This window comes from Episyrphus balteatus, chromosome 1 (genome assembly GCF_945859705.1).
Source record: "Episyrphus balteatus chromosome 1, idEpiBalt1.1, whole genome shotgun sequence".
Taxonomy (NCBI): domain Eukaryota; kingdom Metazoa; phylum Arthropoda; class Insecta; order Diptera; family Syrphidae; genus Episyrphus; species Episyrphus balteatus.
The window spans coordinates 136,992,703-137,136,881 of NC_079134.1; the positions used below are offsets into that span (position 1 = coordinate 136,992,703).

General features: G+C 30.3%; 1 protein-coding gene and 1 long non-coding RNA gene across 6 annotated transcripts; one reads left to right on the forward strand and one right to left on the reverse strand.

The window, feature by feature from the left end:
* Nucleotides 1-20,506: 20,506 nt before the first annotated feature.
* On the reverse strand, nucleotides 20,507-113,559 carry LOC129905847 (homeotic protein distal-less). 5 transcript variants are annotated; one of them, XM_055981461.1, is made up of 8 exons: nucleotides 113,426-113,559; nucleotides 99,848-100,026; nucleotides 90,426-90,604; nucleotides 26,522-26,663; nucleotides 23,286-23,390; nucleotides 22,978-23,167; nucleotides 22,585-22,767; nucleotides 20,507-20,648 (listed from the first exon to the last, which is right to left on the reverse strand). In XM_055981461.1, the coding sequence occupies exons 1-7, from the start codon at nucleotides 113,482-113,484 to the stop codon at nucleotides 22,677-22,679; spliced, it is 945 nt and encodes a 314-aa protein (XP_055837436.1). In that variant the 5' UTR covers nucleotides 113,485-113,559; the 3' UTR covers nucleotides 20,507-20,648; nucleotides 22,585-22,676. The 5 variants fall into 5 exon arrangements, with proteins under 5 accessions (XP_055837436.1, XP_055837435.1, XP_055837437.1 ...); XM_055981460.1 differs by lacking the exon at nucleotides 113,426-113,559 and adding an exon at nucleotides 109,026-109,377 and having other exon boundaries at nucleotides 20,516-20,648; XM_055981462.1 differs by lacking the exons at nucleotides 22,585-22,767; nucleotides 113,426-113,559 and adding an exon at nucleotides 109,026-109,375 and having other exon boundaries at nucleotides 20,519-20,648.
* On the forward strand, nucleotides 112,171-112,922 carry LOC129905852 (uncharacterized). Its single transcript, XR_008770666.1, has 3 exons — nucleotides 112,171-112,366; nucleotides 112,458-112,623; nucleotides 112,891-112,922. It is a non-coding gene; the product is annotated as an uncharacterized LOC129905852 (long non-coding RNA).
* Nucleotides 113,560-144,179: the final 30,620 nt, after the last annotated feature.

The window sequence follows — 144,179 nt, forward strand, 5'->3', positions numbered from 1 at the left end:
AACCCAAAATATTCTTTGAGGTCTTGTTGCTGAGTTATTTGCAACCAAACATATTTTTTTCTAACTTTCGGAAGCAGATATCTTCGGATTAAAGAATCGAAACAAATTTTGGTTTGAAGATATGAGCTCGTAGTCAACGGGATTATACATTTTGTTACAAAAAATTCCAAATAATTTTTTTATAGATTTTCGACAAAAATCCAAGGTTAACCCCTTGTCGAAAAAAATGGATTTTTAAAAAGATTTCCTCCAAATCCATCGAATGATATATCAAAAGAAATCTCTCTTGAAGCTGTTTTCATAACAGAAACCCAAAATATTCTTTGAGGTCTTGTTGCTGAGTTATTTGCAACCAAGCATATTTTTTTCTAACTTCCGGAAGCAGATATCTTCGGATTAAAGCATCGAAACAAGTTTTGGTTTGAAGATATGAGCTCATAGTCAACAGGATTATACATTTTGGTACACAAATTACAAATAATTTTTTTATGGATTTTCGACAAAAATCCATTTTCAAAAAAATGAATTTTAAAAAATTTCCTCCAAATTTATCGAGTGATACATCAAAAGAAAGTTCTCTTGAAGCTCTTTTCATAACAGAAACCCAAAATATTCTTTGAGGTCTTGTTGCTGAGTTATTTGCAACCAAACATATTTTTTTCTAACTTTCGGAAGCAGATATCTTCGGATTAAAGCATCGAAACAAATTTTGGTTTGAAGATATGAGCTCATAGTCAACAGGATTATACATTTTGGTACACAAATTACAAATAATTTTTTTATGGATTTTCGACAAAAATCCATTTTCAAAAAAATGCATTTTAAAAAATTTCCTCCAAATTTATCGAGTGATACATCAAAAGAAAGTTCTCTTGAAGCTCTTTTCATAACAGAAACCCAAAATATTCTTTGAGGTCTTGTTGCTGAGTTATTTGCAACCAAACATATTTTTTTCTAACTTTCGGAAGCAGATATCTTCGGATTAAAGCATCGAAACAAATTTTGGTTTGAAGACATGAGCTCATATTCAACAGGATTATACATTTTGGTACAAAAATTACAAATAATTTTTTTATGGATTTTCGACAAAAATCCAAGGTTAACCCCTTGTCGAAAAAAATGGATTTTTAAAAAGATTTCCTCCAAATCCATCGAATGATATATCAAAAGAAATCTCTCTTGAAGCTGTTTTCATAACAGAAACCCAAAATATTCTTTGAGGTCTTGTTGCTGAGTTATTTGCAACCAAGCATATTTTTTTCTAACTTCCGGAAGCAGATATCTTCGGATTAAAGCATCGAAACAAGTTTTGGTTTGAAGATATGAGCTCATAGTCAACAGGATTATACATTTTGGTACACAAATTACAAATAATTTTTTTATGGATTTTCGACAAAAATCCATTTTCAAAAAAATGAATTTTAAAAAATTTCCTCCAAATTTATCGAGTGATACATCAAAAGAAAGTTCTCTTGAAGCTCTTTTCATAACAGAAACCCAAAATATTCTTTGAGGTCTTGTTGCTGAGTTATTTGCAACCAAACATATTTTTTTCTAACTTTCGGAAGCAGATATCTTCGGATTAAAGCATCGAAACAAATTTTGGTTTGAAGATATGAGCTCGTGGTCAACAGTCTTATACATTTTGGTACAAAAATTTCAAATAAATTCTTTTATAATTTTCGACAAAAATCCAAGGTTAATCCCTTCTCGAAAAAAAAGGATTTAAAAAAAATTTCCTCCAAATCCATCGAATGATATATCAAAAGAAAGTTCTCTTGAAGCTCTTTTCATAACAGAAACCCAAAATATTCTTTGAGGTTTGTTGCTGAGTTATTTGCAACCAAACATATTTTTTTCTAACTTTCGGAAGCAGATATCTTCGGATTAAAGCATCGAAACAAATTTCGGTTTGAAGATATGAGCTCTTAGTCAACAGGCTTATACATTTTGGTACAAAAATAACAAATACATTTTTTATGGATTTTCGACAAAAATCCAAGGTTAATCCCTTCTCGAAAAAAATGGATTTTTAAAAAATTTCCTCCAAATCCATCGAATGATATATCAAAAGAAGGGTCTCTTGAAGCTCTTTCCATAACAGAAATCCAAAAGATTCTTTGAGGTCTTGTTGCTGGGTTATTTGCAACCAAACATATTTTTTTCTAACTTTCGGAAGCACATATCTACGGATTAAAGCATCGAAACAAATTTTGGTTTGAAGGTATGAGCTCGTAGTCAACAGGATTATACATTTTGGTACAAAAATTACAAATAATTTTTTTATGGATTTTCGACAAAAATCCAAGGTTAACCCCTTCTCGAAAAAAATGGATTTTTAAAAAATTTCCTCCAAATCCATCGAATGATATATCAAATGAAAGGTCTCTTGAAGCTCTTTTCACAAATACATTTTTTATGGATTTTCGACAAAAATCCAAGGTTAACCCCTTCTCGAAAAAAATGGATTTTTAAAAAATTTCCTCCAAATCCATCGAATGATATATCAAATGAAAGGTCTCTTGAAGCTCTTTTCATAGCCGAAACCCAAAATATTCTTTGAGGTCTTGTTGCTGAGTTATTTGCAACCAAACATATTTTTTTCTAACTTTCGGAAGCAGATATCTTCGGATTAAAGCATCGAAACAAATTTCGGTTTGAAGATATGAGCTCTTAGTCAACAGGCTTATACATTTTGGTACAAAAATAACAAATACATTTTTTATGGATTTTCGACAAAAATCCAAGGTTAACCCCTTGTCGAAAAAAATGGATTTTTAAAAAATTTCCTCCAAATCCATCGAATGATATATCAAATGAAAGGTCTCTTGAAGCTCTTTTCATAGCCGAAACCCAAAATATTCTTTGAGGTCTTGTTGCTGAGTTATTTGCAACCAAACATATTTTTTTCTAACTTTCGGAAGCAGATATCTTCGGATTAAAGCATCGAAACAAATTTTGGTTTGAAGATATGAGCTCTTAGTCAACAGGCTTATACATTTTGGTACAAAAATAACAAATACATTTTTTATGGATTTTCGACAAAAATCCAAGGTTAACCCCTTGTCGAAAAAAATGGATTTTTAAAAAATTTCATCCAAATCCATCAAGTGATACATCAAAAGAAAGGTCTCTTGAAGCTCTTTTCATAACAGAAACCCAAAAGATTCTTTGAGGTCTTGTTGCTGGGTTATTTGCAACCAAACATATTTTTTTCTAACTTTCGGAAGCAGATATCTTCGGATTAAAGCATCGAAACAAATTTCGGTTTGAAGATATGAGCTCTTAGTCAACAGGCTTATACATTTTGGTACAAAAATAACAAATACATTTTTTATGGATTTTCGACAAAAATCCAAGGTTAACCCCTTGTCGAAAGAAATGGATTTTTAAAAAGATTTCCTCCAAATCCATCGAATGATATATCAAAAGAAATCTCTCTTGAAGCTCTTTTCATAACAGAAACCCAAAATATTCTTTGAGGTCTTGTTGCTGAGTTATTTGCAACCAAACATATTTTTTTCTTACTTTCGGAAGCAGATTTCTTCGGATTAAAGCATCGAAACAAATTTTGGTTTGAAGATATGAGCTCTTAATCAACAGGCTTATACATTTTGGTACAAAAATAACAAATACATTTTTTATGGATTTTCGACAAAAATCCAAGGGTAACCCCTTGTCGAAAAAAATGGATTTTTAAAAAATTTCCTCCAAATCCATCGAATGATATATCAAATGAAAGGTCTCTTGAAGCTCTTTTCATAGCCGAAACCCAAAATATTCTTGGAGGTCTTGTTGCTGAGTTATTTGCAACCAAACATATTTTTTTCTAACTTTCGGAAGCAGATATCTTCGGATTAAAGAATCGAAACAAATTTTGGTTTGAAGATATGAGCTCGTAGTCAACGGCATTATACATTTTGTTACAAAAATTCCAAATAAATTTTTTATGGATTTTCGACAAAAATCCAAGGTTAACCCCTTGTCGAAAAAAATCTATTATAAAAAAAATTCATCCAAATCCGTCGAATGATATATCAAGAGAAAGGTCTCTTGAAGCTCTTTTCATAACAGAAAGCCAAAATATTCTTTGAGGTCTTGTTGCTGAGTTATTTGCAACCAAGCATATTTTTTTCTAACTTCCGGAAGCAGATATCTTCGGATTAAAGCATCGAAACAAATTTTGGTTTGAAGACATGAGCTCATATTCAACAGGATTATACATTTTGGTACAAAAATTACAAATAATTTTTTTATGGATTTTCGACAAAAATCCAAGGTCCCTTGTCGAAAAAAATGGATTTTTAAAAAGATTTCCTCCAAATCCATCGAATGATATATCAAAAGAAATCTCTCTTGAAGCTGTTTTCATAACAGAAACCCAAAATATTCTTTGAGGTCTTGTTGCTGAGTTATTTGCAACCAAGCATATTTTTTTCTAACTTCCGGAAGCAGATATCTTCGGATTAAAGCATCGAAACAAATTTTGGTTTGAAGACATGAGCTCATATTCAACAGGATTATACATTTTGGTACAAAAATAACAAATACATTTTTTATGGATTTTCGACAAAAATCCAAGGTTAACCCCTTCTCGAAAAAAATGGATTTTTAAAAAATTTCCTCCAAATCCATCGAATGATATATCAAATGAAAGGTCTCTTGAAGCTCTTTTCATAGCCGAAACCCAAAATATTCTTTGAGGTCTTGTTGCTGAGTTATTTGCAACCAAACATATTTTTTTCTAACTTTCGGAAGCAGATATCTTCGGATTAAAGCATCGAAACAAATTTCGGTTTGAAGATATGAGCTCTTAGTCAACAGGCTTATACATTTTGGTACAAAAATAACAAATACATTTTTTATGGATTTTCGACAAAAATCCAAGGTTAACCCCTTCTCGAAAAAAATGGATTTTTAAAAAATTTCCTCCAAATCCATCGAATGATATATCAAATGAAAGGTCTCTTGAAGCTCTTTTCATAGCCGAAACCCAAAATATTCTTTGAGGTCTTGTTGCTGAGTTATTTGCAACCAAACATATTTTTTTCTAATTTTCGGAAGCAGATATCTTCGGATTAAAGCATCGAAACAAATTTTGGTTTGAAGATATGAGCTCTTAGTCAACAGGCTTATACATTTTGGTACAAAAATAACAAATACATTTTTTATGGATTTTCGACAAAAATCCAAGGTTAACCCCTTCTCGAAAAAAATGGATTTTTAAAAAATTTCCTCCAAATCCATCGAATGATATATCAAATGAAAGGTCTCTTGAAGCTCTTTTCATAGCCGAAACCCAAAATATTCTTTGAGGTCTTGTTGCTGAGTTATTTGCAACCAAACATATTTTTTTCTAACTTTCGGAAGCAGATATCTTCGGATTAAAGCATCGAAACAAATTTTGGTTTGAAGACATGAGCTCATATTCAACAGGATTATACATTTTGGTACAAAAACTCCAAATAATTTTTTTATGGATTTTCGACAAAAATCTTAGGTTAACCCCTTGTCGAAAAAAATGGATTTTTAAAAAATTTCATCCAAATCCATCAAGTGATACATCAAAAGAAAGGTCTCTTGAAGCTCTTTTCATAACAGAAACCCAAAAGATTCTTTGAGGTCTTGTTGCTGGGTTATTTGCAACCAAACATATTTTTTTCTAACTTTCGGAAGCAGATATCTTCGGATTAAAGCATCGAAACAAATTTCGGTTTGAAGATATGAGCTCTTAGTCAACAGGCTTATACATTTTGGTACAAAAATAACAAATACATTTTTTATGGATTTTCGACAAAAATCCAAGGTTAACCCCTTCTCGAAAAAAATGGATTTTTAAAAAATTTCATCCAAATCCATCGAATGATATATCAAATGAAAGGTCTCTTGAAGCTCTTTTCATAGCCGAAACCCAAAATATTCTTTGAGGTCTTGTTGCTGAGTTATTTGCAACCAAACATATTTTTTTCTAACTTTCGGAAGCAGATATCTTCGGATTAAAGCATCGAAACAAATTTTGGTTTGAAGACATGAGCTCATATTCAACAGGATTATACATTTTGGTACAAAAACTCCAAATAATTTTTTTATGGATTTTCGACAAAAATCTTAGGTTAACCCCTTGTCGAAAAAAATGGATTTTTAAAAAATTTCATCCAAATCCATCAAGTGATACATCAAAAGAAAGGTCTCTTGAAGCTCTTTTCATAACAGAAACCCAAAAGATTCTTTGAGGTCTTGTTGCTGGGTTATTTGCAACCAAACATATTTTTTTCTTACTTTCGGAAGCAGATTTCTTCGGATTAAAGCATCGAAACAAATTTTGGTTTGAAGATATGAGCTCTTAATCAACAGGCTTATACATTTTGGTACAAAAATAACAAATACATTTTTTATGGATTTTCGACAAAAATCCAAGGGTAACCCCTTGTCGAAAAAATGGATTTTTAAAAAATTTCATCCAAATCCATCAAGTGATACATCAAAAGAAAGGTCTCTTGAAGCTCTTTTCATAACAGAAACCCAAAAGATTCTTTGAGGTCTTGTTGCTGGGTTATTTGCAACCAAACATATTTTTTTCTAACTTTCGGAAGCAGATATCTTCGGATTAAAGCATCGAAACAAATTTCGGTTTGAAGATATGAGCTCTTAGTCAACAGGCTTATACATTTTGGTACAAAAATAACAAATACATTTTTTATGGATTTTCGACAAAAATCCAAGGTTAACCCCTTCTCGAAAAAAATGGATTTTTAAAAAATTTCCTCCAAATCCATCGAATGATATATCAAATGAAAGGTCTCTTGAAGCTCTTTTCATAGCCGAAACCCAAAAGATTCTTTGAGGTCTTGTTGCTGAGTTATTTGCAACCAAACATATTTTTTTCTAACTTTCGGAAGCAGATATCTTCGGATTAAAGCATCGAAACAAATTTCGGTTTGAAGATATGAGCTCTTAGTCAACAGGCTTATACATTTTGGTACAAAAATAACAAATAATTTTTTTATGGATTTTCGACAAAAATCCAAGGTTAACCCCTTCTCGAAAAAAATGGATTTTTAAAAAATTTCCTCCAAATCCATCGAATGATATATCAAATGAAAGGTCTCTTGAAGCTCTTTTCACAAATACATTTTTTATGGATTTTCGACAAAAATCCAAGGTTAATCCCTTCTCGAAAAAAATGGATTTTTAAAAAATTTCCTCCAAATCCATCGAATGATATATCAAAAGAAAGGTCTCTTGAAGCTCTTTCCATAACAGAAATCCAAAAGATTCTTTGAGGTCTTTTTGCTGAGTTATTTGAAACCAAACATATTTTTTTCTAACTTTCGGAAGCACATATCTACGGATTAAAGCATCGAAACAAATTTTGGTTTGAAGGTATGAGCTCGTAGTCAACAGGATTATAAATTTTGGTACAAAAATAACAAATACATTTTTTATGGATTTTCGACAAAAATCCAAGGTTAACCCCTTCTCGAAAAAAATGGATTTTTAAAAAATTTCATCCAAATCCATCAAGTGATACATCAAAAGAAAGGTCTCTTAAAGCTCTTTTCATAACAGAAACCCAAAAGATTCTTTGAGGTCTTGTTGCTGGGTTATTTGCAACCAAACATATTTTTTTCTTACTTTCGGAAGCAGATTTCTTCGGATTAAAGCATCGAAACAAATTTTGGTTTGAAGATATGAGCTCTTAATCAACAGGCTTATACATTTTGGTACAAAAATAACAAATACATTTTTTATGGATTTTCGACAAAAATCCAAGGGTAACCCCTTGTCGAAAAAATGGATTTTTAAAAAATTTCATCCAAATCCATCAAGTGATACATCAAAAGAAAGGTCTCTTGAAGCTCTTTTCATAACAGAAACCCAAAAGATTCTTTGAGGTCTTGTTGCTGGGTTATTTGCAACCAAACATATTTTTTTCTAACTTTCGGAAGCAGATATCTTCGGATTAAAGCATCGAAACAAATTTCGGTTTGAAGATATGAGCTCTTAGTCAACAGGCTTATACATTTTGGTACAAAAATAACAAATACATTTTTTATGGATTTTCGACAAAAATCCAAGGTTAACCCCTTCTCGAAAAAAATGGATTTTTAAAAAATTACCTCCAAATCCATCGAATGATATATCAAATGAAAGGTCTCTTGAAGCTCTTTTCATAGCCGAAACCCAAAATATTCTTTGAGGTCTTGTTGCTGAGTTATTTGCAACCAAACATATTTTTTTCTAACTTTCGGAAGCAGATATCTTCGGATTAAAGCATCGAAACAAATTTCGGTTTGAAGATATGAGCTCTTAGTCAACAGGCTTATACATTTTGGTACAAAAATAACAAATACATTTTTTATGGATTTTCGACAAAAATCCAAGGTTAACCCCTTCTCGAAAAAAATGGATTTTTAAAAAATTTCCTCCAAATCCATCGAATGATATATCAAATGAAAGGTCTCTTGAAGCTCTTTTCATAGCCGAAACCCAAAATATTCTTTGAGGTCTTGTTGCTGAGTTATTTGCAACCAAACATATTTTTTTCTAACTTTCGGAAGCAGATATCTTCGGATTAAAGCATCGAAACAAATTTCGGTTTGAAGATATGAGCTCTTAGTCAACAGGCTTATACATTTTGGTACAAAAATAACAAATACATTTTTTATGGATTTTCGACAAAAATCCAAGGTTAACCCCTTCTCGAAAAAAATGGATTTTTAAAAAATTTCCTCCAAATCCATCGAATGATATATCAAATGAAAGGTCTCTTGAAGCTCTTTTCATAGCCGAAACCCAAAATATTCTTTGAGGTCTTGTTGCTGAGTTATTTGCAACCAAACATATTTTTTTCTAACTTTCGGAAGCAGATATCTTCGGATTAAAGCATCGAAACAAATTTCGGTTTGAAGATATGAGCTCTTAGTCAACAGGCTTATACATTTTGGTACAAAAATAACAAATACATTTTTTATGGATTTTCGACAAAAATCCAAGGTTAACCCCTTCTCGAAAAAAATGGATTTTTAAAAAATTTCCTCCAAATCCATCGAATGATATATCAAATGAAAGGTCTCTTGAAGCTCTTTTCATAGCCGAAACCCAAAATATTCTTTGAGGTCTTGTTGCTGAGTTATTTGCAACCAAACATATTTTTTTCTAACTTTCGGAAGCAGATATCTTCGGATTAAAGCATCGAAACAAATTTCGGTTTGAAGATATGAGCTCTTAGTCAACAGGCTTATACATTTTGGTACAAAAATAACAAATACATTTTTTATGGATTTTCGACAAAAATCCAAGGTTAACCCCTTCTCGAAAAAAATGGATTTTTAAAAAATTTCCTCCAAATCCATCGAATGATATATCAAATGAAAGGTCTCTTGAAGCTCTTTTCATAGCCGAAACCCAAAATATTCTTTGAGGTCTTGTTGCTGAGTTATTTGCAACCAAACATATTTTTTTCTAACTTTCGGAAGCAGATATCTTCGGATTAAAGCATCGAAACAAATTTCGGTTTGAAGATATGAGCTCTTAGTCAACAGGCTTATACATTTTGGTACAAAAATAACAAATACATTTTTTATGGATTTTCGACAAAAATCCAAGGTTAACCCCTTCTCGAAAAAAATGGATTTTTAAAAAATTTCCTCCAAATCCATCGAATGATATATCAAATGAAAGGTCTCTTGAAGCTCTTTTCATAGCCGAAACCCAAAAGATTCTTTGAGGTCTTGTTGCTGAGTTATTTGCAACCAAACATATTTTTTTCTAACTTTCGGAAGCAGATATCTTCGGATTAAAGCATCGAAACAAATTTCGGTTTGAAGATATGAGCTCTTAGTCAACAGGCTTATACATTTTGGTACAAAAATAACAAATAATTTTTTTATGGATTTTCGACAAAAATCCAAGGTTAACCCCTTCTCGAAAAAAATGGATTTTTAAAAAATTTCCTCCAAATCCATCGAATGATATATCAAATGAAAGGTCTCTTGAAGCTCTTTTCACAAATACATTTTTTATGGATTTTCGACAAAAATCCAAGGTTAATCCCTTCTCGAAAAAAATGGATTTTTAAAAAATTTCCTCCAAATCCATCGAATGATATATCAAAAGAAAGGTCTCTTGAAGCTCTTTCCATAACAGAAATCCAAAAGATTCTTTGAGGTCTTTTTGCTGAGTTATTTGCAACCAAACATATTTTTTTCTAACTTTCGGAAGCACATATCTACGGATTAAATCATCGAAACAAATTTTGGTTTGAAGGTATGAGCTCGTAGTCAACAGGATTATACATTTTGGTACAAAAATAACAAATACATTTTTTATGGATTTTCGACAAAAATCCAAGGTTAACCCCTTCTCGAAAAAAATGGATTTTTAAAAAATTTCCTCCAAATCCATCGAATGATATATCAAATAAAAGGTCTCTTGAAGCTCTTTTCACAGCCGAAACCCAAAATATTCTTTGAGGTCTTGTTGCTGAGTTATTTGCAACCAAACATATTTTTTTCTAACTTTCGGAAGCAGATATCTTCGGATTAAAGCATCGAAACAAGTTTTGGTTTGAAGATATGAGCTCATAGTCAACAGGATTATACATTTTGGTACACAAATTACAAATAATTTTTTTATGGATTTTCGACAAAAATCCATTTTCAAAAAAATGAATTTTAAAAAATTTCCTCCAAATTTATCGAGTGATACATCAAAAGAAAGTTCTCTTGAAGCTCTTTTCATAACAGAAACCCAAAATATTCTTTGAGGTCTTGTTGCTGAGTTATTTGCAACCAAACATATTTTTTTCTAACTTTCGGAAGCAGATATCTTCGGATTAAAGCATCGAAACAAATTTTGGTTTGAAGATATGAGCTCATAGTCAACAGGATTATACATTTTGGTACACAAATTATAAATAATTTTTTTATGGATTTTCGACAAAAATCCATTTTCAAAAAAATGCATTTTAAAAAATTTCCTCCAAATTTATCGAGTGATACATCAAAAGAAAGTTCTCTTGAAGCTCTTTTCATAACAGAAACCCAAAATATTCTTTGAGGTCTTGTTGCTGAGTTATTTGCAGCCAAACATATTTTTTTCTAACTTTCGGAAGCAGATATCTTCGGATTAAAGCATCGAAACAAATTTTGGTTTGAAGACATGAGCTCATATTCAACAGGATTATACATTTTGGTACAAAAATTACAAATAATTTTTTTATGGATTTTCGACAAAAATCCAAGGTTAACCCCTTCTCGAAAAAAATGGATTTTTAAAAAATTTCCTCCAAATCCATCGAATGATATATCAAATGAAAGGTCTCTTGAAGCTCTTTTCACAGCCGAAACCCAAAAGATTCTTTGAGGTCTTGTTGCTGAGTTATTTGCAACCAAACATATTTTTTTCTAACTTTCGGAAGCAGATATCTTCGGATTAAAGCATCGAAACAAATTTTGGTTTGAAGATATGAGCTCGTGGTCAACAGTCTTATACATTTTGGTACAAAAATTTCAAATAAATTCTTTTATAATTTTCGACAAAAATCCAAGGTTAATCCCTTCTCGAAAAAAAAGGATTTAAAAAAAATTTCCTCCAAATCCATCGAATGATATATCAAAAGAAAGTTCTCTTGAAGCTCTTTTCATAGCCGAAACCCAAAAGATTCTTTGAGGTCTTGTTGCTGAGTTATTTGCAACCAAACATATTTTTTTCTAACTTTCGGAAGCAGATATCTTCGGATTAAAGCATCGAAACAAATTTTGGTTTGAAGACATGAGCTCATATTCAACAGGATTATACATTTTGGTACAAAAATTACAAATAATTTTTTTATGGATTTTCGACAAAAATCCAAGGTTAACCCCTTCTCGAAAAAAATGGATTTTTAAAAAATTTCCTCCAAATCCATCGAATGATATATCAAAAGAAATCTCTCTTGAAGCTCTTTTCATAACAGAAACCCAAAATATTCTTTGAGGTCTTGTTGCTGAGTTATTTGCAACCAAGCATATTTTTTTCTAACTTCCGGAAGCAGATATCTTCGGATTAAAGTATCGAAACAAGTTTTGGTTTGAAGATATGAGCTCATAGTCAACAGGATTATACAGTTTGGTACACAAATTACAAATAATTTTTTTATGGATTTTCGACAAAAATCCATTTTCAAAAAAATGAATTTTAAAAAATTTCCTCCAAATTTATCGAGTGATACATCAAAAGAAAGTTCTCTTGAAGCTCTTTTCATAACAGAAACCCAAAATATTCTTTGAGGTCTTGTTGCTGAGTTATTTGCAACCAAACATATTTTTTTCTAACTTTCGGAAGCAGATATCTTCGGATTAAAGCATCGAAACAAATTTTGGTTTGAAGATATGAGCTCATAGTCAACAGGATTATACATTTTGGTACACAAATTACAAATAATTTTTTTATGGATTTTCGACAAAAATCCATTTTCAAAAAAATGCATTTTAAAAAATTTCCTCCAAATTTATCGAGTGATACATCAAAAGAAAGTTCTCTTGAAGCTCTTTTCATAACAGAAACCCAAAATATTCTTTGAGGTCTTGTTGCTGAGTTATTTGCAACCAAACATATTTTTTTCTAACTTTCGGAAGCAGATATCTTCGGATTAAAGCATCGAAACAAATTTTGGTTTGAAGACATGAGCTCATATTCAACAGGATTATACATTTTGGTACAAAAATTACAAATAATTTTTTTATGGATTTTCGACAAAAATCCAAGGTTAACCCCTTCTCGAAAAAAATGGATTTTTAAAAAATTTCCTCCAAATCCATCGAATGATATATCAAATGAAAGGTCTCTTGAAGCTCTTTTCACAGCCGAAACCCAAAAGATTCTTTGAGGTCTTGTTGCTGAGTTATTTGCAACCAAACATATTTTTTTCTAACTTTCGGAAGCAGATATCTTCGGATTAAAGCATCGAAACAAATTTTGGTTTGAAGATATGAGCTCGTGGTCAACAGTCTTATACATTTTGGTACAAAAATTTCAAATAAATTCTTTTATAATTTTCGACAAAAATCCAAGGTTAATCCCTTCTCGAAAAAAAAGGATTTAAAAAAAATTTCCTCCAAATCCATCGAATGATATATCAAAAGAAAGTTCTCTTGAAGCTCTTTTCATAACAGAAACCCAAAATATTCTTTGAGGTTTGTTGCTGAGTTATTTGCAACCAAACATATTTTTTTCTAACTTTCGGAAGCAGATATCTTCGGATTAAAGCATCGAAACAAATTTCGGTTTGAAGATATGAGCTCTTAGTCAACAGGCTTATACATTTTGGTACAAAAATAACAAATACATTTTTTATGGATTTTCGACAAAAATCCAAGGTTAATCCCTTCTCGAAAAAAATGGATTTTTAAAAACTTTCCTCCAAATCCATCGAATGATATATCAAAAGAAAGGTCTCTTGAAGCTCTTTCCATAACAGAAATCCAAAAGATTCTTTGAGGTCTTTTTGCTGAGTTATTTGAAACCAAACATATTTTTTTCTAACTTTCGGAAGCACATATCTACGGATTAAAGCATCGAAACAAATTTTGGTTTGAAGGTATGAGCTCGTAGTCAACAGGATTATACATTTTGGTACAAAAATTACAAATAATTTTTTTATGGATTTTCGACAAAAATCCAAGGTTAACCCTTCTCGAAAAAAATGGATTTTTAAAAAATTTCCTCCAAACCCATCGAATGATATATCAAATGAAAGGTCTCTTGAAGCTCTTTTCACAAATACATTTTTTATGGATTTTCGACAAAAATCCAAGGTTAACCCCTTCTCGAAAAAAATGGATTTTTAAAAAATTTCCTCCAAATCCATCGAATGATATATCAAATGAAAGGTCTCTTGAAGCTCTTTTCATAGCCGAAACCCAAAATATTCTTTGAGGTCTTGTTGCTGAGTTATTTGCAACCAAACATATTTTTTTCTAACTTTCGGAAGCAGATATCTTCGGATTAAAGCATCGAAACAAATTTTGGTTTGAAGATATGAGCTCTTAGTCAACAGGCTTATACATTTTGGTACAAAAATAACAAATACATTTTTTATGGATTTTCGACAAAAATCCAAGGTTAACCCCTTCTCGAAAAAAATGGATTTTTAAAAAATTTCCTCCAAATCCATCGAATGATATATCAAATGAAAGGTCTCTTGAAGCTCTTTTCATAGCCGAAACCCAAAATATTCTTTGAGGTCTTGTTGCTGAGTTATTTGCCACAAAAAATATATTTTTTTCTAACTTTCGGAAGCAGATATCTTCGGATTAAAGCATCGAAACAAATTTTGGTTTGAAGACATGAGCTCATAGTCAACAGGATTATACATTTTGGTACAAAAATTCCAAATAAATTTTTTATGGATTTTCGACAAAAATCCAAGGTTAACCCCTTGACAAAAAAAATAAGGATTTTAAAAAATTTCCTCCAAATTCATCAAGTGATACATATTTTTTTCTAACTTTCGGAAGCAGATATCTTCGGATTAAAGCATCGAAACAAATTTTGGTTTGAAGATATGAGTTCATAGTCAATATCAATAATTTGTTTTATAGATTTTCGGCAAAAATTTCAGCATAACCCCTTTGCTGATAAAATGCACTTAAAAATTAATCCAAATCCCTTGAGTAAGACATCTCTTGAAGGTTTATTAATAAATGAAAACCAAAAATATAAAATGAACTGTCTCCATTTCAACCAAAAAAGGATGCAATTAAACAAATAAAATGCCATATTTATATTCGAAACAAAAAACAACAAGACCATGATCATTGTCACCAAGTTTGATTTTACAAAAATCAGAATATTCTGTAAGAAGTTTTTTTGCTCATTAAGTCAGCACCTTGGCATCTGAAGAGTCCAAAACAACACAACAAAATCTCTTCTTCTTATTCTCCTTCTACACCAAATCTGATCAATTCCATAAAAGCCATCATGGCCACCAGACATTGCAGCGGCAAAAATACTTTGCATTTTGGAGCATCAGCATCAGAATCAGAATCAAATCTCAAAGGCAAGATTGGGGTTGATACCCAATTTGACGAAACAATTCGAGAAACATTGACAGAGATAAACTGTCCTTGCAACAACCAACAACGCTTGCTTCGTCCTAGTTCCACACGTTTTACACTTTTATAACATCTTTGTGCTCTCAAGGGGCAACAAAGACGAACGCCAGGCGAAAGGCGGGTAAACGCGCAATCTCCAACTTTTGTATCATCATGTTGAGGGCTGCCCCAGCAAGAGCTTACAAGATACTTATCGTGCTAAAAAAGATACACTTTCAGATACGCGCAAACAGTTTGAGATAGTCAAGTATCAGAAAAAAAAAAAACATTAAAAAAAAAACAAATCGATTTCTCAACAAATTTGGAATGCCATTGCTTTAAAAGAAGCCGCGCTTGCGCTCATCATCAAAAGTCGCTTAGCTTCGATGCACACCACAACTTCTCCATGGAAACGATGTCACCATCAGCCAGGCATCATCCAGGGGAAACATATCAACCAAAAGCAAAAGGCGAATCCTAATTCCAGTGTTACCGGATTTTGTCACCACCACCACCACCGCTAACTGCTACCGCGCGCAGAAAAAAGAAGAACAGAGAGCAGCTACATGGAGCGCGCACGCGCGTTTGCTTCGCGCATCCACACTCAAAGGCCACAAACAATAACAATGGAACATTTGTCTTGGATCAGCGACAGGGTGACAATGACCGCTTACGCTGCTGCCGCCGCCGCTACTGCCGCTTGAATGATAGTTGCGCTGCGCTGGTGAAATGCTTTTGTGAAGAAATATTTGTTGGTTTTGCTTTTAAACAATTGCATTGCAAACTGTAACAACATCACTGCTATCTGCTACTGCGGGACTGGGGGTAACAGGTAACTAGGAGACGCAACGCGAGGACCCATTGATGTTAAAAAAGATGGGAAGGAGAGGAATTGTGAAATTCCCAGTGCAATTCTTTTGATGAAATTCCATCAAATTCCAATCGACTCTGGCTTGCGGGTCTTTGGCGGAATCAAATACGTAACGTTGTTTGTTTTATTTTCTTGTTGCTGGCTTTCAAGGTTTTTTTGCACTTGAAAAAAAATAATAAACGTGAACTATTTGTACTTGCATTTTATATGAAGCAAAGGCATTGTTTCTATTATTTGATTTACACTTGGGTCTGGGTTTTTTTTTATAATGTTTTCATGGTAAAAATCGTTTCGCAAGCTTCACCTATGAGCGGCATATTTTTATTTGAGTTGAAAGAAAAAAAGCTTGTATTTCTCATAGACTGTAGCTCTCACGATGCTTATGTTAAAATGCGACATATTTTTAAAAGCATTTGTTAAAAGTCTTTGTATACTTGTTGGTTTTTTCTATTTCCGAATTTTTGAGCTACCAACTCAACCTTAGATATTTTAACCTTTACTTTTTATTTTTGTATTTTTGTTTTTACGAAAGAATGCTTTCAAAGTTCATTTAACTGCTTAAACGTTGTTAAGGGTAAAGAATCTTGGGAAAACAGTCATCAATTACAAAATGAAAGACATTAAAGAAATAAAAATACAACTAAATCTTTAATCACAAATTTCCTTCTATTGTTATGTCTTTCCGTAAACAGGAAAATTTGAGTTCTCATAGAATTTATATATTTTCAATTTGAAATTCATAATAACAAATAGTTTCAGCAACAAAAAAACTCAGATGAGACATACAAAAAATACAATGAATGAGTTATGTGAATAAACGAAAGAGCTGAGGTTAAAACTTTTTTTTTAAACTATGTACCTACAATAATGAGCCAATTTAAAAATAACTGGTCTTATGTAAACTCATTGGTTAATCAATAGCTCGAAAATAAAAGTATTTATTACCAAATTTCTTTTAAAAATACCTATGAAAATGAAACCAGAGAAGAAAAAGCTTACTTATTTAGAATAGGAAAAATATTGCATATTTTATTCTATTGCCAAATTTTAAAAACCTTTTAAATATGTAATATAAGTTTAATGAGGTTATGCATCAATACAAATATAGTATTATGCAAAAGACAAGCTTTTTAGTCTTTTACATAGGAATACTTTGAATACTTTGAAGTTTCTCGAAAATGTTTTATGAAATACAATTACTTTTTTTAAAGTAAAGGGCAAAGTGTCGGCCATTTTAATTGTTACTATTAAACACATTTCGAAACATAAACTTTTCTTGACGATTCAACTGGGGTTGCCGGTTCTTTCCATTAATTAAGAGATAAAAGAGGGAATTCATATTTTTTGTTATCGACCCATGATTTTTTATTAAAAATTCGATTAATAAAAAATAAAACAATTATTTCGCTATTTTTTTTTATGAAATCATTTCTTTTTAATTTTTTTTTAATCAATCATTGAAAAGAAATATGTTTTCCTTACCTCGTTAGGACAACTAGCAAAGATCGTCGCTCTACAAACTAATCATTTTAAAATAAGGATAAATTTGAAAAAATAAAACAGTTAAAAAAACTGAGACAGCTTTAAAACACGTGATTCTTGCACAAACTTGGCTTAAATTATTTCTTGAGCAATAATGAAATAAAAAAAAATATAAAGAATTTTTCAATATACATATTAGATTCATAACAAGAATTATTATAATCAAAGATTTTCTTTAAATTTTTGCAACTTAAACTCTGGGGCCAGATTTTGTAACAAAAAGGAAGCGATCATTCGCTTTTGATGAACGAAAGAAAATGTGCGAAAAATTAAGAATAAATTCTTTCGTTTTTAAGATATATGGCAAACTGTTCGCACGAAAAAAGCGTTTGTCTGGTTTTTGCTATATATAATATTACTCTTAAAAAAAATGCAATATATTGCTGTACTAAGCAAAACGTAGTAGGGTTGCTATCCTATATCCCAGCAGGAGCCATGGTTGCCAATATTACTAAAATTACTATGTTTATATCTTTATCGATATGAATATAAATTATACACACAAATCTAGGGAGCGTTATAACACGCATATTGACACAGGGTTTTCTTTAAAAAATTTGATCTCTTTATAGAGTTGGCGTAGTTTTTAAATATTTAATATTTTTCATTTTCATACTGATCAACATAAAAACTGAAAAAAGCCCAAAACGTACAAATAGGTTGTGAGGAGAGCGTTGTTTTCAAAAAATTAATTTTCAAACACAAAATTTCGGGAATTTCAAGCGGTAACATTATCACCCTTCGTTGATCTCACCTTTATGTTTTCCACAAAAAAAAAAAAAAAAAAACCGGGACTCTGATTTTCCTCTCATTCCCACCGTAATTGGATTTTTTTTTTTTTTATTTCGGATTTTCTTCCGAACTAATACTTTAATAGAGCTATTGTTGTTAATCAAGTAGATTAAATAACAAAATTTAAAAAATTAAATAAGTCGGGCACTTTTTTTTTACGATTGTCACTATCGTGACAAATTAGTCACTTTCAAAACGCTCGAGCGAAAAAATATCATTCCCATTTCCAACTGTACATATTTTATTTGTTATGGGCATAAAATTTAATTTTTACAGAAAAATTCCCGATGTAATTTGTTTATTGCTAGTAAACGATTCTTTAAAAAAAAAATACACCATTTACAAACCCACAAAAATAACTCGCGAATATAAGATTCATTTGCTCCTATTATAAGTCACGCGATCATTAATCAAAAAAGCATGACAAGTCGGCAAAATATTATTAAAACAGTAGAAAACACCTTTGGATAATAGGCTTTTTGTGACTCAAATGTAATTCGATTTGTTTGTTGTTCTCACAGATCTTTCTTTAATTGTAATGCTGTCTTTTTTCTTCATTACATAAAAAAAAACATTCAAAATGTATCTAAAATGCTAATATGTGACTACCTATACATATATCATCTAGTGTAAACTAGTGTTGTTCAGTAAATTTCTATTTAACTATTTAAAAAAGTACGTATACGCCATAGTGACCATTACAAATAAAAAAATCAAATAGAATTAAGACGAAAACTTTTTACTTTTCGTGAAAGATATTTTAAATACTTATTGAACTTTGTTTCATGTCCTTTATTTTGAAAGTGGGATTGGCGAAATCTTGACGATATTAGATGAAAAAAAAAATATTTCTCGAACTAGATTAACTAAAAACAAGGTACAGATTGGAGATTTATTGTCCAGCTCAAAGTGATAAAAAAATGGAAACAAATTCTTTATTGAATCACTGTGTATAATACCTTAGATAATTTAATTTGTCTGTTCAATTATATTTCAAGGCTGTGTTTAATTTATGTATCCATGTAATTTCCAATGAAATAAAAAAACACACGCATTATTCTTTTCAAAATTTATATTTGTTTATGTTTCTTTTCGTTTATTCATAATATACGACAAACATTTTTTGTTGTTTTTTTTCTGTTTTCTTTTGTTTAAGGTTTTAAAATTACCTACTTTAAAAATGAAAAATAACTAAATTTAGATCTTTATAATTATTATCAATTGTTTTTTTTTTTTTCTGAATAATATTAATAGTTTACACATTCAATTTTTAATTATAATATATATTTTTTAATTTTTTTTTTTATTGTAAAACTTAAAATTAAAACTAAATACCATTTACGTATATAACCTTAACTAATACATTATCTGTGATTTCTTATTTATTTCTTTTTACAAAATTTACATAAAAAGTATTACAATCGTATTTGTCCAGCTTTTTGTCAATATTTTTTATTAATAAAATTGGATGATTTTAAATTTAAATAAAATATCGGTGCTGTTTTGATTTTGAAAAGAAAATTGAATTTTGCTGGGGTATTTTATTAAGTATTTGTAAATTCACAATATATTGCACAAAATAACATAAATTATAATCATGTATCTACAAATATTCTGATTGGAATTGCTTTAAAATTGTTTTTTTTTTTATGTTTAAATGTATCACAATATTAAAATACATCTGGTTAAAAAAAGAAATTAACAAGATTTACCAAATCAAATTATATCTTGAAGGGTACAATGAATTTATTATACAAAAAGGCATTTTCTGTAGTTTTTATTTTTTTTAATTGAAATTTTATTCAAACAGTTATTGAAAATAGTTAAAATTTTAAAGCCTGGATTTTTTATATTTACTTTCTATTTGTTCAGTTTGAAATAAGTTTTACAATTTTTTTTTTACATACGATTTGTTTATTAGCTACATTAAAATTGTTTTTATTAAATTTTCATTAAAATTATTATGTACTCTTTTTTCCAATATATTACAAGGCTCTACATAAAATTAATAAAAAAAAATTATAATAAAAAGAAAATTAAAATATTTATACAAAACAAATATTATTTTGAAAATTTTGTTTTAAGGAATGTTGTAAGTTTTTTTTTTTTTTTTCTTTTTTGTTTTTAACTAGATACTAATATTAATTGTTTTTTATTCCATTAGAATTTAAACTTAATTCTAAGAACATAATCGATATATTAATAATAATAATTACAGTTTTTGCTTTTTCTTTCTTAATTTATTGTGGTGTTTTTTTTTTTAATTTTTTTTTGTATTTTTTTTTTTATTTAATTTTTAAATTTGTAAATTTACGATTTATCTATGTAAATAGGATCGGTTTTGGTGTTAAACGGCAGGCCATACCCTGAAAGAAAAAATTAACAAAAAAGAAGGATTAGTTAATAATATTTTATTTGATAATTTTGATTTAAGCAATAATTCTTAAAAGTTCGACATTTTGCAAAGCATGTAGAAAGTAAAAGAGATAAGATGGTAAATTACGTTTCAAAAAATAAACAGCAAATTTTAGTAGTATTATTTTGCGGAAGAAAAATAAATAAAAAATGTTTTTACAAACTTAGCTATTAGCTTTGATGCAAAGTTTCGGATGACATTTTGAAGTCGATTTTAAACAAAAAGTTCGATAAACAGAAGCTCCAAATTTTAAAAACAGTCATGAATTTGTTGACAATGTTATTTTTCTTATTTGTTGTTTTTTGTGTAATTTTTATTCGCAATTTGTACTTCGCATTAGGTTCGCATTTGTATTCTTTCATATTCACATTGATTTGCGACCAATTCGCATATTGAGTTTTGTATTTTAATTTTTGAGTGAATTATACTTGAAATAATACAAGTTGAATCATAGGCGAAACATTGTTGCAAATTTTCAAGTGACAAAGTTATTTCGCAAATTTTTGTTTTTCAGTTTCATTGTTTGCACTAGTTTCATTAGCAGTTTTTATAGCTATCAAGTTCTTATTTCCCTACATTGCCAAAAAAGGTTGTCGTTCGCGAAATGAAATTTTACAAAATAAAAACTGCATGCTAATCAATTCTTTTTGAAAGAATATTATATATTATTTCTGATAAAACTGCAAAAATAAAGTTAACAAATTAAGAAATGCGAAGTGTCATTGTGCAAAATGTGGTTTCGCTTATCAACAGAAAAATAAAATAAAATTAAACATCTAATAATTGCTATTTGAAAATAAAGTTAGTAAAGAATGCAAAGCATATTTGCGGAAGTGATAGCTTTCGTAAAACACATTTCCTGAAATAAAAATGCGAAAAAAATTATGTTTAAATTGTTAATGCCAAAATTAGATATTGCGAAACAATATCGAAATCCCACGTTTCTCTTATAAATAAGAGCAATATCAAAATTCCATTAAGTTCTATGCGTTGCGAAGTATGTGTAAATAGCTTGCGAAGGTTCGCATTGTTGTTTTTTTACACCTTTGTTTTTTGAGCAATTTCAAATCAATAAAAGGCTTATGTTTATGAAAAATGTTCCTTGAACAATTTGTTAAATTAAAAGTTGGAACAAAATTTATTTGCCTATCTTCGTTTATTGTTCTTCGCAAGTTTTCATTTCACTGAATTATGCAAAAAAAAATGTTTTGCATTTCTTATTTCGCAATTTTCATCTGCATTAGCGAAAAATTTCATATAATTTGCTTCGCATTTTTAATTGGATTTTAATTAAATTATGATTCAACTTAAACAAAACTGGATAGCGGTCATTTGCTGATATGTTGTTGCCAATCTTTCAATTCGTCAAAATTATTTCACAAATATTCGGTTTATGATTTAATCGTTTTGCATAATTTTACAAGTAGTTTTTTTTTTGTTTCTTAGCAAGTTCTTATTTAAAAAAAAGTTTGTCGTTTGCGAAGTGACCAAATTGCAAGGCAAATCAATCACCAAATAAAATTTTGCAAAATAAAAACAACATGATAATAGGTTTCGCAAAATCGCAAACAATATTTCGACTATGTAAGCATTTCAACACAGACAAACATATTACATATTCGCTGTCGTTTATGCACCAAGATTCAAGAGCTAGTTCTTTGTTTCGCAAAGTCTTGAAACAACTACAAGTTCGAAAACAATGTTCGCAGTATTTATTATTTGTTAAAAAGCTTAATGATTGTGTTTCGAACTAATTAATATTTTTATAAGTAAAGAAGGAAGAATATCACCACCAAAGTCAAAGTCAAAGTTTTGTTTTTTTTTTTTTGTTAAAGATTATTATTTTCAATCGAAAAATAATTTTCGATCAAAGCAAAAGGACTTACAGGAATAATCTGCAAGTCCATTAGTGGTATAGGTTGTGTCGAGTGACTCATTCCACCGCTTTTGACTATTATCTCGATGCCAGCCATCTAAGTCAGTGGTACGTTCTTTGTACGCCACCCCAGAACGGGACCTCTACAAGTCGTTCCAGTTGTTGGTTGGCCTTACCATTCGCTGGATCAAAGCTATTAGAAATTAATTAAAGTAAAAAAAAAGAGAGGGAAATAAAATAAAATGATTTCATAGTTTTTTGCTTTTTTTATTGATTCTCGATCATCTCTCATTTTCTATGAAAATTCCAAAAAAAATGTCGAACTTTGAAGAAGTATTTTTTTTTTTTTTTTTCAATAAAGATATTTTTAAAAGATTTATTAAATTTGCAAGGTTTTACCTACGTTAGTAACGACGGATTTGTTTCTGGTTGATACCAATAGCCACCCATTTGCGGTGTGGAATGGTATGTTGGCTGGTGCGTTGGATGAGGTGGTTGCGGCACCATTTGCGGCGGAGGTTTATGATCTATCCAATGAGGCTTTTGATCCCAGGGTGCTTGCGTGGGCGGACTTAAACCAGTTGGAGGAAATTCTAATATTAAAATAAGAAAATAAAAAAACAATAAAAATTAGTAATTTATAAATTAATTTAAAAAAAATACTTTTAGACAAAAAAAAAAAATAGAAATTAATACAAAAGAAATACTAACCAGGTGATAATTCGGACACAGGCGTACTTGATGGTGTCGGACTATGTCCAGGAGGTAGGTAATGAGATGGCGACCCGCTATTCGATCCACCGCCGTTATTACCGCCTGTAAATAAATAAAAATGAAATTACGAATTAAACAATTGAAATAAAAATTAAATCGAGTTTTATATTATTAAGCCCTGATTTTTCAATCGTCAGTTAGATTTACCAGGAGAATAAATGTCAGTATAAAAAAAAACTTTTATTCCTAGGAATAAGCTCTAACTGAGGTTTATCTGACTTTCGAAAAATTGGCCCTTAGTGAGAAAAATATTTCTTATTAAAAATAGTTTTTAAATATATACTTATACAGCTCTTAGTAAATGAAGGGCAAAATCTTTCAACTCAAACAATTTCAAATTGCATCAAAAATGAGGTTTATTCATTTGCCGACGGCAAGTCATTGGTATAGAATAAAAAAAAAAAAATGTTTCAGAAAGCTATATAGTTTTCTAGTGATTTTCTTGAGATTTGCAACTGTTTTAGAAGATTTTTTACATCTTCCTTTATAAAATTAAACGTGTTCAAAAAGAGAAGCAATATTTTTAATATAATAAAAATTAATAATTTTAGGGGGTTGGGGTCGAAATTCTGTATGTTGCAAAATTCTGTATTCAAAATACTGTATGCCAAAATACTGTATGTCAAAATTCTGTATGTGCAAAATGCTGTAGGAACAAAATTCTGAAAGTCAAAATTCTGTATAGCAAAATTCTGGTTGGTCAAAATACTGTATTTCAAAATTCTGTACGGCAAAATACTGTATATTAAAATTCTGTAAAAATGCTGTAAAAAAATATCGTTTTGATAATGTAAAAAAGTGCGCGCGCACTGTTTTACATTATCAAAACGATATTTTTTTACAGCATTTTTACAGAATTTTGATATACAGTATTTTGCCGTACAGAATTTTACAAAACAGAATTTTGCATGTCAGTATTTTGTTCATACAGTATTTTGACGTACAGAATTTTGTATTTACAGTATAATGACGTACAGAATTATGGTATTACAGTATTTTGACCGCACAGAATTTTGTCGTACAGAATTTTGACAAGCAGAATTATGACCCGCTCCCAATTTTAGGACTTCCACAAACTAAAGATTATCTTATAGCCGATAGTTTTTTTTAGGTTCTTCATTATTATGAAAATAAAACCATTAAATGCCTTTAAACTAAAAAAATTACATACTTTATACCCGATTATTTAGAAAGCTAAGTAAAAATTAGAGGCCCAAAACCCAAAGCTTGGTTGAATAATTTTTTAAGTAAGATTTTCAGAAGTCTTTTGCAATACAATTTTTGTACGAAATACGGTAAACTACATGAAAAGGCATAGATCTAATAGTAAGTGTCAGTTGTACAAACGTGGGTCAGCCTTGGTTCAGGAATTTAACCCGCCGTTTTTGGCGGATTAGCAGCGGGTCAACTTTGGTTCAAGTATGAATGTGGCTATTTGTACATAATGTATTATGGACCTTGAGCTAAGGCTAAAACTCAGCTTTACTACTATCAGAAGGTAAAACTTGCTGATCCACGGATTAAATATTTGTACAACTGGCCCTAAGTGTATTTCATCGTCACGGGTGGGACAATTGTGCAATGAATTTCTTATTTGCCTTTCAAATTCTAAGCAAGATTAGAATTTGTTAATTAATTAAAATGTGGAAAGAAAAATGGGTCAACCAAATTATTTTCAAGAAAACAGAAAACATAGTAAAGTCGGGTATTGTGGTATACATGTTTTGTTTTTTTAATATATTTTGGAAAATATTGAATCAAACTCATTGCAAATTTGTGAAGATGTGCAATAGTCGTGTCTTGGATGTTTTTCAGTGTTTTTTTTGTTTTTTTTTTTTTGTTTCTGAAAAAAGTTTTGCATCAAAATGTGCGCTGGCCTTGAAAACGCCACATTTGAAAAGTGGAGGGTAATGTGGTACAAATATGTCTGCTAATGTGGTATACTCTTTCCCAATATAATATTTAATATTTTATGAGTGCTCATTTTTAAAATAAGCAGTATAGATGTTTTAAGTTGTTATTATTGAAAATGAAGGAAAAATAAGAAAAGATTAAAAACTACTTGTGTTTTCTTAAATTTAAGATAAAATATTCTAAGGGAGTATAGTATACCACATTAGAGCATGGTAAGTATACCACATTAGCGGAATTGTGTTTTGTAGTATGCATTTTTCGATACACAAAATGTGTGACCTATTGCTTCAAAAGACGTCCTTTTCGTTTCTTAAAAAAACTATGTGTACCACATTACCCCTCTATACCACATTACCAAAACTTACTCTACCTATGTTCTTACAGTATAGAATATCTGTGAATTTATGTCAAACTATTATTTAAGTCCTTAAAACAAAAACATTTTTTGTAGCTTCTATTTTAATAAGAGAATTAAAATTTGAAAAAAAATTGTGAAATCAGTTGATCATGTTACGGGTTCAGATAACTTTTTGTCACGTGTGGGACATGTTGCAAGAAAAGGTAGGTATAATAAGTCAAAAAAAAAAAATATTATTTTTTATTTTATTTTTCTTTTGTACTATTTCACATTTTAATTAATACATAGTACATACTCTCACTCGACGAAAAAATTGGTCAATAGGCAAATGGTTATTGCAGTGAAATCATAGCCGTGATAACTTTGAGCTTTTCCGTAAAGTATGACTTTTCAGAGTTGATTCTAATATTCAGACTGGTAAAGGAGATTTTCTAGTAGGATTAAAGCCAACTCTAAAACCCCGAATTAACGCTATTAAAATTGAATTTTGTAATTTTTACATTCAAAACGACTTGTGACCCAAGAGTCTTTTAGGGCACTTTTTAACCTTAGAAAAAGTATAGAAAATAATAGTTTAAAATTGCTTTTCAAACAACATGGGATCTTTTTGAGGCAATTTCTTAACATAAATCATCTCTAGTTAAGTGCAAATAATATGACTTTTCGGGTAATAAGGCCCAGTATATTTCTAAGTAACCAAGCTGAACCTGTTGGCGTAGATCGGGTGCATCGTATTTTTGTATTGATTCAAATTGTCAAATGCACCGAAAATATTTTGACATTCATTATGCCTTATTACCCTATGGTAGGGTAATAAGGCCCAATGAATCTAGGGTTTATTAATGTTTGTTATTATGTTATTAATTAAATAGTTTATTTTTTTTTTAACGTATTAACTAACCACTATGCATATTTTGATTTGGACTATGGGAACCAGGATTTTGTCCACTACTTAATGGCATTCCACTACCAGCACCAGGACCTTGTGCGGCTTTCATCATTTTTTTGTACTTTGATCTTCTATTTTGGAACCAAATTTTTACCTGTAATGACAAAAAAAAATATATAAAAATTTAGTAAAATTCAAAATTTTCTTAAAAATAATTCCTTTATTAAAACAATAAAAAAAAACTTTATTCAAAGCTGCAAAAAATAAAACAAATTCACAGCAAAAATAAGAAGAAGAAGAAAAATAAAAAAATAATAATAAAACTAAAACGTTACAAGGTTGCCATGTTTCACACATCACAGCCGCAATCTATTCTGATCGTCTATCTCCATTGAAATTGCAGTTTATTTTTTTTTTAACTCTACCTACCTCTCAGAAAAAAAAAAAATACAAAACTCTTTACCCCGTTCCCAAACCCCTTTGTATATCGTAAAATACATCAACAGCAGTAGCCATAGCTAAGTTGATAGAAAGACAAAAAAAAAAAAACCAAAGCTTTGGATTCATTTGAAATTTTTTCGTTACGCGAAGCACTCTATCATTCTATTCAAAAGTCAGAGAACTGGTATCTGTATCTTTCCAACGAGTATCTAACTATAATTTTTTTTATTTTTTTTTTTCATTTTTTATTTCTCTGTGCTAGTAAATACCTAGTTTTTTTTATATATTAGTCTTGCAATGAAGGTCGCCACATTAAGTATATAGCAAAGCTTATACTAGAACAGACTATAAACTGAAAAAGCAATAGCATGCGGCAGCTCTATTGTTTCTTATTTATTTGTAAGTTGTTTTATAGTTTCGGTCGTCCCCAGTTTATACAAGCTTGCTAGTATACAGCAATACAACATGCAGTTTATAACGCTTTTTTCAGATTTTAATCGAGGAACTAGTATAAAGTCGTTATTAAGTAGAGTAGGTAATATGATTTTTTTTTTTTTCGTATTTTTTTTTTTATGACACAGAGTCATAAAGTAAACAATTTTAAAGTTGCCACAACCCCATGCTGTCGTCGTCGTCGTTCAAACTTTGTTTTATTAAAGACCACTGTATCTGGTTAAGAAAAATAATTTATGAATTTTTAAATGAATTCCCATTAATATCTCAAAGATACCTGAGCTATGCATTTATTACAATGCATTTTTTATCTTTTCATAAGAAAATATAAAAACAATCAATTTATTTATCAATTTTGTGTTTTTTGTTTCCTTCTCGACAAATGAAATAAATTTAGCTCTTATTTTTTTTTTTTTTTTTTTTTTTGTAATAAAAACTAATCGCGTATTTATTATTTCATCTCTAATTGTTATTGTTTCTACACCTTTTCAAGTCGTTAATCATTTTGGGATTTTTTATTATTTATTGTCTAGTATTTTTTTTTTTTTTTATTGAGAGATTTCATAGGGGCAAGTTATGAATTCTCAAAAAAAAAAAAAAAAAAAACGGGTCCAATAAATTAATCATAAATGACATAACGGTGATAGAGATGCTAGAAATAATTTATTAGTGTAGCAATTTTGCTTGTGGGAAAATACATTAAAAAAAAATAGATGGCAACCATTAATTTTGACATAAATCGCTAAATGTCAAAATTTTGACATTTCTGATCAATCTTTGACGAATTCTCTTTGTCTCCAAAACATCTTCCGGAGCAAGTATTTACGACTAAGTTGTGGTACTTTACTTTAGTGTTTTTATTATTTTTTTTAATTTTTTTTATTATAAATAAAAAAAAAAATTGAAGATCATCAGTCAAATTTTGTGGGCGATTTGCTTGTTTCTTAGTTGTTTTTTTTTTTTTTTGTATTTTTAATGCAATATAAATTTTTTTTTTTTTTCTTTATTTTTTTTTATAGACTTTCGATTTTTATTATAAGCAAAAAATAAAATTGTGAGTAATGAGGTGTATCTGACAGTTTGAATGATATATGTTTAGAAATTCTTAAAGGTCAAAGTTGAATATTGTGGTTTTTTTTGGTTATAAGCACGAGGCACAAAGAAACTGACATGATAGTTAGAGTTTTTTTTGTGAGTTTTTTGTCGGTTGTTGCTGTCATGGGTTTTTTTGATGTTTGCAAAAAATTTTAATTTTATTCAAATGTCAAATAAAATTTTGATAGACATTCATGATTATATTTATTTGCATGAGAGAAACGACATGCATTCAAGGTTGAATTTTTTGGCCAAAATAATGCCTTAAGGTTAATAAAGAAAAAAACATAAAAAAAAAAATAAACAAAAGTTGTGTCTCGTGTGATGAGTCAATTTTTTGATGATTACTACGTTGTTTAATTATTTTGGCAAAAAGATTTGGCTAAGAAAGATATATGAGAATGCCTTGTTGTCATAAGTAAAGGAAACAAATATGTATAATTGCTGCATTGGTTGAGAAATTAAAAACATTTAGCGATTTATTCAAATACTTTAAAACTCTTACAAACAAAAAAGTTCATGCAACTAACTATCTTTATCATCTAAATGTTAACTATCTAACCTATATCGATTGTAAAAAAAAAAAAATTATTTTTTAAGATATTTTGGTTTTATAGATTTCACAAAAAAAAAACAAAAATTTTAAGATGATGTAATTCGAGATCAAAAGTAACCAAAAATCGAGTTCCTGATCTGTTTGTATTTTAAAAACTTGACGTATTCGGAAATCCGGATTCAAAATTTCAGCATAGAAATTTTGACTTCGGATTTCCGAATCAGAACACAAAAATCCTTTGGAAAAGTATGGTTTCACCCTTTCTTTAAATGGACTTGCTATGCCATTTTATTTTACTACCGAATTTGGTTAAGTATTAGCTATTTCATGTGGCTCAATAAAAGAGTATCATTTAAATGATTTTTGGACAATAATGGTTGCATTTTTTTTTAAATAAATTTGTTTTAAACATATGTATTTTAACATTGCTACAAAAAAAAAAAGTTTTGTAAGGAAAATAAGATTAAAGCCTGAACTACATCAAAACACAAAGTCAGAAAAGTACAAAAAAGTAAACACGATGTTTTTTCTTGTTCCCCCTAGTAACTTATTTGTATATACATTAGGGTGGGTCAAAAAAATCGAAATTCATTTTTTTGATTTGGTACTCCGAAAAATCGATTGCTAGACACCTCTAGAATATACACACCAAATTCGAACTCTTTATATTAATGGGAAGGTCCTCCGCAAGACATATTCTTGTAGGAAATTGATTACTCCACAAAAAAGGTCTTATTAATTTTTTTCATTAATCTTACAATTCTAAAGATATTCAAGGTCAAAGTTAAAAAAAATTATAAAAACATTTTTTACTTTTAAAAATTTTCCAGTTCACTGAAAAAATATTATTTTCAAATTAGCAAGATATATTCTTGTAGAGGCTTAAACGTTCTACAAATAATTCCTTGACATCAAATTGATTGCTTTAACCGTTTAGAAGATATTCGAATCCAAACCAATGCCCACTGATTTCAATAGTTTTCTTATGACCCTCATGCATTGTGATTTGGATACGAATATCTTCTAAACGGTTATCTTTTTTGTGGAGTAATCAATTTCCTACAAGAATATGTCTTGCGAGTTTGATGATTATAATTTTTCAATTTGTTACGAAATTAAGAACAAAAAACGAATTTTTAAAGATTTTTTCGATTTTTCGACCTCAAATATCTATTAAACGGTAAGATAAACGAAAAAAGTGTGTAAGGCCTTTTTTGTAGAGCGTTCAATTTCCTACAAGAATATGCAAAGAAATTTGCTAAAAAGTTAATTAATAAAAAAATGATTTTTTTTTAGTAGAAGCTTGATGTAAAAATGGAAAATTGCGAAGCGGAGGACCTTCCCATTAATATAAAGAGTTCATATTTGGTGTGTATATTCTAGAGGTGTCTAGCAATCGATTTTTTGGAGTACCAAACCAAAAAAATAAATTTCGATTTTTTTGACCCACCCTAATATACATACATATCTCTTTCATTTTTAAAAAGTATTCGAGTCGTAAAGCTTGAACATGACCAAGCTTTCAATTTTCACAAAGTTTCAAAAACAGATACACTTAAACAATATTGTATATCCTTTCCGTAAGGTAGCTCTGCGATCACATAGTTCCTGTCATTTTCGAAGAAAAGATCTTTTGAGTCGATTCCCTCTAAGTCGAACTTCATCCAGGTCGAATTTCCCTCTAACACGAACTTTTTCACCATTTTTAATGAAACCGCCTGCAGCAAAAAGATTGAATAGATGCCTCTTACTCGAATTTCCTATAAACTCGAACCAATTTTCGTGTCCTGTGAAAATTCGACTCAAATAGAGTCGACTGTATTTTGTTTACTTTTTCAAATTTTTTTTTTATTTCAAATTGAAAACTTCAAAAAACAAAAGAGCTTTTTTAGTTATTTTTTTTTCCAATAGATGTCAGGTAAATATATGTACATGTGATTTTTATATTTTGAGCTTTGTTTACTTTTTTGTACTTTTTTGACTTTCTGTTTTGATGTAGTTCAGGCTTAAATAAAAGTATTTTAGTAATGAAAAAATTATTCTTGTATTTTGCTGAAAAATCAACGGTTTTTGGAAACTTAAGGGAAAAAAAACTTCAATAACTTCGCAGTCAATTAGCATATTATTCATGATCATACTAGTTAATGACTTTGGGTTCTTCAAATTGCTGGCCAAATTAATCGAAAAAACATTAGACTTTTACTAATCTAAAGGAAAAAGTGGACACAATTTTGGGCTTTGCAATAAAGGAATAAGTTTTCAAATTTTAGTTCAATAAAGTTAAATGAACTTTAAAACTGTTTTTATAATTATATTTTAATAATAACGTATAGGTAACACTAGTCAACAAAGTTTTTGCCACAAGAACCAAAATATACTTTTCTAGTAGTTTTTGGGGTGCTGAATCCGAATCTGAAGTCAGAAAAGTTTGATTGGCCTTCATTTTTGAAATATTACCGTTAGAAAATGTCAAAAAACTGTTTTCGAGGTTATGTTTTTATTATGAATAAATATGTAACGTTGCCTATAAGAGCTAGTTTTATTCTTTCAAAAAATGTTTAAATCTTTCCGATATCTCTTTTATTGCCCGAGATATTTAAAATTTAAGTAGGGGTCTTTGAATCAGAAACAATTCTGGCCAACCAAATTAAACTTTTTTTGCCACAAGAATCAAAATATACTTTTCTAAAGGTTTTTGGGTTGCTAAACTCGAATCCACAATCAGAAAAATTCTATTAGCCTTCGTTCTTGAAATATTACCGTTATAAAATGCAAAAAAAGGTTTTTTTTTTATAACGGTTATATTTCAAGAACGGAGGCTAATAGAATTTTTCCGATTGCGGATTTGAGTTCAGCAACTCCAAAACCTTCAGAAAAGTATGTTTTGGTTCTTGTGGCAAAAATTCTGTGACCAGTGACTTATACTTTAGATTAAGTTTACTTTCTCTTTGGCTTATTAAATGAAACTTAAGATATTTCGACCAATAAAAGAGATATCGGGAAAATTTAAACTGTTTTTGAAAGAAGAATATATGATGTTATAATAACCGTTACAAATTTGTTTATAATGAATTACCCCACAATAACACAGAATCTCGAAAACAGCCAAAATGACGTTTTTTAGCATTTTATAACGGTAATATTTAAAAAACCGAGGTAAATCAAATTTTTCTGACTTCAGATTCGGATTCAGCACCCCAAAAACTACTAGAAAAGTATATTTTGGTTCTTGTGGCAAAAAAAGTTAAATTTTGTTGACCAGTGTAATTTGTCCTGATGAAACTGAAACCGTTGATAATTTCAAAAACTCTACAATAACTGACCTATAGAACTTTTCCTTTTAAAAAATTATGGCCAACTATCAATTTTGAAGTAAAATTAGTGACAAAATTAAAGTAAATTGAACTTAGTTCTTCTAAGAGAGTGCGAAAGTGAAAGTAAATATACTTGAATTCTCACTTTTAATGACAAAAACCAAAACAAGATTAAGAAAACAAAAAAAAAAACACATATGTGTAACAATTAGTTTGTAAAAACAAAAAAAATTCAAGTTGGTACCACATGCAAACTTGTATTAAAGACTTCCCAAACGCCAAACGTCGTTGTTGGTTTTTCTTCTTTTTTTTCATTATAGAACATAAACATAATCTAACTTTTATTTTTATAGCAAAGCGGTTTTAAAAATACAAAATTTTATACTATACCTACCAAACATGCATATATAAAAATTCACATACTTCATTTTTATACATAATGTACCTACTCTTCTAATAAAAACAACTTTGTATGTGCCTATAATAAAAATAAATACAAGTTCGTTACGCAAGAGCTACCAAGCGCAAAATATGCACTCTATGATGATGATGATGATGGTATAGATATGAATGTAGAAGTGACGAGTAAAATGTATGCCGATGACTCTTTGAATTTTTTTTTTTTTTTCGTTTAATAAATTTTAGATAACATTTTTGTATGTATGAAGTTTCACGGGGAATTTTTGTCGTTGTTGTTGTTTTATTTTTCCTTTTTTTTTCAAAAAAAATAAAAAAATTATTTGCATTGTATTCAAGAGCTCTCTGACATTGTTTTATAACTTTTTCCATTTATAAATACCTGAGAATCTAACAAAACAACAACAAAATTCTTTGTTTGTTTATCCGTAAATGTATCTTTTAGACAAAACATTCTCTCATTCATTCAATTCATCATGTGATCGAGAGCTATGTGATTTTTTTAAATCGTTTAAATCTTTTTTCCTAAACTTAAATCAAATCACACGAAAAAAAAAATACAAAAAAAAGTCTAACAAAAAAAAAAGATACAAAAGTAGATTTAGCTTGTTCGTATATAGAAAGTCTGTCGCACTAATGTCATGTCGAACAGGTATCTCTCTTTCTCTCTCTCTGGGGACTTTGATCGATCAGCTATCTATGTTAATCTGCTTTAAAAATGCATAAAGGAATCAACTTTTTCCTCCTCAACTTCTATATCTACTTTTTGAAGTCAAGACAGCAAGCCAACTTTTGCCAGCGTCAAGAGTCTCTTAACCTCTAAGTTAAGTATAAAAAAAAGACAGTGACAGGCGTGCGAGTGTTATAAGCTTTAAGATTTTCGTTTGACAGTGCAAAAAAACAACAATTTTTATGTACAGCTTGCGGAGACACGACTCTTGCGCCATAATACCCCAACCGAAACATCTATGATCGGATGACTTTGACAGCTAGACGTGACAACGAGACTTCGATTTTATACCAAGACCCGAAGGAAAAAAAAATTTAAAAAAAACCCCTGCGAAACGATCAAAAGATACAACATGTATCTGTGATATTTAAGAAATATCTAATAAGCTTGCCATCAGATATATACTGAGTTGAGATAGGTCTTCCTGTTTTCCTTGTTTAAATCATATCTTAACCTGGTCACATTGAAGTGAGAATATATTTATATTGACTACTTGGCACTCGGTTATAATGACAATTCGCAATAACAAAAATCTATTTTAAATTCATTTTCTTACATCTTTTCATCTAATCTATCTCACGTCAAATCAAAAGTCATCTTATTCTGGGTTCTTCTCAACACAGCACACAATTCACTTTTATCTCAACAACAAAAAAAAAGAAATAAAAAATGTTAAAAAAAAAAGTTTATAAAAAACCCAACCTCATCACACTCACTTGATTGATTGCATAAAAATCTCATTTGACGAGATGTATTTAACATATTTATGAGTTCCTTTAGCTCGCAAGAATCCCCTCTTTACCTCTTCTCGCGCATACAATTGTCAGGAATTCAATGTATCTACGAGTATATTTACTACGACTAAGCAAGTTTTTATAACTCCCATCATGACTCTGGTGCTCTATAGCTTAGATACAATAACAACAAAAAAAAAAAAAAAAGTATCTAACAAGTTCTCGCACAGCTGAACTAGATGCAGGCCTTCAATCTTAAAATTCACAGCATCTCAATATGATGCTGTTTTGTTCCTTGCTTGAGATATACACTTTTATAAAGATACATCATGCAGATAGTCCCATAAAATAAACTATAGATTTTATTGCAAAAAAAATATAAAATAAAATAGAAAAAAGTCGTTCCATCAATCATCGATTAAAATTGTGATGATATTATTTGCTCATGTTATTTAGAGCAGTGATTAAGTTGTGGTGCTTTGATTAATCTAAAATTCTCGATCGCAAAAGGTTCTAGAGTATGCGGAAAAAGTTATATAAATGTAAGAAAAAACAAAATATTTATCCCAATGTATAGCTGTCGTGTTAAATGATAGTTTTTTTTTCTTCTTGATGAAATTGATGAAAAGGAGAGGAGATTGGTAACGTCTCAATGACCTTGAATAGCTCATAAAATTTATTTTTATTTTTTTTTTTTTTGTATTCTATGAAATATTTTTAAAGAGAAAATTTTTACTTGCAACGAAGTAGGAAAGTAAGAAATATTTTTGAGCTAGTATCTAAATTGATGTTAGATTTGTTAGTCAGTAGCCAGGGGGCATAAATTGTTTAAATTTTTTTTATTTATTTTATGGTGAAACATAAAAATAAACAAATTATTATGTGGGGGGTGGTCAGCGTAATGAAAACATTAGATTTCGTTTTTTATTTTCAGGATTGGTTATTAAAAGTTCCGTAAAAATATATCTTCCCAGCAAAATACTAAAAAATTCCCCGTCATAATCATAGAGGATATGCGTTACTCCATATGCGTTAGTCAATAAATAATCGATTTGATGGATATAGAGCTGTATAGAAATTATAAAGATTCATTATTATGATGCGGGTATTCATTTTAGTAAGGAGTAACGCAACGTTACTTCATAATCAATATCGTTACTATAATGTTCGTAACTAGTTTTGAATAAGTAACGAAAGATACGGAACACATTAGAAATAAGAAATATACGAAATACACCAAGGTAACGCAAGTAACGAACAACGATATGATTTATGCGGATACTAAAACTAAGAGTAACATTCTATATAGTTACTTTTACAGCCCTACATGGATGACGTTTACATTTTTTATTACTAAGATGCTGGTATTAATTTCAGTAACAAATAACGAAGCGTTACTTTCTAAACCAATTTCGTTACTCCTATGTTTCGTTACAGTAACAAAATATATCAAAAATATGAAACACAGGAAGCACGAGATAAACCAATTATATGAAGACTACGAAAGTAACGGAAGTATGTAACGAGTAACGATATAAATAATGCCAGCCATAGAACCACAGGTAAAGTATAAATGCGGGTACTCACTATATCGTTACTTTTACGGTCCTACATGGATAACAAGGTAAGAGTTAGCTAAAACCAGCCAATTTTTTTTTTTTTCTTAAAAACGAAGCGTTACTTTCTGAAAAAAATGTCGTTACTCGTATGTATGTTTCGTTATTAGTAGTGAACAACTAACAAAATAAACGAAACACACAGGTTTTACGAAATATAAAAATATACGAAACATAAGAAGTTAACGAGTAACGATGTCACTCGTGTAGTTACTACAACTAACAAAGTAACGCACACATGCGTATACAGACGGATAAAAGTGACCAAAGAAGGAAAAAAAAGTATTAAGCTTTTTCAATCTCAACTTTAAGAGTTCATCATGGTCGTTATAAAGATCGGTCTTCGTGTCGAGGAACATTACTTTTCTCTTGAGTTCTACATAAAACTTTCATAAAAAAAACCTAATCGATAAATCAATAAAATTCTAACACGAGAAAGGTAACACGCTTACTGATAAAGTTTTTGAAGAAATACATTGAAAAAAAGAAAAGAACAAAAATAGTGCTCCAGAGATAGCCACTAGAGGGCGCCATACTCATTTTAATGCAATTTAAAATAACCTTTAACCAGCGGACAGCTAATAGAATTCGAAGGATACCTCATTTCTTAAAATAGAATAAATAGTTTAAAAGTTATGATTGCACAGATGAACAAGTTTTCAACAGATCAACTTACAGGGCTTATCTAAGAAAAACTTAAAAGAACTTTATCCATAATCTGAAACTAATATAATTAAACATAACAATCATTCTATTTTTTATTTCTATGCATGTGTTGTGTACGCATTCATTGAAGAAAAAAAAAAAAAGTTTAGCCTCAAAGGAAATGTCAAACTAAGAAAGTTTCTCATGAGTAATTTTCTGGGGCATTATACTAAAAAAATCTTCCTCTTCCAGGTTACTCATTTAACAAAAAATCTTAGCTTCACTATAGACAAACATATACACATGCGAGAGAGCATATCTCAAGACGTGACATCACACCGACATAGTAACCTATGCGAAGGCATTGTAATTGTCATTCATCCATGATCGGTTTTGGCCCCGAAATCGAACAAAACAATTCTATGACATTTCTCCTCGAAATGTCGCTGTCGTTGTGTCTGTTCGTTCTGCCGTCGCCGGTCGTCGAGTTGCGATATTTTATGCGTTTTTTTTTTTTTTTCTAAAGAATGTTTAATCGACCGGAACTGAATACAGTTGTATGTCACTGTCGCGATCTCGAATAAAAAAAAAAAAAAACAAAAAGAAACGTCAACGTGATGCTTTGATGAGCACGCATCATTGATTTTTCATTGCCTTTTTATAACCCCCTAGAGTCTGTTTTTCGATTAAAAGTGAAGTTGAAATTTTTTCGTAAAAAAAAGGGTTAACAGGCAATAAATTAATTTACTTCAATTTACAAATTGCTTTTTAACTGATCGTCAAAAAAAAAAAGTAAGACTCAAGATCCAGGGTGAATTACATATACAATTTATACAATAACAACAAATTTACAATTTTATAACTGACAGACGCAGAGAGACATTCTCGCATTTGGGTGAACTGTCATTTAAAAACAAACGAGTTATCTGTCATTTTTGGTGCTCGGTCATATGTCATTTCGCTTGAGATCACCATGTCACCAGTGTTTGCGTTAAGTGAGAATATCCTTTTAACCTACTTTTCTTCAATATTACATATTTTTTTATTTGCTTCGTGCAGATCGGTTGGTCGATCGTTCCGCAAAAATGGATTAACGAACGATTGCTAGACATTTTATGACACAAGTGATGCAAGTGACATTCGATTTGGACGGACAACTCGGCCTTCTTATATGTATCTATAACGTTGGTGTTGTACATATAAATTTTTATGAAGACTTAGTGACGGCGAGCGGTGTGGAAAAAAATATACTCAAAACTAATCGCAATTGATTGCTCTTTTATGCCAGGTGATCGCGCGATACAGTGATCGCATATCAATGTCCCAGGGTTTAGTTCCTTCTATATGTACCTATATCAGCCAGCATCGATGTTGTGTCCGCGCTGTCCGCTCTGTCCGCTCTGTCTCCATCATCGTGTTGTATACCCTCATTCCAATTCGACTTGGACCTGCTGTTTAATCAATTTTTTCTAAGGCAACGCGATATGTTGCAAGCAACAAGATCATTGACAACGTTTTCATGTTGGATACTTGTCAGTTCTCATATCTGTAACGGTACCTATATTTTTTTTTACAAGTTTATAGGTAGATGGCGCCCCTATGCAAAATGTGCATATTAATTACAAATTTTATTACATTTGATGTTTATTATTGAAAAAAATATATGCATATCGTGCGAAGGGGTGAAATACATTCTAGCAACTGCTTTGATCATGTTGATCGTGCATTTTGTGTTTTTTTGGGGGCGCACATTATTTTTTTTGTCCTTATCAATGAATAGAAGAATGACTTTGCTAAACGAGTGCACTGCAGTGCAGTGGTGCTAATTAATTAACTTGACACTTGTGGTGGGTATGCATGCAAATTTATGGATATTTACTTCGCAATTGAACTTTTTAAAATCAGAATTCGTTTTTGGCTTCTTTTCGTGCTTATTTGAACGACAATGTGATAAAAGGCTCATACCAAATAATTCTCTAAGTCAATGGCAATATTATAAAATCAATGGGTTTGTTTATGACTTGTGAATATTTAAATGCAACCATCTGGAATTTCAGCAGAAACTGATAGAATTCAGAAGAAACTAATCTCAGCAGAAAATCTTCAAAAAAAAAACTGGTCAATCTAATATAAGTAGAAACTTGAAAATTTTGTCAGAAAATTGGAAAATTCCTACATCAGAAATTGGCAAATCTCTGCTATAAAATTGTTTAAAATTGGCAGAAATGGAAAGATCTCTCTAAGAACATAGTAGTCTCAGCAAAAACTGGTTATTTTCTGTGGAAATTCGTCAATCTCGTTCGTTAAACATAAAAACTTTTTAAATCTCAAGCTCGGAAATTTTTGCCAGAATTCATCAATCAAAGTCGCAGAAACTATAAAATCTCAACAAAAACTGGCAAATATCTACAAAAATTCGACAATTACATTTAAAAAATTGGTAAATACATACTTGCGAAAACTCGTAAGCCTCAGCAGAAACTGTTAAATTTCCGCAGAAATTTGTCAATCTCAGTCGTGAAACTGCAAAAATTTTAGCAGAAATAAATTTTGAACAGAAACTGTTAAATCTCACCTGTGAAATTGGAATTAATCAGCAGAAACTTGTAGATCTCTCTCAAAAAAAAAAAATGTCAAACTTCCGCAGAAACTAGTTAATGCCGGCTGAAATTTGTCAAACTCATTTGAGAAACTGAAGAATCTCCGCAGAAACTTGTAAATCTCAGAAGAAGTTCATCAATCTAATCATGAAATCTTAGTAGAAATAATTAATTTGGCAACTCTTTACAGAAATTCGTCAATCTTGTAGAAACTCGTTATCCCTATCAGAACTTTCAACAAAAACTAGCAAATATCAGCCCTCAAGCCAGGAAATGTTAAAACTCAATTAAGAATCGGAGATTGATACCAGTAAATAAACACTAGCCGAAACTTAAAGATAAAAAGTATACCCGATAAATCTCGGCTAAAGGAGACTCGTAGTGGGAAGGGATTGATAGGTACTATTTTCGCATTATTGAACCTCATTTTTTGCATTGCTCAAGTCAACAAACTCTCTTTTTGTGTTATTGGTCAAGTAAATTATTTTTTTTTTCTGTAAAATTGAAAATCAATGTCTCTAGATAGGGCGAAGAAAGTGAATCAATTTATAAAAAATCATCACACTAAGAACTTTTTAATTGCGTTCTTAAAGAATCGGGTAAGGGTACGGCCACGTCCTGAGCGGCAAAACTAAATTAGAACATATGAAAATGTATGGGGGTAAACACATAGACCCTGAGCGGCTATAATAAAGTATAATTTTCTCAAAAACTCTATCAACGACTAAAAAGAAATAAAATTAAGTGTGGGTTTTTGGACAAGGCCTATCTTTTAAGGGTACCTGTCATAGAACCGTTTTTTTAAAGTCTGATTTTCTCTCGAAGAACTAATTAAATTTCATCAAAATTTTTTACTCCAGAGGATTTATTTAGTCTTAGTTTAAATCAAAAATAAAATTTTGAAGAAATGGATTTTTGGATTTTTGAAAAAATGTTGATTTTTTTTTTTTTTTAATAAAATTTTCGAAAATAGGTCATTGGATTCTTTTGAAATTTTGGTTTTAGGTGTTGATCTATGTTTACTAAAATATGGCATATCAACTATTTAGAATTTTAAAATAAAAAAAAAAATTGGAACTTGTAGGAATCGAACCTTTGACTCCCGCGTGAGAGCCGAATACTCTTCGAATTCTTTGCACTTGTAGGGTTTTGAAATTGCCGCTCAGGATCGATACTCAGGGCGTGGCCGTACCCTAAGGCTTCAGTTATCTATATACTTGGAAAAGGGTTATTGACCATTTAAGAAACACAGGAGTCCTGCGATAATATTGCACAAAAAAAAATAGGTAGTCTTTCAAGTTATAATGGTATTTAGCCTTGAACACCTAAAGTTCCTAGAATAGTTGTTAGATAACCAATCCCAATTTTTAATTTTCCGACCTGGCTTAAGGATAAACAATAAAATGTGGTATATGTTGAACATACACAAATGCCGCACTTCCATATGTTTTCTGAGGTTAAATTTTTCGCTTCAAAGCTTAAGTATTTTTTTTTTATATTGAAAATACACAACAACGGATTTTATAACTGAAGTTTCCCTGCATTGTTCTTGATCACCATATCTTCATATAGGTACACAAATAGCGTCATATCGTCATTTAGTCGGTCGTTCGGTCATTCGTTGCGCACCGCTAAATTGTCTTCTGATTTTACGATTTATACCTATATCAAAACAAAAATCTTTTATTTATTTTTTTTTTTTTGCATTCATTTTATTTCTCTGTATTCTGGTTCTCTGACTCGTGCTTTTTATTGGGAAAATCCGGAAAATCTCATCACAATTTCATAGAAAAAACAAACAAAACAAACGAATAAATACAGACCGACTACAAAAAAATAAAAAAAAAACCGTTCGACCTTCAGAAAATGTGATGCACCATGAACACAAAATAAAAACGAAAAAATTTTCCACTAAGATATAAGTTTTTAGTCCAAAGCGGATCTTGCTTGTGCTGGTTTCCGGTTTCTGCATTTTCGCACGCGAGTCCAGCATCTATCAGTTTCTAACTCTTCTTCTTTATTCTGTGGCAATAATGATAAAGGTGTTGACGGTTTGACGATGAATGAATGATGAATAGCTTTTAACTGAACCGTTCACACCCATATACCGATAGATACCTTTTGCTGCCTATATCTATCAACACAGTGGATGGCGTTCGGTCAATTAAAATGTAATATTTTTTCCTGTGTGTCCAACGGATGTCTCAATTGGCCGACATTCGTTCGGTTCGGTTCGGACATATTTTCTCACACTCTGGCCGCGTTTGTCGTTGTGCCGATAATATAGAGAAAACGGTGATCGCCTACCGGAAACCGATCCCGTTTATATTCGATAGAAGAAAAATCTGTGTGTTTTGTTGCATGCTTCTGAAGTTGAATCGAAATGAATGAATGTTGTTGAATGATGGATAGATAATAAATGACTTCAACTTCAACAACATCAGAATGTGCCAGTAGTAGCGACATCGAGCGATGAATTCATAGATTTCTCATTGCTGCTGGCCGCAGCGATAGCGATCGCATCAATTAGAAAACAATTTATGAATTTTGTAGCGCAATGTTGCAGTGATGCACATTTCTGTGGTCGCTTTGATGTGACCGGCCAGATGGTTTGACTGCAAGCGCGCGGTATGAAGGCACGCTCACGCAATTCGTTTTGTACTGCAACTAGTCATACATTGCACTGAAATGCACAGCGCCGTGATTCTCTGATTTTTAGTCTGATTCATGATTTTCTGATTTCTGTAGAATTGTGGAGAAGCCTTGAATATCTATCAACTTGGAATTGTTTATTAGCAACAAATGATTTTGTTTGTAGGCAGTCGCTTCTATGTGACTCTGATTGAATTCTTATCCCCATCAGATAAAAATAAGAAACTTTGCAATCACCGTTATATTGGTTGCGCAATTTAAAATTTATTTGGTGATATAGTGCGCGCCCCTCACGTGTGTAAAGTTGTGCATGGTTATGCAGTGGGGAAAGTAAAAATAAAAAAAAAAATGAGTAGGTACGGTACATATATGCGAAACCTCATGCATTAGTAATGCAATTGTCAAGGTAATGCACCTGCTGCCGCTCTGTTGGCAAACTATTTTATTTACTTCTCATGCGGCAAGAATAAGACAAAAAAAAATTAAAAAAAAAAAATAATACATTACAACAACAAATTCTGTACTGCAACGAATATGTATATAAATTCAATGTAATGTAATTTTTTTTTCTTCCTCTGCATTTTTCATAAGTTTTGTGCTCTGTGGATTTTGTTTCATAACACAATGGGTTGGTTACAGTGGTGGCGAAAAAATATTATTATTAAAAAACAAACTAAATTTGAGTACCAAGTTGTCACAATTTGAAAAAAAAAATTGAATAAACTTACAAATAACAATGATTTTCACCCGAAAAAAGTTATTCAATAATTCGAAAAATATGTAAATTTTGACGAAATTGATCATTGGAATCGCACAAAAATTTTGAAATTATTAATGCCCTAGACTAATTAGGGACTATGTGTAAAACCAGTGTCAAGAGATTTAAAACAAAACTGCAATTTTTCAAAAGCCGTCTTTAATTTTTCTATGCTTTTAAGGCAGCCTGAATTCTGGACAGAATGTGCAAGCTTAAATAATAAAAATACATTTTTTTAAATTTTTACTCGCAAGGGAAAAATATTTGTTCAAAACTGTGTCAAATGTTTTTTTTTTTTTTTCAGAATTTAACTTGCATTTTTTTTTCAGAATATTCTTGTAGAAAAGTGCAATGCAAAGCGAATAAGCCTTAGGGCTAGTTCGTTTGCAGCAGATTAAGCTAATGGTTAAAATTCTGACTAAAGGACCTAGATTGACAGAAGAGATTGACCTACTTAAATAATGGCAAAGCATTTAGCACCTCTAGAGTATTTTTTGTCCTTAACCGATTGTTTTTTTGCTGCCAAAATATTAAAATTTTTCGAAACAAAATTAAATCTTTTTCAAATTTTTCATCCAGGATTAAACTTATTAAAAATTTTGTTAAATGCATCAATATCGAATTTTACCATTTGAAGATTAAATAAACAAACTTTCCGTAAAATTACTTAAAACCTACAATGTTATTCAAAGGTTTGTTAAATCCTTTTACGGCCACAGCAGTTATTCAAAATTTATATAGGTAACTAAAAAAAAATTAAATGAATTTTCTTTTGTTTGAATTTTAAAAATACGTATAAACCTTTTTCAGATGTCAAATACTTTTCCGGGTTTCAAAAATCTACAGTCTGATTTTCAAAATCATCGAGCTAAGATATGGCAACAATCCTTTGTTTAATTTGAAAAATTGTCCAGGATTGAGCTAATTCAGCACAAATTCACAGTTTTAGGCAGACTCTTAAAAAATATTAAAATCAATGCGTTGTCGATGTCGATATAAATATTGCTTTTATGAAACTTTAACGATGATTTAGTAGCCTCTGTTAAGCTTTATAGAAGCAAAATAGTAAGTTGGATCTTGGGTGGCCAGTAACTCAAAATTTGCAATAACACAAAATGATTATTTATTAATTGTCTGTTAGCAACTATATGAACTAAAAAAAAAGACTAATCCTTTGGAAAATGCTTTCGAGTATTTTAGAATTTTAATTTGATAGAACGAAAACAGTAAAAGTTACAAATTTATAGAAGGCATCGTTGAAGTTATCAAAAAAGTGCTATACTTAGCAGAAACTTGTTTAAACAAAAAGTTTTAATCGATTGAAGAACTAATCACTGCTGAATCTTAATGTTTAGTACATTGTTGTCTCCAATACCCATTTTCTTTTTTGCTTCGCGATCAAAAAGTGAAGAAAATGAATAAAACCCTGTTCCGAACATCAGGAGTGTTCTAGGTTTTGACAAAAATTTTACATAAGTCCTTAATTTCAAGAATTCATGTTCTACAAATTTTTGTCCAACTTAAATAAGTTGCCTGTGTTTTTGGCAAAGCTTACCAAAAATTCATAAAATTCTGCTTTGCTAGGAATTCATCTTTCAGACAAATATTTTGAAGAATTTTGCAGAAATGGTAGTTTTAGATAAAGTTTGAAAAATGTTTGCAGAAATATCAACAGTGGCAAAATTTCGGAACTCAGTGTCAAAATTTTTTTAATTTTAATTTGTCAGCTAAAAACTTTCCACTGTGACTATAAATTGAGTGGAATCCTGTTGTTACCTGAAAAGTTGTCTTCGAATTGACTTAATATTTTTCTTAAATGTTATGAAGAAATTTAAAAAAACTATCCAAAACTAATTTTTGAATTTTATCAACAAATCAGTTAAAGAAGTATCAGTACCTACCTACCTACTGTATGACATTGGAGCGTTTGTAATGTTTTTCGTCACAGTTTTTAGCTGTTTAATACACTTTACCATGAGATCTTACTCCTTAAAAGATTAAAGCATTCAATTAGCTCAAAAATAAAAACAAACACTCTTGTTCTATTGAGTTATTAAACATTTATCAATGCAATTTGTTGCCAACTTACATATTTATGTGAAGACAAAATTCTTATGGATATTAGTTGCCAAGTGTATAATTTACTTTCAAGAAATGTATGCATCTTTTAAGACTTTTCAACACAACTGTAGATTGCATGCATTGCTGCCACACATTCTGTTTTATACATACTTAATGAAGAACACTGTTTTTGGTACGGAAAAACACTGCTGCTGGAGTATATTGACGTTGTTGTTGCTAGTTTGCTACTCTTGCACACATTCTACTTTCAGCCAGTAAAACCAAACCAAACCAACAAACGAATGAAAAAAATCACAACAACCAAATTCATTGGAAAAAATTCATGGGAAAAACATTGAACTAATTTGTCCGATAATTTATGAAAATATCTTCGTATCTATGTATCTGCTGCCGATCTGTTTGCAACAGCAGCAAATGGCACCCATTAAACCGCAACACATTTAGTTCTCTCATTAGTTCTGCGGTTGACGATATTCTACATCGGCTGACGGACCATCTCCCAGCTGCATAATGATGCAAACAAACATCAGCACGAGTCTGACACGGAATTCATAATCAGACTTCTTCTATTCTTGTTCTTGAATTGAGATATGGCTTAAGTATCTTGTCACACGAGTCCTCTTCGTCTGTTGTGATATCCATCTCATCAACAACTTCGCTGTCCATCAGCTTAAAGATATATGTTTTACTAAGCTCTGCTAAGCAAATATGGAATTAAAATATTTCATCGATGGCTCGATTGAGTAATCAGATCAGGATAGCCAAGGATAGGTTGGCTATCTCGACTGGATGGAGATGGAGATTGTTAGTCTGATATGCCAATCAATCGATCATTTGTCGATTGTCACTCGCGTGTTAAGGCCAAGGACGCCAAAAACAAACGCATCAGTTGATGAAGAACCCCCCCGAAGCATATGACAGCTTGGCCATCTTGACTTGTAGAAAATATACACTGCTGCTGTGTGTGCCCTTTCAATGTAATTACAAGGTTTGGTCACGTGTGCCAGCGAGGACCATATCTGGGGGAAAAACTTGCAACTCATACCAGGCACAAGTCGTCCCACCCCGATAAGGATCTTGCGCGGTTTTGTTGTGAAATACTTCACGGTCTTCATCAACTGTCAGAATAGAAGCATCATCCAAAGTCCACGGAGAGAAATAAGAGTGGGAATTCTTGAAATTTATAAAAAAACATTTCCATCTCTTGCCCAAACCGTCAAACCACCAAACCCAACTATCAAAAACATCAAGAGGACCATGACGAGCGAGGATGTGAGTGGTCCTTGATGGCATATATATTCCATAAATAATGAGGAGTTACCAAATCGATTCAAATTTAATATTGGCGCGCAATTAAAAACACATTCAATCGGGAGTAAGATGCGACTGATGGGGCTACTGAAAAGCGAGTGACCAGAAGATGTGAAGAGCTGGGCAGGGCTTCCATCAGGAGGCAGTTTAGTTGATGAAATTGTTTCGCATTGGCCAGCATCAGAAAAGATGCCAAAGATAGCGTTGTGCCATCAGAAGTGGAATGCCATGTGGTATGTATTCGTTCGGACGAGACTCCGCTGCTGCAGAGAACCACGACGACGACGACAAGGAGGAGAAGGTCTACATTGGAGAATCATCTCTCAGAGTTGACGAAGAAGATACGACGAAATATGACAAGGATTTGGAAAATTTGCGAGAGGACATTTTTCGGCAGAAGATAAAACGCGCCGAATAAAATGCGTTCCCTCAGCTGAATGTTGAGATAGATGGTGCTATAGATAGAGGACAAAGGGGGGAGGAGGGAGGATATCACACCGATCAGTGTATACCTAGTAACTTGTGAAACATTGATGAGTTGACGATGATGACGAGGACGACAACGACTACTTACAAACACATGAGCGGTGAGTGATGGTCATTCATCCATCCAACTGACCATTGTTTTCTGTGACGGAATAGGTTTTTAATTTTTTTTCTTTTTGTTGGTTTTTTGGTTGCATGATGATGATGATGATGGTTTGGTTTTCGCGGTAAGTTCCATTGAAATGAGGAAATATTTGGATTTTCTGTTGTTGAGGAGCTATGTCGCGTAAAGCATTCTCATCAAAGAGAGAGGAAACCATAGACTATGGAACTTGACAATAAATTCACATTCACAAATACCAAGCATAAAGTTAAGAAAAGTTGTTCTTTCCTCATTTTTTTTGTTTGTTTGTTGTTGGTTCCATTGTATTTTGGGATTTATTTTTAAAGAAAAATGTAAGTTTGAAGAAACTTTATTGTTGCTGTTAAACTTTATTGATATTGAGTAAAGTTTATATATTGCAACAATTAATTTAGAGTTTTCTCAGAAGTCTTCAACATTGGACAAAATTCACTATTTTTCAAGCAAATGGTGGAGGATGGAAAATTGAACATGTAGGATGAAAATTTCGAACATTAAAAAAAAATTTTTCGCTTGGTTAATATAAAAATATTGTAGTTTTTTCATGCTGATTTTGAGATCGGATAAGCTCCTTAAAATACATCTACAGTTTAAATATAAAATTGGAAGAAAAATATCTGAAAACTTTTGCTTTTGATAATAAAATTCAAATAAATCGTTTCTTCGGTCTACAAAACAAAAGAGCTGAGCTAAAAACTTGAATTAACATTTTGTGTATTCTTTTTTGTACAGATCTTCATTTTTATGTACCTACTAAATTTCGAAGTAAGTCAAAAAGCTCAAAGTAGAATATATAAATAAGAAAATTCCAAAAATTTCGAACAAATCGTTTGAGTTAGAAAAAATTGTAAAATGTTTTTTCGTACTTAAAAATCGGTCGTAAGTATAAACAAAAGGGTGAAAAATTTTGGCTGCTTTTACACTCGAGGATCTATCGAAGATTTGTCTAGGTATAGGAAATATTTATGAGCTTTTTTTTTTAATTTTTGGCATGTAATTTGACAAATATTTTAAAATTTCACAATTTGGTAGCACGTATTAATTTTTGCACTAAAATTTGTAACCTTGGGTTTTTTAGTTTAGTAGATTAAAGTTGGTATCGAATAAAGAGTAATTCATCAAATTTGTATTAAAAAATATGAATAAGGTAAACGCTTAAATATTGGCCGTACCAGAGTCAAAAGTAGGGTGACCTACATATAAGGTCCAATTTTTTCGAAAAGGCCTTTTATGAAGGTTAGTAACTGAGATTAGAGTTTTGGACTGGTTGGACCTTTCGGTATTGTCCAAATTTTACACCTACCAACTACGATCTTCAACCTTCTAACATGAGTGGGTAGATACGCGCAGGGGCAAGTTGAAGCTGGGAGATACAAAAAAAGCAAGGGACTTGGACCAATAGTTTTTAGCTAGCAATCATCCACTGTAACATTGCCAGTAGTAACAAAAACTATTTAAAAATTGATTGCAGCAGAGTGATAGAAGATAACTACGACAAAATAACTCAAATATTGATTTAACCAACGGAAATAATAATTTGAACACGAAAACCATCAATAATCACTGACCGATACTTCAAGATATCAATCAACTAACAGAATTACCAAACTTTCAAAACCGACCTACAATACACCTCTATTTATCTTGAAACAAAAATCTTTCTGCCTGAATTAATAATCTCAAGCCTGCGATCACACATAAAAAACATGACATCCACAATCATGAATTCAAAACAACAAAAAATTTATCAATCTTGCACCTCCAATCACCGCCAGACAGACAGACCTAACAAATCATTCAGCTTCATTTACCGTTATTACTGGCTCCATTATTATTATTGTTTGGTCAAAAGACTCAATATACAACAAAAGGGATACAAAAAAAACTACGAACAGGTGCGTGTGCTAAAGCCAACAGCCACTGAATCTCAAAACAAACATAATATTAATGTATGTCAGAGAGACAGAGCGCAAGCGCAGTTAGCCAAAACTGTCAAAACTGTCATTTCATGTCATCGTCATTTAGACGTCATATGAGCTACCCTTCACCATTCATCCCACTGACACTCAACTCAACAATCGGACAACACACCAGAGAGACCAAGAGAGAGAGAGAGAACAAAACAACACAAAATCACACAATGAAACTGACAAGTAAAACACAGCATCATAAATCAAATAAAAATGTATAAATTTTATTTGTTTGTTTTTTTTTTTGTAGATATATCTGGTGGTACAAGTATCTTGTATCTTTCATGTTATTTTATTTTTTTTTTTTAATATATTTTTTATGATTTGTTGTTGTTGTTATTTTTTTTTTTGTTGGTTTATGAATAAATTACACATAAATGCCTACCTGAATTGAGATTTTGATTCATTGAATTGAAAGTCAATCCGAAAGATACTCTAGAAATCCGACAAAAAAAAAATATAATAAAGGAGCTCTGAATCGGGGAAATAAATGAAACGAAAGAAACACGTTTCAAGGCATGTGTACCAGGTTAACAGTGGCAATCAGTAACACAGTTGTCAGAGAGCTACAGAATGATGCAAGTTGGAGATTTTTATCAAAACTTATATGCAGCATGGATCACGTATCTTTTTTTCTTGGTTTTTTTAGCTTGAGATTGTATCTTTAGGATCGTTTTGCTGGTTTTTTGTAAGTAGGAGGTAGGTTGATAGATATGTTTTTGTATTTCGCGGTCAACACGATTAAGTTATTAAGCACAGCTGGTGCGTGGTTTGCAAACAATTCACTACACTTCCTCCCCCACACTTTTACAAGTTCACTCTGCGCAGAAAATCTGTATCTTTTTTGTTCAAAATGTATCTATTTTACATTTGGATTTATCTGTTCACAAAAAAAAAAAAAAGGTTCCCACGGCCCCCCTTTTGAAGCTTAAAAAAAGGTGCTATACAAAAGTGAAATGTTTCCATTTTTCTTGCAGCAATAATCTCGGCACCTTCTCACTTCACTTGCTGACATCTAGATCTGTCAGATAATCTTAGTGTCACCATTTGTTACATTGGATTTGAGCATATACCTAGTCGAAAAAGTAAGACGCAAACGAACAAGTTTTTTTTTTATGCAAATGTACATATCTATCAAAAACCGTTATAGAGTTGTTGGTTTAATTCTATGCGAAAAATTGTGCACCAAAGTCATTTTTCATATTATACTATCTTGAAATATGAAACTATGACATCTAGGCTTTTAAGATTGTTGCAATCTCTCAATCGGCATTTGTTGTTGTTTAGTTTTGTTTGTGTTGCAGCAGTTTGAGCAGATATTTAGATTAATGCGTGGAAAGATCTGTTAATTATAAAATTTACTATGCAAATTTATTTTTTACGTATGAAAAAGTGTGTCTTTGGTGGAGAATATAACAAAAAAAAATTCTGTCACCCGTTCATAATTGCACAAATAAAATACTGTGGGCTGGAAACTGGCAACCTGTGTGAGCTTAATTTATGGTACGTTTATCATGTACAAAGTTATGTTTGGCGATTGTGTGATGTAGTTTGTTTGAAGCAACGGAGGATTGTAGATACGATGTCGTTGGGTAATTATAATCGTGTGGTGAAGTGATTTTCACTTAGGAAAATCATTTATGTCACATAAATTATAAAAAATTTTTGAACGAATAAAGAAAACTCGAAGATAGAAAAATATTAAAATGGGCACGTTCAGGAAATATTAGGGACTAGATATTTAGGTAACGTCATTTTCTGAACGGAAATTTGAGCAAATTGAGAATTTTAGATGTGTCAATTTGACACATTTGATTTACCTAAGGTAAAGATTTCAGAAAAAGATAGAAAGAAACTTTTGAGCTTTGAGCTTGTACAAATTTTTTCACTCGTCACTTAGAAATATTTTAAAATTAATGGAAGGTTTTGTTCATCTCCACCGTCACCTTTGCCAAACTGATCAAATTGTGCTACGATCTACGAACTGCTGCCCCATCCACCATTATTCTCCAAATTTCTGTTTCCAAATTTGAAAACAAAAATGACTTGCTGGGCAGAAATTCGACTGTAATTAGGAGAGCATTGCTGTTCCGAAGAAATATTTAAAATCAACCAAACCTAGGGGAAATATTGTTCCAGATATTTCCACTGATCTGTGCACATGGTCTAGAGTAGCTGATCAGCAGTTTCAAAGCATTTGAAGCCATATAAGATGAACACTTTTCCCGAAACGGGATTCAAGTTCTATTATGAAATGAAATAAAAGTTGAAGCTTACGATTGGGGCTACCTCTTGCGAAGGACTAAAAGGGCGAACTCTAAGCCTAATACACCAAGAAACGCATCTTTTATCTTGTACATCAAGCACACAGTATTTGATTCAAACTTTTTTTCAATCGAACGATTGTCCAACATGAGTAGAACCTATAGAGCCACCCTCTATTTCTCAAACAGTTATTAATTCCATTCCGTTAACTGCAGGAAAGAAAAAAACTCACTTTTGATAAAATTGATTTCAAAAATTAGGCGAAAGGGCTAGTAAAAAATCTGTGATGTTGCACAAAAAAGGCTAAATTGCTGTGTTAATGGTTCTTGGCAATTAGCTATCTCTTCCGGAGATGACATATTCTTTCCGATCTTCGCAAGATATCAACTTTTACTTTTTACCACGAGCTACTGACTTTTTTGAGGAAAAACAAAATGTCCAGGGAATTTCTTGATTCTGAACAAAATGAGGCTAACAAGGCAACATCTAAACACCAAAAAATCTATTAGTTGCCTAAGTATAAAACATAATTGTGGATGACATCTAAAGACAATCGGGCTAAATTTTTCATAAATTTTCAATATACTTCAAAAATGATTACCTGAATTCTTAAAAAAATTATACCTACATAATCTACCAAAAACTGGTTAATGCACTCGCAAAATATAACATATTTTTGCAGCAATCAATTTTTGATGGTTTTGAGGTTTTTATCCATAAAAACTTTTTGTTCTCCCAAAAAACAACAGCGCGCTAAACTTCAAAACTAGTGATAGTCACCCTATTTTTGTTAATAATATTGTTTGTTTGAAAAATTTCTTTCATATCTTCTCAACGTAGTCAACTATTGGATGCAACTTAAAGGAAAAAATTAACATTCTCTTTCACATTCCTTGACTCATCTTTAAGACGATCTTAAACAGTCAATGAACATAAAAATTTTTTCTACAATTGAAAAAAATGTCTCCTAGCTAAAAACAAAAACAAGCCTTAGGATTTCACTTACTTCTAAGTTCCCACCTTAAGCTCCCACATTAACTGTTACTGAAAGTAACACAAAAAAAAATGTGAGCCTGCGTCTGAAATGCTTAAAGAAATTATTATTATTGTTGTTGTTGTTTCTATGCCGCAATGACTATATGCATCTTCTGTCCATCTGACCATTGCGGGTTCCTATCCTCTATTCCGCCACATTATAACAACGTGTGATTTGTGCGGCTTTGATCAAAACACTTGACAGGTATTTGAAAGTTATGAAGCGGCACCAAAAACTCCCTCGGAGCTCATCGTCATCATTACATCGGTTGATTCTCTAACATTGGCAAAAAAAAAAAAAAAAAAACAACTAAAAAAAAAAATAACTTCCATCCAAGTGAACAAAAATGTTGAAGAAAATCCCAACATTTCCCTGACAATCCAATGTGATTCTATCCAAAGCAGGTACAAACACACACAATTATTTATCCCATCCCCCTCCTCTCGTTGAAACCACCTTTAAAGCCTACCTTAACAAACGTGCACAACACCGAATGCGTTTTTCATTCGCACCCAGTCAACTTTATGATGTGTACACAATTTGTAAGTTGGCACCAACCAAGCCAACCATTTACCCAGTACCAGCACCAAACGGGCCTGAAAAAAAAAGTGAAAAACATTGAACAGCGAACAAAAAAATTAAATCTCCAGACCCTCCCCAGGTGAAGTTGAACTGGTTGGCAGCGCAGCGGTCTAAGTACATGTCCGTACCGTGATCGCTCGTATTCGTACGCCAAACTATTTACCAGTCACTGAAAATTGCGGCAGACTTCTTAACTCTGCTGCAGAGTTACATGAAGAATTTCCGATATCGACAACAATTATCGGTCGATTGGTCAGTAAGTTGCGTATGGCAAATGCACAAAGATACAATCTGCTTTTAAATATCTTCTTGCTGGAAGACTTAAAACGAGTAAGAGTCAATACAATATACACACAATGACGACCGAAAGAACGGCCAACCGACACATGGGATCATCTATTAATCCTCTGAAATACAATTCTTCTTCTGTAGCTTCTTCTTCTTCGTTGTTCTTCGTTTTATTGATGGTATTTCAATAAAGGGGGATTCCATAGACCACATGGAACTCTCTTGGGGCCATCATATAATATCAATAGCAGCATTGCGTTGTATTGTGTTGATGGGAAAAAAGGTATTATGGGGTATTGGAGTTTAATCAAAGATCAATTGACGTGTTAATGAAGATTCATTGGATAAGGCTTGTGAACTTATGATCCATAAAGGCGTTTGGTTCGGGGAGTCAAATAGTAGCACAATAATTATGGAACTGATGTTGAATGATGTGAGCTGTCAGTGTGGCTATAAACAAGACATTTTTTTAACTCGCTTATAGATGAGTGATGACAGTTTTAACAATGAAATGGGGTCTTTTTTTGTAAGGTTTATTGTTTTTTTAAACAAACGATATTTTGTATTTCAGGGAAATATTTCAATACATACTGTGAAAACCTGTTGAATGGAAGTTTTTGAAGAGTGAAAAAAACTCATTAAAGAAACTAAAACCGAAGATAGCACGCGTTACTAATTCGGTTACGAAACAAATGTCTTTTAATTACTGTCTGCGTTACCAGATGTGACTAAACTAGAATCAGAGAAAGATGGCGTCACTAATTCAGGCTTAGATAGCTCGTATTTTCAAATTTCGGTATGCGTTACCAAACGTTACTTAACTAAAATCTGAGATAGCAATCATCACTAATTTATGCTCAAACAAAAATTTTTTAAAAATATCGATCTGAGTTACCCAACGTCACTAAAATACAATCCGAGAAAGCAGGCGTGGCTAACTCAGGGGCAGATAAAAAAAGTCTCCAAATTTTGCAATTCGTTTCCAAATGTCACTTAAGTACAATAAATTGCAAATGCATCATCATTTTTCTCTGCGTTACCAAACGTTTCTAAACTAAAATCTGAGATAGCAGTCGTTACTAATTTAGGCTCATATATAAAATATCTCCAAATTTCGATGCGGCACTTATTCTGTCTCACATAACAAATTTCTCCAAATTTTAGTCCGCGTTACCAGACGTTACTGAGGGCAAGTATTAATGACTTCTATATAATCGACTAAACGATAGCAGTTATAGACAAATAGTAACTAAATTCTTAATTAACTTTTCTCCAAATTTTATTACGCGTTACTAAAATACAATTTGAGATAGCAAACGTTACAAATTCTGGTTCAGATAGTTAATGGCTTTCAAATTTCGACCTGAGTAACCAGACTTTACTAATTTACAATCTGAAATAGCATGTGGCAATAAATTAGTTATAAATAATAAATATCTCCAAATTTTAGTCTGCGTTACCAGACGTTACTGAGGAGGTATTTATATAATCAATAATAGACAAATAGTTACTAAATCCTTAATCAACTTTTCTCCAAATTTTATTACGCGTTACTAAAATACAATCTGAGATAGCAAATGTTACAAGTTTTGGTTCAGATAGTTAATGTCTTCAAATTTCAACCTGAGTAACCAGACTTTACTTATTTACAATCTGAAACAGCATGCGGCACCAATTCAGTCTCAAATAACAAATATATCCAAATTTTAGTCTGCGTTACCAGACGCTACTGAGGAGGTATTTATGTGAAGAGCAAGTATTAATCAACTTTCAATATAAGTTCAAGTGACCTCAACTCCAAAAATGTATAAAGCGTTTCGCCCAGGTACGACAGTGGGCTCATCAGTTAGATCTGTCGTACCCTTACTAAGACGCCTTATTTTGGTCGATGTTTACCGACACTATATAAAACTCACAGCATGAATATACTGTGAATTATAATATTCTAAGGGAATTTGTTTAAATTCAGACACTTAGAAAATGTATGCCCGTGGTCAGGCTTATATAATAACGAAGAAAAAAATAACAAAAATAATACAAAATTATTAAAATTATTTTTATTTTAAGTGGAGTGATTGAATATAATTCAATATAAGTTCAAGTGACCTCAACTCCAAAAATGTATAAAGCGTTTCGCCCAGGTACGACAGTGGGCTCATCAGTTAGATCTGTCAATCACTCCACTTAAAATAAAAATAATTTTAATAATTTTGTATTATTTTTGTTATTTTTTTCTTCGTTATTATATAAGCCTGACCACGGGCATACATTTTCTAAGTGTCTGAATTTAAACAAATTCCCTTAGAATATTATAATTCACAGTATATTCATGCTGTGAGTTTTATATAGTGTCGGTAAACATCGACCAAAATAAGGCGTCTTAGTAAGGGTACGACAGATCTAACTGATGAGCCCACTGTCGTACCTGGGCGAAACGCTTTATACATTTTTGGAGTTGAGGTCACTTGAACTTATATTGAATTATATTCAATCACTCCACTTAAAATAAAAATAATTTTAATAATTTTGTATTATTTTTGTTATTTTTTTCTTCGTTATTAATCAACTTTTACAGAAAAAAAAATCCTTTGTAGACACTTTTTGGAATAAGTCGATAATAATGAACAGTCTTGAAGAATCAACCAGAAATTAGAATACAAATTTATGTTGAATATTTCTTTATTTGGCTTTCATGGTTGGTAGATTATGCAATTCGTGTCTACTTCCATTCAGAATAATTAACTATGAAAAACACAAATAAAATAAGAAGAACAAAATGCAATAAAAACTCAACAAAGAACGGACAAAAATTCAACTCAGAAACTGAAAACTTCTAAGAATTCAAAAAACTTTATTGCTGAAGTTCGGTTGCGGCTAACTTTTATGGCCATACAACTCAAAAGTGCACTCTTTTGTGATCTTACGTTGCATGCCGCCGCACAGTGCGGCGACTAGTGGAAAAAAATCAAAAAAAAAAATTTGCCAAAAATGTGGAGCAAGTATGCCAAATTCAAGGTAATTAGTCTGAGTGAATGAATCAACAGTTAATTTATGATAAAGTTCAATCTTCTGTCGTCAGAGATGCTCAGAAGATCAATAAAAAAAAACAAAAAATGAGAGTAAGATTTTTCGTTAATGCTCAAAAGAGCATTTGTTGAAGAAAAAAAGAACATATGATATTTTTTTTGCTAGATTCATATTCAAGAGAGAAAATATTATTATTCTAACTGCATTATTTTTTTTTTGCATGTAAATTTATATTTTTTTTGAGAGTCCAAATCTAAGCTTCTTTGTGCGTGTTAAGTACTAACTTCGATAAGCTATATATTTTTGGAGGGGTCCGATGGGAAAAAAGTGTTTTTATTTAAAGAAAGTACACAATTATACCTTTTAAAAAAAGTAAGATTTTTTTGCAGCAGCCTGCGCTTTCTCTTGCAACAAGTGTTTGTTTACAAGTATTTTTTACAGAATGTGTTCAAATAGGGAGCTTTTTGATGTTTGGTTTTCCAACTCAACAGCCCGTGTGCGTGATGTTTTGGAGTTTATGGAGTTAAAACTAAATATACAATCAAATTTAGAGCCTGAAGATCAAGAAATCGTAGAAAAACACGCATCAACAATTTGCTCGGAAATAAATAAACGTTGGCAAAGTTGCCACAGAAAACGTGATAGGTTTTTAAAAAAGAATAAAGACTGGCTTGACAATTTTCACTCCTTTCCCCAAAACATCCTAACTCTAATGAGTGCATCGACAAGCCAAGACCTTAGTAATAAGCGCGGGAGACCGCAAAAAGAATTTGTTGAGTGTTGCCAAAAAACTAAAAAACAAAAAGTTCATGATTTGGTAAGGACAAGATCGCTCGAGGAATTAAAGTATGCTACAGACCAAGCAGCATTAAATTCAAGCACTAATTCAAATTCAGAGCAACAGTTTTTGTCACCGGGAGCAGCCCTTGCATTGTATCTTGACCTTGACTTAACAGAACGAAAGTATGAGGTATTGAGAAAAACCGTGAATGCTCTGCACAAGGACTGCTTCCCAAGTATTTACGCATTACGGAAAGCTAAGGCTGGTATTCTTCCAAAATGCGACGTTACGGAATCTTCAGCGGAAGTTGATTTTCAGGATATTATGGAGAAAACTGTTAAAAGCATTTGCAAATCTGTCACAGTGAGTAGAGAAACAAAAGCTAAACTAATTTGCAAATGGGGTTTTGATGGCAGTGGCAACCATAGTGCTTATAAGCTAAGATTTGATAATACTGAAAACTCGGACGAATATTTGTTCCTTATAGCATTTGTACCTCTAAGATTGGTCGATATCGATTCTGGTGTTTCTCTTTGGGTAAATGATCGTCCTGGATCAATATTACATTGTAGGCCCGTGAAATTTTTATTTAAAAAAGAGTGTTCCGATCTTGTAAGACGGGAGGAGACAAATATGCAAGAAAAAATAATGAGCCTTTATGACCATACCGAAATGATAGCAGGACAAATCTGCAATGTTTCTTTCGAGTTTTATATGACCATGGTTGATGGAAGTGTGTGCAATGTCTTATCCGGAACAAATTCATCATCTAAATGCTATATTTGCGGAGCACTCCCGAGCGAAATGAATACAGCCAAATGTTATGAGAAACAACCAAACGAAGAAAACTATCGTTTCGGTCTTTCAACTCTCCATCTCTGGATAAGGTCGTTTGAATGTATGTTGCACATTGCTTATAGGCTGCCCTTTAAAAAATGGCGAGTCCAAGGAGAGGAATACAAAACTCTTTTCGAAATAGAAAAAAAACGCATTCAGATGGAATTCAAAACAAAAATGGGACTAAATGTTGACCAACCAAAGCAAGGCTTTGGTTCATCAAACGATGGCAACACTGCTCGGACATTTTTTTCTAATCCTGAGAAAAGTTCCGAAATCACAAAAATCGACCAAACTTTGATTCAAAAATTAAGTGTAATATTACGAGTAATGGCAACAGGTGCTGAAATACATTTTGAAAATTTTGATGTACTCATCCATGAAACACGTACACTTTATTTGAATTTATATGGATGGTATTATATGCCTTGTACATTGCACAAACTATTTTTTCATAGTGTAGATGTAATGAAAAGCTTTCATATACCCATTGGTCAATTGTCTGAGGAAGCTCTTGAAGGCTTGCATAAGACTTTTCGCCGAACCAGGCTTAATCATTCAAGGAAATCTTCAAGAACAAATAACTGCAAAGACGTTTTAAATCACTTATTATTATTGTCAGACCCATTTATTTCATCGCAAAGAAAAATTAAAAGAAAGCCCAAAATTTACGATGACACTATCAAAAAATATATAATTAATTGTGATGACGATGACGATAATCAATCATCTTCATCGGATACAGAAAATTGAAAAACCATTTTTAATTGTGCACTTTAATATAGGTATTAACAGCTCATATTAACTTCACAAGAATAAAATTTAAATATTAAAAAAAATTATCAAACACAAAAAATATCGTTTTTTTATTTTTTTTTTCGAGTTTTATAATTACAAGTTCCTGAATTAAATCATTTATACAAAAGTAGGCGTGGCAAGGGGCGGATATGGTCGACACCATTTTATATTTTTGAGCTCGATCATCAAAATTCTACAGTTTTATTCAAATCGTGCATGTCGTTTTCTAGATATAAATAATCATATTAAGAAGTGGGCGTGGCAGGGGGCGTGAAAATTTTGCTAAACTTTGTAAAACTTGTTGTTATTACATTTGCAATAAACTTTGTATGCAAACTCAGCTTAGTTTTTGAAAATTGATTTTTTTCCATCATCTCCATACAATCGACGCACTGTGCGCCGCCGCCATCCACCATCGTCAGCTAACCATTTCTCTTAAGTATCTACATTTATTCGCATTTTCCTTGATGATGGATGACGTGTGTGACGCTAACGCACATATAAGCGTAGGTACTTACCTCCACTTTTGATATCAAAAGCAAGACAAAAAATCAGTTCAAAACTCATACAACTTCGGTTTTGTTGTATCTAATGCAGAAAAAATAACATAATCTACTACTTACTACTTGATGTAAACATTCGAAAAAGGTTAATCAAAATCATGCCACGCTGAGGACAGAAAAAATAAAAAATGAAAACTACACATAAAACAGAACGGATATAAGCGCGGGGTACCTACAAAACATGTGTATCTGCGTGTATATCGTAATCGCAAGCCTAGCGCTACGCACGAAAAGCTACAACATGAACCCCTTTTTATTTTTTTTTTATTTATTTGTTGTAAGTGCGGGTTTAATGTGATTCGACATGATGGACAGGTTATGAACGGCTTTTTTTCATTTCGTTGATTTCTTCACAAAACGTCTCTACTTCAAGATCTATCTGAATGTCAATGTTGACTTTGGTCAGCATTAATTTGTGTGTGAGTGTGTATGATGTTCTTGAAAATTGATGATGCGATGGTCTGATGAGATATGACAATGACGCGACCTAAGTTGAATGATAGATAGATAGACGACTAGCTTCATTTATTTATGAGTAATTAAATGCACTCTCTAACTGTTTCGAAAAAAAATACCAACACTGATGCATTTTCAAATAGGCTTTAGAAGAAATATTGTTGACATTCTTTTTCTCAGACGAGAGATGAATGGGATACAGATTTGTGTGTGATTGAATGTTTGTATTTTGGACAAAATTTATATTTAAAGACGAAATAACTGCGACGTCTGTCTCCACTACTTAAGATAGTTGACAGTTTTAAAAGATTTTTTCTTGATGAGATTTTCATGTTTTTGAGGCAGACATGAGAAAATGCTTGAATTAATTAAAAGTTATGTTTAATTGATAGAAAAGGCAGTTAAAGGGTTAAATGAAAAACTATGCTGTTCGACTTTGAATTATTTATTTAGCGCTACATACATCTCATATAAAACAGCGTGTGTGACAAATAAAACTATTAAAAATTAGAAAAAAAATCTCGTAGGTACCCAACAAATGACAAAAAAGAATTCTAAAAACCGCTGATGTATTTCAAAAAAAAAAAAAAAAAAGTTACGCATACACCACAGTGACCATCGAAATGGAATAATGGTAATTATCTATTTTTTTTGTTAGTATAAACTTAAGTTCAAGTTTATAGTTTTTTGACAAAATATTTTTGCATAGAAATCGTGAAAATTGTGAAAATCAGATACTCTTTTTGATCTTTTATGTATGTTCACCTGTTCTATCATAACTTATAAGCCACATATAGTAATTTGAAAAATGAGATATCGTTGAAAATGTCTTGATTTTCCGCTGGTGATAGATTAGGTGGGATTACATTAAATTGAATATGGTGCCCTCTAGAGGCAAACGTAATAAAATCTTTTTTTTTTTTTAAAAAAAGCTTATCACTTGGTAACTTAATAGTCCTTCTGAAAATATTATGCGTGAATAGCTTCGTGTTATTGTGATTTTTCGTCAATGCAACAATTATTTTTAGAATCTATTTTAATTAAAAATAAATGGATAAAAAAATTAAATAGAAAAAAAATTAGAAACAAAGACACTTAATTCAATAACTTCTGATAACGTTTTAGAAAGTTAAAACCTAAGGGTATTGCTAAATTGAGTACTAAATTCTTCCTTTTTTTGTCTAAACAAATCAGAAAATGATGAATTACTCTTTCATTTTCCTCAAACATTTCTTCTTCATGTCAGCTAATAAAACAATTGGTATATATTTCTTATATTTCCCCATCCGGCACATCCATATCCTCCTCTGGTTTTTCAGTCCATTAATTTACGAACTTGAAGTATTTCGAATTTTATAGCGCATATTATTATTATGACTTACGGAAAAGGTGAACACATAAAAATATTTCTCATCTTCTAGGTATATTTATACAATCTCTCTGTAAATGGAGCTATAGCTTACGAAACTATCTCAACTATTCCACTTATGCGATACTCAAAATGCAAATATTTATTTAAAAATAAAAAAAAAAAAATTGCATATATGGCAATGACAGCTCTACTTGTATATAGTAGCTACTGTTGCCTCACTTTTATACCTACCTCACATTCATTACCAATCGTGTATTATAACAAGAAACGCATTAAATTTGTTCTATGGTAATTTTGGTTTGCATAATAAAATTGTATATTTTCCATCACACACAGGCAACAAAACTATGCCCCAGCTAAAAACAAGACAAAAAAAAAGATACACAAACTATCTATAAGATATGGTGCTCTCTGAACTGAAGTACGAATATAATAGTGAACTCTAAACAAAATTTTATGCAAAAACGAAGATTTATTACCTTGGCCCAGACCAAGGTGTATTCCACTCTTGAGAGTTCCATATGAATTAATGAATGAAAATAATGTGTGCTAAGTTTGTAACGTTACGTTATGCGAGTTGTAGGTACTTTTAACTATGCCCACGATATCTCAGACAGACTTGACTTTTGAAAAAAAATCGGAATTAGCGGAAATAGTTTGCTTCTGCTTTCTTCGACGTTTCTTCTAGTTTCTATTTGTCTGCCATCGAGTTTTATGACCATTTTTCCTTCTTTCAGCCAAAATATATACATAAATCTGTTTAACAATCAACATAAACCACTGACAGTTGATTATCGACGCTGGTTATCTCCCCGAAAAAGGATTAAAAATATGATTGGTAACAAAAGTGGCGCCCAACATGAGACTCCCTTTTGTTTTCTTCAGGTGTTAACTACATTTGCAGCTCGTTTTTGATGTCTTTCTTTAATGATGTTGTGTTGAGCAAGTTTTATGACTCACCATCTTATGTTTCGAAGATTATATAGAAAGACACAAGTTGGAACGCAACAAGCAATTATGATGGCCTTTTGCAAGCCATCCTGCTGTCCCATTCAATGTAAATTAATGGCAAATGCTTTTCTTGTGTTTTTGTTCTGTCTTGTCACTTATGGTTAATAATTCTTTTTGTTTGCTTGTCTTCAGCACCTTAAGCCATTATAGGCTTTAGGAGAGGAGAACAACTAGCAGCAGGTGCTTTGTGATTTTTTTCTTAGATTTTGAAAAAAAAAAATAAGAAAAAAAAACTAATGTCTAGCATGGGTAATAAATTGCCAATGCAAAACGACTACTAACCAACAAAAAATGTAAATTCATTTAAAATTAAAAAATAGAAAAAAAAATCATAGTAACTTCTACATTTGCGCCATTAATCAAGTTGAAATCGCGCATTTAACAAGCTCAAAACAGCTATAAACCACCCAAAGCAAAATGATAGTTTTGTTTGAGAGATAAGATTTTTTTTTTTCAAATATTTTTTAATGTGCGACAAGACAATCACTTTAATATCTAATAAAAGTCATAGTTTTAAAACAAATAAATAATTTTTTTTTTTAATATGGATTAAATTTATTTATAAATGTGACTTTGTTAGAGGTAATAATTCACATTGAACAATATTGTCTTATTGTATTATATTATTTATTTTTGAACTAATAAATTTATTTAGACATTTATGATTATTGTGTATGCTTAGCCAGAGAGAGAAACAGGTGTTTAAACGAATATTTTAATTGACGGTCTATGAAATATTATGCGAATGCAAGCTTTTATATTTGACTCTGAGGTTAAGCTGTATGGTAATTTGCTTTTTTTTTTGTTATAACGACAGTTTTGACAGGCATTCTATTAAATGGCACTAGAGGCGGTTTTTGTTTAAGATAGGTAATTTGTGGACTTTATTTCTTTGTATTTTATATTTAATTTGAATACATTAAGATAATGAAGGATTTAATTTTGATTTTTATGCGCTTTGTATGTTAAAATTTCATAAAAGATTTTTGTGAAACATATTTTACGTGGCGGGAAAGGGCAAGCCAATTAACTAAATTCAGTAGCTTGAATAAAATAACGTTTAATAATGTCTCTATACCTAATATTCATTATCTTATTTTAAAAAAATAATAATCAAAGTCATTGGATGGCTTTGAATTTTTTGGGATTTATGGCGTTTTTAATTGGCAATCTGGAAGCAAAAAAAAACAATCTGAATGCGTTCAATTGGGCGATACTGACAGTTCTGATTCTGCAAAAAAGAGAAATTCTCTTCTGGTTTTAAAAACAGAATCAGATTTACTCACACATTCATAGATTTAAATGTCAGATGTCACACTTGTGACACATTTCAAACTCAACCAACACATTTACACCAAACTTCAGATTCTTTGGAATAAAAATAAATTGGGAGCGGGTCATAATTCTGCTTGTCAAAATTCTGTACGACAAAATTCTGTGGGGTCAAAATACTGTAATACCATAATTCTGTACGTCATTATACTCTAAATACAAAATTCTGTACGTCAAAATACTGTATGAACAAAATACTGACATGCAAAATTCTGTTTTGTAAAATTCTGTACGGCAAAATACTGTATTGTGCGCGCGCACTTTTTTACATTATCAAAACGATATTTTTTTACAGCATTTTTACAGAATTTTGATTTACAGAATTTTGATGTACAGAATTTTGAAATACAGTATTTTGACCAACCAGAATTTTGCTATACAGAATTTTGACTTTCAGAATTTTGTTCCTACAGCATTTTGCACATACAGAATTTTGACATACAGTATTTTGGCTTACAGTATTTTGAATACAGAATTTTGCAACATACAGAATTTCGACCCCAACCCAAATAAATTGTTTAATTGGGATTCCGAATCGAAGAACAGTTCCGGATTGCCCAAAAAACGCCATTAAAAAAGTGTTGTTTGAACAATGGATTTACCGTCACATACAGACGAATTTGTCGTCACGTACCTACAGACAAATCTATATTATTATTGGTCATATTTTTAGGCAACATTCATCTTCGAAAAACACAAAAATTATTGGGGTTGGGGTCGAAATTCTGTATGTTGCAAAATTCTGTATTCAAAATACTGTATGCCAAAATACTGTATGACAAAATTCTGTATGTGCAAAATGCTGTAGGAACAAAATTCTGAAAGTCAAAATTCTGTACGACAAAATTCTGGTTGGTCAAAATACTGTATTTCAAAATTCTGTACATCAAAATTCTGTAAATCAAAATTCTGTAAAAATGCTGTAAAAAAATATCGTTTTGATAATGTAAAAAAGTGCGCGCGCACTTTTTGCTGTAAAAAAATATCGTTTTGATAATGTAAAAAAGTGCGCGCGCACTTTTTTACATTATCAAAACGATATTTTTTCACAGCATTTTTACAGAATTTTGATATACAGTATTTTGCCGTACAGAATTTTACAAAACAGAATTTTGCATGTCAGTATTTTGTTGATACAGTATCTTGACGTACAGAATTTTGTATTTACAGTATAATGACGTACAGAATTATGGTATTACAGTATTTTGACCCCACAGAATTTTGTCGTACAGAATTTTGACAAGCAGAATTATGACCCGCTCCCAAATTATTGTAACTCCTGCTAATTTTATGCAGAGATTAAAACAATTTAATAAGCGTCACGTTCAGACATGAAAAATTAATGACATTTTTAAAAGCATCAAAAAACTATTTTTTAAAATTTTTTTAGGGAATTTATATAAGGCATGGTTTCGTATGCTTCTATATGAAAACTTTTGTTGAAAACAGTTATAAGTCATTTGAGAGAAAGTCAGAAATCAAGAAAACATTTCTATGACAGTTACCGTTAATTACGGCTCATACAATATTTTTCAAATTAAAGCAAATAAAACCTTGTTTGCATCTTAAAACACAAAAAATATAATAAAACCATTATAGCGATTTTTCTAAATTTAATTCCATTTTGGTTATTTAGCATTTACCGTTAATTTTAAAAAGAATTGCGTGACGCTCTTTATATCATTTTATATCAGGCTGTTAGTCAGCAACCACGAGTCAAATGGATTTCAAGTCAACCAATCACACTGCACAATTAATCATATAGGACAACTCATCATGGACAAATTTGTCCTAAGGACATTTCATCACAGAGAACATTTGACCAAGGGAAACAATAAAAAAAAAAATAATAAAATAAAACCACTAAAAATTTTCAATTTCCCGAAAAAACACATTCAAATAAATTGTACTCAAAATTAATTTATTCCGATCGAACCTTGTGATGACTTTTCTTATGATGAGTTTTCGTATGATGATTTGTAGAGTGATAATGTTGCATATTCCGACAATGTTTCTAGCTTTATCATAAACTACTTTCGTCACTTTGAGAGGGTTAATTTTTTTCTGGCATTATTTTTTTCATGGAGCGAATTGGAAAATTTTATATAAGAGTTGCTTTAGTTTATACTTATTTTTTAAACAAGTCCTTCGGATCTATAACTCTCGTGGCTATGAAACTTAAAAATCTTAAGATTGATATTGTTTCACCTCAGAAGAAAAATACACAATTTCTGATTCAGCTCTATAATTACAAAAGAGTTCTTTGTCAAACTCGAAAATGAAATCAAAATTCGTCAATCGTGCGTGAAGCCACCTGTTAGGAAACTTTATATAAATATGCGCAAAAATCTTTACCCTAATTTAAAATTTCCACTATTCTAGATTAAACTCGTTTATCCTTAAATTAAAGCTGCTATAAAAGATCTCATACCCGTTTGGCAAGTGTATCTGAAATACTCTCTGTATATTACTCTAATTTCACAGAGAACAGATTTTGTAATGTCGATGTGCGTATGCAATATAAGTCGACTGACTTCTCGCATCTCATTTTGTATGAACTCCATCATTCTATGGTGTGTGGGTTGTGTATATCGAGGTTAAAATTTGATCCTTTTTTCATCCAATTAAAATTTATTTCATTGTGTTTTCTCTGAGTTATATTGTGTTTAAGTTATAACAAAAAACCTGTAGAGTTCGGACCAAAACTGCAATTCGATCAATGTTCAAAGAATTTTATAACATGAGACATAATGTATATAAAAGGGTTGATATATGTACATAGTTTCTGGATGGTATAGTCTCGTCAGCTTGTCGACCCGTTTGGCATTTAGTGTTGTTGTTGTTTTAAATGACAAATGCCAAATTGGAATTAACATTGAGAATGAATGAATGAATTTTGGACTTAATTAACATAGTGCATCGAATTAACAATATCGAATTTATAAATTGTTGTTGTTGTTGTTTGTTGTCATCATTAAATTTTGTTCATCATCATCAACATCTGTCTATGATTTCTATTTTTATATTATATTTTTTTTTTATAAGGAAGTTCAACTTAAGATAATTAGCGAAATTGGGTATTTTTATGTCTAGACTAATTAGTTCGTCAAGGTTTTTTTTTTTTAAAGTTTTTGTTTTGAATGAAAATAAGAAAAAAAAATGTTCATTTGTTAGAACTTGCAGATGCCAATTTTAATAATTTGGAAACTAAATACAACAGCAACAGTGTGTTTAGATAATTAACTTTTAAATATTTTAATTTTGTTAAAAAAAAAACGCAAATCAATATTTATACCCGTGCTGCGTAATTTTTTGCAAGTTGTCACTATGCTGAACAAAATCCACAGCCAGGATTCCTTATATCCGTCTATCAGGTTGTATGTATATATATATATAGGAATTGAGAGTTATGTTTTTAACTGGTTTTTTAAAAATGTGGGTATGTATGTTACCTCATAACTTCTAAACCACTCATCATAAATTGAAAAAAGACATAACGTTGGAAGCGTCCTAATAGTCCACTGGTTATAGGCTATGTTTAGTGGCTCTGCAATTTTTTTACAAACAATAAACTCAAAAAATTTTAATTAAAAAAAATAATATCAAAAATTAAAACCTATTTTTGCTCTAAAAAATTAGATATCAGAGAAAATTACACAGCTGATAACCAATATAGTAAAGTAAGACTCTTCCTACGATACTTGTTTTTTTTTTCAAATGTTTATAAATCATATTATATGAGGGATAATTCATACACAAATCAAATCTCATTTTTTATGGTGATTAAAGATTACTATTCGTCTGCTAAAAATCCTTACAACATTCAAAATTTCATTCTTACGTGTTTTCCAAATCACAGGGTACCAACAATTTTTTTTTTTTCGTTTTTGTTCATGCAATCGCATAATTTTATTTTTCCCAAAAACCTTGTTGACAAATTAATTTAAATATAGAAGAAAAAAAAATATCCACCTTCAATTTCTAAAATAAAGTTGTCAAACAAAAGCTTAAACGGATGTTAAATAATAGATTTAAACTATCCAACCATTGAATAGTCACAATTTTGTGTTGAAATAATTACAATTATTTTCTATTTTTTTTTACTATTTATTTAACATTAGACAAAAAATAGTTACATTTCTAAAGTTAAGCATCCAACCGAGGAAAATAAATATAAACACATTCTTTCATCCTCAAAGAGATATTATGATGAGTTTCCAAACATGCAATTTATTATTATTACAAAAAAAAAAACTCAAATTTGAATAACAGGTAAACATGCTTAACCAAAAACATTAATCTCTTAACATCTCTATTAGACCTAAAATACTATATTTTTTTTCTATCTGTTAGTTTTCAACAATGAAAGTGCACATAACCGTATAGTGTGTTTAACTGTCCATAAATTACAAAAAAAAAAAAAAATAGAAACATCTCCCATAAAACTAACTTTATGCTAAAAAACCACTGTTGAATGTCTCCTTTTTTTGTTGTTGTTGTTGTTATTGTCATAATAAAATGCTGTGACTTTTTGTCATATAAACAATAATTTGCCTATTATGATTGAGGCAAAATAGCTACACACACAATAAATAAAACACAAAACATCATCAAACACATAATAAAAACGCGCATAACCAAAAATTACAATCATTATCTTTTTATTTTTTTTTTTTTTTTATTTAGAAAAGTACTTACTATGAGAACGTGGTTAATATAATTGCCCAATTTAGTTTAGGGAATTAAATGTGGTTATAGCCTTTGAGGTAATATCGTCACAGTCACAGAAATAAAAAAAAAATCACATTCATGAAAATCATGAATACAAATTTCTATAGCTACCGAAGAGAAGTTTAAAAATGTTTCCCCTTCCTTTTTTTATTTTTTTGAAAAAATATTAGATACTTAGATTCAAGCAACTGTGACAGATTTCCATTGTTAGATACATTTTGTCAACTCATTTCATTTGAAGGCACCACACTGAGCACAGGAAAGATAGATTCTAACTTGTAAGTATAAATTTGTCAAACGTCGAAGTTGGAAAAAAAAAGGGTCCGAAAAAAAAACACCCAAAGAAGCTACCAAGTGACCGCAGATACAATTATTAGATAAAAAAGATACACACAGAAATATGAATCGCTTAGACGGAACGATAAATAAAAAGAATTTAGTCATCCGTTGAGTTTGTATTTATTTTTTTTTGTATTGTATCTTTGGGGTGGACATGACAGTTTCTCAAAAAAAAAAAAAAAAAAAAAAAAATTAAGAAGTTCTCCTTGAAATATCTAACTTTTGCTTCTATAGATACTTTTTTTTTCTTTGATTAAGAATCGTGTTGAGAAAGGTGGGTATGGAAGATAGCATTGAAATATACAGAAAAGCAGCAGCTATTGCGTGCAGTTTCGTGTGACAAGTGCGGAAACAATTTTTTTTCAGTTTTTTTTTTTTTTGAAAACTACAACGATTCATGTTTTTTCCATCGCATGATAATATTTTTTCTTTTGTTATTGCGACTACCGACGATGTTGATGATGATGATGATGTGACTTTGATGGAAAATCTATTTTTTTTTTTTTCAACTTGTTTTTGTTAGAACTGAAGTTGAGTTTTGGTTTTTTCGGTTGAATGAGAATGGTAACAAAATTATTGTTATTATATTTTTTTTTTTACTTCAGTGGTTAAAACTTCGTGTTGTTTTTTGTTTTTTCTTACAAAAACAAAAAAAAAAAAAAAACAATACCGCATGTGAAGAGGTTTTTTTTTTGTTGTTATAAAGTTATATTTACGCGTGAGAACCTCTGAGAACGGATGCATGACGAACTAAAAAAAAATGATTCACATGCAGATATAAGCAACTGTACACCTACACACGAATATGCACAATTGATGGCATTGAAAATTGTGTTTTTGAATGCAAAATAGTTTTACATAAATAGAGACTTTCTGGCGCTGGAAGCATTTAAAATTATACAAAATACACATTTTTGAACTTGAATTTTTTTTAATAATGATTTCACAATTCCATATTGTCTGAGGATTTTTGTTCTAACTGCTTTGTTTCAAAAGAGGATGTAGGCGAGCGTCAAGGACGAGGCCTAGAAGTCCCTGCTGCAGGCAAGAACCCAAAACAGCTGAGAGAATAATCTGTGAGATCTGCATCCCAAAAAACGAAAAGGGGAGGAACACCAAGTTTTAAAAACGCAAAAAGAGGTCACAAAACAATCAGTTGAGTCTATTTAATATGATTTTATGGCAGAAAAGAAAGCTTTGCATTAATTAGACTCCCAAACAAAAAGGACAAGAAGTTAAAACATCTATGTATTTCAAAACACATACCAAATAAATCTGCAGGATTGGAAATTTCTTAATCCTCAGAAAAATTCGATTAGGTACAGATTTTTTGAATTTTTTAATAAAATCATAAATAATTTTTAGAACAGATGTTTTCAATATACGATTAACGTGTGATATTGAAATTGCATAGTTCGTAAATTTTACTAACATTTTAAGCCTTTGTTTTAGAAACAAAAAAATGAAATTTATCAATTCCATATTTTTTTTAGTACCTACCTATCCCTTTACCAATATCTTCTAAACGGTTAAAACAATCAATACGATGTCAAGGAATTATTTGTAGAATGTTTAAGCCCCTACAAGAATATATCTTGCTAATTTGAAAATAATGAGTTTTCAGTGAATAGGAAAATTTTTAAAAGTAAAAAATGTTTTTATAATTTTTTTTAACTTTGACCTCGAATATCTTTAGAATAAAACAATCTTTTTCCTACAAGAATATGTCTTGCGCGTTTGATTAATATAATTTTTCAATTTGTTACAAAATTAAGAACAGAAAACGAATTTTTAAAGATTTTCTCGATTTTTGGACCTCAAATATCTATTAAACGGTTAGATAAACGAAGAAAGTGTTTGAGGCCTTTTTTGTAGAGCGTTCAATTTCCTACAAGAATGAGTAAAGAAATTTGCTAAAAAGTCGATTTTTAAAAAAAATTATTTTTTTTTAGTAGAAGCTTGATGTAAAAATGGAAAATTTCAAAGCGGAGGACCTTCCCATTAATATTAAGAGCTCATATTTGGTGTGTATATTCTAGAGGTGTCTAGCAATCGATTTTTTTTTTACCCACCCTAATACCTATACATATTTAAAAAAAACTTGACAAACCAAAGCAATTTTCTTCATATTCAAAATCAGCACAAGAAAGTCATAAGGAAAAGTCTGATTTTATTAAAAGAAAATTTTCGATCCAGACCAGTGTTGCCATATCAAATGTTAACGGAAGAGTGGTGTTTAAAAAAATGAACTGTGAATTAGCTATTTAATTTATTATGTTTTCACATAAAAAAAAAAAAACTGACCTAAAACAGCAAAGTATAGTAAAATCCTTTTTCGAAAAAAAACAAGAAAACAAGTCAGTTATTTTTTTTTAATATTGTGTTTCTGGCATAATGAACAAATAAAACATTAACTTTAATGATCTCATCTATTTCTTATACTAATGACCTGCTTTACAGGTTTTTTTTTGTATTAACTCCACGAAACAATAAATCATTTCAATCCGGATTTTTAGTTACAGTTTATAGAAGCAGCCGCACAATAATAGTGTATACTTCAAAAGTGTATCGATTACAATTTGTCTAACCTTTTGACCGCCACTCTGTTATCTATCGTTCACATTTCTATTCACAAACGCTCAAGTAAATCCCACTTGAAAATGCAATACTATCCTTTATCTCAACCCTTATTTATGGTGCCTATATTCAGAACAATTTGTTCTTTGAATCATATTTATCCGAGTTTGTTTCTTTTTTGTTGTTGTTTCTGTTAAAAAATTGTTGCAGCACGTGTGTTTACCAAAAAACCTACCCTTAAACACATTAATATCCCCCTTAATGTTAAGTGAAACCCTCTTAGTCTTCTCTGAAAGTCTGAAGAACAAAAGACATAATCTATATCCATTCATCGACCGAACTTCCTTTCCGCAATCGAATAATACTCGTAAATAAAATTGCAATGAATCATTTCGATTGAGGTTTTGTATCCTGGTTTGTTGCCTGTTTAAATAGAAAATAAAAATCAACTGCGGCTTCCTTAATAGAAAAAAAAAAAAAAAAAAAAACTTCCCCACAAAGGGTAAGTTGCCTAACTCTTTTAAGGCGCACTCTTACCTGATGGCGAAATAGAGACATTTGCAACACACCAAATTCAGGAGTTGGTTTTATATGTTGTTCGACAAAACACACTCCCACACTCCTATAACACTTTAGAACTATACTTTAGCAAACAATAGAACTTAAAGGAATATAATAAAAAACAAAAAAAAAAGTTAAACGAAAAGAAAAAAAAAATAAACAATTGTAAGCCCACAACACATTTTGTTGCCCCGCTGTGAGTATGGCATAATTCAATTAGGAAACCCACGCCCACTATCAATAAATTTTAGAAACAAGACTTGTGAGTCTCATTCCATAAAAAAAAAAAGCAAATAAACTGTGCTGCAGCGAGCTATACAGTTCACAACTACTTATGCCATATCAGCACCACGTACTCTCTACTCCCGCACACCATACAACCATGTTTTAGTTGTATTTGAGTGGCATGGCATTGCGCCACCATCAAACTCGTGAACGCGCGAAAAAACGTCCACCAAGTGGTGGAAGAGTGTATAGAGTGGACATGAAACCAAACGTGCACCGGGACAGCCCGTCGTTGATGGTTTTATATGATTGCAAATTCGTTGCGGTGAAAAAAGGCTTTAAGTTCTCGAGACATTATTGGAAATTTTTTAACTCTGAAAGATTTAAAGTGGAGGTAGACAGTCGGGAAGAGAGAGGTAGGTAAGGTACCCCCATCTCAAGGATGAGATATGAATTATAAACTTTTATGAAGGTTTGCATTTTGGCACTGGTTTATTATGCTTCGTCTACAATTAGAAGAGATAAGGAATTTTTCGAATTAGGTAGATGTTGGAGGTTTTAGCATAGAAAAAAAGCTTAATAGATTAGTGGATATTGATATTCAAGCTAGTAGCGTCTTCTCTACACCGATAAAAGCGACAGAAATAAACTGAAAGTGAACATTAATGAAAATGTTATCGATTTTTATCTTGTGTGCAGTTCTTTTTTTTTAACAGTATTAAGCTATATTGATTTCAAGTAGTGTCCAACGTTGGGCGCCACTTTAAAGATTCAAGATTTTGCACACGAAATTCTCTGATCAAATAGATGTAAATAAAGTTCGTTTGTGGTTCCACGGTTTTGTTCAACAGATGAGTAAAATCCATCATAATAGTAAGAAGAAGCAAGTACTTCCAAAAGACTTCTTAAATAAATTTTTCGGAAGCTATATTGGATAGCTTGTCAACGCACTTAAATATTTCTACACTTGTATTATATTGTATTCGAAATGCTTCATTAGCTGAAAGAATAACTGTCGAAATCCCGATTAAAGTGTAGTTCACTTAACAAGTTCAAAAATCGACTTCGTTAAAGTTTCTAATAACTTTCTTTAAAGATCATCTTAAAGCTTATAGGGCTTTATATAGGATTAAGATTCTATAATTTTCTTCTTATGTCTTTCAGGATACACAAAGTAAGTTGAAGTAGAGCCTAACAACAATAACAAAAAACTAATCAAATATTTTTGCACTAGCAACAATCGTTATCGATAATATTTTTCACAAAACGATTAATATTGAGTGTGAACATAGTCAATTTCCATGCAATGAAATATGGTTGTTTAAAAAAAATTATAGACACATCGATTTGAGAATAATAATCGATATCATCGATTTTAGAAAAATAATCGATATGGTCGATTTTAGGAAAATAATCGATATCATCGATTTAAAAAAAAAAATAACCGATGTGATCGATTTTAGAAAAATATCGATCTTAGAAAAACAATCGATATCACCGATTTTAGAAAAAATATCGATACTTTTGATTTTAGAAAAATAATCGCCTTGAAACTAATTTGATTTGAAGTTTATTTGCAGTCAATCTCTAACCAATTTGCTTATGAGTGAAATCTGATATAACCCCTCAACCGTTTCTAGTTTCCTTAACAATAAGACATATCAAAAAAGTTAAATGTCCCCAACAGGAACAACCTACATTCAACCAAATATTTAATTTATTAAACTCACAAAAACAAACAAACATTATTTGTGACCCATTCAACCACTTGATGCATTCTTCCAGTTTTCATCGCGTATATCTTTCACAATATCAATTATATCATGGTATTACGATCAATTAGAGAGACTTCCTAATTGAATAATTACAGTTTTGTCAAGAAAAAATTATTATGCTATGAGCTCAAAGTTTATATAGAAAATCCAACACAAACGCATGTTTATTTTTCGTGCGAATCCCGCGCATTGAATTGGAGAATCTGGAGCATCATCAAGAAATATAGTGTTTATTAGTTTCTAAAGGCGATGATTCCAAATTGAAGGAGAAGGAGGAGAAATCTTCTTTTTTGCAAGTTTTTTTGAGTTTTTCTTTGAGAGTATCTTTTGCCCCAAAAAAAAAACTTAAGGCGGCATAGGTCAGAGAGATAATATTTGAAGGTACACTCTATAGATTGGTATAAGGTAGGCTTGCTGAAAGAATCTTTAAAAGAAAAAGTGGGCTGAAACCCAGTCGAAATTCCCTTTAAAAATGTTTGTTCTTTTGCTTTTTGGTAGTAGAAGGTTATTGTTGTTGTTGTTGTTTTTTACTTTTACCTCCCTGAATGATTCTCGTCTTATTCTTTAACGGCGCTCAGTTATATGATTTCATAAGACCTCTTATGGACAAACAACTTCGGTTTTTGACCATAAGTTTGACGTATGGTAAGGTCATGGACTTGTATAGTTTTTTTTTTATATATTCTTAAAGGGCACAGGCCAAAAGAGATAAATAAATAAAATTAACAAAAATAAAAATCCCCAAAACATAACAGAACACATAACAAAAAAGAAAAAAAAAAATTAGGCTTCAGGTGGGAATTTCGCGATAAACTCTTCTTCAACTTCTTTATGAAAAAAAACGAAAAGAATACAAAGTTCACTCTTTAACAGAAGATGATGTTGCAGCTGATAGATACTTACTCATATAACGATGATGAAATCCTCCTGAAACATACACACAAACATACATGAAGCAACAGACAGATAGACAGAAAAAAAAACGAACGAACAGTTTGAGGCGTTTACGCCAGACATTTCAGAGCTCGGTTATCAGTGCAAAAGGAGGAAAATTGATATATGAAACCGAAAGGGTTTTTTTTTTGCTTTATTTTTCTTTGTAGGAATCCTCAAGTTCCGAAGAAGAGAGAATTTCAACTTTAACTCTTTGATTTCTTGAATTTCCAAGGAAATATGTACGAAAAAAAAATCATTTGTCGGTGTTTGGTGTAGTCTAGGATATTTGTTGGAGTTGGCATAATAGTTAAACCTCCTAGTTGAAATGATTTCTAATTAAAATGTCAAAATGATTTTCTTCGAATAAAACTACGGAATAGAAGGAAAAAAGTGATTAATTAGAAATGCTAGACCAAGCTAGTATTTTCACAACAAAAACAGGAACTGTTAAAGAAATAATCCAAATTCTCCCATGTTGAAACAAAGGCTAGCACAAATAGGATATAAAAGTGCTTTAATTTCTAAGATTTGGTTTTAAAGTTAATGGATTAAATTTTGATTTCCAAGAATAAACAAAGATGCATTTTTTAATGACAATGATACTCTTGGAGGTTTTGTCAAATCCTCGCAGTACTTCGAAACAAGTGTGTTTTTATTTAAGGTATATTGGAGGTTAGGATTCGAACCCAGACCACCAGTGTCAGAGTCCGTCACACTAAATATATCGCCACGGGGAACTACTTTCGATAGCATCTTGCTGTTAGAAAAGAACAAGTACAAGAAGATTGACAAACCGATTAACTGTTTTAAGCTAAAATTTTCAGTAGGTACTGGATACTGCAGTTTATCAATCAATTGGCTGCGTGTGTTGATCTTCATGTCAGGTGGTGGTAAAATTTTAGGATAAATGGTAGGTATATGAAACGGAAAAAATAAATTGAACACAAACAAATCGGGGGAAAGAGGGTGGGTGGGCGAAAAAGTGAGGTGGGTGTCAAAAATCGTGGTTGTTGAACTGCTATCGAAAAAAGTGAAATGCAAAAGTTGCAGATAATAAAAATATCTACAACTTTTACTCAAACCATTTTTTTATATAACCTCAAAATTATTGAGAAAAACGCAAAAATGCGATAATTTGGTTTTTTATTTTTATCTTTTACAAAAATGGTTGAATTTAAAAAAACCTGGTTGAAAATAACTTTGTTATGTTTATTACCTATTTTCAATGTTATTTTTTTAAGCAAAAAGTTAATTTTTGGATTTTTGACGAATTAGTTTGAAAAAATAGCATATTTTTAATACAGTTATTTAGATTAAAACCTTTTATTTAAGATTATGTAGGTAGAAAAACTATTCTTTTGTATTAGAAAATATTGAGAAAAATTATAAAAAAAAATCGATTTTTAAGATCGATTTTCCGTAAATGACAGTAATATTGACGAGAAATATTTTTCCATAGAAACCACATAGTACTTTTCTAATGGCATTTAACCTCTAACGTGCAAAGTTTCTGAGTTCTGAGTTTCTGATTCTGAGTTTCGAATTTTGAACAAATGCACAAGTTTAAATTCTCAGACAAAAGCGTTTTCCTGTTTATTCAAAAAAGTTATTCTGAAGTAGCTACCTATGGCTTAGCCGGCCATAATCCATTTAATAAAAAACTCTTAGCCATCCTTGACCTATTTCTTTTCTAACAATCTCCTTATCTGTTATCTACTCGTTTAATAGCACCGTAAACACTTTGTCTGTCTGACTTTTTTTTATCTTGACTCTTTTGGCTTAAGACTCGAAACTCTTTTCCATACACATTATTTACGTTCTTATAAACCAACAACAACAGCAATCAAGCCTTTGCAATTATCTGCATGAGGTTAAAGGTAATTAAATCCAATTAAATCTTCAATCTTTTCCCCACTTTTTCTTCTTTTTATATAGTATATTCTTCGAATGCGTTTTGTTTTCTTTATATTTTTGCTCTGATTTTGTTTTTTTTTTATTTGCACACAAAACGGTTCTCTTTCTTGTGACTCTTATGTGACTTTTCTAAGTCGCATGTGTCAATGGAATTATGGGTCAAACCAGCATGAAAATTGTATATTTTTTTGTATAGTATATCTCAACAATCAAACTGAAATAAATCTGACAACTATAAACTGGTGCGCAAAGTATCTTTATATCTACGAGATAGAGAGCAAACTTAAGCGCGCGCACACAGGAACTCCGAATTAAGATGAATAAATATATATTTTTTTTTATTTCACATGAGATGCTGGTACTAGTGCAGCAGCAGTTTGCACACAGCTCATACCCGCTTCTGGACACATCTAAATAGTCAGCTGCTGCTACGAATGTACCAGTACCAGTAAAGATACATCCACAGATACTTTGTTAGTTTTTTGTTATTATTTGCTGCTGCTGTTGCTCTGGAAACTTGTTAGTTACACTTGTTAACGTCATCTAATGAATTTATTTGACGCATATCAAAGCGTACGTGCACACTCACCGGATGCACTTTCAAATTGGTACCGATTAATAGCCCCAATCGACGACGAAAAAAAAACTCGACTTGAGTACATAGATATTAAGATACTTTGTGTAGATTTGCATCTTGATGTACAAAAAAAGTATCTAGACCTCTAACTTGAAGAATCTGTGAAATATTTTTGTATACAAAGAACGGCTTAAAAAAGCCCGGTGTTGTATATGCTACAAGATGCTGTATCTGTTTCGTTTTGTCGACATACAATTCGCAATACGCTTGTCGTGCGAAATAAAGTGTAAAAGCACTTTGCGCGTTGAGCTAAAAAAAAAGATACAAAATTTTTTACCTGTTTGGTTGGTTATAGTATCTTTATAGAAGCAAAAAAAAAAAAAAAAATAATCAAATAAGAAAAGTTGCAGAGAATCAAAACGTGATATCTAGAGAATCACAAATCAAAATTATTACGTCACTTGCATGATTGTTGCATAAAAATAAGATAGATGGGAAGCAGGTTTCGTTTTAGTTTGTTTGTAAGAGCTTTTATAGATGTATCTAACATTTTTATATCGTTTGGAAAAACTATGTCGGCTTTATACTACATTTTATGTGACCCCGACTGCGGGATTTATGATTTAAGTACGGTTTAAAGCGGTGTCTTTTATGGTTTGTTTTTTTTTTTTTTTTATTCGGGGACAAGAATCGAGGGCTTGAAATGAATGAAAATTATACATCTACCGATACCGAGTATCTACATGTAAAGTTGACACACTAGATCACAGATTACAGATAGTGTATGTAATCTAAATGTGTATCTTTAACATGTTTTATATAATTTGACAATGAACTGATTCTTGTTTGTAAATTAATTTTTTTTTTCAACTCATTTTTTTTTATTTTTCAAATACAATTTAGATACGGTTTTGTACTGCAACATTACATGCACTACCCAACTCCACACAGATCGATCGATATTTAATTATTTTTTTGCAAAAGTTAAACGTATAAAAGTGTCAAGATAATAACACTAGATAGTGTCAGCTAAACTATACACTACACTAAGCTACAAGCTATGTGTCAGTCTTAGAGTTCTATTTTATTAAAAAAAAAAAAAAAAAAATTAATAAAAAATTGTATAAAAATGAACAACGCAAAAACTTGAATATAAATTCAAACAACTTGTGGTGAAATAATATTTTAATTTTTTTTTTATTTTTTGCAACAGGGAAAACCAATATAAAGTTATTATTTATTCTTATGGGAATGATATGAGTTAAAAGAGAAGGTTTTACAATGCCAGTTAATCTTTTTTTGATATCAATTTTAGAAATGATTTAAGATTTTTTCATATTCAAATGGATAAAATTGATTGATATGAGTTCTAGACTCAAAACTGCCCATAAACTAACACCAAAGAAATGAATAGTTGGTGTAACATATTTTAAGAAACCTAAGTCAATTTCAATAGTGACATAATGTAAAAACAAATTTGGATGAAAAATCACAAGTCAAAAATACAAAAATTACATTGCCCAACACACAAAAAATTTCCAGACCGTTGTTTATCATTTCTTAATAAATTTAGGGAGCTGATTCCGAAAACAACATTAGTTTTTTTCTAGCCAGCTCTAGTTTTTAAATTATTCATACATGAAAAGGCATAGAAATTCATACAATTTTTTCTTTGTTAAATTTTTTTTTTTATTTCAAGTTTTTTTTTTGTATTTTTATTTTACTAACTGAACCGAAATACCTTACATTCGAAATGAATTTTTCCTTTTTTTCTTTAAAAACGCTTGTAATAATAAAATCTAAAAAAATTATTATGAAATTACCCCCAAAATGTGACAAATGAAAATATCTAAAAATAGCCTTAGTCAACTTAGTTACATTTGGTTCGATAAAAAATGTTCTCGAAAATGCTAACAAACAGTTAAAATAACCATAACTTTAAAATTAGTACGAATTTACCCCCAAAATGTGGAAAACTTAAATATTTCAAAAAAAAAAGAGCACCTAGAAATAAATGAATGTGATTTTTAGGTTTACTGACCCTAAATCTATAAAATTTGATATACATTTTTCTGGAAAACTTGAAAAAAGTTGAAAATTGTTGGCCAGTGTTTTAGATTTAATTAATTTTTAAAATAGAGTCAAAAGCTAAAAATTTTCCTCGAGCAAGTTAATGATCTGTTTATTATCTATATGTTACCTTTTTGGGAATCCCCATAAGCAATTTTGTATTGATTTTTTAAAAACAAAATGTGGGAACATTCATATAAGACAAAAAAAAATTACAAAATCAAAAAAGTGTTTCGAAAATATTGATGACAAATTCCTAATCTTTAACATGCAATTTAAAGACGAAAGTGCTTTGGAGGTTAGAAACAGTATAGAAATACATTTTTTGAGTAGGCGTTTAATTAAAGGACACCGATTATCCGGCTGTTGAAATGACTTTTGCATTTTTAAATTATCCTAAAACTACACGCGTCGATGCATAGAGAAAGTTATCAAAAGCGGTATTGATTGGAAAATCTCTTATTTTGTACAATTTTCTGCATGATCGTGGAAAACGTAGGTAGTTATACAATTAAAGCTACTTCGAGTAACTGCATTCCCAGTTTTAAGCTCGTGACAGTAGAGAAAAAGGTTTTGATTCCCACTTCAATGTTTTTGAAAAAAATCCATATTTTTAGAACGTTCCCTTGAAAGTTAAGGAAATTGGAATTTTCGCTGTCGTATTAAAACAGACCTTGGCTTGTATTGTTCCCTTAAATAATTTACTTTACATTGATTGTTGTGGGATGAGATCCATGAAATATATTGTTAGTAGCCTTCATGAACCAAAAGGATGTGGTTTCGTCGTACATCACTTTGAGGATCATTTCCTTTTGTAAAGTAAAAGTTGGCAGAACTAGTGACTGCAATTTTTTAAAGAAATGTAGATACAATAGTCCAAAAAATTAAAGGATAAAAAAAAATTGTGATTTTTTTAGTGATTTTCGATAGGCTGTATCTCAGTAAAAAATGATCGTATCATGACAAAACAAAAAGCATGTGAAAGCTACTTTCTTCTAGTTTTAGGATTTTAAAACTAAATATTTCATTTCAAATGGTAAAATAGCTAATTTTTTGGAAATGTTCAATCAACAAACTTTTTCAATTTTTTTTTTTTGTTTTAACTTTTCTTAAAATGATTATTATTTTTAGAAAGGCTATTTATTTGGCTTCAAAATTCTTTTTGTTTCAAACTTCTACGATTTGTTTAGACTTCAATATCAGTGATTAAACCAAAAACCATACTTTTCACTTTGACTATCAATATCTCAGCAACGGATCGTTTTACAGAAAATTTAAGGATTTATTTGAAAATTTCATTTAATTCTCTACAAAGAAATTAAGTTTACTTTGTTAAAAAAAATGTTTTTTACATTTGAGATCAATTGAGAAAACTATCAAAATAGGCCTTTTTACGTTTTTTTTTTGAAAATGTGCCGCTATTTTTTAACTATGGGTGATAAAATTAAACTGAGGCTTAATTATTGAAGCTTAATAGACTTGAAATGAATCTGCAAAGTTTCAGACTAATTCATCAAACAGTTTTTCTGTTGTGAGGGTTTGAACTTTTGAGATGAAATAAATCACCAAGTTTTTAGAGCTGTGAATTGCTTTCTTCCAATCACTTGTTTATGAGCAAAATCAAATATTTTTGAGTTTATTTAAAAATTTTAAAACAAAATACCATTTAAATTTTAAATAAATCAAACCATTTTTACTGAGATACAGCCTATCGAAAATCACTATAAAAAATCACATTTTTTTTTTTGTTCCCTTAATTTTTTTGGGTTTGTGTAATTCAAATTTTCAGTTTTAAAATCTTTTGAAACAACTCAGTTTCAAAGAAGTTGCACAAGGAAGGGATTGTTTGAAAAAAAAAAAAACAAACGCTTCATACAAGATCTTAAAAATTCAAAAAATTCGCAATTCGCTAAACTACGCCTTATCAAAAAGGCCATATTTAGCAGCTTTGAAACTTGATATGACCAGACTTTTCGGTTACTTGGCAAAATGGTGAACCCGACTCAACTAAACAAATCAAAACTTATTTTCTTTAAGAGACCGACTTCTTTAGCAGCAATCTTTTTATAAGACTTGCAAAGGCATTAGGAAAAATCGCATGATGAATCTTGGGTTTTCAAGTTGGACCCGCACTGTGATATTGTGATAAAGAAGCCCAACTTTTGGTTCATCGATTGTAATTATTTATTCAGGAATTTTTTTTCAAATAGGTAATAAACGGTACAACTCAACTTTCTAAAAAGTCCCTAGCCAATTCCAATAAGAAAAAATCAATTGAATGGTTTAAGTTTGTAGTCTTCATTTTCCACTTGTGAATTAACTCTTTTACAGACTACATTTATGTACATCAAGACGTAAGGAACAAGACTTCTGCTTAGAATATTTCATTACGGCTTTTAAAGGCTAGATTGAAGAAAATGCATTTTCCGCACCTCAAAACTCAAAACAAATGAAAAAGAAGAAGTCTGATATAGACCTCATTTCTTGACCTTCATTTACTTAACTACCTCATCTATTACACTGTCAATGTCTAAATCAAAAACTACTTCCTTCCGATAAATTCTAGTTTGCTATATTCCTTCCTCATCACGTTTGGCCTCTTTTTTGCTTGTGCTACCATACAAGCTACCTAGTTTATATTCACACCATTATCTCCAGATAAACTATCTTCTTTAGATTAATTGAAAAGAGATACTATACGCACATAAAAAAAAAAAATTAAACCGACTTTAATACTCAGCATCAGTAACATCCAGTTTAATATAGCTTTGACCGACTTTGGCGACAAAATATTCTTGTTTTAATATAATTTTTATTACTTCTTCCCGGTTATTTTTTTTTTTTTTTTTTTCAGTTTGATGTTGAAATTTTTCTCAGCGCATACAAAAACCTCACAACCATGTCCACATCCGGTTTACGTAGGTATCTTTAAAGACAAAAAAAAAAAAAATGAGTATCTTCGCGCATATAAAAACAGGTCTTACAGGAAACTGTCATAATATCTACGACGGACGGACAAACGAATGAATATAAAATCTATGATGTGTGCAAAACCTAGAGCAGAGCAGCGAGAACACACACACACACTAGATCAGTTAAGAGACACATCAAAATCCATTTCACAGTAATATCATGATGTTGACATGATTTGATGCGTCTTCCTTGTTTCTGGCCTGGTTTTTTTTATATAAGCCTTTATACCTCCTCGATCATAATCAAAACCATCTCAAGATGATGATGAAGATGCGGGGATCAATGACGACGACGTTATGAAGAACTCGAGCGAGGAGTAATCAAATCGAGCCAAGAAAAGATGAAACGTCTTTTCGTGTCGTCCGTCCGTCCGGCCTTCCTTCGTCATTGAAATAATATATAACAACTTTATCTCTGGCTAAGGCTAAAGACTATGAGGAAAAATTGCATTTTCACCTGGAAGATTCAAGGATGTTCTCGCATCAGCACAAAAGATTCGAAGACTCTATACAAGACTGATCGGTCTTCCATCCTACGCATCAATGACGGCTTTGGAACATGCATATACTTTACCCAGAGATCTACCTTTCAAAGCCTGTGCCAAATGTTTACTCTCATAAAATATCTAAACTGGTAGCAACATGTTAAGCACATTAAATTTCAACTAAAAAACCACACAAAAGGTGCACCAAAATACAAGTCCCCCTCCTCCCTAATCCTCATATATTCACCTCATATAGTTATCACAAGGTGGCGTTGGTAATAATAAGTTTCCCGAACGCGAGCGCGATCATAAGCACGGGCTCCTGAGCACCTGACGGGTCTTTCAATATTATACCTGGTATAGATTTTAGCGTTGAGTTGACCATAAGCGCTCTCTTGCTGCTATGCTATTAACAAACTATTTAAAGTTCATTTCTTTATCAGAAGCCTCCTCATCCCCATCATCTTATATAAAGTTAGTCTGAATGTGTTTACCTACATGGTGTGTGCCTTCTGCCTTGAGAATTTTCTTATTGTGGCTATAAGACTCACCTCCATCGTCCATCGTCGTCGTTCAGTAAAGAGATGCGAGATTTCTGTTACGCGATAATAACAATAATTATTATTTTATTATAAAAAAGAAAAAATACTCAACAGCACCCCCTCCTCCTTCTTATATGTATGTATGAATTATGAATATGTAGGGTAAATTAGGGCATTATGGCATACCTAAGCACAAACTCAAATAACTTTACTACGGACTACAATTTTTACTTCAATCATTTTTTTTAATTAAATTTCATAAAAACGTAACATAAATAAATTATTTAAGAATAAAAATTCAAGCTTTTTAACAAAAAATAAATTAAATTAAAAATAGTCCAAAAAAAACCATATTGCCCTATGTACGGGCAATATGGCGAACCCCATTTACTTCGGAACCCTTTCCTTTTTTTACGTATATTCAGCATTTCTGAAATATAATTGTAAATAAGTTTCATAAAATTAACGTTAAATTGAGGTTATTTTCAAATTTAAAAAAATGCAGAGTTACTTTTGAAATTAGTTTTACATAAGGGCATTATGGCGCAGTCGGGTATAATATAGCGCCATAATGCCCTTATTACATCTGCGCCATATTGCAAAATATACACATATTCACAAAACTCCAAAAACTAAACACAATTCTTACTTTAGTTAAAATATAACAAGTGATATAACCAAACCAAAACTGTACTCTGCGTTTCACTCTTTACAACAAACACGTGCACTGTATACTTACCGAGATACACACAAACAAAAACAAAGCGATATTATATTGGAACCCAGAACCGGTATATTTTTTTTGTTTTATTTTTTGTTTGGCACAAAAATAAAAGCACTGACCTGCGATCGTCACAAGGCTAGTGTTCGACGAAGGTCAAAGTTTCTGCATTGGTTTTATTTAAATGCGAGTATTGGAAGTATGGTAGTTGAGAGGTGCGCCATAATGCCCGGTGCGCCATAATGCCCGAAGTTACCCTATATGGACTGGAACTCATCCGCATTATCACGATGCAAAAATTTTTGTTTAAAGAAATCCCTTTAATGCGGCACAACAAAATTTTTGTGGGCGAATCTTTGAAAACTCATATATGCGGTTGCGTGAAGATATAGGCGATTCAAATACAGTGGGACAAAGTGTAGATAAATTGGGAATAAAGTGTTTTTGATTTTGTAAATCGGAACTGATAAAATCAGATTTCTGATTTTAGAAACATATACCAAAAAAAAATTTTGTGATTTGGATTAGAATATTAAAGTCCATATCAGCCAGACATTCTTTAAAAGTTTCTATTGAGTTTTATCCGATTTCTATAAATAAGCCCGTGATTTAGTTAAATTAAATGAAAATTCACTTAGGTAATTTAAGATGAAAATCTTCTTATTTTTATGATTGAAGATTTTCTTTTTCACTTAATGAAAATCTTCTTAAATTAAGTGGATCTCTACTGTTCTTTTTTCCTCTGTTCGCAGGTAATAGAATACTAAAATTTAAGGTTTTGGAACACAATTGAGTACGTTTTTCTTACCAAATAGCAACGCTGTATTTTTCTATAAATTTTGTTCTATTAATTAATCAAAAATTCGTACGTAAGGTCATTTGGGGTAAGATCGCGCAGTGGGTAAGAGCGCGCACTGCTTATTTCTCGAGTTGTGTCCAAAAAAAACTAAAACTGAAAATGAGGAAATCAGCGCTTAGTAAGACGTCAATAAGTGATAACCTTCGAGAGTGTGTGCTCAGCTCCATTTTATTTTAAAACAGGCTTGAAAAAATATGACTAAAAACAAAAAAAAAAAAGTTGTGCGGGAAAAGTGTGTGGCGTCGGCGTGGGAGCATTATATACCGAAAGTAGCATACATTTTTGAATTGTGCCTATTTATATTTGATTTAAGTCAAAAATTTGTTAGACTTTCTTATATTTTATAATAAATTTGATAAATAGAAAAAAAAGTACCTTTGTGGGTAAAATCGCGCAGTCCTTTTGTGGGTAAGAGCGCGCACTTCTTCCCATATTAAACTTTTCTTTTTTCAACAAGACAGAGAAATGTCAAACTTGAATCTTGAGAAACGAAGGCTTTTATTCCTTAATTTCAAAAAAGAAAGGCAGTTTTCTTTTAATTTAATTAGAAATATTATTTTGTTTGTTTTATTTTGTAAATAAAGTTTAAGTTTTTGTATTTGAACTTAATTTGTTTTTTCTTTTATATTTTCATTAATTTTAGTGAAAACTTGGAAGTTTTGAAACAAAGTTTTGTTTAACTAAGTATAACATAAAGTTTTTAGATATTTAGTTCACGTAAACTGTCAAGATTCCTATTAAAACTATGTGCGCGCTCTTACCCAAGATTTTGCGCGATCTTACCCTGACTTTGGGGTAAGAGTGCGCACATTGACTTCATTTAGTTTTTGTTTATAATCATATGAAATATTTAAACTAAAAAACTTTTTTTTTGTGTTTTCTTGTTCCCAAAATATAGGTTTATCAAACGTAAAAAACTTTATTCTGATATCTCTTATAGAATCTTCACAATTTTGCCTTAAAGTGAAAAGTGCGCGCACTTACCCCAACTGACTCTACTTATTTCTTGCCGTACAAAGAAAAAGACCACCTAAAATTAAGCGGATTTCTGGATGTTTTTTGCCAAGATACCTTCTGTCTTGAATAAAGCGGAAATCCACTTAATTTAAGATGAAAATTTTCTTATTTTTATTATAGTACATATTAAGATTTTCTCGCTTAATTAAAGATAGAAGTAATTTTGGCACAAAAAAAAACCTGGAGAATAGATTTTTTCTCCCTGAAAAAAAGTGATTTTAAGATTTTTACAAAAGTTATACACTTTTTAGTGCAAAATTTTAAAAAGAAAAAGTTTCAAACTCAATAATTTTATAAAATAAATTTTGTAATCTAAAAAAATTATTTTACATATTTTAATGAACTTTGCTAAAGAATATTTTTTTTTAATAAAATCTAAAAAATCAGATTAGTTTTCAAAATATCAGAAATAATTAAGGGCCATTTGCTGAATCGAAACTTAAACAATTTATGTTGAACATAAACTCTTATTCCCTTCTCTGCGTAAACTGTCACGTAAGGATTTATGTAGAGCTTAAATGCTAAAGTTTCGATTCAGCAAACGGGTCTAAGAAACTTTTTTAAGTGACTTAAAAAGAATATTGAAAGTAAAATTAATTAAATCAAATTCATAAACTTAAAAATAAAAGTAAATTTTTCTACATAAAAAATCAAAAATAAAAATACCTTTGTTTATTTTTTTTATTATTTTCATAATAACGATATTCTTTTTTTTTTTTAAATAAGTCTCATAAATGAAAAACGTTTTGGAATATTCGAATTAATTTTGCCTCTCAAAAAAAAAACTAAAACTTTCGTTTTAAACTAAACTAAACTAAATTCACTACGCCTACCTATTTGGACATACGGCACAACTTTTATCGACCGCTTGAGAATATTAATGCTCCGAATATGTCATTAATCATTTAGGAAAAGAATCATTTTTCTTAAAAGAAAAAAAAATTCTTTAAAAAAAGGTTACGTATACGCCATAGTAACCGATAAACTTTGAAAACTGACATAAAAAACTATACTCATTGGTATACCTACCCTATACTACCGTGGCAGAACATCAAATTAAAAACTGGATTTCATTAAAACCAAAAAAAAAAAAGGATTTAGTCTAAAACTGACAGCCACAGCACCATGAAAAATGTATATAAAATATTTTTTTTTATTTCTAAGCAAAAATAATTTTTTTTTTATAAGTATAACCGCATTGAATTGTATTAATTTTTAATAACTGTTTTTGCAAAATTTTAAGGACACCATTTTGAATAGCGTAATTTTTTTTTTCTGAAAATCCTGGTAAAATTTTATTTTTTGCTCCACTTCAAAAAACTTTTGTTTCTATGAAAATATGGTCTTACATTTTGAGAAACTTGTACCACTGTACCAGTATCAAGGCTTTTGCTACCACCATCATATCATGTCCCTGATGGCATTCATTGTTATACACTCATGATGATGCTGGGAATCTATCTCTCTATACTCTTTGCCTCTGTGTGTATTTTTCTTGGGTATCTGTTTTTTGTATGCCCACGGTTTGAGTTTCAGTTTTTGGTTTTTGTTGATATTTAAAAAAAAAAAAATTCGCATAACACCAACGATGCGACGACTACGTTACAATGATGACTTAAACGTATACAAGATCAAGTTGCTGCTCAATATACATATGAAAAGCGTGCACCAGATTGCGTCGGGAGTAAAAGATTTCATGCATTTAATATAAATAAAATTTTATACAAAAAAAAAAAAAAAAAAACCAAAAACTACACACGTGAATTCATAAGTCTCATTCTTCTTTAAAAAAGGCGTGGCAGTGAGACATAAAAAAAGGGGCAAAAAAAAACCTTTTTAAGACTAAACTCATACAACACAATGCAGTTTATTTGGTTTCCTTTTTTTCTCAAAATATTTTTTTTTTTGTTTAACAAAAAAACAGGATTTTTAATTTTTGTTTTCTTTCTTAATTTTTTAACAATCAGATAACAAATAAATATTAGTATATTATTGAGTATGTGTCTACATGAAAACAAAACGTGTTGAAAACGCATAATGACTGTATGATGACGATATATGGCGGTAACCACTGACTGAAAGTGTGGCGTGTATCTAAATGCATGCCTATAAATTTTTTTTAATTTGTGTATTTAATGTCAGTAAATTATATTTTAAAGTTTTTTTTATTTTTTTTAATGCGATAATATTATTTAAACCACAAAACAGCGCCAAAGCGCGTTCAGGTGGGAAAATAAATAAAAGTTCTTAACGATCTAATTTAAATAAATGTCACAATGAATTAGTTTGAAAATTTAATTGCTATTGGGGTAGGCGCGCAATAGTGTCATATTTATTATGTGATATTAATGTTGTGTATCTAATATTATGTATCTTAAGCACACACGTTACACGTATAGAGTAGAGCGGTATTGATAAATAAATATAAATTAATGTTGTTCATATGATGACCGGTTTTAAGAAATTGTTTGTTTTTTTGTTTGTTTTTTTCTTGTGGTTGTCAGTCAATTTCTATTGGCTATAAAAATAAACACCTCAAAGAATTTTGTCCTAAACAGTAATTAGTTAAGTTTAATAAAATAATTAAGTCAAATATTGCATTTATTTGTATTTTTGTCTGCCTTAGATAAAAAACAGAACAGAAACAGAAAAAAATGATTTATTTCCTACGTATATTAAACGTAAATAAATTTAAAAAAAAAGATAATTCATTATTATTGCAAATTTTTTGAAAAAAAAACTAATTTTTTTGAAAAAAAAAATTATGTTGAATACATTTTAAGCAATTCTTATCCTTAGATATGTTTAACTCAAAAAGTTCTTTGATACATACACATATTGTACATATATCTCGAGGAAAAAGGAGCAATAATTGCTTTTGTTTTTTATGAATAATGCTCACACTCTTTTAAAAAATAAAATGCACGACTGGGTCGCACGAACTTGCTCTTAGAGTTAAAGTTGCTTAAATTTTTAAGACTTTTTATATAGAAATTTGGAAAAAAAAAATAAAATTCGTTTAAAAAAAAAATAAAATAAAATCTGAAATTAAATCCCTCCAAAACAAGTATGCAGTTTCGATTGATATATTAAGATGAATTTTTAGAAAAAAAAATTCAAAATCGTTAGAGCCGTTTTTTAAAAAACTAATTTTATATAAATAATTTTTTGGAAAAAAAGTTTTAAAATAAAATTGGTATGCCATTCTGTAGAAATCACTAATCAACATCTAAAAACAAGATTTCAAAAAAATTCAATGTACCGTTTTCGAAAATTTGATTTTTCAAAAAAAATTTTTCAAATGTTTTTTAAAAATCCAAAAATTATTTTTTTCAAAATTTTATTTTTGGCTTATATTTAAATTATATAAATGCTTCTTCACAAAAAGTTTCGTTGAAATCGAATAAGCAGTTTCGGAGATAATCGGATTTGAAAAAAACGGTTCTATGGCAGGTACCGTTAATAAATGATTTTCAAAAACAAATTTTTTCATTAGAAGATAGACCTTGTTTTAAAACTTACATTTGAATTTTTAAACAAAATCTTTGGAGCCGTTTTTGAGCAATTTCAACTTTACTAAAATTGGTATATGACAAGTACCGTTATTTTTGATCCAAAAAAAATAATTCCAAAAATCCCTCTGGAGAATCTCCAAAAAATGCTACATACCAAGTTTGAAGTCAATCGGTACATCCGTTTAGGCTGTAGCTCCTTATACAGACAGACAGACAGACGGACTTCCGGGACCCACTTTTTTGGCATTGTCTACCATCGTAATGTCATGGAAAAATGTTATCTCAACTTTTTTTTGTACGAATGCATAACTTGATATAGTACCAAAATCGCAAGTAAAAATATTTATGGGCGATTTACTATTAAATGACTACTTTTTATTGATGGCAAATGTAAGCAAAATTAAGCGAAAACCAAATGAGAGTTCAAATTTTAACGACTCAATTTTGACGTGCATAGGCAAATCAAGATATATCAGTGATAGGGTCATAAAACGGAAAATAGCAATTAATAATTGCATTAAAATCAAACCAACGATTTATACACTCGAAAATGTATCGAAAGATATTTTGGACTTTTATTCGTTGCTATAATTTCTGTTTTGTTTTTATAATGACTGCCATTTCGTTTAACGTACGAATCATAATTAAAAAAATATTCCATTTTATAGGTATCTTCATTTTGAACAATTTAAATTTTATTGCATGCTCATGCTCAATGCACATAATTATAAAATTGCTGTATTGCATTTTAAATTTTGGACTCAAAAATCAAAAGGAAACTAATTTAAAGCTAATGGCTAGACAGACACTGCACTACTCTTTTCATTAAGGTTAAAAGAATTTAAATATTTTTTTTTGGTGATAAAGAAGGAAAATAGGATTTAATCAGTATCTTTGAAGTCTTCTAATAGCTTAACAATTTACAAGTTAACGTTAAATTCATAACTTATATTATAGTTTATTTAAAAAAGGCTTTTAGTAAATTTTAAATAATGTCAAATTTTAAAAGCAGATCATAATTTGAAGAAAATTTTCTTTCGACATAAGTATTACTTTGTTGTAATTTAAATAAATCGTTTTGCAAACCAAATTCACACTTTTTGCAAATCAAATTTACTTTCTAAAAAAAACAAGCGTTTGACTGTTTTAAATTATTTCTCTTCATCAAAAATGGTAATATGATTGTCCTTTGAAAAGAGTTTAATTAACCTACACATTAAAAAAGTGACTTTCTGCTTTTGGAAAATATACATATTTCGATAGTTTTTGGTAATCCCTTCCCAATAAGGGAGTTTTAGCTCCAAAATGTTATCTTTCAACCATTTTTTTTTAATCTTTAAACAAAAAATTAAATAGGTAATCGAATCAAATTTTGAGACCCTGGAAAAATTCTTTAGGTACAAATACATTCTTTAAATTATATTTCTGTCAAAATTTGTCTTGTTCACGAAAAAAAACTCGATAACGCATTTTTCAATAAGGTTTCTGTTAGGAAAAATTTGCAATGCTCTTTTTTTGGCTCCTTTTTTCAAGATTTTCTTATAAGTTTAATAACTTTTTCTTATAATCCTAAATTTACATTACTAATTTTCAATTAAATATAAACCTTAACTACGATTACAAATTATTATTTTTGTCAAATAGTAATAAAAAATAAAATAAAATAAATCTCAATCAAAATAAATAAACCACTATAAAAAAAAATAATAATAATAAACAATAATACATTTTTCATTAATTTGATCACTTACTTGTGTTTGCGTTAATCCTAAACTAGCAGCTAATTCGGCACGCTCGGGCAGTGCTAAATATTGCGTCCGTTGAAACCGACGATTTAATTGTTGTAATTGCAACGAACTATAAATTGTTCTAGGTTTTCGCATCTTTTTCCCTTTTCCATTCACCCGTAATCCTGTATCTTCACATTTATCTGTAATTAAAACAAATAACAAAAAAAATTAACTTAATACATAGAATAATTCATTGAGTCACTGTAGAAGAGATGCAAAATAACACATTCATATGTCAATCTTAATTCAATATAAATTTGTTCCCTCTATATTTGAAACTTTGTAACTCTGAGTTAACAATGGAAATTTAGATTAACACAATAAAAATTGTGATTTTTATCAAATCAGATTTTTATTGTTTTGTTTTTTTTTTTTAAGAATTTAACACAATCAAAAATTTTATTAAATTTTCCAGGAAACACAATAAAAAAGTTTATACAAAAAATTTATTTTTTGAATTAATTACCCATTGTAAACTAATTGCAAACAAAACTTTGTTCATCATATAGTCGATTGCTAATAAATTCGTGATGCAGCACTTTTGTGTGCAGTCACACAACAATAGCATTCAACACAATTTTATTTCACTTTTTTTTTCAACTTTTTTATTTATAAATTGTTTTTGTGGCATTTAATAGGGGCAGCAGGGAATAATAAAAAAAAAAAAAATGATAGTTAAGTTAAGTCCATGAGGGTATACAGTATTAAGGTGCCTCAAGCATTAGTCAGATATAAAAAACAATTCGATGCATTCTATTAACAATGCGAAAAAGTTTAGTTTTAATGACTTCTAATGCTCATTTTTCTTGTTTGGAATTTTATAATTTTTATAAAGGAATTCTTTGATGATGGAAATAAACTACTGTTGAACCTTTTTTTCTTATTGTATTACTCTGTTGCTAATGGTGTTGAACTTTAAGTTAAAAAAAAAAAATTGTAAATTACATTTGTAATAAAATTGTAAAACAAAATAGTTAACTACTCTAAATGCAACAATATCGTTTAAATTGATTGATAAATGTAAGTAATTGATTTATATGACAAACAAGATTAAATTGAGATTTTTTGTGTGTTTTTAACATAGTTTGGTGATGTTTCATTCTTTTAATCTTCTTTCACTATCTTTGACGTTGATATACGTTGAAGTAATGATTTATTGCTTAAACTTTCTTTTAGAAAAAGAAAAATTTTACTGCAGAAATAAAATGAATTTAAAAACAAACATTTTTAATGATGACATTATTATAATCTCTAGTATTTATTCGAAAAAAATGGAAAAAAAACCAAGTTGCTATTTTAAATGCATTTTTGGTCAATAGTTGAAAGCCAATATCTAGTGGTAGAGCATTTTTTTCATCACCGTTTTTAAAATTCTTTTAAATATACAGTTGAAAACCCAAACAACACATTCATTTCTTTGCAAAAAACACTTGACTAGGTATTCGTTCGATTTTTTGGAACACTGATAAGAAATTAAAATTCGAATGGCCACTGTGGCGTATGTGTAACTCTTTTCAATTTTTGTTGTTTTTTTTACTTGCATAGAATACATGAAATGTAAATAGTAGGTTTTGTTAAATAAACAAAAAACATACGAGGTTTTAACCAAATCAATGGATACAGTCACAGATGTGATTCTATTGACAAAAATGATGATAGAGAAATTCAAACCCGGTTTTTCCGGTTATTCCAGAGACTTGTTTTTTTTCGTAAATTAACGCACCTGTCAAGAATTTGGAACCGTATTAAAAGATATCAACTTTTCATTTTCTGATATAAAAAAAAAACTATTTTGTTGATTTTGCATGTTTTATACAAGAAAATCAATAAAAATATCCACGAACCTGACGGAATACAAAATTGAAATTTTATTTAAAGGACTAAAATTAACGGTCCATGTCATACGACCGAAAAAGGAAAAAAAAAAACGGATCTTATAATAGCTAAATAGGATCCTACTTTAAAATAAAAAAAAATATCTTTGAGTCGTTATTAACGGTTCCTGTCTTACGACTTTTATCTTCTTTCTAATTTAATTTATATATGAGTAGAGATTGTTTAAAAAAAAGGTTGTTACTAAGTCTCAATCTCAGTGGTATTTATGTATTTATTTTCGTTTTATTTTTACCTATATTGTTAAATATTTTTAAATAAACTTTAAGAGCTGTGTCTCTGCTTGATGAATAATAAATAAATAAACCTACTTGTATTTTTTTTTTTTTTTTACTTCTTTTTATTTGTATAAAACGAATAAAATGTCATTTTAGCAACCGTAAAATAAAAAAAAAAAAACTAAAAATTTTTATACTAGAAAACCGAAACATTAAAAATTATTTTACCAAAGAATTATTTACAAAATGGCTTCAATGATATTTTAGATTTTTTTCCAAAAGTTCTTTGTTGTTCATGAAATTAAATAAATTGCTTCCATTTTAAATTGATTTCTCTTTAATATTTTCCTAAAGAAATAGATATTGAAACCAGAATTTTAGTAAAATATACTGAACAATCTCTTCATAGTTTTCATGATCAGCAAAAACGGTCCACAGGGGTAAACATTATTTGTTTAGCGAAAAATTTAACTAACAAAAAATGCTTTGAAAAAATGATACACATACGCCACAGTGACCGAAAAAAAAATACACAATGCTGACCATCCCCTGATTTTTTAAATTGTTGGCAAAACGTCAATTCAATAACAAGAATATTTATTCTTTCAATGACTTTTTAAGTTCGAAGGTTTATAGAATACATTGCAATTCGAACTGTATGAATTTCTATTTTATTTTGTATGGAGAGTTCTCGGATTACACTCAATTCATATTCGCATTTCTACCATAACATGACGAGAATTCTAGGACTATCATTCCCCTTAAACTTAAATTTAAAAATACACAAATTAGCGTTGGTAAGTTGGTTATCAGAACGAGCAAAAAAGGAGCTCAAAATTAAAATCGGTTGAGTTTTCACAAATAAAAGTTCAATGGATACAGTCACTAGTGTGATTCTATTGACAAAAAGTGATTTTGCTTTAATATGAAGATAATCGCTGTGAATGTTTTTTTCTACAGAGTAAAAGCATTGACCCTCGAAAATATGTCTATCCCACCCGTTACAAAAATTATTTATATACATTCTATAAATTTTACCTTGTACAATTTTATTGATTAAAAAAGACAAGCCTTGGTACTAAAGTCTGTGTTAGTTTTATGTTCGAAAAGTATATACTTAATATATATCAGATACAAATATCCGACCCGTGACGATAGAAGCCTTTTTATATGAAAAAGGAATTATAGAAATAAAGGTTTGTTAAACCAATCGGTTTTGTCCTAATTTATCTGATTCTAAATATAAATGCTTTAAAAGGTACTAATGTTTTCCATTATTAAAGATTTAAAGTACTTTATTCACATAAAAATTCAATCGATTTATTAAATTTATTTCAAAAATGTATTCAAAATCCATACAGATTGCTCATTCATGACCATCGTAGCAACCAACTTTTTTAAACACGAAAATTCCATATATATAAATTTACAAATTGTACACAAATACTTAAAATGCAATTCATCGCCAGTAAATTGCTGGCCAAAAATAGTCAGCATAACAACATTATATCAACAATTCAAGAGTAACAAAACCGGCAAAATAACATATGATTAGCACCTCATTTATAACAAAATTATAACAATTTAAAATTGAATTGCTTTATACAACACTCCCCCTCTCTCTCTCCCATCATCATCATCATTATCAATAAAATACATGTTACAAATAAAAAAAAAAAAAATAAGTACCTACACAAAACCCACAGAAAGAAATATCCAATAGATACAATTCATTCATTCCAACCATCAGGCCAACATTTATAAGCAAACAGGCAGAAGCGAGGCATAATCATACTTACTCTCTACCGTTAAAAAACACAGCAGAAAACCCACCAACAAGAAGTTTGTGTGTGCGCGGGTGTGATAATTAACAAAATTTATTGCATTCGATTTGTGTTTCAATTTGTTAGACAAGGAGCAGAGATATACCTTTAATACTTGGCGGCCTGCGCCAGGTTTGGGGGCCTCTCCCTCATCATGCTTCTACATCATCAAGTTTTGTAGCTTAATTTAGCCCGAAGGTGGCATCCAATAAAAATATAAAAAAAAATTCAATAGGTATTGTGGATTGTGGTATCGAAGAGAGCAGCTGAAATGCAGGCAGGCACAGAGTCGTTGCGCATGCACCTCAAGGTGGTCCACATGTTTGTTAATATAGCTGAAATTGAAACGAGGGGCTACCATCAAGTCCACAAAACGTAGGTTTATCCTTAAAAATGAAAAAAATATTTAAAAAGTCAAAAAAAAAGTCTACGAAAAAATGAAAAAAAAAGTCTACAGATCCAGCGATGCAGAGTTTGATAGTGACTCGATGGTTTCGCGCCCAAAGTCACCTCTTCGAAAGTCATACTTCTTTACCTACACACATAAAAGTAACGCACACGCACACACACTATATATAGATTCACCTACCAACATAAAATTTCATACAAAGTTTATTGCTACTGTGTAATTATTATTACGGTAATTACACTTTCGTTTGGCGTAATTAATTATTTACTAGCTTTTGATATGAAAAATGTTTTTGCATTCACTGCCGCCGCGCCGCACATCGAACCGAGTCGGCTTTTTAAACAAAATAACAAAAAAAAAAAAAAAAAAAAAAGTTATAAGAAGTAGACCGTCAGGGGAGGGTAAAATAAAGTGCATTGACTTTGTTAGTGTATGGAATTATAATATTTAAGTTTTAAAGACAGTTCTTATATAGGTGTATCTTGTATATGCAGATTTTGTGGTTTATTTTTTTTTTTTTTTCAAGTTTAATTTAAATAGACGGATTTATTTAGCGACAAATTGAAATTGCACTTTAATATAATTTATTAAAGAATTTTAAAGAGTGGTTTTGTTGTTGATCAAATACTAACATAAATATCTACTTTAAATACCTATATTAATTGATTTATTTTAATTGATCGCGATAAGTAAGTGCATGGCAGATAAATGTTTGACTTTGAAATTTGACACGCAAATTGATTTTTATTAAAAAAAAGTTTTCGTTGAATATAGTAAGTTTTGATTATTTTCTTTTAAGTCACACCTATTTAAGTTAAAGTTTAGAATTTTTTTTTACAGATTTTTATTTAAGAAGCTATTAATTTTTAAGCCTTTGGAGAATATAAGATGTTTAGAAAATAAAAAACTAAAAAGAAAATCATCTATAAAAAAGATAAATAATAAAGGACCGATATGACTCTCTTGAGGTACACCTGAAATACCATCTATCCTTTTGGATATATCGTTGCTTTTACGACAAAGTCGGAATTTGATAATTTTCATGATATCCTTTCAATGCTCAGTAAAAATTGGCAACGACAATCTTTAACAACGCATAAATCAAATGAAGTAGAATAGTGGCTGATTCCATCGAAACATCGACCGTTGCCGACCAGTGTCCAAATTGGTCTACAACATTTTTCTTATAACCTTTCAGCTATTAATGTCATTGCCAAAGAAGCAGCACTATTTTTTAAAGCTATTGATTGGATTTTATCAGGTCTAGCATCTTTATCAAATAAAAATCAAAGGTTTAAAAATTTTAGAAACATTTAGCTCTTCCAATATCGATAACATTTGATGAAGAGAATATAGTAGAGGTAAAAAAAAAAAGAAGAAAACAGCTAAATAAATTTAAAGTAATACCTTAAAGTCTGGTTGAAAAATAGGCAAATAAAAATGAAAAAATCAGATAATTTTATGAGTAGTTTTAAATCATCAGTTAAGATGAAGACAAAATTTTTGTCGTTTTTAGTAGGTACCTACTTGTTGTCTTATATCAAAGATTAAACAACTGTGTAACATTTTTCATATATGTGGTACAATTTCATAAAAAAAACACACTTTTACGTAAAAAAAATCTTAATTTTCATGGTCTGTAAAACTAAAGTTTTGTCCTAAATATTCAAAGACTATAAAAAAAAGACTAATTACTACTTATTACAAGTTCGGTAAAATGCCCAGAGTCGCAAAATTTAGTGACAGCAATTGAGACCTCCGCATGCTTAATCTTTTTTAATGGGGCTATTCTTATGCGTCTATCCCGTTTGAATAAGTATGTCCACTAAATAGGTCTTGATCACCAAAAACCAATTTAACATAATATTTGTACAAAATATGTTTTTCTAACATTTGAAAAGAATTTACTTTCAGAAGGTTTGTGTTCATGAATAATATACAAAAATAAAACAAATCTCTCTATTAAACTCATTAATTTTGAGAATAACAACCTTGAATGCAAATGTTTTTTTAACCCTCTGTCGGCACACGGGTGCGAATTTGGCAGGACAAAAATAAAATATTTACGATTTTTCAAAAAAAGTGGTCACAAAAAAGTCTCTTTATAAGGGTGAAAATATTTGTTTTCGGAATTGTGAATATAATATTTGAATTCCTTGGAATATTCTACATCAATTTCATACTTGATTCTCTATAAAATATTGTGACCGAAAAAAGTTCTAGCGACATGAAAAAGTATAAACCAAATTTGCACCCGTGTGCCTATCACGTCACAAAAAAGAGGTTTACCTACAGAGGGTTAATCGTGTTTATTTTATTATTATAATTCACACTTTCACTATGCGTTTAATTTCTTTATATTCACCTGTTAAAATTTGTTCACTATTGTTATAGAATAATTTATTGCAAAACTGACATGTCCTTAAAAACAATTTGGAAAACCAACCATATTGTGGCCCTAGACCTGAAAAGTACATTTAGAGCTGCACTTTGTATTTACAATTGTGATGGGAAATTACGTTATTTTAATTATTGTTAATACATGATTTTTTTTTAGCAAAAGAGGAATATTTTTGACCAATATATTTTGGTTACAAAAAAAAAAGTTACGCATACACCATAGTGACCGTTTTTTTTTTAATTAAAAATTGATGAAAAATTTGATATCAGTGTTATACAAAAAGAAATCTTTGTTGGAAAATATCAGTCACTGTGTAACCATGGTAAAATGCTAATCAAATATCCAGAATTTTATTATAAGTTTTACCTCTCTTAAGTCATGGAATTCTACCTTATGACTTCAGATTAAAGTAAAAACTATATTTAACTTTAAAATAACCATGGAAATGATTTCTTTTTTCAATTCCAATTGTCTGATACATGACAGACTAATACCAATTTGGGAAGATATAAAGGATTTTTTTTTAATACTATTGTTTTAAGAGCTTAAACTATCCGTGATAGTTTAGTTAATTTTATTTAATTTCAATTTATAACACTGGTAACCTTGTCCGTGTCTCGTGTAAACGTGACGGCTTTCCGTCTATATGTATATTTCTTTGTTATACTTATCTTTGCAAAAGATTTCCAAATGTACATATCCCACAAATATTTTGTTTTAAATTTTAGTGATCGTCTATATATTTTTTTCTTTTATTTTTCTCATTTGATTCAACACAAATTCATCTTTAAACAAAAATGTTGCACATATCTCCTTCAAAATATTTTTACTTAAAATTTTGTATATCTTATTTCGCTAACACATAAAATGTATCTGTTACAAGTTATTCACTTCACTTCAGTCAGATGATGTTCAACAACAAATTTTTTCACCTCAAGGTTAATAGCGTCTCAATTGAGTTGAAATAAAAAGTGACTCCTATTAAACTTTATACTCGTAATACAAAAGATCAGAAAAAAAAAAGAGTTAGTTTCATTTCTAACAGAAAATTACTACACAAAGCTGACATGTTTGAAATAGACAAACTAGACATCCACATCAGACATTTATTTGAATCTTACATAAAAAAAAGTTAAGAAGAAGAAGAAGATAACTTCCGTCACTTTTCGAGTTTGAATTTTATATATGATTAATCCATACGCGGTTAAAGGTATCTTAGCTTAGGTCGTGTTTAATGTTTTTTTTCTTTTTACTTGTAGAATGTTGATATATGAACACAAAGTTGAGCATCATTCAACACAGGAATATTATTCAGAATCAACAAGTAAACGAAAAAACACAAACAAAAATATTTAAGGAGCTGGTGGCAGAGGTTGAAGCGGCGTGCCATTTAAAATAAAATGCACGACAGGGGTAGCACGTACTTGCTCTTGTAGTTCAAAGTATCGTTATCTTAAATAGCTATTGGAAATTTAAGATTTTCCTTAGTGTCGAGAAAAAAAAATCAAAAAAAAAAATTGCAAGTTAAAAAAATTTAAATTAAATTTTTTTTTTTCAAAAACTTAAAAAAAATTATTTTCAAAAACTTTTTTTAATTTTTTTTTTTTATTTTTGACACTTCAAAATTATGTCTCTAAATTTTGAATAAAATTAACTAATGCTTTGATGAAATATATGAACTTAAAAAATATGTCAATTTTTGAAAAACGGCAACGCCATATTCCCGTTCTCCGCATTTTTTGAGAAAAACTAAAAACGCAGTTTTGTTGGAATCAATAAGAGTATTCCGCAAACAAAATTTGATCGAAATCGTTAGAGACGTTTTCGAGAAATTTGCAATACCTCGAAAACGTTCTATGGGAGGTATGCGTTAAAATGGAGATATTAAAAAAATAAAAAAAATTGGTCTAGGGAATTACGTAAAAATCATCTGTACCAAGTTTCAAGCAAATCCATCCATCCGTTTAGGCCCTAGCTCGATGTACAGATGGACGCACAGACCCACGGACGGCATGACGAAAACCACTTTTATGATCTTCTCCATCATCGTAATGTTGGTTTTGATTAAAACCTCGATTTTTTTTTCTACACGAAACCAATACTTGCCCTATAGAGCAAGTAAAAAGAATCCTTTTATTTTGAAAGATTGAAAGCTAATTATGTATTTGAAACATTGTCTTTTTCCACATTTTCCTTGTTGGCATTTTTAAAACAATACAAAAAATGTTTTTTTTTAGAAATTTCTTATTTTAACATTTTCTAATCCATGGAAAAATTAGCCTTTTAGATTCCTGAAACCTAAATTTTTGTATTTGACTTTTGTTATTTTTAACCTTTTTTAAAAAAAAAACTATCACCAGCTCCCTATAGAAAAAGTCACTGTTCACAAAAGAGTTTTATTTATTATGCACACGAGAATATACAAATTCAATTACAATTGAAGTAATGTAGGTTCATATACTAAATTTAACTAAAAAAAAAAAAAAAAACAAACAAATATCAAACAAAAGCTCGTGGCAATGCTTCAGATTGCGCAACAATAAGTAGATACTTGTTCTCTTATTTAATAAATTTATTTGTATATCAATTTCATTTTCTCTCAATTTTATTTTTTTTTTTGTTAAATTTTTATAACTTACCATCTTTTGGCGGACTCGAACAGGGTGGCGCATAACTGCTTAAGTGATAACTTGACGCATATGAATTTTGATGCATGGGCGGGAATGGATAACCTAAAGCACTACGAGGACTTGGAAAACCGGAATCTTGTCCACCTTGGGGTCCAAAGTGTTGATAACCACTTCGGATAGCACCATAGCTGTAATTAAAAAATTTAAAATAAAAATATAAAAAAAATATATAATATTCATTAAAAACATTTTAAAGTTAACTTTTCTGTGGGAAAATGTTATACCTACAAAATTTACATATTTCTTGGGGGAGGAATATTTTGTTTTCTTGTGGTTTTATTTTTCATCGGAGTTATTTGAGATTTTGAAATAAAACAAAGTAAGAAGTAGTTATGTGTAAAGTCAATTTTGAAAGAAATTTTCAATTTATTAATGTGAATTAAATTTGTTAAATGGAACCATTTTTGGTACCAGTTTTTTGGATTTTATTTAAACGAGTACTTTATTAAATTCACTTATCACTAAAATAGCATTTTTGAGAGAAAAAAACGTCTAAGAACCCAGTGTAACAATGATCTCATTTGCGACTTGTTTTTGATCTACAAAAAATGTAGTCACTAAGAAGCTAGACCAATACGATTCTTAGTAGAAAAAAAGCAAAATAAAATTTTAAAAATTCGACTACTAAAAAAAAACAGGATAAAAACAGGTGTCAAACGGTAATGCCTAGTCTTTTTACTCTAAAGAAAAGAAAAGGCAGAGTAAAACCAAGAAATACAAAATGTAAATAAACTTTTTGAATGAGATGATACACTCAGCACTAGCTTACAGCTAAAAGGCATATGAAGCAAAAAAAACTAAAATTTATACGTTTTCGAGAAATAATTTTTAAAATTTTTGTGTAGCATTTTTTTCAACAATAAATTAGTATTCGAGATATATCTTGAGTAATAATTGAAAACAAGCACCTAAATGCTGATAAATAGGAGAGCAAAGAATATTAAAGCAATTTTTTTTGAGTCACCTCAGCAGTTTAGGTCATTTGACCTAGTCAAAACAACTTTTTAAAATCGTTTTTATAAAGAAAATTTTTCACAAACAAAATTTCTCACTCGAAGAAAAAGCTCAAAATCTTATGAATCCTCCTTAGTTTGTTATGTATAGACGAATCGCTTGCAAGAAAAAAACAAAATACATTTTTGTAGAATCTAGACTCTTTTTGTTTCGAGTTTTTGACTATACCTAATAGTGGAGTAACTAAAGTTCAAAAATGGCAATATTAGGGAACCCGGCCGAACAGCTTAGATTTTGATGATCTTTTTTTTCAAACGTCGGTTATTAAAAATACTTTAAAATATATAGATTAAAAATTGCCGCTGTTGCCGTTTTGATTTTTTAAATTTAACTGAAGATTTCAAAAATGTTGCTTAAATTTCATAAATATATTAATTGATACCAAAAAATTGTCTAGGAAATTAAAGGAAAAAAAATATTTAGGAGTGAGGGACAATCTTCCATCGTTTAAGAGATAGATGCAATTTTCTCATAAATTGACTTCAAACACAAAAAAAATATTTGAACACAAAACGGCAACACCTACAATATTTTAATATACATTTTTAAAAAGTTAGAACTTATTTATATTTTTAAAATTAAAATGAAGAGTTTTATGAAAAAATTGTAACTAAACTCAAATTAAAAAAAAAAAATTATTGAAAAAGTTATAACATATCTTTTTTAAAACTTTTTTCGTAACATAAAATGCATTTATTTTTCAATTTTTTTGGCAGCATTTATTATGATTTGAAATTATTATAAAAGGAAATGTCAATATGTATTACCTACAGTTTATGAAAAAAATTTAAAAGTATTTCATTTTCGAAGAACTTTTTTTAATAGAAGTTTTAAAAAGAAAATTAGCTTATTTTTTTAGAGTTCAACATTTAAATATTAAGTTACTTTTTCGTCATTCAATAGCCCTTATTATTGAAAGTTAAAAAGTAAAAGTTTAAAGTTCCTATTTGCCAAAGTCTTTGAATAAATCAATTATTGTTTTTATCAAAAAAATTCAATGAAATTAAAGTCATTTTTTATTTTTTTTTTTTTCAAAACTGTAATATACATATATCTATTTAATTTTCCTATTTCTTTTTGGAATTCAACTGATAATATTTATGGCCAATTTTTTTTTTAAATAAATTCATACTTTACTACGAAAAAGTTTGAAAAAAAAGTCATTTCAATTTTTTTAATAAATTTTTTTTCAAAAATTCTGAGTTGAGGACCATTCATTCAACAACTCTTTATTAAATTTAGTGGATTTAAATTTTACTGATCGAAATGAGATTCTGACTATTTTTTAAAAGTCTAGTCGTTAAATGCTTATTGATTTAAAGGCATATGCATGATAAATTTTGCGCCAAGAATCAATAATGGTTTTAATGCAATCAATTTTTGCTATGAAAGATGGATCAATTGCGCTCAGTTTAAGCGGTCGAAATTTTTTCTAAAGAATAATTTAAATTTGTAATTATTTAAATTTATTTCTATTTTTTAAGACAAATTATTCTAAACAAATTAATGTTTTCAAATTCACATTGAATAATATTTTTGCAAAATCAAGACAAATTTTGTTTTTGAAAACTGATGGTTAAAACTGAAATGGCTCCCCAAAAACTTTGTATTGCAGAGTATTTATTTATTATTTTCATTAGATAAGCAAAGGTTTTGGTTTAATTTTTATATAACATTATAAGGCAAATAAGAGTAAAAAAAAAACGAAGAAACGAATTTGCCATTCAATTTAAAATATGCGTGAAATCAATTCACGTTGTTATTTTTGAGCTCTCAGATCTCAAATTCCCGCTATTAAAAATTAATCCCCATTTAAAAGGATGTATTAAAATACCTGCTTCGCTAAAAATACTGTCATGGATATATGAAAATGTTGGTCAAAAGATATTTTCACATATATTTAAAAATATTCGGGAAGGTTTTTGAAGCTGACACGAATTTCTTGTTGAATAAAAAGAAAACCCAAAATCGAAAACAAAGCAAAGGACTTCTGACAGTAAAATGAATGAAAAATCTTTTATCAATTTTATTAATAGATTTATGAATGTAGTAAAAAAATTAAACAAAAATCACTATTTGCAATACTACGCTATTTTTTAAATGATTGGCTCTATTCCATAGTTAGTCTTATTCTTTTAGAGCAAAAATTTTCATGAAAAAAAAATTATACCTATCTTTTTTGCAAAATTTTTCTTAAATTTACTTTTAGCACAAAAATATAATAAAATAGAACTTATAAAAGTTTTAGATACCCTGAGATTTGCCAAAAGGAAGATTATAAAGTTTTTCAGGTTGGAAGGTAAATTTCGTTTATTTATTTTTTTTTTAGAAAAAAAAAACATTGTCTCCATTTTACTTAAAAAAAAAACCGACATGATGTACTTTCGGTCAATACAAATATGTTTTTAAAAAAACTCCCTTTTCATATAGATAATTGTATAGTGCAATAAACAAATTCCTTAATGCAGATATATCATATACCTTCATCTGCCACACCTATCACATTTGTGAAATTTTTTATTTGTCACCAAATTCAAACGCTCCTTTATTATTCCATTTTAGTTTTTCTTTTTTTTTTTCATTTTGTTTTCATAAAAAAATTGTTGTCGGTCTTGAGAGTAAAATGTTTTTTTGTTTGTATCCTTCTTTTTGTATCATATACTGATGGCCATTATGGATAAAAAAGGGACACATTGGTCAATGGTTGCGTGTTTATGTCGATGTTATAGTGTTGGTTGGTAGTATACTCTCTTCAGTAGTAAAAGATGAAACAAAAAGGTAAGGTAGGTATTCTAAAACAGGAGTTAAAACATGCTACTTTAACACTTTGAATAGTGGCGCTGACTGGGTTGGAAAAGATAAGAAATACACACGACGACGCGGGAAAACACGTAAAAGTTTTTTTTTTACTTTTTTTCTCTTTCGCCCTATAAATTTAATTTGAGAAAATCGATTGACAGATAAAGGAAACTTAAACTACTACGGGCTCCTATATAAACTAAAGGAGTCCTTCGCCTCTACTTTTCGTCGGTGTTGGGGATATAGTTGCCGCGAGTCCTTTTTTTAAAAATAAATCACTTCAGAGCTTAAGCGCATAAATAAAAAAAAAATCCAGGGCCGGACTTAAAATAGTTAAAACCTTTAACAGATCTAAAACTAGAAAACCTCTGATTTTGAAACCTAAAAAAGTTCAACTTATTATTTTTTAGGTTAAGTAAAAAATGATTTAAGTTAAAAGTCAGGAATTTTTAAAGTACAAAGCATCCTTATAGAATTGAATCTCCAAAGACACTTGTTACTAATTTTAATTTAATTATAATCCACCTCTGAAAACGTCCAATGTCCAAATGCGGAATCAACGACCCTCTTTTTTCTAGCAAACTAAAACCACCGCAATGCTTCACCCTAGCCTTTCCATGCAAGTTGATATAAACTATATCCAGATCCATCAGGATACGTATATAAAATATAAAGCACGTATACTGGTCGTATAGGTTTTATATAGGTAGGCATATAAATCGAGCTTATAACTTATTTCACTTGTCTCGTTGGGTTAATAAATTATTTTCACTTTTAAATTTTCCTTTTATGGTGCGAGAGAGGCTGGCTGATGGACGAGAAATTCAGCCTGTCCAAGTTCGAATGGACGACGACGGACGCGACGCACGGGACAGAAGACAGGACACGAGAAGTTATTTCTATAGCTATATAGCTCAGCGACTGGGTGACTTTGTTAAGTCCAGACTATGTGCCCTCTACATTTTATTTTGAACAAACATGGAGGTAAACTTCTTTTTTTGTTTTTTGTTGTGTTTGATGTGGTTTATAGATTGGTAGATACATTTGTTTAGAAGGATATTTTTAGGACTTTTTTTTGTATACAGCTACAAGCGTTTTACAATGTTATATACTTTATGTAAAAGGTGGTAAAGAATAGATTCATATATACGAAAAATGGGAGACCCAATGTGTGGTAGACACGAAAATGTCAGATCTAGATAAATAATAAAACCAACAATAAAAACCATAAAATTCTATAAAATACAATGTCCGAAATGATACAACAAGGACACATTTAAAATAAAAATAGAAGACTTGGTGTCACAATTTTTTTATTTTTTGCACTTCGATTGTTAAATTAATTTTTAAAATGGTTAGACCTTCTTATCCTTTAAGAAAAGGTTATGGGTTTTGTAAACAAACAGTAAATGTTTTGGCTAAAATTTAAAACTCTTGTCGCTGTCAGAGAGTGGTGGCATAATGACATCAACATTTTGAAAAAATTATCCTAATACGTTTAAGTAAAACAATTTTGCCACTGCAAAGGTCTAGCTTAATTTGTACTTGCTCGTATAGAAAAAAAATTAGAGGTTTTAATAAAAAAAAAAATATTACGATAATGGACAAGATCAAAAAAGTGGTTTTCGTCATGCCGTCCGTCGGTCGAGCTAGGACCTAAACGGATGGATGGATTAAAAATTTACAGGCAGCTAATTTTTTTCATTTTGAAGAGTAAAATGTAAAAAAATTGAAAAAAAAAAAAAGTTTTTGAAAAAAAATGAAAAAATTATTATTTTTTTAAACTTTCGATTTTTTTTCTCGAACCTTAGAAAACAAAATCTTAAATTTCCAATAGACATTTAAGATAAAGACACTTCAGACTAAAAGAACAAGTACGTTTATTTTATTATTTATTAATATAAAAATATCGCCGTTAATTTCTGTCCGAAATCTTTTTGGTTTTGTTAAAAGCATGGAAAATATACCTACTATTAGGTAGTAACTAAATTTTACGAATACATTTTTTAATCATTTTTACACAAAGCAATAAATTTTATAACAGAAAAAAAATCACACAAAGGAAAAACTTAGAGTCCTTCGCTAATATCAGAAAAAAAAAAGTTATTTCAAAAATATTTTATTAGAAATTAGTTTTTGAAAATTTTGGAAAATATTTGTACAAAAATCTTCCTTTCTTTATCTCTCGTCTTTATTTTTTTAATTTTTTTTATATTATTCAAAAATAATTTTATTTTAATGAAGATCCTTAATAAAAATATAGGGCAAATATTTTTAGATGAAAGGCTCCTATTTGAATGATGTTTTCAAAAAGTTTTCGAATTTTGAATGCAAAAAGTCCACAAACCCATTTAAATTATATTTTAGCGCGGTTTTTTTTTTGTCATTGAAGTATCTTATTATTTGACATTCATAAATTAACATCATGTTCGTAAATTTAGATTTATTTTCGTACTTTTATATCAAAACCCACTAGAAGTACCACAAAATTGTGCCTTCTTTATTTTCGCAATGAGGACGTATATTATTTTTTTTTTATTTTATAAAAGTGAAAATCTTCAAATAAGAAGTTTAGTAAAAAAATGTATTATGAATATAATTTTTGTATAAAAATAAAACTGGTTAAAACGACTCATTTTTATTCTCTCAGAAAATTTAGGGAATGCAATATTAATTTTTTTGTTAAAGAAAATTTTCTGATCTGTTTTTTGTAGATCTTGTTTTTGTTTTATCTTCCTGCAAATTAAAATCTTGAGCTGTTATTTCAAAAGTATTCCCTTTATTATCTTTAATTTTGAAAAATTTTTAGATAAAAAAATGTTGTCTATAGAAATAAATAAACGGCTAATTATTCAACATGCTCAGGGATTCCCCGTTTAGTTTTAAAAAAGGAAATGGTTTTTGTTTTTAAAAATTATGAAATTGAAATTTTAAAAACTTCATATGCCAAGAAAATCAATTTACAAGCTGAGAATTAATGAAAAAAAAAGTACTCTACTCTGCAAAAAACACAAAACTGACAAATCCTTTTTTATGTTTAAAAAAATATCCTGAACCACAATGAATATTATGATTTTAATTTATTATCAAGTTTTCTTTGACATATGATAGAAAACAGACAAAAACTAAGATTGAACCCTCACAAAAATACCGAAAAATGTCAGATCTCAGATGTGGTCAAGTATATAAACGCAATTGAATGTAAATTGACATTAGCAACAATTAAACTCTTTTTATTTTCATAGAAACATAACAAAAATAAACTTTGAATGTTTAAAATTTCATAAAAGTCAATGTCAAGAAGAGTTACCTTAAAAAAAACATGTGGTTTTTGATATTAAAAATTTTCAAAACCGAAAATTTGTTTTAAATTGAGTTTTGTAACTAAAAAAAATGTACAAGTTGTAACCTAGACTAATTGACACTGTGTGAAAAAAACTAACTATTCAAAAATGCTCTCGGAATTAAATACGTTTTGTAGAGTTTAACGACATAATTTGTGTTTTATTTAATTTAAATGTTTTACATTTTTTGAATACTTTTGAGGGAAAAACACAATTTTTAGCGTTATTTTATTATAACGAAAATTGCGGTCAAAATATCAAAAGGATCAGTGTAGTAGTTTTGAAATTTTTAAAGACACCGACTTTGAAAACGTGAATAAAACCACTCTAAAGCTTTGAACAAGTTCCTTAGTGATGCATCAAAATACTCATAACTTAGTAAAAACTCCTCCAATGACACAGAAAAAAAATATAAATATAAATCTGGCATATTTAACTTTATTTCTGGTATGTTTAACTTTATTCTGATTAAATGTACTAGAACTAAAGTTATCCCTGAAGTTATGCTTTCTCTGTGTGACTTAAAATTATTATGCATTATGTTAAAAATTTAAGAAAATGCAAAACAAAATTTAATACCTTTGGTATTTCAATTGTGGGGATAGTTTTATTAAAAAACACAACTATATTTTCTGACATATAAAAATACATCCAACTCAAAAGCATCTACATACAGTTTATCTCTGAATAATTCATTAAAAAGCAAGTAATTCCATTTTTTGATTCGAATTTTGCTTTTTAAGACGTTTTTCCAAAACAGTGGAACATGCTTCAAGAAAATGGAGCCGAAATTTCTCCTAAATAAAGATAAAACTTTTGTGTTCTTTGTACCTTCCATAAATCTATTGCATTAGGTATTCAAAAAAAAAATCGTCAGTTGATAAGAAATGTTGGCAATTCTTATTTAAATGGCGCCCAATGTGTATGTGTATATTAAATAAAACGCTTAAAGGAAACCCTATTGTTATTCTAAAACTCTTTTATAAATAGATGAAACACTACACAAATGGTAAGCATTTTTTAACTGGCGCCCAACGCGCGATTAACTTTAGTTTTTTTTAACAATCGTTTGAAATAACTAACTGCACAGCAATGAAGCAATACGTTAGGAATATGTTGAAGATGCTTATATTATTATTTAAGCAAATAAACTACTTGCTTCGAAAAAAAATAAAGCTCTGTCCCTACTGTCGACTTAATTTGTAAAAAATTTATCTCGTCTCTATTTCTTGTAAACTAAGGAAATGCTGAAGAGAAGCTTTTTTCTACACCTAGTTAACCCTTTGCTTCCTAATTTCCCGACGGAACGATCAAACACTTTTTCTCTTAATAATCCGAATTGTTGGGCAACTTAGGAATTGGAATTTGGAAAAAATAACAAGAACATTTTCGGAACAAAATTCAATTTAGGACGACAGTAAACTATTTTGTTATTAACTCTCGAACTCCCGCCAAAAGAGTTAAACAAAGTTAGTATATAGTTATGTCAAGACTGCATTCGCATCGTTCATAAAACCAATCTCTTAGCATGAATGAGCCTAATTTTGTTTAAATTTCACTCAAGCTTTTGACGTCAGCATAATAATAAAATAGTCCAAAAAATGGTTGGTACTCCAGCTTTCATTTCAAGCAGAGGTTTTACGAACGCAAGAGACAAATTTTATGTACCTATAGTTTCGAAAACGATGAACATGGTTTTATTAAACTAGTTTCGGAAACGCATTTCCAAAATGTCAACTATTTTCGTGTCAAACTGGACAAACTAGTTTGAAATTGAATCAAAAAACCGTGAAATAGTGAGTTCGAAGGACCTTGAATAGAAAGCTATCTAAGTTTAAAACTTTTTCAAAAGTTTTGAGAAACTGTGATAGCGGTAAACCTATTTTGATCACTTAGGGTTTAAGAAAACACTTGAACAACAACAAACAAAAATTAATTTTCACTTGTTTGATGATCACTTTACAACTCACCCATGTTGTTGCAGCTCAACAAAAGCCGATTTGCCCGGTATGTTGGCTGTTGTTGTGCCCCCGTCCATATATTTTGGGGTATGCGGTGCGTCGGGTGCATCCATACCCGATTGCGGTGTGCTAGGGGGCCCCTCGTAGGGGCTCCCCAAATCCGTAAAATTAAGCGTGTTGGCGCCTATTGAGGCCACTTTATCAAGAATTTTGGCGGCTGTTTATTAATCCAACAAGGATCAAAAAATAATAATAAAAATTTAAATCCTTGCTTACACTAGAAAGCCTTTTGCCAAAAAAAAAAAAAATACACTTGTTTTATCACAAAATCTTTTATAATTTAAATAAAACACGATAGGTATTTTGTTTAAACACTCTTAAACCTTTGTCAACAATTTTTTTTTTTAATTATTTGTGTTGGGTTTTTTTTTTTTTATTTACTTTTCCAAGAAATGGTAGAGGTACAATTAAAAAAAAAAACGGTAATCCTTAAAAATTAATGGCAGACAATGACAGACAGAGATGGGGCGACAATCAAACAAAAATTAAACAAGAGCAAAAGAGACAATTATACTAATTGGATGATGTGTGTTTGGGTCAGGTTTGTTTGTTAACTTTTTTTTTTTTTGAAAAAGGGTACAGCGGATCCACACAACCCACAACACAAAAAAAAACGGACGATTTATCGGCGCGACGGTAATATTCAATTAACGTTGGCACTAATTAAATTTAAACTGTTGTGTGCATCGCCAAGTTATTCGCAAGTAGTTCGCTTGTGTGTCCGTGTCCAGTCCAGTTAGTGTGGTAAGGTTGCACAGTATTGTCGAGTTTGATTGATTAAAATTATAACGACAACGACAATCGGGCATCCCCCAAATTATTGTTATTAAAATTTGTTGTATATTCCGATAATCAAATTAATTTTGTTGATGCTTTAATGGTCGAAAAAAGAGGGGCTTGAGAATTTTTAAAATTACAGACCCTATTCAATTAATATTCTCATTCACTGAGGGTTTGTTGCGACAAAAAAGACGACAAAACGACGAATGTCGAGGCGACGGATAATTGTAGATTAGTTTTGTTGTTTTTTTTCTTTGCTTTTGCTTCTTCAAATTCGAACGTGCGACGACAGCAGCGAGCGGCAAAAACAGACGACACGACGAAAAACGCTGCGCGACCAACCACGAACAAAGTGCGTGAACGACTAGGTAAGAGGTGATTATGGGATCGTTTGCCGATTTGAAAATTGGCGGCTTGGAAAACAAGCTGTGTATATTGCATACAGTTAAAGTTAAAAGACCAGTTAGACAAGTACACACACTTTGAGAGGCTTGAATGTGTATGGATAGGAAGAAGTTGCAACCCACTTGCGGTTGTAAGAGGAGAGATTGGTTGCGGGAAAAGAGAAAGACTATAATTGGAAGTGGTTGTGTTTGTTTTTTGGTGGTTGCTCCGCTGTAAATTTAGGCAGAGAAACTGGTTTTCCAGTTTTTGGATGGTATAAGCTGGTGCGGGTGACAGAGATGGTTGCCTTTTAGCCTGGGGTGCTGCTGCGATGGCGCATGCTTTTTGATGGATGAGAGGGTGGCTAGTATTGGAAGTGGGAATAGAATAGAGTGTGTTGGATGAAGGTTTGAAATGAGATTGGTGGTTGGAGGAAAAAATAGAGATTGGGAGTGGCAAGAAAACCTATTGAATGAGAATGGATGCAGTTGCAATACAGTGGTGTAGATAAATTTTTGACTTGTCGCGATAAAAATCTAATTTTGTAGTTTAGAAAAGATAGAAAATTTGAATCTTTTCAATTTTTATCATTCTCTTTTTGAAGTGTTTTTGAAATCTAAAAAAAAAAAAAAATTAGTGATGATACCAAAATTTAAATGTATTACACTGGCTTACAAGAATTTTGTTGCCGAAACAAAAATATACTTTTATGAAGGTTTTCGGTGTGCTGAACTCGAATCCGAAGTCAGAAAAAATTTATCAGCTCCTATTTTTGTAATATTACTGTTAGAAAAATGGTATCATTTTTGTTACAGTTCTTATATTATATGCGGTATTTTTATTTAAAAAAAAAAACACCCTTTCAATCTTTTGAAAATTTAAGTTTTTAGATATATAAATGAAAAGCTTTTTCACAAACTTTAAAGAATAAATAAAATTTATATCAACTGTCTCGAAACCTTTCTCACGAAAAAAAAAAACACCCTTTGACCAAACTTCTGTAATTTAGAGCGTTCAATGAGTACTCATAAAGGATATACCAGCCTTTTCTCCATTCAAAATGTTGATCGTTCTTTCAAAACAAAGTATTTATATTCAAAAACATCGTTTTTGGAATTTCTTGAGCTATGGAATACCTAAATTTTTGCGTTCTTTGCGATTGCAAGAATCGCACAATATTCGCAGCTCTAGTGGGACCCTTTTTCAAAGCTTTCTACATCAACTACATTAGCGACCTTAGAAATCAGTAGTTGAGTCCGATTGGATCTCGCGAAATAACAATATGGTCTGAATAGGTTTTTATAGTAAAAATGTCTTTATAATTATTTTTATAAAAAAAAATAACAACTTCCATGGATCGAAACTGGGTTTTATGGTTTTCCTCATAGTTTATGCAGCCCGAACCGGACGAAATTGATTAATGTTTAAAGTCCTTTTATGTAGCCTATGTCGTAAGCTCTGAAACAGGCCCCTGGTCAATAAGGAATGTAATTTACGAGTTCACCTTTTACTTTCAAACGTTTTTCAAAGGTGTTTTTAGGTTGAAGGCAATTTATCGCTAGCTAAATTTCATCAATAGTTTCAGCTAAAAACACTATATCGTCTGCGAAGATTAGTCCTGAGGTATTCTTTCCACTTATAGTCTTATTAACAAAAATTTTTTAATATCATATTAACTTAAAAGTTTATTCTAAATTTAAAGTGGTGCATCTTCTTTGATTAGGATTTACAAAAGCCTGAAATAATCCAAACATTCTAAAGAACAAGTTCAAAGTTTGCTTAAAAACTTAGCTTATAAGTAAAAACATGCGTTATTGCTACGGTTTTTCTATCAAACGTCCTCTTTTTCATTATTGAAAAAAAATGGTCACCGTAGTTATTGCACCAAACAACTTCATTAATTTTACAAAAAAAATAAAATAGTCATGCGTTATGATATTTATGTCAGAGTTTCTGTCTGACTATTTTAATCATGTTAAAGTTAATGGAATTTGATGTCGTTTATCGGTGGAATACTTATATCACACGTTGCGAATGCTCTTGGCAGTTTGTGTGAAACATATCGAAAAAATTGTTATTGTGAAAGCAGATTGCCACCTTGTAGAAAGAATGAAAGGACAATTTAGGTAAAAATTATTTTCTGGCGTTATAACGCCAAAAATTACACGATTAGGTATATATAAATTGTGTAAATATTATATTTTTTATATTTTTCAGCGATCTGTTAATCTCAAAATGGAACTCGAACTAACAAGATTTAAAATTTCTTAAAAGTAGTGTGGAAAATTTCATATAAGAAACAGTTTTTCAACCAAGTTTTAATTTTTCAATAATTTCTTTTGCGTTTTCAAAATGATGCCTCTTTTTGAAACAAAAACTCCAAGTAGGTATTTTAATCATAACCTAAACATTCTATAGTTTCCGCTCCCGGCAGAAGTCATAGGACTGCCATGTGTTAAAAGCTGATTTTTTTTTTCTTATCGAATTTGAATTTAAATCATTGGCTTGAATGTAGTTAACGTTATTGCATGTCTGCATGAACATTGACACAGATTTGCCATTCCAAATTAAACACTTCATAGAGTTACCATGATTCTAAAGTATTTTTTTTTTTCTCTTTAAGCTTATTTAACAACAAATGTGACTGAAGGCTTAAGCGCTGTGTATGTACCTTCGAGATAATCATTCTGTTGCGTTGATAGGGATCTATCAACATCTGAACAAAAAGGAGGGGCTTTTTTTAAAAAGTGACTTAAACTATAAAAATAAATTTAACCTCACAAAATAACTTTTAATATGTATTTGGAAAGATAAAAACTTATTTCATCCTTTTATTTTTAAATGATCTTCCAATGAATAGGTTTTCAAAAAAAAAAATTTTTCAAATTCAAAACTTTAAAAAAATTGTTGTTTTAATTAATAATAAAAAATAATTATCTTGACCATTTGTTTTTAAGTTAAACTCTATAAGGAAACGTCATTGTAAGTACGGCAGGATCTTTTGATAATAATTCAAAAAAATAAACTTAATTAATTGATTAAATTCAAAAAATGCTATTTATATTATTGAAATTAAAATCCTAAAAATATAATATTACACCTTATTCAATATTTTTTAACATTAAAAGCATGCCTAAAGAAAATACTAAGAAATCTATCCATATGCATCCCCACACACAACTCACCTGTCGCCCCAACAATATTTATTCTCCTCCACTGTCAGGTGTATTGTATACTCAATCATTTTGGAAGGCGTTCACATTCCACGGTCCACCCATTTATTGGAACGATGTTGCGCACTATGACACCTTTTTCTAGCCCTTTAGACCGGTTTATCACCAATCATATTATAATCTTCTACCAATACAATACCATTGAATTACCTTTGCAGTTATTCCATTTTATTACAATACTCCTTTGAGCGCATAGGCAGACAAAAATGGCGTCGTGTTTTTTTTTTGGTGCAAAGTATGAGAATATGAGGAGGATATTCCAGCCGAATAAGCAACTCCGCAACTCTCTGGCGGCGCTCTCGTGTTTTGAATTGAAATGTTTCCTTTAATAAAAAAAAATAAGAAAAACAACAACAAAATATAAGAACAAAAAAATGTGACACTGTGTGTACCTATACCTATCTATAGCTTACATTTAAAAAAGACTCTCCGTCTGCTAGGAATTTACTATATACACAAAAACAACTCACCCTTAAGGACCTCAGCGGAATTTAGATCCGACTTTTGTTTCTGTTTCGATTTTTTGTTTTCTTCTTGTTTTTGTTTCATTATTTTAATTTTAAAAGCTTGTCGTGCGCCTTTTGTCACATTTCGTGTTCTGTGCTCTTAAAGTTGATATTAAAGTTTAATTTATCGGTGAAGGTGATAACTTATACAAAAGATTCTAGGAAAAATAAAAGTGACTAAGGAGAGACCATCATTATTGACACCACCCGAGACAACTACCAACCCTTCACCTATCTTCTACCTATACTTACATTGTACTTTTTTCCAAGTTTTTAAAAATAAATAAAAAAAAAGTTTAGAAAAAGTTTATTTTTATAAAACCGTGTTTGTTTACTTATATTTTGTTGGGTAATTGCATAACGATTGGAGGGAAATTATTCCGCCTAGGACAATAAAACAATAAAAGTTATAATCACCTGCAAATTAACGTGATTAAGTTTTGAAAATAATTGTTATCTTCATGTCTGCGGTTAACATATGTCTACTTATCTTATTAGGGAAGGTCTAGGTAAAGGGAAATGGACTATGGACCTTACACGATTGTTAACTACCTTATTTGAATGTGTTTTTGCAAAGTTAGTTTGAAAGTGATTTATCAAAATATTGAATAAAAAAAAATGACTTCAATTAAAAATTAGTGTGTTTGTTTGACTATATTAATAGCCTTATCATTTGGACATTATAGGAAATATTTCTGAAATATTTCATTTTAATATATACTCGTAGTTATTGGGAATAGTAACTTTGAGATAATTCTAGGTGTTTAAGTGATTGAGGAACAAAATTTGAATCGGCAAAGAAGTTATATTATTCCCGTCAAAGGTTGAAAATTATATTTGGAGCTCTAGTATTTTTGAGTAACCTGCCTATTGTAAGTAAATAGCAAAAACAAGTTTGGGAGGATTTTGGGCAGAAGTTGAAAATAATAACGCCTGGAAACTAATTTTATTTACCCTTTTTTCTTAAAAAAGTTTTGAATTTTTTGGTGAATATATTCTTACATAAATCGAAACTCTTTTAAATTATAAAAGGGCCAGTGATTTTATTTTTTTTTTTTTTTTGGGAAGTAGGTTGGTTTCACTTTCACTGTCACACATAACTCTTAAATTTTTCTGGATATAATATTCGAAACCTCTCAAAAATCAAGTTGTTCATTCTAGGTACATTGCTAGGAATTTCTTAGAGCCGTTTGCTGAATCGAAACTTAAACACTTATGTTCAACATAAATCCTTATGTGACAGTTTACGCAGAGGAAAAAGTAGGTAATAAGAATTAATGTTCAACATAAATTATTTAAGTTTCGATTCAGAAAATGGCCTTGAATATGAGAACATTTGGAATAATACAAATCGTATTAAAAGCCTCTCCAAGAAGCAAAAATAGTGAGCACAGATGGAATCCAAAGTGTATGAATGAAGCCTTTTGCTGATTGATGTAGTTAGAATTTTTCAAAATAAAAGTTAGGTATATAAAAAAAAAAAACAAAAATAACTTTTTAAATGATTGATTTTAATATTCTTCCCCCTATATTTTTCGAAAGTTCTCACCCTACATATGTATGCTTTATATTTCTGACAATTTTGGTTCCAACTGAAATTGTTTTTAAATTTAAAATATTTATTTAGAAATATTATCTCGGAATATCTGCCAATTTAGTCTATAAGCGACAGTTTTGAAAAACACCGGTCCAATTTTGTTTTCAAAAAGGTTATCGTTATCGTTGAACATAAACCTAGTATACAGATTAAGATAATTTTAAGCTGAGCTTAAATATATGTATATAAAAATTTATGCTAAGTTGTTTTCAGATCAAGGAAACAAAATTCAATTTTTTTCCAACTTTTTTGTCATAATTAAGCGTTTGTAGAAATAATAGTAACTTGCACTAAATTTTCCAAAAGAAATATAACTTTAAAAAAACGCTTCGAAAGCTCTGTTATATTCAAGAAAAGGGTCCGCCCAAAAAATTCATTAGGAACTTAAGAGGATTAAGAATTATATTTAGGTACCTTCCATTAAAAATTTCTGTTTCTACGCAAACTAAAATAGTTTCAAGGTTACAAGGGTTTTGTTGTTTTTTTGTTTGCATTTTCTAACGGTAATATTTCAAAAACGGGAGCTGATCAATTTTTTTTTTACTTCGGATTCGAGTTTAGCACACCGAAAACCTTCAGAAAAGTATATTTTTGTGTCTGCAACAAAAAAAAGTTTAATTTTGAAAACAAGTATAATTTGAATACCTATACAAACTTATATTTTCAGCATAAGGCATGCATGAAAAGCGATTGTGCAATTTGTGGCAAACCACTGAAATTTAAAAGACCAGGTAAGCAGCACAAACAAGAGTTAGTTATTTCAAAAACCAACGACTCTAATCCATGATGGGTTGTTCTGTCATTTGAGGGTCCATTTAGTGTTGTGTAAAACACCATGAGGTAGCACGAGACTAGAAGCTCCTATTTTCACGCACCGTGAATATTGTAAACATTTCAATCGGTCATAGATATTTCATCTATTGGAACGGCATTCGCGCTTTTTATCTTCTTAATATTCTTGCACTTAATAGTCGATTTTATGCTCTTTCATCTTTTAACCAAGTTTTTTTAGCTTGAATTTTGTTAAGTAGAAATAATCAGCTTGAAGTTTCTAATTCCTATTTTAATAAACATTCTACTATTGTGGGAAACCGACGAAGTTATGAATACCAGAGTTATGCGCGACAGAGTTACGCGCGTCAAAGTTACGCAAAACTGAAGTTACGAAAAACCGAAGTTATGAAAGACCGTTGTTATGAAAGACCAAAGTTACGAAAAAACCGAAGTTATGAAAAAGCTATGAAACGATATTTTAGGGTTGGCAACCATTAAGATGAAAGATATACGGGAGGAACGTACCAAAAAGCTAGAGTGTATAATAGGTTGAGTAAAGGCAAAAAAAAATTGTATGGGATGGGGGTGTCTATCCCCCTCCGTTTAGCCGGGAGATTTTCTAAAAAACTGACTTAATTTGGATAAAAAAATATTTAAAACCAACGGTTACACCAAAAGTAACGTTCTGTACGTTTTTGTAAAGCTAAAAACTATATCTTTTAACTTGTTTTTAAATATAGCTGTTTGATTGACTGGTTTTTGAAAAATTAGTTTTCAAAATCAAAATTTTGAATAAAAGTGAAAAAATAAATTTCGAACTTATATCTTTCAAAATTTTATGTAATTAAGTGCAAATTTAAATTACCTAATTTAAAATTTTTATTTGTTTTTAAACGAAAACTGAAAACTGGATCCAAAAACGTCTTGTCGTTTTCGATAAATTAAAAAAAAAAACTAAAACTACTTTTTTCAAAAAAGCCATATATTTTTTTTTTAAATTAAATTTTCAAAAACTGTTTCATTAAACAGATTTATTTAAAAACGAGATACAAGAACAAGTCTTTGGCTTTACAAAAAAGTACAGTACGATGTTAATGGTGTAACCGTTGATTTTTAATAATTTTTTTTGCCAAATTAAGTCATTTTTTTAGAATAGACGCCCCCGTCCCATACAATTTTTGTCTTGCCTTGACTCAACCTATTATACACTCTAGCTTTTTGGTTTGTGAAGTCAAAATGAGAAAAGTACGAATCAAAACGTAGATAACTACAATATGTTCGGTTTTTGAGCCCTAAATCCTGAAAGCCTGCCCCACGTGCCACCAGCATTCAGATCTGAATTCGAAATATCTTGGAAATTTTTTCTCGTCCATGTTGAATGTTGAACGGAACATGGTTTTGGAATATAAAAAAAAAATCTTAGCGATTTCGATACCTACCAGGGAATTTGGGAAAAAAAATAAAATCTACTTCCCTACTTCTCTTTTTCAGGATCTACTTCTATTTCTTGATTGAAAAATATTTTTCAAATAATAATTTGTTAGATTTTGCTGAATTAACCGTTTTACCCAAAGCAATGTTACAACCACTAGATGAGAAAGGTTTTTTGGAAAAGATCATAATAAAAAAGTAAAGAAAAATAATTTTGTTGAAAAATAATTTTTTTAGAATAAATTTTTGTAAATAAATGTTCTGAAAGTTTAATTTTGAAATCTACTTCCGAAATTTGGAATCTACTTCACTTTTTTTTCAAATTTGCTTCGAATTTTTGAAACTGAAGTCCGAACTCTGATACCTACTGATAAAAATCTTTAGAAGAGCAAGAAAAATTGAAGGTAGTGACGCCTTCCGGTCTTTTACATATATATTCAATTATTTTGCCCTTAAAAAACACCAAATTTTTATTGACATCATTTCAAAGATGAAAATCTTCTTTCCCACAACAGATACAAACTACAAATATATCGTTGCAAATTTAGCAGGGACAAAACAAAAATATAAACAAAGTAAAATTTTCTTTGTATGGACGAATGGTCACCATTTTAATTTATCTAATAATATCGCAGTTATACTCAGGTGTGAGAACATTTGTTGGTTATGTTTACATTTTAAATCAAGAAATATAATTTATAGTTATAGGCCAGTCATTATGTACATTTGGAAATGCAAAATGACCGAGAAAGCTAAATTTTGGATATGTTGTAGAGGATGCTTAAAAAAGCTTAACTTGAAGTTTTCGACCAAGATTTCCTATGAGCTTTTTCCGCCATTTTGAAAAAAAGGATAAAATTGGTTTTTTGACAATAACTCGGCTATCTGACGAGATGCGAAAATTTTACAAGGAGCTTTTTTGTAGCTTTTAACGAGTTCTACAATTCATGCATACACATTTTTTGTGTATCATGAACCGTTTTCGAGATATCGATTAAAAAAGTCAAAAATTTAGGACATGACATTTGTTTTTTGACATAATCTATTTTTGGGTGATGAATATCGAAAAAATTATTAACATAAAATTTGTAGACCACATTCAGACCTACAATGTCGTATTTTTATATTTTTTTTTGGACAAAAATTACGACTTCCAGCCGGCCGCAAAGTCGTTTAGTCCGCTCCCACCGCCAAGCAAGCCGCCCGTTCGGTTGTAAAAAAAAACAATCATTCATGTTTTTTTTAATGTTTATATCATTATATCAGTAACACATACATACAAATATATGTATTTATTTAATAAATAATGAGAAGAAGATGGTAATGGTTTTTTTATTACCCCAATTTTATTAACCCAAATTTTGTAAATACAGTATACCGGCTTTTTGTGTTGATTGTGCGTTTTGTAATTTGCTTCAATCTCTATATTATTTAGTTCATCAAAATTGCAATTAGATCAGTGCCAATAATTTTTTAAAATAAAAAAATTAGGATAAATGGTATATGAAAGCGGTAAAATAAATTGCCCACAAACTAATTGGTGGAAAGGGGGCGGGTGAATGCCTTGTTCGATTTCACTAGTCAAAAAGTTTTTTTTTTATAGAAATCAAAGTATATTTTTCTAATGATTTTTTGTATGCTGAGCTCGAATCTTTAGTCAGAAAAATTCTATCACGTTGAGATATAACCATGCCAATACAAAGAGCTATTCTACAGGGTGTCCCACAGTCACCGCCCCAAACGAAAACCATGGATTCCTGAGGTCATTTTAAGTCGAAAAACTTAAGAGGTAATTTTCTCGTTTTCGTCCCGTTTTCGAGTTACCACCGTTTTTATGATTTTTGTTCTCTTTTCCCTTATCTAGCTTTATCTTTGCCAAACTACGTTTGATTTGAAAATTTTTTTTTACAACCAATAAAGAATTTATTACAGTTTTAGTTTGTCTCAAAACTTTTTTTTCTGCGGACAACCGTTTCTCCACAATTTTGCATCAAACACAATTTTCTTCGTTTTTTAAGTTGTTTTTTACACTTTCATATCATTAAAGTCAAAAAACACGTTAATGAGTATTAATTTTTTGTGCTTTTTATTAAAGCCCAGTTTATTTTCATAAAAAAAATAAGTTTTATTTCATGAAAAAGGCTACTGAAATTAATTAAAAAAAATAAACAAACTGAGTGAATTAAAAAAAAATAATTTTTAAATAAAAAATTAATTTAAATGAATTAAAAACTTTTTCTGAACTATTGTGGTTAAGAAAAGAACAAATAAATAAAGCTCAGAAAAAGTTTTAATTCATTTAAATAAATTTTGTATTTAAAAATTATTTTTTTTTTTAATTCACTTAGTTTGTTTATTTTTTTTAATTAATTTCAGTAGCCTTTTTCATGAAATAAAACTTATTTTTTTTATGAAAATAAACTGGGCTTTAATAAAAAGCACAAAAAATTAATACTCATTAACGTGTTTTTTTGACTTAAATGATATGAAAGTGTAAAAAAAACTTAAAAAACGAAGAAAATTGTGTTTGATGCAAAATTGTGGAGAAACGGTTGTCCGCAGAAAAAAAAGTTTTGAGACAAACTAAAACTGTAATAAATTCTTGATTGGTTGTAAAAAAAAATTTTCAAATCAAACGTAGTTTGGCAAAGATAAAGCTAGATAAGGGAAAAGAGAACAAAAATCATAAAAACCGTGGTAACTCGAAAACGGGACGAAAACGAGAAAATTACCTCTTAAGTTTTTCGACTTAAAATGACCTCAGGAATCCATGGTTTTCGTTTGGGGCGGTGACTGTGGGACACCCTGTATAATGCTAGATTGAATTTAAGAAGGTCAAAGGCCATTAGAAAAGTATAATTTGGTTTCTATGGAAAATTATTTCTCGCCAATATTATGTCATCTACGGAAAAATCGATCTTAAAAATCGTTTTTTTTTTCAATTTTTCTCAATATTTTTTAAATCAAAAGTATAGTTTTTCCATACAATCTTAAATAAAAGGTTTTAATCTAAGTAACTACATTCCAAGCTTTTTAAAAATCAAAAACTTTTTGGATTGACAAATAGGCTATTTTATCAAATTAGGTAAACTCGTCAAAAATCCAAAAACTAACTTTTTGCTCAAAAAACATTTAAAATACATAGAAAACATAACAAAGTAATTTTTAACCAAGATTTGTTAAAATCAAACCATTTTGGTAAAAGATAAAAATAAAAAATAAAAATATCGTATTTTTAGCATTTTTTCAATATTTTTGAGATTATATAAATAAAATGGTTTTAGTAAAAGTTGTGACACTTTTATTACCCACAACTTTTGCATTTAACTTTTTTTGATAGGAGGTCTACTTTTGACAGAAATCGTAAAAAACCAAGATTTTCGACACCAACACTTTTTCGCCCACCCACCCTTTTCCACCAATTAGTTTGTGAGCAATTTATTTTTCCGCTTTCATATACCATTTATCCTAAATTTTCCAACCACCCATATGCTGCTAATAATTTTTTTATTTTAAGAAATTATTGGCACTGATCTAATTGCAATTTTGATGAACTAAATAATATAGAGATTGAAGCAAATTACAAAACGCACAATCAACACAAAAAGCCGGTATACTGTATTTACAAAATTTGGGTTAATAAAATTGGGGTAATAAAAAAACCATTACCATCTTCTTCTCATTATTTATTAAATAAATACATATATTTGTATGTATGTGTTACTGATATAATGATATAAACATTAAAAAAAACATGAATGATTGTTTTTTTTTACAACCGAACGGGCGGCTTGCTTGGCGGTGGGAGCGGACTAAACGACTTTGCGGCCGGCTGGAAGTCGTAATTTTTGTCCAAAAAAAAAATATAAAAATACGACATTGTAGGTCTGAATGTGGTCTACAAATTTTATGTTAATAATTTTTTCGATATTCATCACCCAAAATTAGATTATGTCAAAAAACAAATGGCATGTCCTAAATTTTTGACTTTTTTAATCGATATCTCGAAAACGGTTCATGATACACAAAAAATGTGTATGCATGAATTGTAGAACTCGTTAAAAGCTACAAAAAAGCTCCTTGTAAAATTTTCGCATCTCGTCAGATAGCCGAGTTATTGTCAAAAAACCAATTTTATCCTTTTTTTCAAAATGGCGGAAAAAGCTCATAGGAAATCTTGGTCGAAAACTTCAAGTTAAGCTTTTTTAAGCATCCTCTACAACATATCCAAAATTTAGCTTTCTCGGTCATTTTGCATTTCTAAGCCGTTTTTTCCGACATAATGACTGGCCTATTAGTCATCTCATAACCACAACTAGTAGTTATAGATTGAATAATTATAATCATTTGTGGAAATGCAACAAAGTAAAAATAGACAGATATGTAGATAATAAAATTAATGTGTTCAGCATGACAGCAACCTAGGTGTTCAATTCATTATAAGAAAAAGTTTAATAAAGTTTAATGCAAATTTGAATGTAAGAAATTTCTAATTCTACAAACAGTGTATCCTGTAGGTATGTTTCCATTTCCAGCAAAGAAAAAAACCACAAAAAAAGCCTTGTCAATTTGTCAAATCAATTTATGCACTTAATAAATCCACCTAATGAAGGTATTGTAAACCACCCTCAGCTATATACCAAAACAACAAAAATACACGCAATAAATTTGACACAGAATATCAATAAAACAAAACATTACAAAGGTGATCAATCAACCCTCAAATGAATTGTGTCGAATCGATGTTTTAAGGGGTCACTGCCATCTCTGATATTATCAAGGGCTCAAATTGCTTTTTAATGAGCCATGCGAATACGAAACTTAATAAAACAAAAAAAAAGCTTGTAAGAAATAGTAAACTAAAATAAACCAAACAAAAATCAATGAAATTATATATCTAAATGTATAACTTCGTTATAAACTTTTTTGATTGAATTTATTATTGCAAATCCTTAGTCAAACTCAATTAGGTAAACATACTTAATAGAAAGAAATTTTAAAATTAGGAATAAGAATTGAGGTTGGGTCAAATATCCTACTTAATTGTTTTAATGCAACAAATATACACAGACACACAAGCAACAAGATTGAAACTGCTGCTCTTCGACCACTAATCTAATCAGGTTAAGCAATAGGTGAGTGAACATAGAAAAAAGAACCGGTAACTAAATAGAACTTAAGATGATTGGCAGGTAGAGATGTTATTGAATGTTACTCATAACTGCAGCAATAATAATCACAGATTGTGGCCAACATCCTCGTTCAACTTCCGTTTGAAAAGGATTTTTTTTTGTGCAGCGTATGATTACCAGTAGAGTAGTACTATGTTGCAGAATGTATGGTGTACTTATTGCTCCAATTTTTTAAGAGGTAATTTTATCAATTTGAAGAAGAAGATGGTTAGAGTAAAGTGCATAGTTACTCTTAGTTTTGAAGATCCGTATTAATTTACCATTGATATAAATTATTATTGTCATAGGAATTTATGAACAAATTGGAAATCAAATAAAATGCACGACTGAGTCGCACGAACTTGCTCTTAGAGTTAAAGTTGCTTAAATTTTTAAGACTTTTTATTTAGAAATTTGGAAAAAAAATTCGTTTTAAAAAAAAAAATTAAATAAAATCTGAAATTAAATTGCCCTCCAAAACAAGTATGCAGTTTTGATTGTTATGTTAACATGCCTTTTTATTTTTGGTTTGTATTTAAATTATATAAATGCTTCTTCACAAAAAGTTTCGTTGAAATCGAATAAGCACTTTCGGAGATAATCGGATTTGAAAAAAAAAAACGGTTCTATGGCAGGTACCGTTAATAATGATTTTCAAAAAAAAATTTTTTTCATTGAAAGATAGACCTTAGCTTAAAACTAACACTTGAATTTTTTAAACAAAATCGTTGGAGCCGTTTTTGAGATATTTCAATTTTACTAAAATCGAATGGAACAGGTCAAATCGCTTCCACTCAATTCTGTTTTTTTTTTGTTTGTGTGTTTTTCTTTTAAATTTCAAATGTCAAATATTTATATTAATTTATTTTTCTTTCAAATGAAATGGTTTAATTTTTTTTTAAATTGGTAATGTTCAAGAAATTAATAGGGAAGTTGGTTTCCAAAATATTTTAAGTAAGTTTGAAAATTAATTATAAAATTTATTTCGGAAAAAAATTCATTTATTTCAAAAAATAAAAAAAATATTGATTGAGTGATTAGTTTGACTTTTAAATATTCGTGTATTAGTGCTTCTCGAGTGAATTCCGGTTTTAAATCTAGAAGAGAATTTCTCTTCTGAGAAGCGTTTCTGCCTGTCATATTCGTGCGAATAAAACGCTTTTAGAAGGCTTGTGAATGATTCCGGACGCTTCCGGAGAGCCAATCGAAAACGACATTATTTTGTGTTTTCTCGGAAAATGAAAAAGGGATACTGACTTTAATATATGTGTAAGGTGGGGGGCGAAGTGAGGCCCACCTTAATATCTGCTAGATTTTTGAGAACATCGAGTTAACTATATAAAAAGAATATAATATCTTATCTTTTTATCAACATGAAAACATAGATTTTATTATTTTTTTTATAATTGAAAAGTATATTTTTTCGATAATTTTAAAAAAGCTTACGTTGTAAGCCCATGGGGTCTTAATAAGGCCCACTCAGTTTTCTTAAGAATTGCGAAAAATTGATAGCAGGAAAACAATGTTTTGAAAGTAAAACACAAACAAATAAATGTGTTTCAATAATATTTTGTTTTAAATTTATTTTATGAGAAAATATAAGAAAAAGTCTCTTCAGTTTAACATACAAAAAACAAAAAAAAACAAAATAAACACAAAAAAAAGAAAAAGGAACACAACAACAATTTATGGCTATTCTTTTTTGGGGAAAGTTGACATTTTGTCTGAAACACATACAAATGCAAAATAAAAACAAAAAATTAAAAACAAATCAATAAGGTTCAACCCTTATTTTTTGTTTTGGGCCTTATTATTAACATGCAAGACTTTTCCAAAAAAAAAATTATTTAAAACTAACAATCAAACATTTTTTAGAAACAAATGTTAGAATTTACCCCAAATATAATATTTTGCTTAAAATTCGTTAAAAAAGAACACTAAATACACTACTTTTTTATTATTTAGTAGAACTTCACCCCTCGACAAACTTTAATAACCTGCAAGTCTTGACATAAATCGCGCAGTTGGCTTTATTTTTCATTGTATGAGTTCTTTTCTGTGTTTTCTGACAAGTGGGCTTTACTGGGAACATTTCCTTATTTGGCCCCCTTACCGTATGTGCTCACTGTTGCAAATGCGGTCCTACTTTTGAAATAAAAAAACTATTTTTTGAACATTTGTTTTAGAGTACTGAAGAAGAACGTAAACAAGTTCAAAACGTCGACGACCACAATCTAAAACTTCATAGTAGAAATAATTTATTAAAAAATCTTTAATATAGGTAGGTAATTGGTATTTTAGGGAGAACGGATGGATTTTTTTTTTAAATACAATTTTTTCGGTAAGAAGTACCGCCATCTTGAAAAAAAAACCATCTTCATTGTATTAAAGCGTTTTTAATAAGAGTTTGGAAGAAGTTGTTTCAGAGATCTTTATAATGATTCCTTTTATTTCATGTTTCAATTTGAATTTTCAGTATAAAAACGCAAAAACATTTTGGTACCACAAAAATTCAAAAAGACAATGGTTCATTCAAAATGGCCCCATCGATACTCTATCTGAAAATTGTTTGGCTTACCAAAAATAATTTAGGATATTTCTATTAACATCTCCACTATCTGCTATCAAAAATTGAATTAAAAATAAGTTTAAAGGCTTTCGAAAACTGTTTTTAAAAAGAATTTTGTTAATGGAGGTAGTTTTAAACTCTAATGATAGAAAATCTACGTATTACCAAAAATTTGTTATTCACATTTGTTAAAACTTTTTAGGGATAAAAATGTAGGAAGATAAATTCCCAGTGGCAACCTTTTTTTTTTTTCTTTCATTTGACATTAATTTTAACCCCCAACCTTATGAGCTAAGTAACTCGATGGTCGCCGATTGGATTATACGTTCACTGACAACAATCCAGCACCAGCAAGTAAACGAAGCATACGGGGCATCGTTTACAGAAGCCACCTTAAGAAGTCGGAAGTAACCAACAAAACAAACAAAACTCCTCCATTCCTCTTTTTATATTTCCCTACGAAATGGAAATTGAAAATCTAACATCTTTAATTAATATCAAAGTCGACCCAGTTTGCACAACATTTCTTTTTCACATGAGCTTTTCATCTACATACATATGCCCTTTGAAAAAAAAAAAATTTCTCTTAAACCAGAATTAAATCGAAAGCACAATTAATATACCTAAGAAGAATTATTAAAATAAAAAAAAACTAAATAAAACAAAACATTATAAATAATTGCATTCGCAGCCATAGTATGCAGGTCAGTAATGTCTTCTTTATATATACGAATTAGTTTGTAATCCTCTTTTTGTCTGCATTTTTAGAGTGGCTTCATACAATTTAATCATCCTCATTTTTATTCCCTGCATCCGCTGCACCAGCATTTAAACGAAAACGAAAGTTCATAACACTTCTTTATCATGACCGGACGGACGCCAGCCGTAGCCGAGGCAAAAATAATAATTGCGGAATCCATCTCGCAACTACTGCGGACGCAGCGCAGCGCAGGCTTAAAAACCAGTAGTTAATAACTTGTGCTTGCACTTGGTGCAATTTAATGAGAAGCTAACCTGGCTTGGCCTGGCGTCACATTCACACACCATATCTCTGTGGTGATGCCTTCTATTTCAAAAGATGACCATAACTATCAGGCCAGGGGGTTGCAAGATTTCACTGTGCTATGCGCTAAAACATTGTTGTACTTTCTACATACAGCAGCCAGCAAACACCACATTCGCTTCCTCATTAGATGGCTTACCGAAAAAAAAAAAAACAAAAACAACAAAAAGTAGCTTACCATGCTAATGCCATCATGGCTTTAAGATCAAGACACTGTGATAGCTTGGCTATCTGGAAGTTATCTTAAACCTACATGCGGGCATTTGGGGAAAATGTGTATAGCAACATCCCCCAGGCGACAATTTATTACAGTTTGTTGGTGATGTAGCTGCTGTTGTTGTTGTTACTGTTGCGGTAACAGTCATAGTCGCAACAGCAGCAGAGTCAGGCCGGTTCCGTTTCCTTTACACAGCGCGAGCGGGCACCATAAAACCACCATCAAGATAAAATTTATGGAAAAATAAAATCACAAACCAGGCCTTGGCAGCTTTTCATGCAAAAATATACACAAAAAAAAAACAATAATGAAGAAAAAAAACTAAGAGAACAATCGAATAAAAAACTAAAAATAAAAAACTAACAAAAAAAGTTTTTGAATAGCAGATATGTAGATAGAAATGTGTGGCACGACCGATGGCGGTGGCGGCAGCAGCTAAAGGAGCGTTTTGTTGCTATTGCCGTTGGTGCAATTTTATTAATTTTCACATGCGGACGTAACAAAAAAAAAATAATGCCATCGGGTTCTTTGCTAGGTGCTGTTGTATGGTTTTTTTTTCTCTCCAAGTAAAGTAGTTAGAGTTGGATTCGCGTGATTTCTGTTTTTGTTACTCTTAAATTTATTAACTAAACAGAGAATGTCTCCAGCTTAAAGGATACTTTTGTTAAGTAATTATGGAAAATTAAATGCTTTCTAAGTATACATTAGTAATAATGTCAAAAAAAAAAATTGTCTATAGGTAAGTGTTCAATAAACTGCAGATGTACTTTACACAGAGAGAGATTCTATATAAGTTGTAGCTTTTGAGGATGAAAAGTCTTTCAAGTAATTTTTTTTTCGATTATTGAAAAGCAAGATTAAGCTCTAATGCTCTTTACGAATACTCATATATAGATCATTTATCGAATTTCTTAATAGAAATCTTATAAAATTCAAAATGAATATTTTAAAGTTTGTGCGTCAGCTCTTTTGTTTCGTGAAATAAGTAAACCAAATCCGAAAAAGACAACTAAAAATATTAAAATCACTGTGTGAAACTGATAAATTTATCTGAGGGAAACCACAGCTGAATCAATATAAATAAAATTATAAGGAGCGGGGTCACTAAAGTCTAAAAGTTTGGAGTCGGGCGTCCAAGAATGTATTTACCGCTCGAGAAGGGAGTCTTATAGTACAAATATTAATTAAAAGTCCAAGGTTGACCGAATCAGAACTAAAACAAGAGATGCTAGAGGAAATGGGTTAGTCTTGGGACAAGGCGACAGGGTGACAGAGCGATAAGGTGACTTCCAAAAAGATATTTGGTCACACATCAAGAAATTACATTAGCCGAAAAATTTAATACAAACAAAATTCGTGATTTTTAGTTGATAATGATATAAAACAAAAAGCAGATGAAAACTAAAATTTTCAAGTTTTACAGATATTTTTAAAATGGCGTAGCTGCACAATCATTTGAAATATCCCAAATTTTAATTTTGCTATTCATAAGGATGTGGGACAATTTTTTTTTAAGCAAAGATTATTATTTTTATTCGGAAATTTTAAAATTTTTATGTGATTTGAAAGATTTTAAATTTGTAATGGTAAATTTAAATATGAATTGAGAGTGAATAAATTGGACCTACGTAACCCGACAAACAATTTTGGTTCTATAAAGCTTTACAGATGCAATTGTTGCTTCTGTAAAGCATTATAGAAGCAAAATTGTTGTTAGGGAAGTCTTTTTGTTTGACTTTTCTCCAATTTTTTTTTTAGACTATCATCAAGCCAAAGGCCATACTCTTTACTTTAACTATTAACTATCTGTAGACATACCTCTTTTTTGTGAATTTGGTTTATATTTGTTCATGTCTCTAGAACTTTTTTCGGTCTCACTATTTTATAGAGGATTATATATGAAATTGACGTAGAATTTTCCGAGAAATTCGAATATTGTATTCATAATTCCAAAAAAAAAATTATGTTCACCCTTATAATGACACTTTTTTGTGACCACTTTTGATTTTTGTCGTTCTAAATTCGCAGCAACCGTGTGCCGACAGAGGGTTAGTATCACAACAACGAAAAATTTAAGGACACATTTAAAATTTAAATTTGATTCTCTATAAATAAATTAAGTTTTCTTTGTAAGAATTTTTGTTCAGATCAATAATGTTTTTTCTTTAAATTTACCGTTTTTTATAACTATTGACGAAAAGACTAAAACGAGGATTAATTATTTAAGCTAAATATGTATATTTTTAATAAGTCTGCAAATTAACAGATTTATTAAATGAATATTTCAAAAAGAGCCTGGAGCTCTCATACTTACGGGAAGGAATTCTACAGTTAAACAAATAATAATCACCGTCAATCATTGTCACGCCGAGAACTATTCACCTTGCCCTTACCTCACAAAAACAATTGTAGGCCAAGTTCGGCTGTGTTGAAATTAGGTCTGGCACAAAAAGCACTGAGATATAAAAGTGAACTGACTTCTAGCCTAAAATTTGTGTCAATTTTGATTCTTAAAGATGTTTGAAAACTTGCAAAGTAAAATAAACAATCTCTAATTGATACAAACTTAAAATAAAATCTTAGAACGCAAGTGAAATACCTCCAAAAACTAAAAAAAAGCAACAATTCGCATATTTAGGGGGATGGTGAAATTGCTTACCAAGTTCATTTTTTGTCAGGTCTATCTTTTCGAATACTATCATGTGTATGTTATGTCATTTTGTTGGAACTTCTTAAAGAGGTTTCGATCGTACTATTTTGACAAATAAAACTCCAAATCATTTTACTTGTTAAATCTACCTAATTTATATGCTCGAAAAAGAAATTGACATTGTAAACATTGGTCAGGTTCAGAAACGTTAGGGACTTAATTTTTAGGTAATTTCTCGGATTGGTCAACTGGCAAAAAAAAATCTTTCCAATTTAGATAATTTTATTGGATGCCTATAACTGGAAATTTAGGCAAGAAAATTTTCCCTAAAAATTAAGGAAAGTTTTTTTTTGTCAACATGATATCTGATTGTTTTTAATTATTATAGAATTTTTTTAACAGAATTAAATCTATTTGTGTGAAAAACGAGTGAAAAGTGCATTTTCGGTTTTAATTAATATTACCTATTTATTTATTAAATAAAAGTGAAATTTGGTGTCTGCCCCATGCTCTCTGTAAAATTATCAAGTATATTTCTAAATTTTACAATAATAGCGTATATCCAAACTAATTTAGTCAATTTACTTAAATTTCCGTTCAGAAAATGACGTTGCCTAAATATCTAGTCCCTAATATTTCCTGAACGTGCTCATTAACATCAAATTATTTTGAAATAATAAATTATTAGACCAGGGTCGATAATTTTTGAAACCAAAAAAAATCATAGTAGGATGAAACCCATTGGAAAAGGAGGTGAACATGATGAAAATTAAAGGAAAAATAAATTACGGGCGAGCCGAGTTCGGGAAGTGGGTGGGTTGAGTTTTTAATGGTAAAAAATGGTATATCTCGATTTCCGGCAAAACTACAAATCCTATAGAAAAAAGTTGTATGGCAAAGTTCTAGGTAATAAAAAGATCTACAACTTTTGTATCAACAATTTTTTCACATAACCTCAAAATTTATGTGAAAAATTCAAAAAACCGAGTTTTTGGTTTTTTATTTTTATCTTTTTCAAAAAAATGTTTTTTTCTACGAAATTTTTTGAAAACTTACCTTATTATGTCCCAAATACACTGTAATTTATTTGATTTAAAATATTAATTTGTTCACCTTATTTTGACTTAATACCAAAAAAACACCCTAATTTTCAATCGAAAATTCACGTGTCAAAATATCAGCTTTTTTCAAAAAGTCGGTGGGCATTTCGTTCGTTAAAATGTCTATTTTCTGATGGTGTTAAAAAGATTTTACATTAGTATACTATAGAACATGTTCTAGTAAAATTCAAAAAATTAAAAAAGCTTGAATTCGAAAAAATTTTTTTTATCATTGCTTACAATTTTGGCCTATTTATTCAAATTTACACTTTAATTACTCAAAAAACGTAAGATTAATTAATGTTACATGAAATCTTATGTTTTTTGAGTAATTAAAGTGTAAATTTGAATAAATAGGCCAAAATTGTAAGCAATGATAAAAAAAATTTTTTCGAATTCAAGCTTTTTTAATTTTTTGAATTTTACTAGAACATGTTCTATAGTATACTAATGTAAAATCTTTTTAACACCATCAGAAAATAGACATTTTAACGAACGAAATGCCCACCGACTTTTTGAAAAAAGCTGATATTTTGACACGTGAATTTTCGATTGAAAATTAGGTTGTTTTTTTGGTATTAAGTCAAAATAAGGTGAACAAATTAATATTTTAAATCAAATAAATTACAGTGTATTTGGGACATAATAAGGTAAGTTTTCAAAAAATTTCGTAGAAAAAAACATTTTTTTGAAAAAGATAAAAATAAAAAACCAAAAACTCGGTTTTTTGAATTTTTCACATAAATTTTGAGGTTATGTGAAAAAATTGTTGATACAAAAGTTGTAGATCTTTTTATTACCTAGAACTTTGCCATACAACTTTTTTCTATAGGATTTGTAGTTTTGCCGGAAATCGAGATATACCATTTTTTACCATTAAAAACTCAACCCACCCACTTCCCGAACTCGGCTCGCCCGTAATTTATTTTTCCTTTCATTCTTATCATATTCCCCTCCTTTTCCAATGGGTTTCATCCTACTATGATTTTTTTGTACTTTTTAATGTTTTTGAAGGCACGGCACTGGTCTATATCGTTTATGAATATTATTAAAATTAAATGCTTCAAAAACTCAAAAACTGAAAAAAAAATTCTTTCAAATTTGTATCATATATAAAAGATTCTAGTTTGCCAAAAAATTTGCATTGTACTATTATTTGTTGAATATTATTAAGGTAAAGATAACAGCAGAAAAAAGTGAATGTCATCCTTTCTAGTGCGAGTTTCGAATTTATTAATCCAATTATGAGTTACCATTCAATCAGAAGAAAAGTAGATAAGATTTATTTCATTGACTTAATGCAATTCATAAACGCCCACTTCATAGGTACCTACTTTAGTTTGCCAATGATGCATATGAAATAGTAAGGGATTATACTTATTTTGCCTTAACTCTGAAAAATAAACATACAGTCCTCTCTGAAGTATAAAAATATTTTCGTTGCACGTACTTTTGCACTAAATATTTCCAAAGAAAGGTCAATCTCAAAGAATAACACAATCAGGTCATATACACATTACCACACATCCTTGGATAAAAGGAAGAATAAACACATGAACCCTTCCTATTTGCAAAAATTCCTATATAAAAAAAAAAGAATACTAATTCATCCCATTTCATAGTCTCAAGGATATGCAGCGTAAGTACATTACACCTGATCCTATTATCATGACTGGCGCCACCAGACTGAAGGATTAAAGTTGCAAAACAAAACATAGCCTCTTTGGCCTTTGTTAGAAAAAGGATCAACAAAAAAAAAAATAAAGAAAAATTTGCAAACAGAAATAATTCCATATACCAATAGGTTAAGGCATTGCTATACGAGTGTGGTAGCCACACAAAAAAAGCAGGTATAATTTTTTGGTAAAAATTCAAAGTGAAGGACAAAAAAGGAAGGAACTGAAAGATCCTGCAGGTTGACAGGTTGTCAGAGTGCTGATGTCCGACTATCGAATGTATATCTGCATGTGGATGGATGTGTTGCAACCTGCCAAACTGTTGTTACTCTGACATATTTCTGACATGATGATCGTCATCATCATTATCATCCGTTATTGCGATCTTATATTTAGGTATATGCGCGCCTATATACCTGTTAAGATGGATGTTCTTTGTGTTTGGCCATTCGAGAGCGCCATAGCTAGAATATCCTTTGCTTTTGGGTTAACACCTTTTGCCATATAGCAGTAATTAAAACGGACCAAGTTCCATAGCTGTGGGCTCATCTGATCTACCGATCACATATACACGCCGACATATCGCCGTCATTGAGAGTTTCGCAATAAACGGTATCATTTCAGATGCTCCTTGTAAAAATCGTAGCTGGGGGGCGAACAAGACGCGACTGTCTGAAGGAGATCGCAAAACAGCACGTCTGTATAAGCTCGCGCCGCTTCAGCCATTGTCCATAGCACGTGTGTGTTGTTTTAAATTTTTTTAATTAATACAGGCGCAGAGAATTAGATCACCAAGCTAGGTTTCACATTTGTTATGAGAGTGGATTGGAATTTTATCGCAAAGAAATCAACCCATTATATGAGAATAGATAAAAAGACATTTAGAAGGGCGGGATATCAAGGGAAGCGAACATTTTTTTCTGCAGGGCGGACACTCTTATGTAAAAAAAGAAAAAAAAAAATGTTTTATGCAAGCGGCAACCCTTTTTGTGTAGACTGGGGCGGTTTAAATAATTTGCCTTGAAGGAAATAAGTTCCATGCGTTTCTATAGAAATTTGCTGAATTCGGAGAACTCTTTATATCTGAAGAAAAGAAACACTAGAACTGATGATTTTGAAAAGCGGTACTTTTTGGTTGAGGATTCATAATTATACTTTTGCAAAATTTGGTGATAAGTATAGCAAACCTATATCAGTCAATTTCCGAAGAATAAGATCAAAAATCCTTGTGTCCTGCGGCTTCTATATTTTGCCACACACGACCTTGCTGGGTAATTTTTGCAAAAAATTAGGATTACCTCGTGTTCGTCTGTAATTTTCAAAATAATATGGGACAAAATGGTACTAGATTATGACAAGTCAGAAATTTCGTTTCCTAATTTTTTAAAACTATTTTTGTTTTGTTAAATTAATATTAAATTTGATGTAAAACCACATAAAAATTAAAATTTCACGCGCAATGATTTTTTTTTTTGACATTTATGCCAAAATGATGAATGTCTTGACGCCATCATAATATTTTAATTATTTATTATAAAATCACACACACAAGTCTCAATTTGCCGACAGGGATCAAAGTAAGTTGTTTTGCAAAAATTTTTAAAGAGATCCATTTTTTTTTTAATTTCTTGGCTTTAAGTCGTAAAATCTGTCGAAAAGTGACTGCTAATTTGGTTTGGATCTTCAAAAGATAATCACTTCCAGCCGCCATCACCCAGTCAGTCGCTAGTTAGCAATATTTTTAGTTCATATATTTGAAGAAGGAACCACGATTTTATTGATAGTAATAAGTCAGATCTTCAGGATAGGATGGTGGTCTTCACACAGGAAGAAACACATAAACCACCGGGAAAGGAAGGTGGTTGTGGCACACTATCGGTGAAGACAGTGTTAGTTGATAGTGTGGACGGCAAAAATCAGAGATGGTCAAGCTTAAGGAAATTAATGAGCTGTCTGCGGTTGTTAGTCTGTGACGTCGGAATATTATATATTTTTTTATGATGCGTCAAGTTGATTTTCCTTTTTTTGTCTTCTTATTCGAGCTTTCAATAATAAGAGGGAGTATAATTTTGTATGTATTTGTTTTATAGATTATGACCATATGAGAATTTACTCCCCAAAACTTAGGGAATACAAAATGTAATAGTGAATCATGTAGGTACAGAATAGAAAAAAAAAGTAAACAAAGCGCTTTTTTATTAAAATACAATCTTTGTGCAAATTTTTCATAACTTTGTGTCAGATTTCGGCTGAAAAAATTTCAATATTTTGGGTCAGCCTTGACTTAACCAAAAAAAAAATTATTCTTGATTCTAATCGACAGGGATAGATAGGGGTAATTTTCACGTAGATTTGTATTTTTTTTTTTTATTTTTAATAAAATTATTTTCTTCACAATAAACATGAAAAATTTTGAGTGAAATTTATAGAAATTCTTTGTGCTTACATACAAAAGTATTTACTTATACTTTGAAACAAAAGAGCTGAGGTAAAAACTCTTTTATAAATTTTTAAATGGGTTAATTACTTTAAGGGCAAAAAACACACTATTTTTTGTTTGAATTAAGTTTTTCGCAAAAAGAACTTAGCTATAGATGGGTGTCCTAGGCTGTTTAGCCTGGGAATGTTTCTTTAAGTTGGGCACGTTCAGAAAATTTTAGGGACTAAATATTTAGTCAACGTCATTTTCTTAACGGAAATTTTGCTGAATCGAGTTAAGGAGATTTTTCTTGATCAACTTTCCAGTCAAGTTTCCAATAAAATCGCGTGAATTGGAAAGAATTTTTTTGACAGCTAATAGACACTAACCGTGATAATACATTTAATTCCTAACTTTCCTTAAAATTACTTGAAAACATGCCAAGTATAACAATCAGAATTTAAGTACAGTATGCTGCAAAATGAAAGTTATGAGTCTACATCGACAAAAATAATTCTAACGAAAAAATAGGTTCGTTTGGATAATCCACCAAAGCGGCTGAATGTGTTTTGTCAAAATTCGTTTGACATTGTGTAGTTTTTTCGGTGTGGAAATAGTGAATCAATTTATATTTAAAGAATTAAATATTACATAATTCGTGTTTTTTCTACAACTCAGTAGCTACTCATTTTTTTATTTTATTCGAAAAACAATAAACACAAATACTTACACTTACTTGTGTAATTTTTATTATTGTTTTGCGAATAAAATCAAAAATGAGTAGCTACTGAGTAATAGAAAAAACACGCCTATAATAAAAAAAAAAATTGAATCGTTACCAAAAAGAGATTCGTTAAGAAGAAAAATAAAAAGTGGCCAAAATACGAATTTTCAAAGATTTTTCATAGGATTGTAGTAAAGTAACATCAGCCAAGTTTCAACTTAATTTTGTTGGAAATTATTTTAAAAAGCAAAGTCTCAATATCAATGTTGGTAAATTTGGCCTTATGTGCTCTAGAAATACCAGTGGAAAAGGACACTATCTAACGATAAAAGACAGCAAATTTTTTTCTTTAAAAATATAGGGGTAGTGGGGCCAAGACCGCCCACTTAGTGTTTGACTGTCTTAAAAACCAATAAAAAACATCTTTTAAATAGAATAAAGTTTTTATTCATTAAGTTTAATGTTTTTTGCAGAAACCCTCATTATTATAAAAAAAAATAAAAAAAATACTGAACAAAAGATAATACGTTTTGAAAAAACATCAAACAAAAAATCGTCTTGCCCCCACATGGGTGTAAGACCGCCCTATCAAATTTTGTTGGTAGAAAGACCGTTTCTTCTTCTTTCGCAGAAAATACTTTTAAATATTCACTTTCTATTATAAAAAAAAGAAAAAGTTAAAATTTTTAATTATTTCAGTGTCAAAAATACAACTGACTTTTCAAATGAACGATAACAATTTGATGAAAAATCACAAAATTTACCGTAACTCTTCGGGGTCTTAACCGAAATTGCTAAAACTTACAGACGTGATCGATCGTACCAAAGGGCACCTATTTTATATTGCAAGTGTTGCCAATTTTACTTTTTTTCATACAACATAGTACGAAAACCGTCTTGCCCCCATAGGTGGTCTTGCCCCCACTTCCTCTATGATAGACTGATACCATTGCGTTGTGAGAATAATTATTTAGGTATACATTTCTATAACATATTCGTTTTTAATAACACGCTAGAAAAGTCTTCAACCGACCAAAACGTTGAAACTATTGCTAAGCTCTAACAAAATTTCGGTAAAAATACTTACATATATATAAGACCCCAGATTATGCCAATTCTTACTGAATATGGTTTTCTAATTTGGTTCACAATTATTCATTGAAGGCAAAGAAATAGAAGCATTTTAAAGAAAGTTGTAAAATTTTTTAAATCCCGACAAAAAGTGGTTCTCAAATAAAATAATAAACTTAATGTTGTACAAAATCAAACTTTTTTTAAAAAAAGTTGAAACGAATCAGTTCACACATTCCAATCCACTCGTTAGATCTTAAATCGATCTTAATATTGTCTTCATTGAATGTTTTTAAAGCAGTTATAAGACATTCGGTGTTACTTCAAGTTCCTCCATCATTTCGAGTCTTTCAAAACAAAACGAATGAATGTTCTCCTATAGCTACGGTGACCATATTTCTGGAAGCCAAACCCAGGACAGATACAAAATTCATTGGATCGTTTTGAAAATATTGATTTTTAAAAAAAAATTTCAATTTTTTTAAAATTAATTTTCATAATTTTTCCTTATTTTGATATCAAGAACGATTTTTTTTTAAGCGTTTTTGTCTAAATCATTTAGTGCCGGTTTGTTCACAGTCGATTATCTTTTAATCAAGGATTATTCCATACAAAAATCCTTGATTAAAAGATAATCGAGTGTCAACAAACCGGCCCTTAATCGTTTACGAAATCAGAAATCAAGAAAATGGTTTTATAATAATGTCTGCTAATAACTTCTAAAAAAATATTTTTTTAATCAAAACCGGGAGGGCTGCTTTTTAATATTTTAAATGATTTTGAAATTGTATGATCTTTAACAAAACTTTTAACATGTCCTTGAAAGCCTTGAAACTTATCTGGGTTATTGACTCTTCCATATGTTGTTCTTTATTCGAATACATTTTTCCTGGTGTAGCAACCAGAACAGAAGCTGGAACTAAATATAATTGACGAACATTTAAAAAAAACTATAGCCTAGTCTAGAGGCGAAACGAAAATTTTCATACAAAACCAGCACAACGAAAAATTTTAATTTCCAACCACTGGTTTCCTTGTTTTCCGTACAAAGTATTTAAAATATTGAATACAAAAATAAGAGAATGTGCAAATACGGGACAATCACGAGACAAATTACAAAATACGGGACACTTATACGTCCCGGGTTTCTTAAATAAAAAGCTGTAGAAATACGGGACAGTCCCGGGTAAACCGGGACGGATGGTCACCGTACCTATAGCATTACCGAGGTTGTAAGCAAATACACAGAGTGGCGAGTGCATAGAGTACACCGAGAACACCGAGTACTCTAACTGATGTACATAGATGTATAGGTACACAACAAACTCAATGCTGACTTGGGCTTTATTAGTTTTTGTTTTTTCTATTTATTTCTGTTGAAATATTTTGGTTAAGACGTTACAATTCACACAGTTTTTTCAGACCAACAATTTTTAAAGATAAAAGCGATCAGTGATGGCAGTTTTGTTCTTCCTTGACCAGAACCACACTTAACCATTCCAAAAAAACGATTCAGGTCACAATTTTGGCTTGATGGTGCCATTTCTATCAATGCCACCTACCCAACTTTTCTGAAAACACATTTATTCGGCCGATAAAAGTGACTATAATTCTTGGCTGCATTGAGAAATGGAATGATATGCTTTAAACATAAAAATTTAAATTTAAGATGAAAATCGAATATGCGGCTGGTGATTTTCAAAAAAAATAAATATCAGATTTAATCAGAACTTGAAAGATGTGTTTATTTTTGACGAAACCTAGAATATAATATTTTGAATAATTTTAATTTATGTCATCAATAAAACGATTTATTATATTATTTATGGCCTTACTATGGTGATGGTGATTTTTAGACAAACAATGAGTCCCACAAATTTATAGGTATCTTAGAAAGGTTTCCCACGGAAAATCTAAGTTTTTTTTTAGCCTCAACTTTGACTCAGCAAAAATTCGCCAACATACCTTTACTCTTGCACCTATACTTATGTGTCTGTCTATACACTATACATATCGATGGTCTTTCTATACCTTAAAATTATCTTTTCATTCAGTCAATTAAGTGAGGTTTTTTTTTATATTTTTTGTTCAATTAAACACCTATATTGGAAGCGGCTACTGGACTTACGTCAAATGGCTTTGCTTTAAATTTTTATTTTTTTTTTTCTTCTTCTGATTGCAGAGTTCCCTTGTCTTGTATGATCAGCGCCACAAGATAATATAGTTGGGCGGCTTAAAAGCCTCAACCAAAGTATATTGAAACAGAAATAACCATCTCGCCAGAGTCTGAGTTGCGCACTCAATGTTTTGATCGGATGTGCTACTAGATATACATGAAGTTAAGTGAACTAGGATCAGATAAATAGATATTGTAAAACCCATGATTTTATATCTACGACCGCAGCTACCTCTGGTACCTAGATTTGTGTTTATATTCAAGTTCATCTACAAAAAAGAGGGGATAAAAGCCAAAAGTATATAAAATTTATTTAAAAAAAAAAAAAAACGAAGTAAAAATCTTTATCTCCACTCGAAGATCTCAACGGAAGTCAAATTCAATTTATTGGTGAAGTTATCTTTAAGCTCAGATCAATTTGTATCTGAAAAGGTTTGATGTGATGTCCATGTCGGCCGACTAGTCTTATTTTTTTTTTTATTTTCTTAAAATGAACAAAACAACAAAAAAAAACACTCCCATCTTATGGATGCTGTGTGTGAGTATATTACTAAGTCATGAATGAATTGTGAAAGATTCGTTTTGTTTTTTTTTTTTTTTTGTTACACAAAAAAACCTAACAAGTCATACAATTTAATTGCTATGGAGCGCGTCAGCATTATCCAAAAGCCAACAATGGTCACTGCTGTATGCTGCTCTGGAATCAATGATCGACGATGACGATGACGCCGACGCTGCTGGCAGCACCCAACAGAGTAACAATAACAAAACCTCTGGGAACCGCATTAAATGACGACTTACTTGCTTGCTTTGGTCCGGTTATAAATAGGGATTTTGATGTGAATTTATTTTCGGTCGGTTAGTGTTGAAAGGCAAATCAAGTGCATCCTTGAACATTTCGACGATAATGGTGACGAAGAAGAAATAGTCCGGTCCGACTGTCGATCAAGGATGAATCGAGTGTGTGGGGAGATATATCAGACCAGAGTCTGTGGCGGTGTATAGTTCCAGATGATAAAAGGATGTGGGAGTGGTTTTATGACGTTTGTTCAAAATTTAGAGACAGCGGCATTTCGAATTAGAGCTGTGAGATTTACTACTTGAGATATTTCGGGTTTTTTTTTTTTTCCTTCAATCTTTGTCTTCTGTGAATCAGGATCCTTAACTTTTAAATTTATGTTTGATTTTCGTTTGTTTTTTTTTTTTTTATTGGTATTTGAAGCTTCTGTAGAAGCATTTTTTAATTCTCCTTAAACAACGAGATATATTTCAGGCTATTATATGTCTAAGAAATCAAGATTCTAACTTGCATTAAATAAGTCCAGATTCATACAAAACTATAGATCTTCATCAACTTTTCCAGCGACAAATGAAATTGTTATAGAAAAAATAGTTGTAAGTTAAAAATTGAAAAAAACGTACCTACTGTTTAAATAAAAGAAACAAGAATATCTGAGAAAAATATTTTGTTCGTTTTTCAAAAAGTACTGATAGCTCAGGCAAATTAGTCAAAATATGGGCTTGAAATCGCATTTTTCGCGCACAAATATTTTTTCATGAAATGTGTGCGGGATATATACGCCGTTTATGCGATTAGGTATGTCTTAGAGACTTTTGTGTTTTGTTTGTTTATTTGAATTAAAAAGCCCGATATGGTTAGTTAAAAAAGCTTATATGTATTTGAGTTCTACTAACGACATCGCCAAGATATTGAGGTGTTCAAATTTAGGAAAATTTGTAGAGCATTAGCTATTTGCATTGTTTGAAAATCTTACGTTATTAAACACCCCGAAAACCGTATAAAGCACAAAAGTAGAGCTGTCAGGCTTTTGACTTCGATATTAAGGCGCGTATGGCTGCTAAACTGCGTGCTTATATTTTGGTTATATCACTATACTCCCAAATTTTCTCGGCCTAATGCTAAAAAACTTGCTTTTTTCTCACATTTGACTAGTACATAGAGAATTTCGAAATTAGATTATTTCTACAATAGGATGGTTACAATAATTATAAGTACCTACTATAATTCATTTTTGAAAAATTACCTAAACAAATCAAAAGTTCGTCGTTGCGAGACAAACCCGCACTTTGATCAACTATAAAATTTTATTTAATCAACTCACATAATTTTTTTGTAGATATATCATTTTTTAGATAATTCTATTGTTAATAAGTCTTCTTTTTGTCATTTTTTGTTAAAATGAATAACGATTGAGCTATTCAATAAAAACGATAACAATCTCTTTTCCAAGATGGCAATCTCATTCCTTATTTTCCTGGGCTATGACAAAAATATATGGAATTTTCAAGGCGTTGGATTGCTAATTCAAAGTGCTTTACTCACTTTTGAATACAAAATTATTTTTAATGAAAATTTTCAACCTTTCAAAAACAAAAATTGAAATGCCATTAAAAAGAAAAATAATAATCGACACAAGGCAACAAGCTTCAAAAAAATTTATTGGTTGATTTTCCAAAAATGTATTTTTCAAACAAATTTTTAACCCAAACATAATTTTTTGATATTTTTTTTAAATTTTAACATGAAATTTACAAAAAATTTAAATACAAAAAATGACGTAATCGGTTACCCTTTTTGAGAAAATCGAAAATAAAGAAAAAACGTTCCATAACAGGAATCTTTTAATAACGGTTCAAGAGTATGACTTTATTTGCCACATGTATTTGTTTAACAAAATCGTCAGAGATGTTTTTGAGAAAATCAAAATTTTCGATTTTGGTCATTTTTGGCAAGATCTGCACCGAACTTTGTCTTCGACACACAGCGCCAAAAATACTACAGCAACGAATGTCTTCACAGGAAATATATTGACTATGGACAAGTATCTACCGCAATCGCAAAGAAACTTGTCGGAAGCTAACTACCAAAACGTTGACAACCCAACAACAGCATCCCAAACCTAGGATTTTTTCTGCTTTTGATATCCTGGATGAGAACATAATCCCAACCGACAACGATTGAGCAATTAACTTTTAATCCGACACTTTAAATCGACTTTCTACCGCAGCTAAACCCTAAATGCCAACAAAATGGTAGAGTTTTCTATCTTCATACTCGATTTCCATGCAATGACAAATCTACTGATAACCACTACTACAGAATCTTTTTCCCACAGCTTAATTTCCCATACAAATTAGTCTTCCTTTAAACCTAAATAATGCTTGCAGTTAAGTCTTTAATTGAAATGCGTGCATCATTCTGATGAATCCATTGATTCACCTATAAGTTTGTTTCCTCATAATGATTACATGACAAAACCATAAACAGCAAACAACACAGATAAAATCTTATAAAAGAGCTATTTTTCAATCTTAAAAAATAATTCGCATACAATACACAAGGATGTAAAAGTCTAAGAAGTTTCACATTTTGTATTTTAAGGGAAGCTCATCGCGCCGCCGCACATAGGGGTATTTACCAATTTTAGGCGGACAAAATTATTTTTCCGGTTTATCTTCATCAACAAGGTATTTAGTACTGGAATAAAGTGTTTTAAGTGTTGATTTCAACGAAAACATTTTTCTTCCTACCACTTTTTGATCAAACAAAAAAGTGTCAAGAATGGATCCCAATGGTTTTGTTAAATCACTTATAAATGGAGTTCTATTAATGGTATCGCCATGATAAAGGTCTTAAAATTTAGGAAAAATCATAAGGATTCAGGTTCTGTAATTCAAAAAGTTGAATCTTTAAAAAAAACTTAAAATGTGGATGCTGAATACAAGGTAACCGTTTTTCAAAACCTAAAACCTTTAAGAAGGCCAAATGTGTCGAAGTTGCACTTAGTTGCACCTATTTTTTACAGATTCAATTAGATAAAAGTTTAACCTTTAGAAAACATAAAATTTTATCACACAATAATGTGAAATTGTATAACTTATCCCCTTACTAACACAGAAATTTACTTTTTTTACGATTAATTTATATTAAGATTCAACATATCACTTTTTTATTTATAAAGTAATACAACATTTAGATACAACATCTAGTAGACAGTTTCGTATCTCCTTATCAATATTCCATACAAACTTTTTTCTAAATCCACTTAAAAAAAAAGTACTTACCTAAGCACAGACGGTAAATTACAAAAAAAATTAATTTAATCTTCGGGCTGAAAACTTTGAACTCTAGACCGCTGCTGTTAGTCACCTGAAGTGATAATCAATTTTAAAACTATAAGAAAACGCTAAGCAAGTTATCTACTTTTAGTAGGATGTTGATTTTTTACGTTTGGATCAGTTTAAAATTTCGTGTTTTGTCCGCCTAAATTGACTAAATACCCCTATGTGCGCCGTTTGTTACATTCAATTCAATTTGATTTAAAAAGACAGACGCCCCATTTGAAGAAGATGACTTAATTTTCAATTCGAAAACAATGCCCACAAACAACAACAAAATTGGAACTCATTCTGAAAACATAAAACAACATTATTACACAAAAATAAAATAACTAAAAAAGAATGAAAGACTTTAGAAGAACACTGAAATCGTCGTCTTGTCGTCGAGCAAAAGTTCCTTTTTATTTTAACAAAGACAACAAACGACAGCGAATAATCATTCTGGACCTAATCATCTTCAAGAGTCATTGAAAAGTGTGACGAAGCAATTCTACTGAATCTTTAGTGCTCTTCGTGATGCCTTTTGCCTTTACTTCGATCCCGATCTCAGCTCCGAGTCCAATTCCCAAACACCACTTGAAACTTGTTGATTTGTTATACACGTAGAGAGAGAAGGGTAGTGGTCAAGTGAAGTGGCATAAAGAGGATTTTTTGTTGTTAGTCTTTACCTTTTTCTTGAAGAATTTTGAAAATTATATCAGCTTCAGGCCATGTCGGTAATGTCATAGTGAAGAGCCCATCATAGAACATTGAATCTATAAAAATCTATATCTGAAGTAGGTGGGTTGTGCCAAGGTGTATACAATAGTGTGGACTGAAAAGATGCAGGTGCATGTTGAAAAAGTTATTGTGACCTTGACAAGCTTGTAAGCCAAGTTAAGTGTATTTTTCTACTTCAAATGGATAATATCATTCGACACGCAGTATCTTCATTTGTATAGAAGAACGGATATCTTCTATGAGGAGTGCGGCCCTTGTGGATATAGAATTAAATGTGGTTTTCAATCAAAATGCCATCAATCAAAATATCATTTATTGAGATGCACAACGATTTTCGACAGGAGTTTATACCTACTTCCTCCATATATTATGATTTATCAAGGGCCATCTCGACCATCGCACGAAACGGTGTAGTTTTGTCTTCACATCTGCATAGGCATCATTAACATTTTGGATTGATGTGTGGACTATGAGGCCATAGGCATTATTTTCTGATGCATCCGGCGAAATTTTATGAAAAAGGGTGCTTAGAAATCCTTAGGTTAAAATGATGAAAGAAGATTTGTGAAGACATCACCAATGGTCATTGTAATAGACAGGCTATCTTCATATGTTTGTTAGCTCAGATTGTTTCTACTATCGATTTGAAAAATTATGTGAGCTTCTAAGTTTGTAATCACTGACCGACCTAGTCCGACCTAG

What these genes read in the sequence shown, in the direction of transcription:
- LOC129905847 (XM_055981460.1), bottom strand. Translation starts at nt 109,129, where the DNA reads ATGGATGCACCCGACGCACCGCATACCCCAAAATATATGGACGGGGGC. An exon ending in TTCGAGTCCGCCAAAAGATG is followed by an intron (nt 90,605 to 99,847) that starts GTAAGTTATAAA and finishes TTTTAATTACAG; the next exon opens with ATAAATGTGAAGATACAGGA. An exon ending in AAATCAAAATATGCATAGTG is followed by an intron (nt 23,391 to 26,521) that starts GTTAGTTAATAC and finishes ATTTATTTACAG; the next exon opens with GCGGTAATAACGGCGGTGGA.